This window comes from Erpetoichthys calabaricus, chromosome 3 (assembly GCF_900747795.2).
Source record: "Erpetoichthys calabaricus chromosome 3, fErpCal1.3, whole genome shotgun sequence".
Taxonomy (NCBI): Eukaryota; Metazoa; Chordata; class Cladistia; order Polypteriformes; family Polypteridae; genus Erpetoichthys; species Erpetoichthys calabaricus.
In genome coordinates this window covers 142,156,478-142,300,656 of record NC_041396.2, presented here as the reverse complement: position 1 = coordinate 142,300,656, position 144,179 = coordinate 142,156,478, and the positions used below count along the sequence as shown (strand labels likewise).

Genomic DNA, 144,179 nt, shown 5'->3' with positions numbered 1-144,179 from the left:
CTTGTTAAATCCCTCTCATTTCCAATTCAGTAGCTCAATATTCTCCTCGCATATGGCAAGGATTCATTCAAGAGTCAATGCACACAGATGTTGCTCATGAAGAATGGATTTAACTGAGCCATTAGTAAATCCTATGGCAGAGCTTTTCAAGCTGGGTAACATGATTTCTTGGGGAGCTGCAATGCAGCTTGAGGGATGTCGTAAATGTGGTTTGATATTTTCAATTTCAATTTCAGTTTTCAATATTAAACAAACAAATCTGTAGTAGGAATGTCAAAGTAGCCAAAAGTAACATTAGAATACCCATAATAAAAATAAGTGTGCATTTGAATATTTTTTAAAGAAGCTTAAATATTCTTCTATGTTTCTCATAATTATTCATACTTATTTGCTTGCAGTGTATCCCCAAATCAAGACAGGTTTAGAAATCATGCACAGTTGCTTAAAGCAAGCAGGTAAAAAAGTAGAGTCTTCAAATGAAAACACATCACGTCACAAAATGGATGGATGGATAGTGATGGAATCAAGTGGAAAGCTGGACATAAAGCTGGACTAGGACATAGTTTGCTCACAAAAACCCAGACAAAATTTTTTTTTTTGGATTTTATTGATTTTAATTACAAATAACATTCCATACAAATACTTCAAGTTTTTTAAGACTTGGTTGAAAACAAATCAACCCCCACCCATGAGAAAGAGAGCTAGGCCAGCAGAGTAAAACGTTAAGCTAGTAAAAATAAGGAAATAGATAAATTAATAAATTAATAAAAATAAATAGATGGGAGAGAACCTGCTTCCTCAATTTAAATGCTTATTCTAAAATATTACCGATTAGTTCCTGCCAGGTTTTGAAAAAAATTTGTACAAATCCTCCAAGTGAAAATTCGATTTTTTCCAATTTCAAATAGTATATAACATCAGTTACCCACTGACTTAGAATAGGTGAGTTAGGATTCTTCCAGTTGACCAAGATAAGTCTACGTGCCAGTAGTGTAGTAAAGGCAGTTACAGTTTGTTTCTCCTTCTCCACTTTAAGCCCATCTGGAAGTACACCAAACTCAGCTGTTAGTGGATTAGGAAGGATTGTGACACCAAGGCTGTCTGAAAGGCACTTAAAGATTTTGGTCCAATGATGTTAATTTGGTGCAGGCCCTAAACATATGGCCCAATGAGGCTGGAACTTGATTGCAATGTTCGCATGTTGGATCTTGCCCTGGGAACATTTTGGACAATTTTAAACGAGAGAGATGTGCCTGATATATAATTTTAAATTGAATAATTGTATTATTTGCACATATGGAGCTTGAGTAAATTCTGTGCATTTCTACTTTCCACTCCTTTACTGAGATGTTGAGTGAGAGATCCTTTTCCCACTATACTCTTGGATCTTTGAAAGGGAGGGACTGTAAAATGTTTTTATATATTATGGAGATGCTGCCTGAGTCCTCAAGACTGAGCAATATTTTTTCCGGCATAGAAGTAGGTAGGAGGTGAGGAAAATTGGGCAGGTTTTGTTTAACAAAGTTTCTGATTTGAAGGTAGTGAAAGAAATGTGCTGCTGGAAAGTTAAATTTGTAATTGTTCGTAGGATGCAAAGACATCGTCTATTTACAGATCTCTAAGTGATTTAATCCCGAATGTTTTGCAGGCATGAGAAACTGTGCACGTTTGAGAGGGTGGAAAAAGGTGGTTCTTGTGCAGAGGTGCCACAGATAAAAGCTTCTTTTTCTTAAAATGCTTCCTACATTGGTTCCATATTCTGAGTGAGTGAAGAACAATTGGGTTGTTAGTATATTGACAATAATTTGCATATATTGGGGTACAAAGCAAAGAATATAAAATGTGAACCAAGCCTGTGTATGTTCATCTATTTGTGTCCAGGTTTTTATAGTTTGTATATTTGCTGCCCAGTAATAAAATTGAAAGTTAGATAGAGCCATGCCACCTTCCGCTAGACAAAAAATGTTCCGTTACACTAAAATGCAGCTGCTTGGTGTGTAGGACCTAACTTGATCTAATACTTCCTACCATGAGACGGCTGTTGAATGCTGCAGACAGGAGATGGTGATCAATTAATAACATCTTGAACTAAACTAATAATAATAATAATAATAATAATAATAAATTTTATTTATATTGCACTTTATACTAAAGTAAGTTTATCCTTTCCTCTGTTTACATATATAATATGGGTGAGCTTAGCACTCTATTTTTCATTTTGCTGTTGTTTTAGATATTACGTGTCACATACTTTAGATTACCACATTGATTTCCTTAATTTTGGCTGCTTTTTAATGATTTATTTTTGGAAATGTTTACCCACAAACTTAAGAAGCCACATACATTTTTCCCAACGGTCAATAAATGCTTTGTATCCTGCCTGCATGGGAGGATTTCACTAGAGACATTAGCACAGGTGTGAAAAACATTTGCAGTGCCAACATTCCAGCTGTAATTACTCTTCTAGAGCATCTCATAAGCAGCTCTATCTATTTAAAAAGCTGCTCAATTTGTTATTTTGTTTTCTATAAGTTTATCCTGCCATTTACACCTTTCATCACTGTTTAACTATATTTTCACCTTGATTAATTTGTGGTATCATTGTGTCATCTAGCAGTAACTGTGATATGTAGGACAATATAAGAATTGTCCATTCTGCTAGACTTTAGTAGCAGCCAGGCCTGTTAAGACAGATCTGCAGGCATCTAGCTACATCAAACCTCCACTTACCTTCCAAACTAAGTGACTAAACTTCTTGTACCAAGACCAGCCTCTGCTTTATCTGATAACAAAGGTGTACATCAGAGTTGAACTGATATTTTTACAAAGGCCACTTTGCAGACTTTTTCAGGACAGAAGGCAACAAATAGACACCCAAGAACAAAAGGTATAATTCAACAAGTCACAGCTGTGATGAACAAAATAACACACTGATTTTATAACTGGAAGTAACTTTAATCCAATCATGAGAGGTTATAAATTTCTTCAAAAACTAGTTGCAGGAAACTCTCTAAAAATAATTCTGGGGGAGCTCTCTGGGCACTCTCTCTAGTGAACTCCCAGGGGTACTCTATGCACATTCTTCAAACTGATTAAAATCTTTTAAACAACCTCTCTCTGAAACCAGAACGCTGATGAACCACTCCCTCTTCAGGGAGCTGAAAGCTGAGACTCACTCTGCCACTCTGAAGACTGAGAAGCAACCATTACTTCAAGAAGGGAACTTTAGCATCTAAACTCTTGTGCCAGAAAGAGTAATGCTTTTCACTATGAAGGACACAAAGGAAGCGAGCTGAGAAAAAGTACAGAACACCATGGAGAAAAGACCATGATGCAAAGAGAATGAATGCACTCCAATGCTAAAAGAATCCTCTACTTGAACCCAGAGCAGCAACAAAAGCAATAACTGCACACAACATTGGGAATCATCTTTAAAGACCTGGCATCATAAAACTTTTTTCTGTGCCAAGATAAATTAGAACTGTATATAACCAGTAAACAGCCAGACTCTTCCATGTTATATGTCTGTCTTGTCTGTATTCATCAAGTCTTATATGACTATATACTGTATTTATGCAGTTATAATATTTATTTAATACTTGTGTTTATCAAATAAATTGGATTATTCTGTTTCTTAAAAATGAATGTGCTTCAGTTACCTTGATGACTGGAGACAGCCTCCTACAACTGAAAAAGGTGAGGCCAATAAAGTGGGAGTCTTACCAAATTATTTAATTAGCCAGTAACGGCGCACTGCACGTTACACTTGACTTGAGCATTCATAGTTTTCAGACTCTTTCTCTGTATGTTTAGTATTTGTTTGCTCAGAGGTTGATGTTAACATGATTTCTTCGCTTATTTAGTATCCCATCATTTTAAGAATCCTAGGGTCTTATTTAATTCAATTAATGCAGCCATTCACCCTTATTCTGTGATGGGATTAAATAGTACTGTTCTTTCATGTGAGCAGTTTCTTTCATTCTTTCTCAGTAAAATTGATACAATCCGCTGTGGTATTGTTCCAACTGGCTATGAACTTCCTACTGCTAATCATAGCATTGTCTTGGAATCTTTTGATCTTGTCTCACTTTCACAGTTAAAAAGAACTATTGACACCCCTAAACCAGCCCCAAGTCCTCTTGATATTGTACCACCACGCCTCGTAGTGGAAGCCTTTGATGTTTTGGGTCCATCTTTACTAGCCATTATCAATGATTCTATTAGTGAGGGAGTTGTACCCTCATATTTTAAACATGCTGTGGTACGTCCCTGTCTAAAAAAGGCAGAATTAGATCCTGGAGTTTTAGCCAATTTTCGCCCGATTTCCCAATTGCCATTTCTGGCTAAAATATTAGAAAGAATTATTTATACTCAATTGGTTGATCACCTTAACTCCAATAATTTATTTGAAATCTACCAATCTGGCTTTAGGCATTAGCATAGTGTTGAGACAGCCCTCCTTAAAGTATTCAATGACATTTCTATTATTACTGACTCGGGTGGCGCTGCAGTCCTTGTCCTCCTTGACCTGTCCGCTGCCTTTGACACTATTGACCATGAGATATTGCGGCTTGAACATCTTGTTGGGCTTAAAGGGGCTGCTCTTAACTGGTTCAGGTCATATCTAACTGGTAGACACTTTTCAGTGACTTTAAATTCCTCTTTTTCGTCTACTGCTCCTCTTAAATGTGGTGTTCCACAGGGATCCATTTTGGGTCCTATTTTATTCTCTATATACCTTCACCCCTGCGGTGGGCTGGCGCCCTGCCCAGGGTTTATTTCCTGCCTTGCACACTGTGTTGGCTGGGATTGGCTCCAGCAGACCCCCGTGACCCTGTAGTTAGGATATAGTGGGTTGGATAATGGATGGATGGATGGATATACCTTCACCCTGTTGGAGCTATTTTTAGGAAATTTAATATTTCTTTTCAATGCTATGCTGATGATAACACAGGTTTATATTCCCATCTGCAACTCTGCAATAAATCAACTGCACAACTGTCTTTCTGAACTAAGATCCTGGATGGCTAATAATTTTCTTGATCTGAATCAAAATAAAATGGAGGTGCTTATAGTGGGTCCATCAGTTAAAGCCCAAATTGGTCTTGGACTTCTTGGCTCTTTCTCTGTCTTTTGCAAACCTCAAGTCCGCAATCTTGGTGTTATCTTTGACAGTAACCTCTCTTTTGAGAAACAGATTAATTCTGTAGTCAAGAGTTGCTTTTTCCAGCTTCGTCTATTAGGTAAGATCAAGCCTTTTTTATCTTCTAGGGATCTTGAGAAAGCTACTCATGCTTTTATCTTTTCTTGCCTTGATTACTGCAACTCGCTGTATTCTTAGCAAATCCCTGATACACAGGTTACAGTTGGTCCAGAATGCTGCCACTTACTTTCTGGTTTGGGGCAAGAAAGTCTGATTCTGTTTCTCCAAAATTAGCTGCTTTACACTGGCTGCCTGTCAGTTTATTCAAATTGATTTTAAAAGCTTGTTGCTAGTTTTTAAATCTTTCATGGGCTTCCTCCTGCCTATTTATCTGAATTGTGTGTTTTACACCAGCCATCTAGAGTGCTTAGATCTTCTGGTCTTGTTGTCCCTCGTACCAAGTATAAAACTAAGGGGGACATGGCTTTTGCAGCTGCTGCTCCTCGCCTGTGGAACTCTTTACCTCATTACATAAAAGAGTCGTCTACAATTCAACTGTTCAAAACAAGATTAAACACTCATTTTTATTCACTTGACCTTCACTAATACTGATGGTTTCCTCATTGTGATTATGTAACATTACTTCGATTTATTATTTATTTTATTTATTCTCATTTATTTTATTTCTATTTATGTTATTTATGTTAATTGTATGTTTTCTTTTATTCTATTATTGTAAAGCACTCCTATGTTGTTTTAAATGTGCTATATAATTAAATTGATATTGATATTCCTGAGCAGTTCTTTTCTCCTCCCTAGCCACCCACTTTTTCTCTTCTTTCGTCGGCATCTTTTTGCATTAAAAGTGATTGTCAATGTTTCTGTTGCAATTGCTTAGTAAGTTTTCTTCAATTTTTCACTTAAGCTGGCACTTAAGTCTTCAATCTGCCTTAAGAATGATTTAAGACAGGGGTAGGCAATGTCGGTCCTGGAGTGCCACAGTATGTGCAGGTTTTTGTTCCAACCCAGTTCCTTAACGAGAACTCAATTATTGCTGATGAAGCACATATTGCTTAAGTGACATTTTAATGCTTCATTTTAGTGGTCTCGCTTGTTAAGGTTCTCCAACCTTAATGGCTTATTTCAATCTTAAACTGCTGCATTCAGTGTTTTAATTGCTCCTTATTAGCAATAAGATGTAAAACAGGGGTAGGCAATGTCGGTCCTGGTGAGCCGCAGTGGCTACAGGTTTTCATTCAACCCAATTGCTTAATTAGAAACCAATCATTGCCAATCTCAGACCTTATTTAATTTTATGGCTTGTTAGTCTGTGCAATGTAAGGCTTTTATATCGTAAATTTTTTTCCTTTCCAAGGATATCATCCAAATGATTTGAAGCCTAAAACAGATCATTTTCAGTCTGTCACATTTTTCTATTAAGTGTTTTATTAAATCAAACCGTGCATGATGAACACACACAGATGTAATTGGAAAAAAGCTAGCTGGAGAACTGCTGGCTGCTTTGTCTTTTACATCTTATTGCTAATAAGGAGCAATTAAAACACTGAATGCAGCAGTTTAAGATTGAAATAAGCAATTAAGGTTGGAGAACCTTAACAAGCGAGACCACTAAAATGAAGCATTAAAATGTCACTTAAGCAATATGTGCTTCATCAGCAATAATTGAGTTCTCGTTAAGGAACTGGGTTGGAACAAAAACCTGCACATACTGTGGCACTCCAGGACCGACATTGCCTACCCCTGATTTAAGATATGAAGAGGTAGGCAAATTTCAGGTCAATAGGTCAAAAAGTTTGCGAGCTGCAGGTGGTTTAAAATCCTGGACAGACAAACGAACAGCCATGGTAGCTTATTTTATATATAAAGATTACCAGCATTGCCAAAGAAAAAAGAGATAATTAATAACCAAGTCAAATCTCTCCTATATTTCTACATTAATAGCATTCATAACTGGGCATGTTGTTGATTGTTTAAATTAATTACGAGCATTGCTGAAGGTAAAACTGATAATTAATTAATTAACTGAGTCACCATATACCCCACACTACATTAATTTGGCATCCCTTGGATGGGTGTGGCATCAGGCTAAGTTCACAAGTAGCATGGAATAATACAGACTAAAATTATTATTGTTTTAGTATGGCTAGAGAACAGATTCTGGCTTAAAAGTCAGGACCAAACACTCTTAAAGCCAGTTAAAAAATCACAGTTTGCCTGATGAGGCCACTCTTTCATATACAGACTTCTCACCTTATCTGATAAGATGATCGAAACCAGACCATTTAACATCCAAGGACATCTCTCAAAGGTACAAGCTGGAAACCCAAATTCTGATCGATGGACCGTAAATCAAAGTTGAGTAATTTTGAAGAACAAAACTTTGCACCACTGGTCATCCAAGAAGATGGCCTTATGTGCACCAAGGAAACCAATGACAAGACCTTTATTCCTTCCTTTAAAAACCCTTGTAAGACCACAGCTGATGGCTTCCTCCATCAAGCTCACTGCTTGATGTGGCTGTAACTTTTGCTGTATAACAGAGATCCCAGTGCTTAGGGTGAGGCTGTGACAAAGTTTAAAGCAATCCTTTCTACTACATAGGGTAACTGGGGCTGGACTGAAAACATGGAATACCAACAAGAGATGGACCAGGGCTGCCATTAGTCCAAACATTGCTAAGATAGCAAGTGTCCAAGCAGAGGAAGAATGTACATGTAAAAGTATTCTGCCTAAATGAAGCTAAAGCACATCACTGTATGCCTTTAGCAGATTTTGCCATCTTCTCTACAGACGCCTAGATGAAACGTGTCATTTCTATAGCATGCAAAGTAGCACAAACATTTATGTACTGTACACTTCTAGTTATCAGATAATAGGCATTTTGCTGACAGAACTGTGTTTGGTAAACAAACCAAATAATTTTTGTAACGTGGAGATGTTCAAATCCTTCAACCCTCTGTGAAGTTCACAACATGTGCACGCAGTGTTGATTGTTGTGTTTTGGTTCACTTAAAGGTGTATTGTGTGAAATGTTACCAAAAGTAACTAATTATCTCCTGAATTTGGAGTACGAGTGTGAAAACACCTTTAATGTAACACTCTGTGGGGAATAAAGCATTGAAGTGATACACATTCTCTTTTACTTTTAGAAGTGCATAGTTGCTGCCCACTGTTTTCATGTGTTTTTGTTGCTTTTTTGAATGTACTTTTTTTAAATAGACTACCTGCTGCTGATCAGTTTGGGACATTTAATTCAGTTTATGCATTTAATTGAATCTTAAGCCACTTAATTGTTGTAAAGGGGCTGAGTGGTCTGGGGGTAATGGGGTTAATATGTACATGGTTTTAATTTTATTATTAACAATATGGAGAACAAAGGGAATCAGAAATATTTTGGTCAGTATTTAATTACATTGTATATTTCAGGGGTTCTCAAAGTCGGTCCTGGGGGCCCACTGTGGCTTCAGGTATTTGCTTTTACCAGATTCATAATCAGTGACACCTGATAACAATGATATCAATTAATTAGCTGGTATTTTTTTCCTCTTCTCTTATTCTACATTAAGAAAGCACAGCAGTATGATTTTTACATTTATAAGACATTTAGAAATATTTCTATTTTTGCTGTGGATTTAAATGCTTGACTCCCTTTTATTGATTTCATTATATTTCACCCTTTCTTTGAGCAGTTTGCTCCCTTCATTGTATCTTAATAATGACAATTAAAAACAAGCCGAGCAGACACCCAGGTAAATGACACTGAATCATGAAAGACTGCAACTACTTTAGTGTTCGGCCCACTAATTAGAAAACAATGGATTAATTAAACAATTAGAAAAACAGAATGAACATCAAGATGAAAATATTGCTAAAAAGAAAAAAAAAATACATTATTCCCATATAACTGCTTAGTACATTTATAATATATTTTCTTTTTACCAAACCTAGTTTTCTAATTTCTGTATTGTTCGCAAAACACAGAATCTGGGAAATAACAGTTCACTTAATTAGTATAGGATTCCAATTAAAAACAGAAGCTAGTTGGAACAAAAACCCACAGCCACAGGGGGTCCCCAGGACCGACGTTGAGAACCCCTGGTATATTTTCCCACAGTGTTTGCAGTTGCATTTTTTATTCTGATTCACATTTCAGTTATTTTTAACTTTTTGAACAAATTTTACAAGCACTTCTGTAGCAAGATTTTAAAATTTAGTTTATACTAGATTACATTTATTACTAAATACAGAAATGATACACATGTAAATGGAGATTTGTTAGAACACACAAAAAACATAAATGGAAACCAACAATATCTGTCCATTAATTAATTGATGAACTATGGCTGGTTGACAGTTGACAGTGGAAGAGATTCAAATTGTTAAAGAGAAAGTCAAAGACAAAATCACAGTCCTTGGGACCTCATCCAAATGTCGGCCCACCTCCTCCTGGATTTGCTATAGTTAAGTTTGTGCTGGCCATCCAACCTGATGAGAGAATATTTATGATGATTCCAACATTTCTTTATTCAAGATTACTTTTCTGTATGCAGGAGAGCAGCCTGGCAGTAAAGCAGTGGCACAACGTATCACATCCTGAGATGAGAAACAGAATAGAAGATAGAAAGTGTGGTGGAAGGCTGGGGCCCTTACCTGGCTGGAACGCCTCTATACTGGAAGTACTGTTGGAGAGAACATATTCCGAGAACCTCTCCTGGAGTGATAGATTGCACCCCCCGCCCCCAGGTTGCAGTGGTGCCTCAGACACCCACAGGCCTCCATGGAAATTGGAGCTTGGTGCAGCCCGGTTGGGTTCTGTAAGCGTCGCCAGGGTGTGCTGCAGGTACTGTTCAGCTCTGTGTGGCAGCAATTCTGCCACACCCTGAAGTGCTGCAGGAAGAAGGTTGTCAAGCACTTGGAGCTGGGTGTCCTATAAAAGGAGCCAGCTGCCACTACTAGCCAGAGTCAGGAGGAAAAGGGAAGAAGCCAGATGAGAAGCGGAGGTTGAACAATGAAGAGAAAGGAAGAAAGAAGGACTGTGTGTTGTGTTATTTGTGCTGCTACTTTGATGTGCAGTGGGGAACAAAAGTAAAAGCAATTTCCCACAGTTTGTATCTGTGTTTGTCTGTGTCGGGGTTTAAGCAGCTGGAGCTCCCTCTGGTGGTCACAATAGGTAGAACTTAATTTATCCTCAGAAAATTTGGGGAAATTTGGGTCAGTAACTGTTTAGAAATATTGTGATACTTATATTTCTGTACAAATGACTCAAATCAGAAATGCAGTATGCACAGCTAATCAGCAGCTCCAGTCAGGGTATGCTACACTAAAGTAGTGAGTCTTCAGCTAGGATTTAAAAGTTGAGACTGAAGGGGAAACTCCTATAGTAGCAGGCAGAACATTTCACATCTTTGATGCCTTATAATTACTCAACCTCTCACTGTTGCTTTATTAATCCTTGGAATCTTAAGTAGGCTAGCATTTTGTGATCTCAGTGTACATTCCAGTTTATAAGTAGTGATAAGTTCAGATAAATAGATAGAGCTTTGGCCATTTAAGGCTTTATAGGTTGAAAGGAGGATTTTGAAATCAGCCCTAAGCTTAACTTTGAGCCAGTATAAGGACTTGAGATCTGGAGCTACAGTTAGAACCATGAATATTTGGACAGAGACAACTTTTTTCTAATTTTGGTTCTGTACATTACCACAATGAATTTTAAATGAAACAACTCAGATGCAGTTGAAGTGCAGACTTTCAGCTTTAATTCAGTGGGGTGAACAAAACAATTGCATAAAAATGGGAGGCAACTAAAGCATTTTTTAACACAATCCCTTCATTTCAGGGGCTCAAAAGTAATTGGACAATTGACTCAAAGGCTATTTTATGGGCAGGTGTGGGCAAGTCCGTCGTTATGTCATTATCAGTTAAGCAGATAAAAGGCCTGGAGTTGATTTGAGGTGTGGTGCTTGCATGTGGAAGATTTTGCTGTGAACAGACAACATGCGGTCAAAGGAGCTCTCCATGCAGGTGAATGAAGCCATCCTTAAGCTGTGAAAACAGAAAAAACCCATCTGAGAAATTGCTACAATATTATGAGTGGCAAAATCTACAGTTTGGTACATCCTGAGAAAGAAAGCAAGCATTGGTGAACTCAGCAACGCAAAAAGACCTGGACGTCCACAGAAGACAACAGTGGTGGATGATAACAGAATCATTTCCATGGTGAAGAGGAATCCCTTCACAACAGCCAACCAAGTGAACAACACTCTCCAGGGGGTAGGCGTATCGATATCCAAGTCTACCATAAAGAGAAGACTGCATGAAAGTAAATACAGAGGGTGCACTGCAAGGTGCAAGCCACTCATAAGCCTCAAGAATAGAAAGGCTAGATTTGACTTTGCTAAAGAACATCTAAAAAAGTCAGCACTGTTCTGGAAAAAACATTCTTTGGACAGATAAAACCAAGATCAACCTCTACCAGAATGATGGCAGGAAAAAAGTATGGAGAAGGCGTGGATCAGCTCATTATCCAAAGCATACCACATCATCTGTAAAACACGGTGGAGGCAGTGTGATGGCTTGGGCGTGCATGGCTGCCAGTGGCACTGGGACACTAGTGTTTACTGATGATGTGACACAGGACAGAAGCAGCCGAATGAATTCTGAGGTGTTCAGAGACATACTGTCTGCTCAAATCCAGCTAAATGCAGTCAAATTGATTGGGTGGCATTTCATGATACAGATGGACAATGACCCAAAACATATAGCCAAAGCAACCCAGGAGTTTATTAAAGCAAAGAAGTGGAAAATTCTTGAATGGCCAAGTCAGTCACCTGATCTTAACCCAATTGAGCATGCATTTCACTTGTTGAAGACTAAACTTCGGACAGAAAAGCCCACAAACAAACAGCAACTGAAAGCCGCTGCATAAAGGCCTGGCAGAGCATTAAAAAGGAAGAAACCCAGCATCTGGTGATGTCCATGAGTTCAAGACTTCAGGCTGTCACTGCCAGCAAAGGGTTTTCAACCAAGTATTAGAAATGAATTTTATTTCCAGTTACAGTATTTAATTTGTCCAATTACTTTTGAGCCCCTGAAATGAAGGAATTGTGTTAAAAAAATGCTTTAGTTGCCTCACATTTTTATGCAATCGTTTTGTTCACCCCACTGAATTAAAGCTGAAAGTCTGCACTTCAACTGCATCTGAGTTGTTTCTTTTAAAATTCATTGTGGTAATGTACAGAACCAAAATTAGAAAAAAGTTGTCTCTGTCCAAATATTTATGGACCTAACTGTATGTGTTTGTATTTTTTGGTTGGTATAATAATTCTTGCAGCAGCATTTTGAATTAACTGAAAGATGTATAAAGAAAGATTACAACAGCCAGTGAATAACGCATTGCATGAGTTAATCCTACTAAAAATAAATATATGAATTAATTTCTCAGTATCTTGCATGCTATACAAACATAACAATTAAAAACAGTAGAAATTTCAAGTTCTTGTTAACCTCTATCCTGGTTGTGAAAAAGTCAAGTGATTCCTATTTCAATAAACATTTTTGCCAAGTTCTTTAAAGGCACAAAACTGGGGTCATCATGTTAGAAGTCCCTGTAATGCACTGTCACTGCATTAGTGGCCCTCAGCCTTCTAATAAAGGACCAAGCAATCCTTTGACACTTGACCATCATAATGGGGAGCAGGTAAGATGTATGTTAGATAATAATTAAGTCTCCTAGCTGCCAGCTAATGAGATGGGGAACTTCAGGTATGCTGCTTAATGTTCCTCAGTGTCCTGAACTTATATTGGTATCCCAGAAGTCAGTCAGTCAGTCAGTCAGTCAGTCATTGTCCAACCTGCTATATCCTAACACAGAGTCACGGGGGTCTGCTGGAGCCAATCCCAGCCAACATAGGGCGCAAGGCAGAAACAAATCCCCGGGCAGGGCGCCAGCCCACCGCAGGGCACACACATACACACACACCCACACACACCAAGCACACACTAGGGACAATTTATGATCACCAATGCACCTAACCTGCATGTCTTTGGAATGTGGGAGGAAACCGGAGCACCCTGAGGAAACCCACGCAGACACGGGGAGAACATGCAAACTCCATACAGAGAAGACCCAGGAAGCGAACCCAGGTCTTCTTACTGCGAGGCAGCAGCACTACCACTGCGCCACCGTGCTGCCCACAGTTATATTAATGGAAGGAAATATTAAGGAAAAGATTGAACAACACCTGGCAAGTTCAGGAATTTTACTGAACAGTCAGCACGGGTTCAGACTAGGAAGGTTGTTTTTTACTAACATGCTGGAATTCTATGAGGAAGCAACAAAATGATACAATCAGAATGGTACAAATAATATTATTTATCTTGAATTTCAGAAAGCATTTGATAAGGTGTCACGCAAGGGTTGGGAATCAAACTAAAAGAGGTGGGAGTTTGTGGTGTGGTGTATAGATAGGTGCAGAATTAGCTAAAACACAGGAAGTAAAGGGTGATGATGTGAGGAACCTTATTAGAATTGGGTAATGTTAAGAGTTGTGTCTTTCAGGGGTCAGTACTAGAGCCAATGTTATTTTTAATATATAAATGATCTGAATAGGAATATGAATAGCAAGCTGGTTAAGTTGATACCAAGCTTAGAGAATTGGCAGGTAGTCTAGAATCCACTGAGTCATTACAGAGGAACTTGGATCTGAAAATTGGAAGTACACCTTATAAAAGGGATTTAGGAGGCATAGTGGACTCATCACTGTCAACTTTCAGACAGTGTTCTGTAGCCATTAAGAGAGCTAAGAGAATGTTAGGTTATATAACATGATGTGTAGCATACAAGTCAGAGGAGGTTATGCTCAAGTTTTATAATGCACTGGTGAGGCCTCATCTAGAGCACTGTGTGCAGTTTTGGTGTCCAGGCCACAAAAAGGACATAGCAGCGCTGGAAAAAGTACAGAGAACAGTGACTAGGCTGATTCCAGGGCTACAGGGGATGAATTATGAGGAAAGATTTAAAGAACTGAGCCTTTTCAGTTTAAGGAAAAGGAGATTAAGATGAGGCATGATTGAAGTGTTTAAAATTATGAAGGGAACTAGTAGAGTGGGTTGAGAATGTTACTTTAAAATGAGTTCAACAAGAACACAGTAACACGGTTGGAAACTAGTTAATGGTAAGTTTCACACAAACATAAGGAAGTTTTTGTTTCATGTAGAGAAACATTGACATAGACTGTTGCCAAGCAGTGTGGTGGACAGTAGGACTTTAGGGGCCTTCAAAGACAGACTTCATGTTATGTTTGAAACATTAAATGGATAGCGACTGCAAGCTTTGTTGGGCTGAATGGCCTGTTCTTATCCAGATTGTTCTAATGCTCAAATATCTTGCCTCTATCCTGACTCATTCTCATCTTTGTGGCTGCACAGTTAAACCTCAGTTGCAGTAACTCCCTTCTTCTGATACTTGAAATCAAAATGGGTAAGAGACCATTACGTTCATGCCCATAAAAATGAAAAATAAAACCAACTTAACTTATGTAGAAATGTACAAAAGATAACTCGGTGACACTTTATGCCACAGTGACTACACATGTACTTAGTGTTTCTGTTACGCTAACAAGCTCAAAGCTGTATTGTCTAATGATTATATGATCCAATATTTCCCTGCCACAGAGCCTTGCTATCTATCATGTTTAGGTACAGCAAACACAAGATTAGCTTGAGACTTCATCACAGATTTTAAATGTCCATCAGTTGTGATGTGTGGGTCACAGATTTGTGCAAGAGAGAAGGAGGTGAGTCAAGGTTTCTGAGAAAATCAGCTTTATTATTGTGAAGACAGAAACATCCTCAAAGCATTTATTCAAATGGGTGCTGTCACTTAAGCACATAGAGCACACAAGCCATGACACTGAAAGACGTCCTGCTTTACCTCCCTTCTCAGATTAAAAGAACAGACAGGCTTCCTGCACAAGAGAGAAAACTGAAAGAGAGCAAGAACAGGTCAGTGGCTGGTTTTAAATGTTCCCCACATCAATCAGACAGACAGACACGTTACATGGTGAGCCTGTGAACTTGCAGTTAAACTGGCAGCAGACAACCACCCCTGCCTGTTGGAGGTTATTAAGCACTCGTTTTGGGGGGGGGGGGGGGGGGGGGGGGGGTTGCCAGGATTTCACATTTATATATAAAACTTCTTGTTTGCCCTTTTTACTAGCTGGGTTTGATGGTTTCTTCCTATCATGGGCATATTTTGGGTCAAGATGATTTAAAACTCTCTAGTGCTTGGGACTCCTAGTCATGACAGTAACAGCAGCACATGAATGTTTTCATCACTTTGAGGTGAAACCTGCTGCCCATAAAAGCAATTTCAATGACATGATATTGTAAAATGGGATTAAAAAAATGTTAATTTGTATAATACTAATGAATGTAATTTCATCCTATTAGCACTACATTTTAAATAGAATGAAGTGGCTAGAAATGTAAAACTGATCCAACTTTCAAACGAACTAACCAAGTCTCTGAAGGCACCTGAATTTTACACAATCCATACATTTTCTTACTTGTTCATACATTGATCCTAACATCTAAATTAAATGGTTCAGCTCTGGCCAGTCTTATTGTAATCTTTTGATGTGTCTCCATATTAGTAACATTGATGTAATAGTCTTGCTGAATGCTTTTCTTCTTTGTGGACCCCAAAAATCTGCTCTGCATCAAAGTACAGGCTTCTCCTCCCTAGTGTTCCCTACTGCTTTTAATTTCTTCCTTAATTTGTGAAAATTAATATCCAAGCTCCACTATAACTTCTATCTGTTTAGCTCTGGAGATATAGCACTAGAGTACACAGTCCTTGCAAGACTGATTTGGATTCAGTAGGTTCAGTAAAGGATGGATGGTCTAAACTAGCTGCATTGGAACAAAATGGTTAGTGCGACTGCTTCACAGCTCTTGGTGCTTGAGTTCTATTTACCAATCTGACTCACATACAGACAGTCACTCATCCAACTCCAGTTAGAGTCAAACAGCTTACTTAGGTTGTGTATGTTTGGGATTGGAGAGTAAACTATAATAACTACAAGAAACCCATGTGGACACACAAGGAGGGAGAATTTATGAAATTATATATGAAATGAAGAGTGTGGGTACGTTACTATTTTGAACTGAGTGCCCTTTTAAGCTAAAATAATTATAAATAAGACCACTGTTCTTTCAGCATAGAACTTCATTGTGAAGTCATAATAAGTAGATAAATGTAACAGCTCTTAACAAAATAAATAATATTATAATAACTTTCTTTAAAAGAGTCTCAGGCATCGGTCAGATAATCCATTCACTACCAGCTAAAGCAGATTTCAACAGCACATTCTTCAACATGCATGGAAGAAAAATTTTAATACTTTAGCCTTAAGACTATATAGTTCAGGTATTACAAGAACGTCATGAAAAAGGAATTTATAATTCAATACTGAGCTATGACGAGAATTTTAATTGACTGGATGACAATAGTACACAACATCACAAAGCCTGGAGCAGTTTGCCTCATAACAGAAAATATGTAGAAGAGGTGATCAGGAATGCAGAAAGGAAGTAAGAACCAAGAATAATAGGAAGAATACACTAGAGAGGCAAGGTTATTCCTTATTATGTATACAATATATATGCTATGCAAAATCAACATTTTATGACACATATAAAAGACTAAATAGTCAAGGCTGTATGATAAACAAATAAGGATGTTCATGTTTGTAGATTAAAACTCATACCTGCAAGGCTTTTAGCTGGAATAATAAAGACATAGGGGAAAACAGCTAAGCAAAGGCTTTCAAGAAAGAGAAAAGAGAAAGCCATGTTACAAACAAATAACCTTAATATTAGGCCTACATACTGAAAAATCTGTATGAGATGCACCACACAATTTAGTCACAGAATCTGTTCTTTAATAATTAACATTTGCATTTTTGAGGAAAAAAAACTAGGTAGATAGGAAACTAATTGTGACAAACTGTACGAATAGTGGAAATTCTAATAAGAAAATGGCTAACACACATCAAGAAGCTGCAACCAAACCAAACTAGATTTTTCTGTAAAATCAAACAATTACAATATGGAGGAGGAGGAGGAGGAGGTTGGGAGCATGCACTGATAAAGCTCCTTGCAGCACCCACTACACGACAAACCACCTCAGGATCCCAATATGCTATGGATGTTATTTGTAACACAGCACTTTATGCTGGCAAATCCTGCTTTTAGATAGATAGACTCCTTTACCCCTTGGCTCAGGCTGGGTGCAAGAGGATGGGAGAAGGAGGTTTGGGTTCTTTTATACTGCATGTTTGTTTATTGTTTATATCCTGTCATTTTGTCTTCATTTAATAAAAAGTTGATCACCACAAAAAAAAAACTAACAAGCAGCTAGCACCCACCTCTCCCCCACCAAACACGTATAAAAACTTCTGGCTTGGATAACAGAGAGCTATTCCTGTCGATAACAGGCTTGTAGGTGGCAGTAAGATGATATTTAAATGAATTAATATTTGGAAAGAGTGGCATGCACAAATGGAACAGACCTAGCAGACACTTGATTCCTTGTTTAAAGTCACCAGCATTATGAGTATATACAGTATCTCCCAACAGGATGTGTGTACTATATTCTCATCTATTTAGAAAATCCAACAGAACTTCAAAAGGAATGAGGAGAAGAAAGTCATAGCAGAATAAATATTACAAAGCTCATATCTCTCTATTATAAAAGGTCTTTTTCAGAGATATTTTCAAGTCCCGCGAGAGATAATTTCAGGTCCTGCGAGACGAGACTTTTTGTCAAGAGATTTTGATAAGTTCCGCACTCCTCTAAAACATTTACAACCATGCCCACAGTCCAATCACTTCTCATTCGTGTGAATGCTATTGTCACACACAGTTCCTGCACTATCAGCTCCAAGTGGGGTCGGAAATAAAAGACAAACAGTAGAAGAAAAAGTAGAATGTCGTAAAGAGGTTCAAAAACATTGGTGCGATACACATGCAGAACAAGTTAGAGATTATGAAAGTACTAAAATTTGAAAGTCTCAAAAAACTGATAGTAAAGATCATATTAGCGCTAACAAACAGAAATTATTGCTCAGTGAAATAACGGAACAGTAAAAAGAGATTGAATATATGGACATAGGTGATATGACAGAAGAATGTAGATATTGTTTGGCTTTAAACTTTAAGTCGGAAACTTGTAGATCATCTAATTTGTGTTGCCATCAGGGAAACGCAGTGTTTCTTCCCAATGAAGAAGCCTATCCGCGAGAATTAAAGATTTGTTGTTTGGTGAAAGTGAAATCCACATACGTGAGCAGCAGAGATGTGAAGTGACTGGCACATAGCGCAGGCTGGGGGGTTGGTGAGCGAAGCAAGGAGGGGGCAAAGCCCCCCTACTAAGATAAAAAGTAGGCTGGCAAATTTGGGGGGTAATGTACTTGAAGATAAAATCACACATAAATATGGACAGACTTAGTTTTTACTCACCAGCGATTAAACTGCTAGCTTCCATACAATAATCAGCATGACATACATGTCATTGAACAAGCAACCCCATTTTCAACCAGGTTACAGTTTTACTGACCATACCTAGCTCAGTTACTTGTATATGACTGTTATTTGTTCTTTCTGATAAATGTCCTGTGATTATCACCCATAATGTACAGTATATTTTATTTGAAATGGTCACCTATTTTGATGTTTATTGCATTTTTCCTATCATTGCTTCCTTAAAATAATTTTCTATGTTGTGTTGTTGTGCCATGTACTGGGCTGTCTACGTATGTATGAACCTTTTGGACTTCGATTATGTAAACTTGAACATGTTTACTGACTCCTCATCAGAGCTGGATGAGTATGCATACATGATAAAATGATTTATAAAAAAATGTGTGGGTGATGAGAGCAATCTGCATTTTTCCCAATATGAAACCATGGATCAATGCAGACATTATGATTTTACTGAAAGCATTCAGCAATGCATTTCAAAATGGTTATATTGAAAGATAGAAGAAAGCAGATGTTAAATAAAAAAAAACAGCAAAAATAGCCCAACTTTATCAACTGTAATGATTCTTGCAAACTTTGTCAGGGATTGGGAATGTTTATGGACTTCAAAGTAAAACCTAATACAAACTCATCTGCATGTCCCCTTCCTGATCAGCTTTAAGCTTTCTATGCCTGTTTTGATTGCAATATCAAGAAGCCTGCTATTTAATTGCCTGCAGCAATGCAATTCATTATTCTTTGTTTCCGTACATGAACTAAAGAGGATTTCTAAACAAGTCAATGTCCACAAGGCATCCTGTCTGAATGGAATTTCAGGGTGTAGTTTAAAAACCTTTAGTGACCAACTAGCTGAGTCTTCAATGACATCTTTAATATTTCTCTGAGAGAATATGTCGTCCCTGCCTGCTTCAAAAGGACAACAATTATACCTGCGTGTAAGAAAACACAATTGGGCTGTCTAAGTGACTATGAACTGGTGGCACTCACTCCATTCATGATGAATTCATGATGAAGTGCTTTGAGAGAGTGATGCTGGGACACATTAAACGGAATATTATAAATCGTCATGGCAACCTCCAGTTTGCATATTGTCACAACCGGTTCACAGTGGATGCCAAAGTCTTTGCACTTCATATCATCCTGGCACATCTGGATAATAAAAACTGTTACAGGAGAGAATTGGAGTGATTGCCACCATTCTGTTATCATTCAGACAGTGTCAGTGTTCTACAGATCATTTGGCACATTGTTTGTGTAGGCTTATGGAGGAATATAAAGAGCAACCAAAAAAATACCAGAGAACTCCCTCAGATGATAAAATGGATGTCATTTGAACAAAAACAATTCTAGATCAGTTGAACAATTTTAGAAACAATTTTAACATTTGTGCACCAGCACAATCCATTGTACAATCCATTGTACATCATACTAAACACAACCCCTCCTTTGCTTTTACCCACCAGGATCAATCTGAACTCCATGGAAGACAGTAAAGCTATTTGGCCATGTTGCAAAGCCTGGTGTCTCAATGACTCAACAACTGCGCTTTGGCTAGAAAAATGCCAGGGTGTTTTGCTCTTACTTTGATGAATCCCCTTTATTCCTGTTTTTGTAGCATTTTTTTCAGTTATTCTTAGTTAAGTCATACTATTTATATTGACTAAGTATAAATGAAGACAGCAGGTCTATATTTAATAGACTAAAAGTCAAATTCTAAACACTTGTAATGTTCCAGTACTTAATAGTGCTTGTTGATCATGACAATCATTATAAACTAGACAAAGAGCCCGTTTCGACAACGTAAGATGAAACGGGCACGAGTTTGTGTCAGCAGTGTATGAAGAACAAATGATAAGTAACGAAGAAGTTGTTTTGTAATGATTGTAGTCCACTTTACTCATTACTGTACAGGCTTGTACTGTTAGTTGAAGAATTTTCCAGGCCTATAGTATAATATTGAATGATGAATGTTCCAGTACAATATGGAATAGTAATAAGTATAAGCACCACAAACCTGATATAGGTGTATTGAATGAATACGTAATTGAATCAAAATGCGTAATTAGGCCTCGAGCTGTACTCGAAATCGCCTTTCAGGCCTCTAGAGCTTTAATCGAAGTCGCGTTTCTCTTTCAATTTTTGCGGCCATAAATCCGCCGCCTGCCGCAATGTTGGGGTTGGATGTCGGTCTCGTAAGGCTTTTCGGGCAGCTGCGCAGAAGGCGACTGCGCATTCGGCTTCAGATGTGAGTGAGTGAGTGACGAGGCAGGCGAATTATGTATTAAGATAATTACACAAACAACAAAAATAACAAATGTATATACAACAAACACCTAAAGGTTGAGTTCAGCTCTCTCATGAGGAAAAGAAGAGATGTCTAAAAAAATATAACTAGAAATATAAATATAAATATAACCAGATTCCTAATCAGTGACAACACCTGAGAGCACTGATCTCATTTAATTAGCTGGGATTATTTTTCTACATTCAGAAAATCACAGCAGCATGATTTTTAAATTTATAAGACATTTAGAAATATTTCTGCTTTTGCTATAGATTTAAATGCTTAACTCTCTTTTGTTGATTTCATTATATTTTGCCCTTTCTCTGTGCAGTTTTTCCCCTTCGTTGTATCTTATTAATGACAATTAAAAATGAGCAGAGCAGACCACGCTAGCAAACAACACTGAATAATCAAAGGCTGCAAGTACTTTAGCATCAGACCCACTAGTTAGTAAATAATGGATTAATTAAACAATTAGAACACCTAGAAAAGTAGAATGAAAATCAAGATGAAAATATTGTTAAAAAGAAAAAATACATTATTCCCATATAACTGCTTGGTACATTTTAATATATATATATATATATATATATATATATATATATATATATATATATATATATATATATATATTGTTACCAAACTTAGTTTTCTAATTTCTATATTGTTTCCAAAACACAGAACTTGGAAAGTAACACATCACTTAATTAGATACCCTTGCTTGGGCTGAGTTTGCTTGCATCTCCAACATCACCAGAGAGGTTTGAGACATAGAGTCTGAACAGAGCAGGTATCGTATTTCTACAAATGTGCAAAGAATGACCCTAAATCTGATCATGTACTTATTTCTTAAAAGTTTCTACAATAAATTTATATTTATATTTATAAACACACATCAGAAACTCAAATTAGGACAACTCGTATATAGAACACTGATTTCAAGGCTGGTGCCGATGAGTATGTTTATAACCACATGACTGCATTCATTTTGGTACTGCATTATGGCACGTAAGCACACGTGCCATTTTCTCCATCAAACTTTAGGTATTTATGGCATTCACTTATCGTCGCCAGTTTTTACACATGGCCAAGCATATAGAAAAGCAAGGAAGACAGAGTGCTTACTCAAATTATTGCACATAAGGAAGTATTTTCTGCTTAAATATATGATTTTATTCAATAAGGAGTTATGTAGGCATACAAGTATTTATATAACAAGCATTTAAGCACACAAGTTACATGTATGCATAGAAGCATGTATGCGTACAAGTTATTTGCCAATTTTCTCATCCTTCTTTTATACTTACAGCTGTAAGCGCTGTGCACCCATCCACTGTTACAGACTTTTTTCCCCAGATGACAGGACAAACTGCTATGGCTAGTACTGCATACACACAAATATGCAGATATGTTTAAACACACAGTAAAACAAAGTACTTGCAAACTGATTAACATCAATTGAACCCAGCAATATTGTCCATTAACATTACCATCAAGATATGAATAGGTGAAAATGGAAGAAAAGAAAAACTCCATTAAGCAGCATCTGGGGGTCCACCATCAGTCAAAGACAAAGACAGATACAGTAACTGGCCTAATACGCCCCTAATAGGGCATTCTACAATATAAGCCTGAACTGATTTGATAATATGACAACAGAATCCTATCATCCTTTGATACCAAGGCTTCCAGGATCTCAGGCATCTTTCAGATGGACATGAAAACATGTCAGATGTAGAAGGGTGGCACATCAGGATACTGAAAAGAGAAACAGAATAGAAAGGGGTTAACTAATGGTTCATAATTATTGTAATACTTACATTTTGAAACAAATGACTAAGAAACATAGCTGTAACATGCACCGAAAATCATCAGTTGTAATCAGGGTTTGGTAGATTAAAGTAGTGAGTCTTCAGCCTGGATTTAAAAGCGGAAACTGAAGGGGCATGTATTATATAATCAGGGATTTTTTTTTCATAAAAGTCTGACAAAATCCCCATAGGTTAAAATGGTTTCAGATAACAGATGAAAGGATAAGTATTGCTGTCTGCAAATTAACCAGCCCACTACCAGACCTTCAGAGGCTAAAGCTCTCATCAATTCATACATTTTCTTAACGCACTTTGTCCATTGGGTGAATGGCAACACGAGCATATACTGGCAGTATCGAAGCAAACACAGAACGAGAAGTCAGACCAAACTGCTCATCTATCAAATGCCACACTTTTTGGGTTATGTAGTATAGTGTTTATAACAGAAAGTGGTCTCTTTTAATTTGGAAAAATTGATGGAAACAGATATCCTCTGTTTAAAAAAAAACAAAAAACATAACACTCTTTAATTCAGCTCTTTGTACCTCTGTTTTTTAAATATTCTTTTTGACATCTATTGTCTTGTTCCACCACTTAAGCACGTCAGACAAAAAGCAATACTTTAATTTTAATTATCGTTTCCTTAACACTTCTGCTACTGCAGGTATGAGGCTTGAATTCATATAAGCCATTATCGTTTTTTCACCAAAGAACCTTTTGGCAAATATTCAATAGATGCTCAACGCATACTATTTTTATAGTCAAAGCCCCAAACAATAAAAAAAACTGCAAATACTACAAATCTATTTATGGTGACTGGAAAAATGCAGGTTCAGAAAACGGTTGATTCACACAATTTTATTACTTTTTAATGATGGTGTCGTCAGTATCCTTTCTATCAACTTGTACTGGAAAAGACGGATTCAAAAAATTGATAAATGAATTAATTGAAAAGTAATAATCACATCTTCGACATACTAAAACACTCCGCACTGCGCTTTTACAGACTGAATGAGGATTCTCTGTTACAACACCGCGGGAGTTGAAAATAAAACCCGCCCCTTAAAGCCATGCGACTATCTTACTGGTTCTGAAAATGGAATTTCCGCGCCTTATTCGGAAAATGTGATCTTTAATTGGATGTAGCTAACTGCCAGTCACAGTTAATCATCATGCCTTTATTGGCAAAGCAACGGATCACAGCTAGATCGAATAGGACTCGTAAGAAGCAACGGTGCGGAGCTGCTCAGTGCTTTAACTACCAGGGTTCCATAGATTATTTTTTAAATTACAGTAAAAATGGTTGTTGAAATTGAAACAATCTCACCTGGAGATGGTAAGATACATTCTATCTCTCTTCCTTCGTTCAAGACTTATGATGTTTTAGACCTTTCAGAATCGAGACGCTGTTGAGCAAAGATTTGTACTGCCACCCCCAATGTGTCTAAACCGGTAAAGTCGCCAGAGGTTGTTGACTCTACCGTGTTGTAATCGGAATTATTCACGAGCATAACTTGGACCTAAGTACTTCTCCGACGGGATTTACTCCCCGTCTCCTTTATAATTATAGTCTCATTATTCATTAGTATGTTAAAAACTAGATATTAGTAATTATTATCTAAATTTTATCTGTAAGTGCTTAAAAAACAACGTATATATTTTTTTTGTTGTATGACATATAGCTTGCCACAGCAAATTAAATGGGACACATCTTCGTTATACCGTAAAATAAATGCTGTACTTAGCAATTTCACAGGTGTGGAAAATCGAGACCAGGCAAGATTTCAGTTAGATACAGTATGGTTGCTTTATTTGGTGTAAATCTCAAGGTGTGTGGTTGTTTACCACTGGAACCTATTTTGTAAGAGGACAGGAAAAACGTTACAGTAAAAAATTGTCTTGATAATGTGTATTTATTGATTACTTATAGCCCCAAAAGTAGTGACTTATGTATGAGCCAAATAAGAAACCACAGGTTCATGTGGAGTTTTTTTTTTAATAAGACAAGTAATCTGTTTTTTAAAATAGCTAGCATATGCAGTATAATGGACGGCCATTGTCCCTGTTTTGGTCTGTTTGATTACAACTGGTTATACTGGTTCTGTCAATTAATGGGTTTGAGACTTTAATTTTGGCATACAGTAAAATATTCTGATACAGTATGTGGCAAGAATTTGAATCCTGCAAAAAAGATAGAAGTGATCTTGCTTTGCTTATATAATGTTTGATACTTAGTTCAAAAGAATCATTTTGAAAAATGTTGCCCTGTCCTCTCCATATTTTGCTAGAAGTGAACATTTGGATTCCAATAAATTGGTCCTTTTGATTAGTCCTATCCATTAAAAGTTGAGCTGTTTTCCCATGTAGCCTATAAATAACAAATGTACAATACAGTTTACAATGTATTTGCAAGTTTATGGAAATAGCATAAACTGGATTCTGGTGCCACTTCACATAACAAAAAGTTAAGCATTTTTTGAAAATGAACATACATTTAATAATAGAAAAAAAGCAGTAATCTTTATGGCATTGAAAATTATTTATATATGTGTATAATAATAATAATAATTCATTACATTTATATATTGCTTTTCTCAGTACTCAAAGCGCTATCCACATATTCTGGCCATACACAATATACTACAGTATATGTTTACCTCTGCATGTGGAAGAATTAAATGTTTCCACTTCATTTAATCATTTTGGAGTATCTGTATAAAAGGTGTGCCTACCATTATGCCTCTAAAAAGGATATAAAAACTGTTAAAAGAATACATTCCATAGTAGTTTGGAATGTATTTTTATTGGATTCATTGCAGATGGATACTTGACTCAAGACTGCATTTTACAGTATGTGCTGAATTGCTAAGAGTAAATCTGTCACTGACTCTGGGCTTATGCATTTGCAGCTCCTCAATGTTGCTTATTAATTTACTGTACTTGTTCAATAATGTATCATGCACAAAGGATTTTATGTAGGAACCTCCCAAAAAACATCTTTTGTGGTGCAGCCCTTGTCTCTGCCTGGACCAAACTTCAGCTGAAAATTGAATGCATGAAGCTAACCAAAACATTTTGTGACATTTAGAACAAACATCAAGAACAATATTATTTTTTTAGCATAATTTCAATTAACACTAATATAATTAATTATTATCATTCATTCATCTTTACTAGAGCACTCAAATAAAGAGTTTTGTCTTGCTTGTACAACCACTGACTGGTAGCAGATGTATTCCTTCTTCCTCATTGTCAGCACATCCCAGTGAAGTGGCCATTTAGACTGGGGAGAATATGGAGAAGTGGGTGGGTGTGTCATCCCTTTGAATCCACAATTTCACAGTACAGTTTTTGCAACATGCACAGTATAAGACGTTTAAAAATGTTGGCACGATACACATGCAGAGCAGGTTAGAGATTATGAAAGCAGTGGAAATCGAAAGGCTCAAAATAAACGATGGCATGATGCACATGTAGAGCAAGTTAAAGATTACGAAATTAGTAAAATTCAAAAGTATCAAAAAAAAGATAGTAAAGATCGCATTAGCACTAAAAAATGGAAATTAGTAAAGATCGCATTAGCACTAAAAAATGGAAATTATTACTCGGTGAAATAACCGAACAGCAAAAAGAGATTGAATATACTATATGGACATAGGTGATATGTCAGAAGTATGTAGATATTGTAAGGCTTTAAAGTTTAAGTTGGAGACTTGTAGATCATCTAATTCGTGTTGACATTAGGGAAAAGTAGTGTTGCTTCCCAATGAAGAGGCATATCCGTGAGAAATAAAAGATTTGTTGTTTGGTGAAAGTGAAATCCACAAACACTACAGGTAAAATAATACAGTCTAAATAATCTTTCTGCGTTTGCAACATTCAATGCTCAAAACGTAGATTTACAGAATAAAGGACCATACGCTATGAGAATCTGTGGTCCCGCAACAATTAAAGTTGTGACAAGTTTAATTCTGAAGAAACCACTATTCGGTCAGGTGTATATTTATGATCATTGAGAAGCGATGCAACATAGAATCGGAAGAGTTGAATGATCGGACGTATTAGAAATTATACGGCCAATAATGGATACAAATCCGTACATCCAAAAGTATTGTACTTTACACTAAATTTATATGCAAAACACAGACAAAGAAATTTTCTTGGATTTCTATATGAATCTGAAAGATCATGGTCGCATTTATAATAAACCTACATGTAACAAATTGTCTGCGATAATAATTTCGAAAGATGGAGATATTAAAGACAGAGTTGATATTCATGTTTATCCAAAAGCACAGCACGATTTATCATGTAACAATTCCCATGAAAATAGCAATCTCTTAAAATTGTATTTCCGGTTAACCAGACCCGAGGGTTGATGAGCAAAGCGAGCAGGGGCCAGAACCCCCTAGTATTATTATAAAATAATAAAATATTGCTTCTTAAATAATAAATATGTTATCCTGTAACCTATCTGTGCGTTATGAATCTCCATGTAGACACCCTTTATCTAAACTGTTAACCAAATTTATTCCCCTTTGGACATTTAAAATCATATAGAATTAGTCAAAAATTAAAGAAATAGTTGGAAGACTCATATCTTTCATTAATTCTACAAGTTACACATATCTTCAATTTCCCATACAGTTGAACCTCGGTTCACGAACAGCTCAGTACACGTACAAATCGGTTTATGACCTTGGTTCACGACCACACACTCGGTATACAAACAAGCCAGTTTCCCTTTTGGTTTCTACATGTTCAGTCTCTCCCTCTGCATTTCCTGTGCAGCAAGCAAGAGAGAGAGAGAGAGAGCGCGACACACACACACACAGAGGCAGCGTGAGAGAGAGACGCACACACACAGGCAGCACGAGAGAGAGACACACACACACACAGGCAGCGCGAGAGAGAGAGACGCAGACACACAGGCAGCGCGAGAGAGAGAGACGCACACACACAGGCAGCACGAGAGAGAGACGCAGACACACAGGCAGCGCAAGAGAGAGAGATGCAGACACACAGGCAGCGCGAGAGAGAGTTACGCAGACACACAAGCAGCTCGAGAGAGAGATGCACACACATAGGCAGCGCGAGAGAGAGAGCTGGGTACATAAGGTAGGAAGGCAGTTAAAGAATGCACTGGGCTTGATTTTGTTTTCACTTCTGTTTACAGCGCTTGATTTTGTTTTCACTTCTGTTTACAGCGATTGGTTCGTAGCGTGCATTGTTGCGATGTTACTTTTCTTGGTGGTTTATTAAATTACAGATTTTTTCAAATCTTCATTTTTTTCCCTGTGCTTAAAACTCATTAAAAAAAAAGTGTTTTTAGCCAGCGGTTGGTAGTGCTATAGTGCGAACTATTGCAGTGTTAGTTTTCTCTGTTGTTCAAGGTTTTCTCAGTGTTATTCAATGTTTTTACATTTAGTTTACTATGGTTTTCTATGGTTTAATTAACTATATTTGTGCTTAAAAACTTTAAAAAAATATATATTTACATACAGTTCGCATGGTCTGGAACGGATTAATTGTATTTACATACAATTCTATGGGGGAAATTGCTTCGGTTCACGACCAAATCAGTTTACGACCAAAGTTTTGGAACGAATTATGGTCGTGAACAGAGGTTCCACTGTATGTGGTAGTCACATTAATGAGTTTTGAAAATATGTTCTCACAGTTCCTCCTCAGACAAAAAGGAGGCATTTTAAACTTGATGCTTGTTGATAGTGGCGTTGGATGAATCAAACATACTGAAAATGCTGCTAGTATTATCCAATGTGGCATAGCTTATAGAGCTAGTTCATGTCGTCTGCTTTGTGCATACACATACTTTGGTATTGCAAGCTGCTCTGAAAATTCTAACAATTAACTGCTTGCTTGAACAGGTGAGGTGAGTTGCAAACTTTTTCCATTGTAGCAGTACAGCTAGCCACTTGCTTCAGGAGAAGCAACACTTATTGGACTTGCCAACAAACAGACTTGTGATAGATGCGATCCTGCAATGGAAGAGTGCATTGCAAATGCTAGAGAGGTTTTTGGAACAACAGCCAGCCATCTCAGCAGCTCTGCATACAGGCAGCAAAGTTGTTCCCACTTTGACTGGCATTCAGTGCTCTTGTCTGCAACACATCCGCCACAGGTACCCAGTCATTTTTAATGTAGAGACATGCAATTGTAACGTAGGAAACTGCTGACCTAGACTTCCAGCCATTAGTTAGGGTTATTTACTCTGCTAATCTGAGAAATGTGGTGATGTTTTGCTTAAGATATTCATAAAGCCTAAGTACAATAACTTCACTCATTTGCTTTCTGGTTGGTATAGCATACAGCAGTTCCAAAACCTGTATCATTTGTTGAAGCCCTTGTTTTCAAAAATGGTGTAAGGTCTCATATCTTTACAGATGGGTGATACTGGGATAAATGATTTCTCAAGTTTGTTGTGTTACAATAATACTTAACTTGTGAGTTGCACAGATTACATATGGCTTTGCTGTTGTCCAGTTGTTCTTTACCGAAACACAGTTTGAATCCATAGTAAGTTCACTCTCTTGTAAGTGCAGATGCTGATTTCAGTTGAGTAAGACACACCATTTTATGCGGGGTAGCAAAGTGCTTTTTCTGTAGAAAGCCTTAAAAGGCACATTAGCGACATCTGATGGACCAGATGCCAAAAATGAACATAAGCAAAAATCTACATATACCTGCAGTAATTGAGCAGGATAGAGATTCACGAGATTGATCTTGAGACATTAAGAATCAGTATTGAATCATTTAAATGAAAGATAATGATTAATTGGAAAATCAACATTTTTACCCAGGCCTATTCAGGATAGACAATGATGCACAGTTATATCAGATTTGAATAACAGAAAACTTGGATATCAGCCAAAAATTGTAATAAGTAACTTTTAAGTGCAGTCCGAATGTAGCCTTAGTAGCCTGTAGCAACACATAGACTCAAACACAGGCAGTATGGACTTTACAGCTGATTTTTAACATAGTGTAGTACAGGTCCTGCATTTAATTTAAAAAATGTTCATGCCTTTAAAGAGTCACACAATTAAATTTATTACAAACTAGGGGGCCTTGCCCCCTGCCCGCTTCGCTTGCCAGCCTCCCGGCCTGCGCTACATACCAGTCACTTCGCGTCTCTGCCGCTCGCGTATGTGGATTTCACTTTCAACAAACAACAGTTCTTTTAATTCTCGTGAATATGCCTCTTCATTGGGAAGAAACACTACTTTTCCCTGATGGCAACGCGAATTAGATGATCTACAAGTCTCCAACTTAAAGTTTAAAGCCGAACAATATCTACATACTTCTGTCATATCACCTTATATCATCTCTTTTTGCTGTTCCGTTATTTCACTGAGCAATAATTTCTGTTTGTTAGCGCTAATATGATCTTTACTATCAGTTTTTTGAGACTTTCAAATTTTAGTACTTTCATAATCTCTAACCTGTTCTGCATGTGTATCACGCCAACGTTTTTGAACCTCTTTACGACGTTCTACTTTGTCTTCTACTCTTTGTCTTTTATTTCTGATAAAGAGCTGAGAGCACAGGAACTGTGTCTGACAATAGCATTCACACAAATGAGAAGTGATTGGACTGTGGGCGTGGTTGTAAATGTTTGAGAGGAGGGCAGGACTTGTCAAAATTTTGGCAGAAAGTCTCGAATCGCAGAACCTGAAATTATCTCCCACGAGAGTTGAAATTATCTCAGAGAAAGTCTCGTCTCAGGATTTCCTTTTATAAAAGAGAGATAACATACACAGAATACACACCAAATGCCAGTGTTGTCTGCAACAGAACAAAAATGATTGTGGAATGCTGAGCATAATATACTTTTCTCTGACATCTGTCCAATGTTTGTTTTTTTTTTTGCCGATTTTAATTTTTTCTTTTTATTTGCCAGTTTCACAGATGGCTTTGAAAACATCCCAGAATTTTCTTTTCCATTTTGACAGTGTTCCCTGATGGCAATGGTATTTGGCATGTATTTAAAGAAGAAGTCAACTGAGTACCAGTAAGGCATTTGTTTCTCAAACTACAGATTCTGATGTCCTTCTCCTCTTATGCAGTTGTCCATCTTGGCCTTCCCCTTCTTTTTCTATACTGCTTAGATCCAGTTCTCCCACTTCTATCAAGAGAATAATAGACATCTTTTGTATGAAATCTTCAGTTTCTAGGCAAACCGTCACATGGTCTAACCTTCATTCTACAATAAAAATCTATAGGCTGACATGTTTGACCATTTTTAAACACAAAACTGTACTTTAGGAATGCCAATACCTTGCAACCCAAGTAAAAAGAATAACAGATTTCAGTAGTGCTAATGTAATTATAAAGGTTTCTCCAATAACTAATTAGCATTAACACATGACTAATTAAGGTTAATGTATGGGAGTTAAGACACTAAAGGAATGGCTCCCGAAAAAGGGGCTTTGCAGCCATATGTGAAAAATAAATGAAAAATGAGTCATTGCAAGCAGTAATGGTCATTATACACACTAGTGCCTTGGCTTCATTTTTAAATCAATTTAATTGTATCTGGATAAAAAAAGTATCAAGTTCTGTTAAAAACATGAAAATTTATGAGGGACCCCACACTTTTGAATGGTAGTGTATTTACAATGTTAACTCAAAAGCACACAACACATATAGTATACAAAGTATTTTATCACTGCCAACATGAATCATCAGGCTAATTTTTAGCACCGTAACCAGTTAAAGTTTTGGTTTAAAAGCTGATGCTGTTGTGCATTTTTTATATCTCTCTATAATAAAAGAAAATCTTAAGACAAGACAAGACTATTTCCAAGAGATTTTTTCAAGTTCCTCGAGACGAGACTATTGTCAAGAGATTTTTTTCAAGTCTCGCCCCCCTCTCAACCGTTTATGGTTAACGGCACATGCTCACGGTCCTCTCACCTCTCATTCGTGTGAATGCTTTTGTCAGACATGGTTCCTTCGCGTTCAGCTCTTACAAATTTTTACGTTTTCCTCACTTTAAGTTCCCAATAATAGAAGATTTATTATGTCCAAATCTTATTGAAGAATTTCATCCTGAAGGGTTATCAACAGAAGAAATGAGTACATGGGCAATCCTAGCACCGTGAAATGATGAAGTGAAACAAATTAACACGAAAATTGTCAATCAGTTACACGGCAAATTGGTTAAATGCGTATCAATAAACTATGCTGAAACAGTTGGTGGTGATTGTGCGGAACATGAAAACATCAACTGACAATATCTACAACCGTTAGCACTATCCAGTCTTCCACTGGCCGAATTACTGTTGAAATAGGGATGTATCATAATGTTATTGCGTAATTTATGTATAGGTGATGAGCTATGCAATAGGACAAGATTAGTTGTATTCAAAATTGGTTGAACAATTCTGACATGTAAAATTTTAACAGGCAACAAGAAAGGTAATGTAGCACATCTTCCGCAGATATAATATTAGAAACCAAAGGAGATCTTGATATGCCATTCATATTAAAATGTTTACAGTTTCCCGTTAGAATAGCTTTTGCTATGACAATTAACAAATCACAGAGACAAACATTCAAAAAAGTCGGTTTATTTATTAGAGAGAAAGAAACGATATTTGTTATACGTTGCGTTGTCACGTTGTAACTCCACACACAAACTCAAAATTCAAAGCAATATTGACGAAAAGTTAATTCCAAATATTGGTTTTACTAGTAAAAGTGTAAGTTTAAAAAGTATTTGTGTGTTAATATAATTTTCTTTCAATGTATTACATTTTACTATTTTTACTATGGTTAATTACTTGCTGTAGTGTAAAATAGTTAGGTCTATTATGCATATGTAACAATTCCCATTAAAATAACAATCTGGTTAAATTGTACATCCGCTTCCCCATACGCAAGTGGCAGATCCGCAAAGTGGCTAACGCGTAGCATCCGCATGGGGCTTCGAGCAGGGGGCAGAGCCCTCTAGTTATTTAATAAAGAAATAACAAACATTGAGTAACATTAAAGAAAAGACAAAACTTACAAAACTAAAAAAGAGGTTATATTTTAGTCAAATCGCTAGAAGAAAAAATATTTATTTGAATTATAATATGTGAAATTGGAAATTTTAACACATTATATTACAATTCACATTTAGTCAACTCCAGTAACCCAGTAATTGCTTCCAACTCTGACTCTGACTCCACAGCAGTGCTTCAGTTTAAGCTAAAGAGATGGAAAGCTTCTGCTTCTACCCTGGAATCATATTTGATGTGGCAGTGATGTAATCTGGTTTTGTAAATTCATTTTCGGGCTAATAGTTTGAATATGCTTGCATTAATACTCCTATTAGTATGCAGCCTAGAAAATGTTCCAATTACTTGTATATCAGTGCAAACTGCTTCTATTAATAAAAAAACAAGCAAGCAAAAAACCCCAACGATTATCAGAATCATACAAGGAATTTCACCCCAGTTTTTATATACAAAAGGTTTGCTGTGATATAGCATGCTAATCACAGTACTGGAGATTAAATTAATAATTGGATTTTTTTAACAAGAAGTAATGTGACAATGCTTAAGTGTTTTGTAAGAGTTACATTGATGCACAAAATAAACACAGTTATTGGTTAGGTCATACAAGTAAACATTCCACATTGGCATGCAGACATGTTGTCCTGTTATTTGATTGTATTAGTGTGAGCTGTTTTTTAAAGAACGGCACCAGAGTGGGGCAGATGGTAGTTCTATCTCACAGTTCCAGATTACTGGGTTAGAATTCTACCCTGCTCATTGTCTGTCTGGAATTGACAAGTTCTCTGTGTGTCTGCATATATTTTACTATGTTTTCCACCCATGTTATAAAGACAATGATTAGATAATCTGACAACTCAAAATTGTCTGCACACTTGTTTAAATTTAGTATTAGCTGGTGTGACAGTTAACACGTACTTGGATTCAAGGGTACTTTGACTTGTAACAGTAGGTTACACATTCTCTGTTTACAACCAGGGTTAGGTGCGAAGCATAACCCATAGCCACCAGATTTTTAGCTATTACCCGTCTGTTCTTAATTATGTCTTAAAACTTTTTTAATTCTCTAAAATGAGTAAACATATGCATGAAAACTGCTTCACCTGCTCAATATTCTCTGTGTCAACAGGGAGAAACCATTTGGAGAATCAATATGTTGCAGTTGGTACAAAGGAAAAAGAGTGATGAAGAAATTTAGTCTAATAAAAATATAAAACAGTGAAAACTAAGGAAATTGGGATGCATTTCTAATGAAAAATCCACTGTAGACTTGTATGGGCTTAAGAGCGATTTAGCAGTCCTACTCCTGTTAAAATAGTGTGTTGGATTAAATATGTAATTGGAGTTGTGTTTCCGATTCTAAAAAGTGCTAAATGGGAGATCTATAATATTTGGAAATCAAAAGTGCAATGGAATTGATTGGCTTACAAAAGTATTGTAAAATATTGTCCTGGGATTGGATTTATTTAAAGGAACAATTTGAGGGGACAAATTAAGACACATCAGTGAAGAAGATGGTGAACTATCTCAAACAGTTTGAAATACAGGAGACAGCACATCAGCATTGTAGAATTGGATGCAGAAATTCTTGCTTTTAGTTAAATCTTTTGATGGAAAATTTTGTTAGCGGATTTTTTAAAAAGTTAGTTGGTGTATTATAAACCTGCTACAGTATTATGAATGCCAGATATTGCTACAATAAATATGGGAAGTGGACAGCAAAGGTGTGCAAATTGAAGTGAAGAGTGAAAATATATATTAAAGGTCAGATTTTTAAGTTTAGTAGTTTAAGGCAGGCCCATAGTGCATTTTATGAGGAGTGCATTCAGATAAAGAAAGGAAGAGGTGCACAGAATTAAAAACAGCTCAGAAAGTGTTATACTCTGGAGAAGTCTAGAAAATATGAGAATTGATAGTAGGGATTAAGGAAAGGGATTGTGAGTGTGTGTGTTGATTATGTTCTAAAGAAATTGCTTTTTTGAGTTGGTAGCATAATTAAAAAGTAGAAGTTAAAGAAAAAAATGCAAAAAATCCATTCATCTATCAATTTTTCTGAATCAGATTTTCATAATCAGTATGGGGTATCTGTAGCCTAGTAACACTGAGTGTAGGCCAGGAACCAGTCGTGGGCAGGGCACACTGATGAGGCACATCCACTTATTCATTCTCACAGGGCAGTGTGAAAGATTCATCTTCTAGATGCCCTGGAATACATCTTCAGTGACATTCCTGGTGTCATGGGTTGTTTTGGGTCTTTCGACATCAGAAAAACAGGTATTTTGCCATTACTTGGAAACATAATCCTTTTTATGTTAAGATGTTTTTTATTTCATCTTCATTTGTGCTACTGTCAATTTTCAAACTCATACAACTTTTATCTTCCTGCCACTGATTTTATTACCTACAGCATTTACCACAGTTGTCATTGTTTATAGCTCAGTGCAGTATGTTAATGTTCAGAAATCAAGGAGATATGATTCATAAAAGAAAGTGAAGCCTGGTGTAGCTAGGGATCTGTGTGGGATCAGAAGAGAGGTCAGTTATATTTATATTTACTGATGTCTATGAGTACATGAAATTGGCCTGTGTAAATAGTTTTTTATTCATATTGCAATGTTTAATTTTTCTGTGTTGTGGTGGTGTGACCATTGGTGTCAGGTGGTGTGACCATTGGTGTCACTACCTCACAGAACTTGGGCAAAATCAGTTTTTCTTTGACATGTAATTGAAGTTTACACATTCTCTATTGGCTTGTGTGGGTTTTAAGAAACTCTGAGTTCATGCAACAGTCTAAATAATTAAAATTGTCTGGCACTGTTAAAATGCTCTAAAAGTGACAGTGTGACTTGTTCTCTTTTGTCAACACCAATCTAAAAGAGGTTGTGCCTTTTGGGGAGAGTTTCTGCTTTATATTACTGTACACAGTTTAGCTCCTATAACTCACATCAAGTGATGATTAAATGAAAAATAGATGGTTAGATGAAATAAACCTTTATGTTAAGCTGCCTCCGATTTATTCTAGCAGTGTTTAATTCATAAATCAATACACTCAGGTATCTATTTTTTGCGCACTGTATACTGCTGTCTTCAATGTCAAATATTCAGGTGAGACATAAAAGCATTTAATTCTTTTATTCCCTTTGTAATGCTTAACAGAACTGCAATTTAGTACGAGCAGCTTTTTACCTGAAATAATTTTCCATTATTCTTGAGTTGGATTTTAAATTCTTCCCTCTTGATGGTGGCTTGCTGATTCATCCAAGCAACTTGATATTTTTGTTATGAGATAATTCCGCTAAGTTAAACAGAAGTACACATGACCATATTTACACAGTACTAAAACTGTATTAAACCTCAGTGCAGTATTCACACCATGTAGCCTTTAAATTTTGGTTGTTGTCTTGAGGTTTGTCATTGAAGAGGACGTACAACAAGCTTTTGCAAGTAATATCTTGATTTTACCTCAAACCACCATAGATATTGTTTGCTATGAACAGACTTTATGCTTTAGTGGCCAGCTAGCTGGACTGGCTTCAATTTCAGATGTGCACTTTTGTAAAATGTAGTACATAACAGGTACATTTTAATAATGTACACCATTCCAGACATTACTAAATATTTATTTAGTAGGTGACTGAAACCACTGGTTCAACTAGTAAATATGAAAAATGTGATTTACACCAAATGAGTGATAATATATAACAAATACAGAAAATTGCTACTATCTATCCATCCTGCATTTTACTATGGAGTTCTGGGGAGCTGGAGACTATGCTGGAAGCTGTGGGACACAAGACAAGAGAAAACCGCCATCAGATCACCTACCCTTCACAAGAAAACAGAAGAAAACATTAAAAAAATGTGTAAAACTACCAAAAATGTGCTTTTTCCATAAATTACAGTACTAATGGAGAACTAGTAACTGGCCAATTAGGAAATTACATTAAAGGTGGTACATAAAAAAAAAACATTATGCTGCATAACAGTAAGGGAATACAGTAGAGTCTCGCTTATCAGACATAAACGGGCCGGCAGAATGTCGGATAAGCGAAAATATCAGATAATGGGAGGTGTTAAGAAAAAGCCTATTAAACGTCAAACTATGTTATAATTTTATGCATTATGAGCCTAATACAGTGGAACCTCAGTTTCCGAACATCTCTGAACACGTACAAATCGGGTTATGACCAAAAAGTTCGCCAAAATTTTGCCTCTGTGCACGACCACACACTTGGTATAGGAACAAGCCAGTTTCCCTTTTGGTTTGTGCGCGCTGATGATTTCCGCACGTCTTCAGTCTCTCCCTGTGCATTCCCTGTGCAGCGATAGAGAGCGCGAGAGAGAGACACAGACAGACACATGCACGCGCAAGAGAGAGACACACGCACACACACACACGCGCGCAAGAGAAAGAGAGACACACGCACGCACACGCGCGAGAGAAAGAGAGACACGCACACACGCGCGAGAGAGACACACGCACACACGCGTGAGAGACACGCATGCACGCATGAGAGAGAGACGCGCACACACACACGTGCGTGAGAGAGACACGCACACACACACACACGCGCGAGAGAGACACACACACACGCACGCACACGCGCACACACACAAACACACGCGCGTGAGAGACACGCACGCCAGAGAGGGCCAGCCACATAATCCACTGTAATCATGTTTTACAACAAAACAACAGAAAAATTTAACTGAAAAAATGAATTTAGCAACAAAAAATAGACTACGCTCACACACGCAACTAGCAATTCTTGTTGCCGATTGATGCGTTTTTTTTGCAGTGGGACATCAGATAATACAGAAGGTTGGATAAGCGAAGGTTGGATAAGCGAGACTCTACTGTATCATATAAAAGTAATTCTGTAATGCTTGAAATATATATAAAAAAGAATGATAGACGCTGGCAGATAGCATCAATGAGTCCTCAGACTATTTCAAAAATTATTGTTTGACCTAAGAAAATTCAATATTAGAGAGACACAAAATAAGCCACCATGAGATAAATCAAATGGCTTTTCAGAGAAATGGACACTCGCCTAATCATTACTCATACTGCGCACATTCTCTCTCCGTACCACACCGCAACGCTCTCAATGCTGCTAACTCGCCCTTGAAAACAGTTGGTTATAATGGTAAGGCAGAAAAGCAAATTATTCAAGAATGTTGAATTTTAGATTGCGATAGAAAAACAGCGACAAGAGTTGATAATGAACGCTGAAAAAAAGAAAATGATCAAAAAAAGAGCTGCATATAATATAAATCAAGAACAAAGAGAATTGTCCAATACTGTAAACGAGAAACAGAAAAATATCTCAAACAATATGCGAACAGAGGTGCAAAAAAGCAGCATTTATAGAATGTAAGTTAGAGGACAAAGTAATTCATAATGCTGTTTTTGACAAGGTATTTAATTTTTTATTTATTTTTTATTAAATTTTAGTTTTTTATTTCTACTCTTTTACTTTTTACTACGTTTTATTATTCATTGGAATTTAAAATAGACAGAGTAGTGAAATACTCAAGAGTTTCTATCTATAATAACTAAGGACCAAACCGTCTTCCTCCCGTGCACCGCATACTCTTCTATATACCACCTCTTTAAATACAATCTCTTTCTCTAATGGAGGAGCGACCCGATGCCCTTTGAGTGGCTGAGCCGTTAGATATTGGCTGCCCAGCGCCTGTCCCCGGTGGTTGGCGAGTGAAGCGAGCAGTGGGTAGAGCCCCCTAGTTATTCCAAAAACAAAATGAAATAAAACTTAAGGGAGCATGAGATACAAGTTTTTCAAAACTGCAACAAGATTAATTTCAGGGTTTCTGTTATATATTTCTATTTCTGTTATATATTTGTTTATCCAACCATGTATTCTTCCATCAATTCGATTGGGTCCAGAATCGGTGGGCTGTATCCTGAAAACACTGGGCGCAGGGCAGGAGGCAAACATGGGCTGGGTACCACTCTGTCAAATTGCACCCTCATTCAACCTGCACACTGTTGCATGCCCTTGAATAAGGCAAGAACAGAATTGTCAGCGGGACACATTCATATCAAATAGTGTTTGCTGAAATGATAAAACTTAAGCTTAATGTTTATTAATACATCACATAAAATCTCCAAGAAAAGCAGCAAATTAGCATGTGAAAGTTTTCTTAAAGTAAGTGCAAACAGACTTAGTTTATTAAGAAAATGTATAGTAAAATGGTAATTAGGCTGAAATTCTTAGACATGCTTGTTTGTCACATAGTTCTTTTTAGAAAATACTGTATGATGTTACTATTTGACCAGTTTCTGTGAAGAAAATGGTACACAAGTGAAATGTTCATTTCTTATTGGTTAATATGAACCAAGTAGACATAATTTCAGTCCTAAAACTTTATTATGATGTCAAACACCATTAGCTTAATGGATGGAAGGTCTGCAAGCCTGTGATGGAATATATATTGTAATAAAATCCACAAGATCTAATTACTGTCCTGTCTATGTTTTTTACACTTCCTAAAAGGAAACTCTATCCCTCCTTTTTCTATAACTGATTTCCTTTTGTCAGGATGCACAGACCTGGAGTCGGTCCTGGTAGGAGTGGGCACAAGGTAGAAACTTAATTTAGGCAGGACATCAGTTGATGACAGGGCTCACTCAGACACATATAAATTCTTTCACTGTGGGCTAATTCCCAATCAATTAGACAACCTGAATTTGGATTGTGGGAGAAAACTATAGTCTCCAGACAAAACAGAGATGATAATGTTGCACCTAAGACGCCATATTTCAGGAGAGAACCAGTGCAGCAGTGATTACTTCTGTTTTACTGTAACATGCCTTTTTATTTTTTATTTCCTTGTGGAGACATTTAAGTTATAGAAATCTTGTTGAATATACCTTCTTCTTAAGCTTATGATCCTTTTTTCTTTCTTAACAGGGAGGACATTTCCAAAGAAAGGACAGACATGTGTTGTGCACTACACAGGTATATTTGAAAGAAAATGTAACACCCTTTGACAGAAGAAAAAATAAATCTGTGTACTTACTTTGTCTTTTGTGGTCCTTAGGAAACTGGAAAACTAAGAAGTACTTCAAAGTTTGAATGCAATTTTTTTAATATTGGAGAAATGGTAGCATACTGTTGCTTATATAAAGAAATATCAACACTGTGTATATACAGTACAGGGGTATTCAAAATGAAAGAGCAGATTTCAAAAATTTATTTCCAACAAACTGTATAAGACAGAAACACATTCCGCACATCACTGGATAGAGGAAATTTCAAAGTTTGGTCCTATGGTCCTTGAGGTTGAATGCACTCAACATGTGCACCATGTGTAGTGCGACAAACATCAAAATGGTAGACAATTTCTTGCCATACACAAGTCAACTGGTCCCTAGTTACTGAATTCACAGCTTCCTCAATTTGATGTTGCAGATGTCTTTCTTTAATGTACCCCCATAGATAAAAATCGTAGGGGGTAAGGTCTGGAGACCTGGGAGGCCATAGACGATGAGCAAGATCTTGTTGTCCACCTCTTCCAATCCATCATCCTGTAATGGTGTCATTCAGGAAACACCGGACCTCCAAGTGGAAATGAGGCGGGACACCATCTTGCATAAAAATGAAGTCATTCGAGTCTTCTTGAAGTTGGGGAAATTTTTTATGTCACTCGTAAATTTGCTTATGACGAGGCGGCTGTTTGTTGAACTATTGGTGGAGTTCACATTGCACTTGAACAGTGGACTCACACTTCGCAAATTGCAGCACGCAATATGATTTCTCTTGTGGTGTCATCGCCATTTTGCTATAAACGAGAAACAGTGCTCAATGACATTCACTGGTACTTTTATGCGGGTTTTTAAACTTTGAACTTTCCTCTATCCAGTGATGTGTGGAATGTTTTTCTGTCTTATACAGTTTGTTTGAAATAAATTTTTGAAATCTTCTCCTTCATTTTGAATAGCCCAGTATTTTAAAGTAGAATATTTGTGTACCAAATGATGGCAAATATATTGCATTGAGTAACAAGGAAAAAATGGTAACTAATAAATTACATTAATTAATAAGTGATGCAAGATCTTTTCTAAACTTAATTTAAAGCAATGAGGCTTTGTAGCTGAAGAATTAATATTACAAGGTCAAGGTTTAATATCATATTGCTGGCCGACAGTGCAGCCCTGACACTTTCTGTAACCCACCAGTGCTCTAAAATCTCATGTTGCGTGCAAAGGTCCCATGAAAAAAAAAATCAGCAATTGACTGAATGTCTGGATTGTATGTGCTTTTACATGTTAATGGGTACTTGTTGGAAGAGTGACACACAAAATTAAATTTGAGAAATTGTTTCTTTGCTGGTATGAATTTGAAAAATCTTGGCAAATAAAGCTCCTGGTAGATTAATCATTTGAATTTGAAGCAGAGTGATGAATTAAATGAATAATAAATCATTCAAGCTTGAATTTAAACGTGATAGTGTGTCTTTAACTCAGCAGGCTCTTAAAAGAAGTCATGCAGTATCTGATTGAATTCTCTTTGGCTCAGTTTAGTTGCTAAAAAATCAATTGCATGCATTTAAGAAATATTCAGAGGACAGTAGCTAGCTTATAGAGGGATCTTGATTTATGAGAATGGGCTAGTACTGCTTAACAGCTGTGTAGGGGCTTCCTTTGAGAGGCCACATTATATATTTTTAGCAGACAGATATATTACTAATGGATGCCAAGGATGCAACACCATGCTAATTTTATGCAAAACTGAGTAAGGATTTGATAAATTAATAAAGCAATCCACAGTTTACAGTGAGTACAACTTATTGGTTGATTAAATAAGTAAGATTAATAAAATTAAAATGCTATATTATATAAATTACAAATTGCAGGTTCAGTGATAATGTGAAAGGAAGTGGAAAGTATAAAATATATAATGGATGTATTTGGACAGCAATGCAAAACACTGTTGATACATAGAATAAAACACCAGAATATAATGAATGTTTGGTAGCAGTTTTTTAGAGATATGCAAATTTACAAAACAATCAAACAGATGCTATTTTATGTAGCACCTATCTATTAGTATCAAAGGTGCACAGGCTTTAGTACAATTGTTTGCCTACTATATTCAGTTGGAGTTCAGGATCGTTAATTGACTTGCTCAGGGTCGCACATTGAATACAAGGTTTAATCAAGCAGAGTCTCATTGTATTGTTCACCGGTGTTTTAATCCTTTTGCTATGACAGGACAGATTCACCTTGTAAATGAGCATGTATTCAGCTCACTATTTTTAATGCTAGTGTTTTTTTATGTGTCCACAACAGATTATTGCTAGAAGTGGATATTTTCATCTCACATATTGCCCGTCACTAAGTGGAAACATAAGGCGTCAGCATGGCTGCAAAGAATTCACAGCAGGTCTGCTTGCCTCACAACTGAGTGATCCAGTAAAATTTGAAACTTAATTATGCAATTAAGTAGCATATCATTTAGTGTGTGGGCAGTAAAGCCTGTAAGAGTAGTGTTTGAATTAATTGTTTTAAAAGGCTTCACATAAATGTTTGGAAGTGATGGGCAGTATGCTGCATAAGAGTAGTGAGTGCTGAATTGGATGCACAATGCTATCAATGTCTATTATGTTAATTTCAAGCCTCCAATGTCAGAGCAAGTCACTTGCTTTTCCTGGGTTGTCCATTTGTGTATAGTGCCAGACTTTATAAGAGCCCTCATTTTCACTTTATGGGGCAAGCAGTACTGCATACTGTATTTGCTTGGGTCTTGACAGCACTGTCTTTGTAAAAATCAGTCTCCATTATTATCTCAAAGTTCTTAGGTCTCAAGCTTGTTTTCAGACTGAACTGCTTGTAAATCCTTCTTCAGTACAAAGTCGTGCTGTCAGAGAGAGTAGTTATGCTAAATTGCTGTTCTTTTGATGTATTTTGTAATGGTGTAAGCGAATCTGCCTGTAGTAACTGTTTATATTTTTGGCTGACCCTTTAATGTTAAAAGCTACTTTCAGGATTCCTACTTTTAGAAGATAGCAACACGGTTGTGGACAGAACTAGAGTTAGGTCAGCAATGCACAAGATAGTAATTTTAGTTAAAAACGCAAAGGGTCTGCACACTAGAAATAAAAATTAAAGAAAGTGGAAAAAAAACAATTACTAGGTAGCCATACGCAGAGAAACATTACAGGGTGTCACAAAAATGACCAAGAGACATTGGGAAGGTTTGGGGCAGCCAGCCATATAATATTTCCCGGCTGCAAAATTGATTAAATAGAACAGACATGTTCACATGAGTCCAAAACAGAACTGACTGCTGTCTTAAGATGGCGGCTTTTTAAATGGAAGTAAAGGAAGTGATGTTATCAGGGCTGGAACCAGAAGTGATGTCGTTGGCTACCCCAGGACCGGGCAGGACTTCCCGAGAATGGTCTGCAAGGAATTGAGAGAGAGAATCAGTGCACTTTGCCACCCCCTGGTTAGGCGTGGGATTACGTTTACTCAAGCCCTTTAGTTGTCCCCTAATCGCGCGTGTTTGACAGGGTCCCCCCCTCAGCCCAGACCCGTCGGGTCGGGCGACCTGCACCAAGAGGTCGTGAACGCGAGAAAGAGCATCGGCGTTGGTGTGGAGAGAGCCCTTCCGATGAATGAGCGAAAAATTATAAGGTTGCAGATCAAGGAACCACTTAGTGACTCGGGGGTTTAACTCCTTGTGCAGGGCCATCCACTGTTAAGGTGCATTGGAAAGACCAGGGTAAACTCATGACCCAGGAGGTAGTACCTCAACTGTGTAATCGCCCACTTGATCGCAAGAGCCTCTCTTTCCACCACTGCATACCTGGTCTCCCGATCCAGCAGTTTCCGGCTCAGGAACATGACGGGGTGTTCAGCACCATTGACGCTTTGGCTCAGCACTGCTGCTAGGTCTGTGACCGAGGCGTCCGTCTGGAAAATAAAAGGAAGTGAAAAGTTAGGCGCTTTCAAAACAGGTGCTGACGTCAAGGCCCGTTTTAAGTCACTGAATGCTACTTCTGTCATGTCGGTCCATACCACAATGTTAGGGGCCCTCTTCTTTGTTAAATCACTCAAGGCCACAGCTCTCTCCGAAAACCGAGGTACAAACTGGAGGTAGTACATGGCTAAACCGAGAAATGCTTGGACATGCCGCTTGGTTCACGGATAGGGCGATTTCAAATTGGCATCTACTTTAGACCACTGTGGCTTCACAGTACCCCAACCCACCAGGCAGCCTAAATATTTGGCTTCATCCAACCCAAAAAAGCATTTTTTTGGATTGATCCGAAGACCGGCATTACCCAGTGTCCGTAATACCGCTCGAACATGCTGTAGGTGTTCCTTCCACGTGCTGGAACAGATGACGATGTCATCCAGGTAGGCAGCACTATACCAGTTATGGGGGTGGAGCACTTTGTCCACCAGACGCTGGAAAGTCGCAGGAGCCCCATGTAACCCGAATGGAAGAAAATGTTACTGCCATTGTCCACTAGGGGTGCTAAACGCAGTCTTGGCCTTTGCGGAGTCCGTTAACCTGCCAGTACCCCTTGGTCATGTCAAGTGTGGTCAAATATTCTGCCTGTCCAAACCTCTCAAGGAGGTCGTCCACTCAAGGCATTGGATAAGCATCAAATTGGGAGACCTCATTAAGTCGACGGAAGTCATTGCAAAACCTCCAACTTCTGTCGGGCTTACCAACCAAGACTATTGGGCTGGACCAAGGACTATAACTTTCCTCTATTACTCCCAAGTCCAGCATGCGCTTGATTTCAAGCTCCACTTCAGTCTTCTTTGCCTTGGGAAGACGATAGGGGTGCTTTCGGACTATAACACCGCGTTTGGTCACAATGTCGTGGGCGATCAGAGAGGTCCTTCCAGGTTTTTCGTCTACCACCTCCGGGACGGACGAGATAGCAGCTTCGAGCTCTCGTCTTTGTCTTGTGTTTAAGCTAGATCCAAAGTTAAGTGTGCTGGTCTGAGCAAAGAATAAGCGGGGCTGGACGGAGGAGGGATCCCTTTCCTTCCACGGTTTCAGCAAATTCACATGATATATCTGCTCACTCGCCCAACGATTGTTCTGTTTCACCAAATAGTCGACGAGCCCTTTCCTCTCCTTAACTCCTTAACCTCGTATGGTCCCTGCCAATGGGCAAGTAGTTTAGAATGGGAAGTGGGAACCAACACCATGACACAATCCCCTGGCTGGAACTCCCGGAAAGTCGTGCCATGGTCATAGTAGCGGGCCTGTGCTGCTTGCGCCTCCTTCATGTGACTTTTTAATACAGGTCGATTTCTCCCAAATCTATCACGTAAGTGCGCGATATATTCTAATATATTAGTCGAGGGAAGAGCCTCTCCTTCCCAACCTTCTTTTAAAATGTCCAATATACCCCTGGGTTGTCATCCTTATAATAGTTCAAAGGGCGAGAACCCAGTTGAGGCTTGAGGGACTTCCCTGTAGGCAAAGAGAACGAGGGGGAGGAGTTGATCCCAATTCTTCTCGTCCGCGCTGACTACCTTGCGAAGCATCTGTTTGAGAGTCTGATTAAATCTCTCAACTAGACCGTCGGTTTGAGGATGATATACCGTGGTCTTTAAGTGCTTTATTTTAAGTAACTGGGCCGTTTCCCTGAACGTCTCTGAGGTAAACGGCATCCCCTGATCTGTAAGGATTTCCTTAGGGATGCTGTCTCGCGCAAAGACCCCTACCAGTTCCCATGCGATGCCTTTGGAAGTACCTGAGCACAACAGAACAGCTTCTGGATATCGGGTTGCATAATCCATGAGGACTAATATATATTTATGTCCTTGGGCTGAGGGCTCCATGGGTCCCAGTATATTGGCCCCTATTCTCTCAAATGGGACATCAATTAGGGGGAGGGGAACTGGAGGAGCATGGTCCCTCCTAGGAATTTGCCATAATTGACACTCTGCTGCCGGAAGGTTCGTGGGATTAGCAACAATTTCCGTACCTCCCCGATATAATAAATCATTTTCTAATACAAAGTGGGGGCCCTGTGGCATGGGCTGATTCATGCATTGGCCATTGACTAGCACCACTGCATTCTTTGCAAATTTCAGGGAGTCATCATTCCATTGCTCCCTTTTAAATGAGGTCGGCGTCTCTCTAAATTGAAAACTTATTTCCGAGAGAGGATCTGGTCTGACCTCAAGGGGCAGGGACCGTCCACCTCTTGTCTTCCCACACCTCTCTCTGCCGCCTGAGTACACAGCGCAGAGACAACCTGCGATGTATTATTCCCGTCTGTTACTAGGCCTAAATTAGGTTTGGGAGTGGCCAGTACTTCACTGCTTTTACTATCAGACCAATCCCGTCCTAGAATCACAGTGAAAGATGGATTTGGGAGGACCGCTATGGTGATTCTTTTAATCGATCCTCCCAGGCTGATGAAACATTGGGTGGATTTATAATATCGGACATCTCTGTGTACATAGGTTATACTGGTGTTTATTTTCATCCACTGTTGTGGCAGTACATACCAGAGATCAACAATGGAAATGTTGCTGCTGCAATCAAAGAAGGCTTCCACCTTAAAGCCAATAACAATGACCACTCCCATATGAGCCATTGATAGGGGGTTTGAAAATGCACACAATCCACCTTTCTCTCTCCACTTGCATTCCGCCTTGCTCCCAAGTGAGAGCCTTGCTCACAGAACCGGGGACTCTGGTGCAAACTCCGGTTTATGCCAAGGGGGCAGATCAGGTGGGACGTAATCTCCATAGCGTCCACTAAAGGACCGTTCTGCTCTCCCAAGTTGCGAGGCCATCCTAGATGTTTCGACGAGCCAGACGAGCTCGTTCATAGTAGAAATCTCTCCCCAGACCGGCTGGGTGAAATGGTCTGGAAGGTTACTCATCAAAATAAAACAGGCTACCCTTCTTTATGATCTGGAAGGTGGAGCACTCGGTGGGCCTTAACCATCCCACCACTGTTTCCCAAAGAGCATCAACCTACTTTTGGGTGGATCACTCGGGATCCAGCTTCCACACCTGCAAGAACCTCACCTGCTGGTCTGGGGAATCCCCACTTTGCTCTGGGGCCTTGGCCCCCACAGGGAGGACAGCCCTCACCTTTGAGAGGGCATAATAAGTCCCTGACACTTCCCCCACAGAGACCAGCCCACTTCTGTGTGTCTCCCTAAGTACTTTATGAACTAGACAAAGGGAGCGGAGTCTGCACCGGTTCTTTCCGAAATCCATGACGAACCCCCCACCCGGAAACTCGGCCCGGTAATCTCCCACCTGGTCATGATTCAGGTCCTGTCCTGTTTTCTTCTGGGATTTTTTCATCCTGCCGACTACGCCACTGTCACAAAAATGACCCAGAGACATTGGGAAGGTTTGGGGCAGCCACCCATATAATATTTCACTGCTGCAAAATTGATTAAATAGAACAGACATGTTCACACGACTGAGTCCAAAACAGAACTGACTGCTGTCTTAAGATGGCGGCTTTTTAAATGGAAGTAAAGGAAGTGATGTCATCAGGGCTGGAACCGCAAGTGACATCGTTGGCTGCCCCAGGACCGGGCGGGACTTCCCAAGAATGGTCTGCAAGGAATTGAGAGAGAGAATTATTGCACTTCGCCACCCCCTGGTTAGGCGTGGAATTACATTAACTCAAGCCCTTTAGTTGTCCCCTAATCGCACGTGTGTGACAAGGGTTATATGCTTATATAGCTTATGTGGAGCATGTGAAGGACTAGTATTTCATTCAGAATCTGTTCTTCATTTGCATTTAAAGGCAGGGTTTGGCTCAGTCACCCTTACAATGCAAAATTATTCTCCGGATGTTTTTTTACATGGATTGATGGAATGGCATACTTTGTTCAGTTACGACGGTCAAATTCATTTTCTGGTAATAATCGCAAAAAAATAGAGCTATTAATTTGGGCATTATTAGCTAGGTGTTTTGGTATTTGGTGACCTAGCATTCACTGTCAGTAGTGGTCATGAGATTATAGAAAACTCACATTGTACATCAAGTTGTCACAACTGATGACAACTGATTCTTAGCAGAAATTGTACCACATAGAACAAATAAATAAAATGGCATTGTTAAACTTCAGCATTTATTTAAGCCTATGTAGAAGTTACATTATGCTTCTCATAAGCAATTTTCATTGTAGTGATACATTGTAGTCATTTTCATGGTTACTTTGCATAACCATATCGGAGTTTTATGTTTCACATAACTGTCTATTTGTTGGACCTCAATCAAGCCTTTAATGATTCACTTCCTGCCTGACTATACAATTTAAGTTGGAAGTTGGGGTAAGTAGTCCATTTGGGGCATGCATTAATGGCAAACAAAGCTGCTGTGGGACAAAAGCAGACCTATAATTACAGGGATTATGAGTATGACAATAGGGGGTGAAGTGTAAGCTACCTAACTGCATATTTTCAGTTAAAAGTTTAAGTAAGTAGCCTATTAGGGACATGAATTGATGGCAGACAACTACTATGAGACAAATTTAGGGCTGAAGTTAAAAGAATTGCAAGTATGACAATGGGAGTAATGCGTAAGGTAACAGGAGTACTACAAACCATTAGATGGTAGCGCAGGAGGCACTTGTTATATGTATATTATGGAGGACGAGCCACATGGAGGTTACCAAGCCCCGTCTGTGAACACTGAGTTGTGGGGTGACAGGCATGCCTGGGACTGCCAGAGGATGCTTTAAGAGGATAGCTGTAGGACTTCACAGTACAAGAACATCTCAGATCCCAGAGGTGATTGAGGCTGATTGGCCTGGAAGTGTTCTTGTGCTGGGCCTTAAAATCCTCTATTCATTTGTATGCCTGCCAAGTTTAGAGTTGGGAGGTGAGTCAGGGAAAAGAGTTTGAGTGGTGGGTTTAAGAAGGCGAAGAGGAAATGTAGAAAGAAGTACAGGAGGGGAGAGATACTGAGGTGAGAATTGGACCAAGCCACCCCACTCACTAGATGGGTTAAATAACCCATAGAGCAAAATCCACAAAGGCAACATGGTTTCAAGTCTTTTTATTTATTTTGAAATTTTGTTACTTGTGTCCTGCGGTGGGTTGACACCCTGCCTGGGATTGTTTCCTGCCTTGTGCCCTGTGTTAGCTGGGATGGGCTCCAGCAGACCCCCATGACCCTGTGTTTGGATTCAGCGGGTTCAAAAATGGATGGATGGAATTTTGTTACTCTTTCTGTTCATTCTCTCCATTGTGTACGTTATTTATAATTATATCGCTTTTTAACAATTTTGGTTTCCTAGATATTCATTCTGAATTTGAGGGCAGTCTAAGGGCTTTTCATATTATTCACACAGTTTGTACTCCTAGTGCTTGTCTCCCATTATTTGTCTTATGTTTTCTGCTTCTTTTGTGCTAAATTACAACACCTCGCAGTACAGTGGGAGACGTGTTCTCTTTTCATTCAGTTCCTCTTGCAACACCGCAGAAACAAATTACCTCATGTTGAAATCAATGAGTTGGTTCAGTGTACTAACAGTGAGCACTTAATTTTAAATTACGGTATTTGAGATAATACAACATGAAATATTTTTTGTTCAATGTACAGTACTTGAAGCTTTTTAGAAAACATTTATAGAGTTATTTTAAAGGGCTTTATTTATGTAACTGTGACCTGAAAATTACTCTGAACCATTGGTCATTGCTTTGTGTTATGTATTTATCTTACTGTGGATCGCATCATGTTTTAAGCTGTGGAGAATTATTACTGCAGATCTTATTGCATAGTTGCCAGATATAATCCAGCAGACAGGCTGTTTTGCCAAGCGGTGTGTTCCTGATTAGAACAAGCTGTCTTGCTTATGCATGGCATGTAGCCTCTTTTCATTAGTCTGGTCTTAAGGAAGCCAAAAGGCAGCTGGAGTAAAGCTAAACCAGTCACCCATTTTGAATCAAACAAAACATGTTTCTGAGATAAGCACATGTATACTGTCTTTCAGTGTTAGAAAGCTCCCATAGCTAGTCCTTGCTGTGTTATATTATCTACATGGTGTGTTTTAAAGCATTGACTGATGTTTTCTGCGCTTTAAGGTAGTTATTTCTTTTCGTAAAGTTTATTCTGGAAGAGCCCTCTCCTTCATTGTCATCTTTCCTAATGGCAAATATTGCCACAATATTAGAACATAATTTTGATTCATTTTGATAACCATAAGCATTTTTAAATGACAGTCAGAACCATGATGTTAACAATTATAACCCATTTCTGTGGTTCTCTACTGCAAGTAATTTAATGCAGTCACAGATTTCTGGGATTTTTATTTAAGCTCTGTCCACTATATGAACTGCTGGATATATGCCCTTATGGGCATGAATCCATTTTCAATATTATATGTAAGGTATTGATGTGGCTGACAAGTTGATTTCATCAGCATATGTTACCTTGTACCACATATCAGCCCTTTACTATCAGTGCAGGTAACCCATTCTTTTTATGTGAATAAGGAGGAAAAAGAAGATAAATGTGTGTTACTTAAGACTGGAAACATGAGTTGAATGACAGAAAGATATGAAGAAATAGGCAAAACACAAGTTAGTGTAGATTACAAAGAACACCAAATGGAGCAGGTAAAATAGTTAAAGAGCAGGAAAGAGTCAAAAACAAATGCACCTGATTATGAAAATCACTTTGCATCGAGAAGTCTGCCAAAGTTATAGTTCCAGTATTGCATGAAGTAAAATCACTAGAAGAAAACCACTGTACACAATATTTTTTAAACTGGCAATTTTTTATTTTGCACTTTATATGACAATAGTTAAATATCAATTTAGAACTTACTCAGAATAAATATGACCATACTGCAAAACAGTTAGTCTAGTGTAGGATTACAAGAGAGGCTGAAATGTAAAAATAAGCAGCTTATGACATTGAAGCGATTATGTCAAAGGCATATTTTTAAATCTAAATTTTGCAAACATTAGGGATGATTTATACGTTGAATCTTAACATTTTTTGCAAATATACAAGTTGGATCTGATAGATTGTATATGGATAAATATAAAATATGTGGGAAGCACTGCTACATAATACTAATAATTATGAAAAAGCAAAGTCAGACATTGACAACTTGCTAATAAATCTTACTGCTTAAGCATAGTTGAAAGAAAGCATTAATGGGAAAAAGGTATCAAACACTGCTTTGGCTATAAATTGTTGGTGTAGTAGAGCAGTGGTTCCCAACCTTTTCTACAGCCCACACCCCTAGAAAATGTTTGATTTATGTTCGCACCTCCTACAAAAGTTCTATCACATTTGAAGATTAAGAAATCAAATATCTAATTTTTGAACCACAAATTGACCCACATACAGTCCTGTGGGTGAATAACATGAACTCAGAAAAGTACGCTTTTAACTCAGTGCATAATTTTTTTTTTTTATTGAGCAATTTACCTTTATAAATCTCAATAATCTTGTAAATGTGTCACACAGGAAGCTTAGACACTTGATTAATGATCTGGAGGTTGGATTATCCCACTAAAGCATCAAGTGCCACAAGGAAATGACACACAATCGATGATCAGAGAGTTTGGGGGATTGGAGACCCCCGTGAAACAATGGGTGCTGGCGCCACTAAGCAATGAAACATAGTTGAAGAGCTTTGTCCCCCTGCAGTTCAAAAACAGATGTGCTGCACAGTTAAAATTGCTTCGCTACTGCGAGGACTGCCAGCAACAGAGATGGGTTGAGTGTAACCAACAGGTGTTGCATACAATTCAGTCCTCCTTGTCACATCTTGACAAAAATGTCAATTAAACCGTGAAATCAGTAATATTTCACAATCAGGGCTTGCACAGAAATCAATACTAGACTTTGCCCTTCTCTAGGGGTCATTGCAAGGTCCAAATTCTCTCTTAAAAAAGTTTTTGGCCTTTACAAACACTCCACCTGCAGCAAGGAACACGAGAAAATGTACATTTCTTGGCTCATTCACAGGTGACAATTGATAGATAGATAGATACTTTATTAATCCCAAGGGGAAATTCACATACTCCAGCAGCAGCATACTAATAAAGAAAATATTAAATTAAAGAGTGATAACAATGCAGGTATATAGACAGACAATAACTTTGAATAATGTTAACGTTTACCCCCCCGGGTGGAATTGAAGAGTCGCATAGTGTGGGGGAGGAACGATCTTCTCAGTCTGTCAGTGGAGCAGGAAAGTGACAGTAGTCTGTCGCTGAAGCTGCTCCTCTGTCTGGAGATGATACTGTTTAGTGGATGCAGTGGATTCTCCATTATTGACAGGAGCCTTCTCAGTGCCCATCACTCTGCCACGGATGTCAAACTGTCCAGCTCCGTGCCTACAATAAAGCCTGCCTTCCTCATCAGTTTGTCTAGGCGTGAGGCGTCCCTATTCTTTATGCTGCCTCCCCAGCACACCACCGCGTAGAAGAGGACGCTTGCCACAACCGTCTGATAGAACATCTGCAGCATCTTTTTGCAGATGTTGAAGGACGCCAGCCTTCTAAGGAAGTATAGTCGGCTCTGTCCTTTCTTACACAGAGCATCAGTATTGGCAGTCCAGTCCAACTTATCATCCAGCTGCACTCCCAGGTATTTATAGGTCTGCACCCTCTGCACACAGTCACCTCTAATGATCACGGGGTCCATGAGGGGCCTGGTCCTCCTAAAATCCACCACCAGCTCCTTGTTTTTTTTTTTTGTGCATGTAATGCTTGATTCCTTTCATATCATGGAACAGGAGTAATAACTAATACATGACTTACCAATGATAGCACACTGTAAAACACCAATTACACCATGATAACGTTGATCAGTGCACCTCACTCAATTTTGGTGAATTGCAGCAAAACCCTCCTCTTTGTCACACCTCCTTAAATGCTATATTGCACCCCCTAGGGCACCCCAGTTTGGGAACCCCTGTAGTAGAGCAATAAAGAACAGTGTTCCAACCTATATCATCCACTCTTTTTCCCAGAAATTGGATTAAACATCTTTATAGATTTTTAAAGATTTTAAATTGAACAGTGGACTCTTGACCAATGAATGAAAGGAACATGCACTTCTTCAATTCAAAATCTTGATCCCATTGAAACACACTTCCTTTTCATGGACTACTCTAGTTTGTCCTGCCATTATTGGCTTAACTGTATATGAACAAAAAATGCATGTGTTCTGTACCTTCTGAGCATACAACTGGATAACTTAATGGGTGGATTATGTGACATGAGTAATGCGAGATTTTTTCATTAATATTTTTGATACTGTTTGCTGTTGTGCAGTGTTGGTGTTCATAGACACCTATCACAAATTTTGTTATCTCTGTTCTCCATGTAAACATGAGATTAAAAATGTTTCTGTGCCATAACTAAAACCACAAGAGGTGAGTAACATTAAAAAAATCATTTTTGGGTGGAATATTCCTTTAAGCTTTCTATCTTAAAGAGGCACTCGAATGATTCTTGTTTTGTGAGTCAAATTTCATTAGAACAAACTGCTCAGAGTCTGAAAAAACAATTTGTTAAAAAAGAGATTTTGTTATAATGGAACTGGAACATAACATAGTCTTTCAGCATGTACAGTTGACAGAGCTGACGGTGGCATGCTGAACTTGCTGGCAATATCGTTTTCTTCTTGCCAACATCAATGGCAGTGAGAAGTTCCGCCTTTTTCTGTAAAGTAAACTGTAGAACTGTAGAGGTCCACATGGAGCCCTTTGAGCTACATAAATGGCACCCCTTGGTGTCCATAGTGCAGACAGTAATATTACTTTGAAATCCCTTGGGTTTCCAGTCCCCCTCTGTGTCCAGAGCATGTGCCCCTTTAGTTACCAAAAGGCACCCCTTGGTGTTCCATTATGCAGACTTTCCAGAGTGAGTGCTTCTTAAATTACATAAACACTGCCCCTCGGTGACTAGAGTACGCACCCTTTAACTTTCGTAAACTGTGTCACATAAAAAAGATCATGATAAAAAGTTGAAATGAAGGTCACATTTGAAAATAAGAATCGTTGGATGCATACATTAGCAAACACAAAATTCAAAGACACATTCAAATGCATGAACTTTTTTTTTTTTTTTAGAAGATTATGGTGTGCAGGTGTTCACAGGGGAAAATCTCAGGGAATTTATGAAACATGCTGGAAATTTGTTAAATAGTATAAACATGAGGGAAGCTCAGCAGTGAGCACTTTTGCTAAAGGGAGAGCCAAAAATTAGTAGTCTAGTCTAGCTACTATAGACCTCCAGAGCTCAGCAAGTAGAACTGAAGTGAAATTTGACTGACGGTTATCGCGCCCATAGATATGCCCACAATGGTAAATTGTCATAGTTAGAAGAATAATTGGAAGAATTATAACAGTTTAAAATATAATTAGTGTAATTCGGGTCATGGTGGGTCATAGTGCACAGGAGTCTATCTGGTCAGTATCAGGCGAAAGACAGGAATCAGCCCAGGACAGTGTGACAGTGCATTGCAGGGCTTACTCACTCATATAAGGTCAATTTAGAATTTACAGTTAACCTTTCTTGCACATGTTTGGGAATGTGAGAGAAAAGCTGGAGTACCCAAAGAAATGCCTGTGAAGACACTGGGGAAAATTCATTCTCTAGCAGTAAAACCTGAAACTCTGAATACATGAATCATTTGCTCTTTACCACAGTATCAACTGTGATGCCCTTGGCAATAATCAATGTATTGTAATTGAAAGGTGTTCTCATATTTTTTTTAGAAATATAAATATTTGTTTTTGAGAATTTCATTATACATCATTCAGTCTTTCTTTCCCCAGAAATGCACTGACATCAAGTTCAGGGATGTTTCCCGCCTTGCTTCCAGTGTTACACGATAGGCTTCAGGCCACTTTAATTCTAAATCGAATTAAGAGAGTTTGAGAATGAGTGAAGGAAAAAATGTGAATGTTTCTTTGGAGTCTTAGAATCCTATTTTCATATATCAGTAAATGTTTTGCACCATTGGAACTGCACTTTAATAAATAGACCTTTGAAGATAAAAAGCAGTTCTTATTTTCTGAAAAGGTGGTGTCAATTTTCTTTCAGTGCTTATATAGCAACTCCCTTTTGTTTTGATTTTTAAGTAAAAGAGAGAAGTTTTAAATTTTGATTTTTAAGTAAATGAGAAAAGGAATTCACCATTGTCAGATAGGGAGCAGAAAATTATTCTTAAAGATTCCACTCATCCTTAATATATAGTATTTTAGTTGTGTTTTAATAAAAGTACCAATGAATGTGGTATTCATATTGTTTGATTACCAAGAGTACATGTCAGTGCATCATCAATATAATTACATTTTAAATTATATATTAAGAAATTAGTGCATCATCAGCCCTTCAATAAGAATATCAAAAGAGTATAGACATTTTCATGGTGTTATAATTAATTGGCCTCTTATTTATTAGACTGTGGTTATTGTTCAGTGCTGAATTCTACAGAAAACCTCAATATCTGCTCAAAATTCACATAAATATTGTAACTAACCACGTAAACCATTGCCGTAGAAGAGGTATATGTAAAAAGTTTCAAAAAGGTGTGTGTGTGAATCTGTTATTGAGTGTAATATTTCTCTATGATATTAATACACCACAATTTAACTACTGCAGCACTACATAACTGCTCTTTGAAAAACAATGCTTTCTTCTACTACTAGCATCACTGCCTATTTTAGCTATAACATTATAAAGCAGATTTACAGTAAATCCCATTTTGTGTTTGTACCTTTCAAAGGCAAAGAGGTACAGTATATTGCCTTTGCAGTTGTTTTCATGTCAAGCACATAAATGTGGAATTGAACTCTGGCACACTCAAAGGTGACCTAGAAAAGAATTTTGAAGGTAACCTGTCAGGTGAACTGAAAGTTGAAGCTGCATAGTGGGATGCCATAGTGAGGGGATTGGGTACAGTGGGATATCAGGCCCTGATAGTTACATTTGTTTTATTGATTTGTTTGAAGAAATAACAAATCAGTTCTTAAAATATCTGTTGAACTCTACCCTTAATTTGACAATATCTACTAGAGACGCAAAACCTTTTGCTTCTGTCCCTGTCTTGCCTGTTATTCTACTTGCATTTGCCTTCATGTTAAACTGTCACCCAGATTATAGCTTTATTCAGAGTTGTGTTAGACGGAATTGCTTAATGTTCAAGCTGACACAGTGGCCTTTGTTACTTTAATAATTTGCTGTGTAAATATTCCTCCCTTGGGAGAGTTAATTTCTACCTTCTTTTCATCACTGACTTATAGAGACACTTTATTGTTTGAAACTGAAAAAATACAGTTTGCTAAACAGAAGTCATCTCTGATATTTTATAAAGTATGACCGTCTTTTGGATATAGGCATTCATGGAAACATCCTTTGAAAGGAAAAGTACAAATCCAATGATTTTTTTGTAAACATTAATACCATTGTGTCTTCTTTTACTATAATTATTATGCCCTTAAATTGATTTGTCAAAAGAGGGGCTTGTGTTAATGTGCCATAGTAGGTAATCAGCAGGGAATGATAAAGCCTAAAAGAAAATAATCTTCTTCTTCTACGCCATATCTCAGTGTTGTAATTGCATGTCGACGTGGGCTCTAGCATGAGGAGACATCAAACGCCACAGATCTCTGTCTTGGGCCATCTGCGTTACATCTTGCAGTCCCATGTCATATCTTGAGAGTGCTGCCGACACCCATGTCGTCCTTGGGCGCCTTCTCTTGTTGGTTGCGTCCACTCTTCCATGTAGTGTGATGTTAGCAATCCTGTTCTTGTCCATCCGGAGTACATGACCTAGCCACTTATGTTGTCGTTCATGCACTCGTTGCAATATTGTTTCTGTCTGGTCGAGGGCCTTCCTGATGTCTTCGTTTCTCATCTTGTCTATGATGCATACTCCAAGTATCTTTCTGAGCGCTGCCATCTCGAACACGAGCAGTTGTCTTTCTTCAGCACTTCTAAGAGTCCACGTTTCGCATCCGTACAAGGCAATCGGTACTATAAGCGAGTTGTATAGTCTCATCTTGGTTATCTTGTTGATGTTCTTGTTCTTCCAGATGCTGTCCAGGTCGCTCATTGAACTTAAGGCTATGGCTGTTCTCGTTCTGATGTCTTTCGAGCTGTCACACGTTATGGTTAAGGTCGATCCTAAATACTTAAAACTGTCTTCATGCTGCAGTTTCTTTCCTCTGAGCAACATACCCTCTTCAACTCTATTCTTCGTTTCTTGCTCAGGCTTCGAGCTCAGCAGCATCCATACTGTCTTGGTGTCGCTTATCTCTTGTCCGTATCTTGAACTGACGCTTTCCACCTTATTTAGTAGGAGTTGTGCGTGACTGCGGAGTTCAGTTATAAGACAGATGTCGTCAACAAAACGAAGGTTGTTAATCGTTCTGCCATTCATGCATGCTCCTTTGCTTTCTAGTCCGTCGAGTGCCTCCCGCATGATGTGCTCTAGATAGATGTTGAAGAGATCCGGCGACAATATGCAGCCTTGGCGTACTCCGATTGCTAGTTGGAACCACTCTGTCACATCTCTTCCGACTCTTATGGCGCTCTGTGTTCGCTTGTACAGGTTCTCCATCAGACTGATCAGCTTTGGGTGTATGCCGTAGTGATGTAGTACTTTCCAGAGGCCTTGGTGCCACACTCGGTCGAATGCTTTCTTGAAGTCGATGAAAATCAAGTAAAGCTCTTTATCCTGTAGTGAGAGATACTTTTCGCATAACAGTCTGAGTGAGAAGATCTGCTCAATTGTACCGCTTCCTGACCTGAATCCGGCTTGCTCCTCCGCCATTTGCACTTCGATCGCGTTCTTCATCCGGCTCCTGATAATCTCCAAGATGATCTTACTTGCGTGACAGATAAGGCTTATCGTGCGGTAGTTCTCTCATTTGGTGGAGTCCCCTTTTTTTGGAATGGTAACTACAAGAGACTTAGTCTAGAGCGTCGGAAATTTTTCTGTGTCCCATATCTTGTTGCAGATCTTGTGCATGATTTGAACCATTGCTCTTCCGCCGCTTTTGATTAGCTCTCCTTCAATGTTGTCGATACCAGGAGCTTTCCGTGTCTTGATCTTCGTAATGGCTGCTCGTACTTCGCTTTCAAGAAGGTCTGGCTCTTCTTCCTCTCTCTTGCAATTAGGCCATATTGTTCAAGAACGTCACCATCCGTTTCAATGTTTGCATTATAGAGGCCTCTACCGTATTCGTACCATCGCTTGAGAATGTCGATGTCCTTGGTGAGCAGGTTGCCATCCTTGTCTCTGATGTTGTTGCACCTTTCATTCAGCTTGACTCCTTTCTTGAGCGTTTTGACCTTTTGAAAGAGAGTGCGCATATCGTTTTTTCGGCTTGCTTCCTCTGCCTCGCAGCACTGTCTGTTAAACCAATCGTCTCGGCACTCCTCCACCTTTTTGTCTATGATGATCTTGAGCTGTGAGTATAGTTGTTTCAAATTCTCGTCCTGTGGATTATTGTTCTTCATTGCCTTCACAGCTCATCGTTGGTCAGACAGGTCGAGCACTTCGTCACTGATCCATGGGGCCTTTCTGTATCTCTTAAGGCCAATTACCTCCTCCGCTGTTCTCTTAATCGTGTCGTTGACGGCCTCCAGTGCTTCGTCCACGTTCGTTTCTTCAACTAGACCGCTAAGCGCTTCAAAACGATTTTTTAGTTCAATCTTATAACTTTCTTTGACTTCGGGTATTTGCAGTCGTTCGATATCCACCTTCTTTGTGACCGTTCTTTTTTGGATGTTGAATCTTAACTTGAAGTTGCCCATCACGAGGTTATGATCGTTGTGCACATTCGGCACTATTGCGCTTGGGAAGCTGCGTGTGTTATGGGCACAGCTACGCCATCTCTGATAGATCATGATGTAGTCGATCATCTGCTGGGTTCGATCTCCAGGTGAGCTCCATGTCCATTTCCTTGATGGCTTGTGGTTGAACCAGGTGTTCATGATGTTTAGTTTGTTGAGCCTGCAAAATTGGAGAAGTCTTTCCCCTGTTTCGTTCATTGAGCCGTAGCCAAAGTGTCCCAGCACGCCTTTCCATGTGTCGTGACCGATACCGACTTGCGCGTTGAAGTCGCCCATTATAATCTTGACATCCCTTCTTGGTGCCTTATCGATGACTTGCTGTAAGGTCTGATAGAAGTAATTGACAGCCTCATCACTGTGGCTTGTAGTTGGTGCGTATGCTTGAATGATGGTGATGTTGTGGCCTTGTCCAGTGAGCCGTGCACTGATGATTCTTGGCGACGCCGGGTTCCAGTCGATTAAGCTCTTGACTGCCTTTTTTGAAAGTAGCAAACCGACACCTCCTTGATGTACTTTCTCTTCGCCTGAGTACAGAAGTTTGTGTCCATTGTGTTCCACTAAGCCCTGTTTCATTCTTCTCACCTCTGAAAGACCGATCACATCCTATCTGAACCACTTGTTAAGATGGTCGACAAGCAGTTCAAGGCTCTCGTCCTTCCAGAGTGTCCTCACGTTCCATGTTCCGATTGATGCATAATGTTTTGCATCAATCAGCCTCTCTGTTTGTCTGGTCCTTCCCTGTAGCTCATTTATCGAAGTTAACCCCAGGGTTGCCCTAAGTCTACGACGGGGCGCTTGTTTATCCAGGCGACCGCCCAGCTGGCATTCCGTTTTGTTAAGTCGTCCTCTCATGTTTTGTTTCTTGTGGATTGTTTCACGAGACGGTTCCACAGTCCTCTCCTCGCTCCACAGTCCCCTCCTTGCTCCACAGTCCTCTCCTCGCTATTATTATTATTAAGAAAATAATACTGTGTACTGCGGTGGGTTGGCACCCTGCCCAGGATTGGTTCCCTGCCTTGTGCCCTGTGTTGGCTGGGATTGGCTCCAGCAGACCCCCGTGACCCTATGTTTGGATTCAGCGGGTTGGAAAATGGATGGATGGATACTGTGTATATAATATAGGTTTAACAGTGATGTTTTCCCTGAAAGGATGGGAGACAACAAAAGAAGGATAATTTCTTGAAATCTATGAAATCTACTCATTGATAGTGTACCAACTGAGTAACTGAAGTCCATCCATCCATCCATAATCCAACCCGCTATATCCTAACTACAGGGTCACGGGGGTCTGCTGGAGCCAATCCCAGCCAACACAGGGCGCAAGGCAGGAAAAAAAAACCCGGGCAGGGCGCTCACACACACACCCACACACCAAGCACATACTAGAGACAATTTAGAATCGCCAATGCACCTAACCTGCATGTCTTTGGACTGTGGGAGGTCTATTAAGTATAATAATGCCTCGACTGAGATATCATTGTCAAGCTACAGCCAACAACAGGGATGGATGTAAGGAGGAGGAGGAGGTTAGGAGCACATGCTGATACAGTGCATTGCCACACCCACCACATGACAAACCAACTCAGGATCCCAGATTAGCACCTGAGTGCAGCCATGCAGCGGGTGACATCTTAGCACCACACTAGTTCAGATGGAATGGAACCAGATTTTTTTTTTATGGTGGCTGGAGTGCCGACTCTGCCACCAACCCCCAGGTTTTCCCTGCAGGTTGGAGGGCCTACATGCAGAGCTGGATGCAGATTAATGTCATACCCAGGATGGGATGGATGTAAGGCATGACAAAAATACACTGATGGAAAGTGAAAAAAGAACTCCAGAAGAAATGCAGGTTGGAAAGCTCTTACATATAAGGTAAAGATTGAGGGTGCAGACGATGTTTTGATCAAACTCCCAAGGTCAGTTGAGCTTCCTGTGTGATACAGTGGATGGCAAAGGTCACAGCAGTAGAATAAATAGAGGGTGCATATAGTGGACTTTCGTGAATCAGGACGTTCTGTCTATCAAATTACGATGCAAAGTGTAAGAGAGGTGTCTACAGTGTATCAGTGTTGGCGATGATGGGAAGAAGAGCATAGCCGTACTTGGAAATGTGGTTCAGGATAGCCCAGACATGCAGATGATGTCAAGACCCAGGTGCACTTGAAGGGAGGCTGTGACAGACCCACTGTTTTACCTAAAATGCCCACGTGGAACATATAAATTTGTCTTTTGGAAGTAGGACTGCAGTCTTTCATTCCCCTGGGAATGACTGCCACTCACTTGTCATTACTGTCATGGTATTAGCAAAAATGCATATTGACCAACACTTTCTATGCCAGCAAAATCATCCATCTGGTTCTCATCCTGTTCCTATTGTATATAAAATGAAAGATTTATTTTTCCAGCAAGACAACAACCATCCACATTCTGCCCATGTAACTCAATGTTCTGTAATAGCTGTTCGTCACATCACCTGGCCAACATCCTCTCCCTGATTGGAATAGATTAGATTAGAATTGGACCTAGAGGTGCAGGGATCATGTACTAACATTCCACAGAGGGACACCTATAATCTGTATAATCATTTGCATGCCACAGTGGAGGCCTGTATTGTTAGTAAGCTGAGGTAACACCTGCTATTAATGTGAGTACAGTATAGTATGTGGTAACATGTGACACTCTATATACCCAGTACACCATCTTATATCACTTTTGTGTGTGTGATCATGTTTTAAACTCACTTGGATGATTTTTCCACTGAAATCTCTTGTGAACTCCCATGCTGTATGTCTTTTCACTAAACTCATGGTGTTGTAAAAAAACATTTTTAAGTGTACAGGTATTTGACAAATTCAAGTGTACTGTATCTTGATGTAAAATTCTGAAGAAACCTGACTATTGTATTGTTTGTAATTTATGTTAAACTGGAGAAAAACATGTTTATTTGTTAAAAAAAAGAGTACAGTATTTTTAACAAAATTTTGCGTATTCTGATAAAATTGCTCAATTGCATGTAAAAACTTGTTCTTGAGAGTTACCATTTCATATTGGCCTGTTTCCAGTTGACGTAATAGAACATAGTTTTGAGTTATATACGTTATGGTAAACATTTACAATGTCAAATAATTATGCTTTGCATAGATTTAATTAGTGGTGTAAATGAGTTATCAGTTTGGCACAGTACAGTGTTTACTATGTTTGAGCGTGAACTTAGGGTACTGTATAGTAAATATAGTGGTGTGAAAAGCTAATATTGTTTGAAGCAAAAGCAATCTGAAAATATTTCACCATTTGTTCATGTGCATAACAATTAAGAGATTTGGAGTTTTGCATTCATTACAAAGAGCTCAGAAGCAAATGAAAATAATGGTAATTTGTTTCCTAAGTGCTTGTTTAGGTCTGTCTGATACATCCCTGGTTACAATACCAAATGAATAAAGCTTCCTCATCTGCACTTTATTGTCAGAGTATTAAGTCTATTATTAGATGCCAGTTATTTTATTGTTTGTCTTTTTTCTACTCTTATGAAATTATTTTCAGAAAAGGGACTAATTATTGGCACGCTCTTGCTGTCTGTAGTACTTTCATAGCACATTATTATTTTAATTGAACAATGTGAACGTATGTTGCCTACAATCAGATTTGATTATAATCTCATGCTTACTTAATAAAATCAAATCAAAAATATATTGAGAATTCTGACAGCAAGCTTGCTTTTACAAAAAAATATACAAGAATTAAAGTGATTTCCATAGTGGGAATATTTGATTTATATACTGCTCAAGATTATGGACCAAATTAGTTTTTTTCCTATTACTGTTTATTTCAGGACGAACCCTTTGAAATGGACTTTACACTAATTTATTTAGCTGTAGTTTTTTAGTTGATTTATTAGTCCACAGTGTATTGTTCACCGCTTTGATATTAATGCTGTTGAAAGCTGCATTATTGTTTCTGCTTGTACTATTTTTTAATGTGCTCAATAGTTTGTCAACTTGACACCAGATTGTTTATTTTTATGATGAGCTTTTAGGTAGACAGATTAATATTATTTATGTCCTGCTGCATTACAGGAGAATACTATTGCAAATGCTATTTTCCCACTTGTGTGATAAACTGCCTGAGTAAGAATTGCAGCCTGTGGTTCTCCATTGCAAACAAGAGCTCTACAGAAGGTGGTTCTTGTACATTCATTAAATTAAATGTAAGCAGCAAATGTTTACGAACAAATTCACATAGCAGTTATAGAGGAGATTACAACTGTGGTAATGGTTCCCTTTAAGCATTTTTTTATATACTTTTATTTCAAAGTTCATTTGCTCATCCTTATTTATGCTGTACAGGAAGCTTGTTTCTTTTCTCTTTGTATGTATGCTAAATTTTGCTATAAATTCAAATTTATAATATGCAATTAGCACTGTCAATAAGTATCTGTGGTTGCACTGTGGTAGTGTTGCTGTCTTACAGTAAGGAGATCAGGGTTTGCATACTGGATCCTCCCTGTGTGGCGCATGCATGTTCTCTCCGTGTCTGTGTGGATGTCCTCCAGACGATTCTGGATTCCTCTTGCAGTCCAAAGACATGCAGGTTAGGTGTATTGGCGATGCTATATTGGTGCCTTGTGTATGTGTTTGTGCATGTGTTTGTTCACCCTACGATGGACTGGCACCTTGTGCAGGGTTTGTTCCTGCCTTACAACCTATGCTAGCTTGGATAGGATCCAGATCCCTCAACCAGGACCCTTATCTGGATTAAGTGTGTCAGAAAATAAAATGAAAGAAGTACTTACTTTTAGTCTTCAGTTCAGTACAGACATACTCCATGTTTGAATTAAAGCTAGGTTTGCATTAATTAAAACATTTAAAGTGAACATTCGAAAAAGTACTATCAGGTCACTAAATTAACGATTATAGGCTTGTCATTTGCATAGTGATGTAGGCAAAAACCAGTCATTTAAGGCTGTCTTAGAGTTGTCAAGAGTTCTACATACAAAGGAAGAACTACCCAAGGCCAGACATTTCATAGTTGGTTCCTGAAAATTTGAAAAAAAAGCTGCTGGAAGCATAACAGCAAGCAGCCTATACTATCCTCCTGATGCTAGTGAAGCTAGTGGAAAGTTACGAAAGCCCTGGAGGAGCGGCAGACATTTTCTCAAACCAGATTCTTAGTTTTTTTTTTTGCTGTTAAATGAATTATAATATAGGTATTTTTTGTCCTTGTTCTGCTTTACTACTTTTAACAATATTTCACCTATATAAAAACATCAGTACATAATTTTGTGGAGCAAATAATATGTACAATATTAGGGAATGTCACAGGAGCAAGAAAGTCTTTCTCTCTTCTGGTGTCCATGATAAAAAGGGCATGGAGAAAGAAGGTGAAGGGTATACAGCAGCATTCTTATATTTTACCCGCATGACATCACCAAAGCCACACCTTCACATTTTCTGCTCCATGAAAAATAAATCAGAAGAATGTTAATTTAATGTGAACTGTTTCTTGATAATACCTGCAATTGTTTGCTCCAAACCAAGAAGATCTTCATTAAACAACCCTTTAAATAACTTGTGTTTTTTTGTTTGGCATTCTTTGACAGGGCTCCTCAGTTCTTTAACATCTTTCTTTTTTATTTCTTGCTACAGTAAATGGTATATTAATAAAGTTTAATTACTAGTTTTAGGAGGCTGTACAGATGGCTACTTTTTTGTCATTACTTTTTTAATAATTTGCATTTGGTCAGGTGAATTGATTCAATTAAGGTTTTAGCAATTCTGAATCTGGCCAACAGAAGTAAAATGAAGCAAAATGTCTATAGAAGCTAAATAAACCCTTGTGTACCGAATACTGCGGAATGACTGCAACAAGCGTCATTCAGAAATGTAAACTAAAACCTGCATTATTCAAATAATAAAGCAGCAAAAAGTCTGCAAATTAAATAGTGTGCTCCATTAAAAACAAAAATTTGTTTCTGATTGAGAAATTTATCAAAACAATGAGGATCTGAGGGCGGCACGGTGGCGCAGTGGGTAGCGCTGCTGCCTCGCAGTTGGGAGATCTGGGGACCCGGGTTCGCTTCCCGGGTCCTCCCTGCGTGGAGCTTGCATGTTCTCCCCGTGTCTGCGTGGGTTTCCTCCGGGCGCTCCGGTTTCCTCCCACAGTCCAAAGACATGCAGGTTAGGTGGATTGGCGATTCTAAATTGGCCCTAGTGTGTGCTTGGTGTGTGGGTGTGTTTGTGTGTGTCCTGCGGTGGGTTGGCACCCTGCCCAGGATTGGTTCCCTGCCTTGTGCCCTGTGTTGGCTGGGATTGGCTCCAGCAGACCCCCGTGACCCTGTGTTCGGATTCAGCGGGTTGGAAAATGGATGGATGGATGAGGATCTGAGTTTAAGACCTTTGCTCTCAATGGTATGAATTGATATCTCTCAATATCCCCAAGTCTCTTTCACACAGAACCTGAGAAAGTATTGTCATAATCATCCAGTAAATTCTGTAGGACTTGTTCATCCACATATAATTAGACTATGATGCAAATGGCGGCTAGTGTCATTTATTTTTCCCCGATACAGTTGTGCGACTGTGGTGGGTTGGCACCCTGCCCGGGATTGGTTCCTGCCTTGTGCCCTGTGTTGGCTGGGATTGGCTCCAGCAGACCCCCGTGACCCTGTGTTCGGATTCAGCGGGTTGGAAAATGGATGGATGGCTGCTGTCACAGTTGTGCGAATACATCGTATAGCTGGCTAGAACTTTTGATCATTGGCTCCCTTTGAAAAAAAGCAGCACTGAACAACATTCAACTACAACTGCAGATAGCCAGGACACTGTGGACTAGTGAATTAGTTCCGCTGATGAGGAAGAACCCCTCAGTGACATCAAGACTGTAAACAAAGGATAGGGTAGTGTGTAGGTATTTGGTCTAAGATTCAGCAAACCCCCCACCATCTGTCTCTGCCGAGCATTTTTCTCACCAACGTTCAGTCTCTGGTGAACAAACTAGATGAACTATGACTCTGGATCTCCTCACACACACGTATTACAGATTGCAACATCATGATTTTCATAGAAACGTGATTAAATGACTGTATCCCAAACAATGCTATTGAGCTGGAGGGGCGCACTGTTTTCAGGGCCAACAGAACAAGACCGAACATCAGTAATGCAAAAGACAGAGGTCTGGGCATTTATTTGAACAACTAGCCAACCTGCGGCGTAGCATACGCCACATAATTATGTATTGATGGGTGAACACTTCCTGAACGACACAGTTGTCCAAATGGGTTGGGTTTTATAGATACCACTGTGAGTGAATGAAAAGATGGACCTCTGGAGAGAGCAACATACAATTGTCCGTGACTGAAAGCGGGATCGTCTGTGGCGATAGAGGCCACGCTAGTGAAAGTTACTTCGTCGGTAGGGATAAGTTTCAGCACTTGTTCATTAAGGTGTAGCGAGTCTTCGTTGTTGACGCTTAATATAGCTTGCATACTGAGTTGTTCTGGAGTCACAGTTGAGAAACACGTTTTTAATGTCTTTTACGCACAGGGAAAAAAATGTACATGTGAAACATCCGTAATGTAATAAGGCATAATGTAATAAGGCACCAAGAAAAGTAACATTGCAATAATGCACGCAACCACCCGATCGCTGTAAACAGAAGTGAAAACAAAATCGAGCCTGGTGCATTCTTTAACTGCCTTGTAGCGCAGTGGTAGTGTTGCTGATCTAACAGGAAATTGTGTTCGTGTAAAAGTAAAAGGCAAATTATCTGCAACAAACAAACTGTTTTATACGCTGCATACCAACCCGTGGCGTAGTAAACACTGCATAATCAAGCCGCTTTTTTAATGTTTTTTAAGCAGAGGGAAAAAAATGAACATTTGCAAAATCTGTAACGCTGCTTTCAGTAAGTACAATGCACACGGGTTTTATTTGTCGGCCACTTTTTGCCAGCCATCCTTTCTGGTTTGGGCTGCTTTTGCAGTGTTACCAGTTGTGCATATTAAATCTTGAAATACTTCGAGTAACTAATTAACTAACTACCACCCACCCACACACCTTTTGTGAAAAAAATGCGCCCGTTCTTTCATCATTTTGTTGCAGCCTATCAGAGACTTGCTGATCATGTTTTCTAGACTCAATATACATTGGCTTTTCACTCAGCGCTGGGGCGCGCATTCATCTCGGATTATTACATCCAGCTAATCTGCTACACGGCTGCATTTGAAAAACCGATTTATCCCGGATGAGTTTTACCGGCATTAATGATTAGGAATCTGGTTGGAACAAAACCTTGCAGCCACAGGGGTTCACCAGAACCGAGATTGGGAAACACTGCTGAACACAGACGAAACCGACTCAGGTGAGGAGTTGGGGTGGGCAAAGTAGTTGCAGCTATTGATTACTCAGTTTTGTTTGCCTGGGTGTTTGATCTGCTCGACGGGATCAGAAATAAAAGGAAAACAATGTGAAGGCAATGTCACAGGTGTTCATGTGGTATAGCGGGTCCACAGCTCCCCTTCAAAAGGCCATTTTTAAATAAATAATCACCGCGCTCACAGCGTAGCGAGGGGCGTGGAAGTGTTGCTGAAAGTCAGCCATGTTGCGAAGTTTGAGAGGAACAGTTTCGTCAATGACATTTTTCCAGAAAAACCCGACTGATAGAAACAAACAGTTACCTGATGCAGGAATTTCTATAACATTGAAAGAAGTGTTGTTTCCATGAAATACATTTGAAGCTGTAGCCATGGAGGGCAAATGAACAGTCAACGTGGCTCACAGCTGGATTTGGACCGCAGCACAGACCAAAGCGAGTGAGTATGTATTTGATGAGCTGTTCGAGTTTGCGGGCGTGGCTCCTTCCTGCGTGCGCCATGGGTGTCTTACTTGTCAGCGGCTTAGTGAATCCACGCCCCTTCCTGCGTGCGCCATGGGTGTCTTACTTGTCGGCGGCTTAGTGAATTATACCGAAAAGTTAACGTGGCTCAGAGGTGCATGTGTACTCTAGCACAGACGAACATAAATGATGGCTTTTTTTCCGAGTCGTTGCATCCGAGTTGGTGGGCGTGGCTCTGCGAGTTGTCGTCGTATCCAATGGTCTTAGAGTTGGTGGGCGTGGCTCCTTCCTGCGTGCGCCATGGATGTCTTACTTGTCGGCAGCTTAGTGAATCCACGCCCCTTCCTGCGTGCTTTCATGGGTGTCTTGCTTGCTCTGGCGGCGGCTTAGTTTAGTGAATCCACGCCCCTTCCTGCGTGCTTTCATGGGTGTCTTGCTTGCTTGCGTGCTTTCATGGGTGTCTTGCTTGCTCTGGCGGCAGCTTAGTGAATTATATATATAGATGCTTGGTGTGTAGACACTGCTGTAGTGGAAAGTCATTGCTCTGCTGATCTCGAATATCTGATGATTAAGAAGAGACCTTTTTACCTACCCTGGGAATTCATGTCTATTGTTATCACTGCCATGTATGTACCACCGGATGCTAATGCTAAGCTTGCAATAAAAGAACTGCATGCTGCTGTTAGCAAAAAACAAACGGCACATGCAAATAGGGGTTTCATTACTGTGGGCGATTTCAATCATTGCATCTTTAGAACTGTATTCCTTAAGTTTTATCAAAACATCTATTGCCCCACCAGAGGAGATAGTTTATACAAATATTACTGAGAGTTTCAAGCCCTTTCCACTCCCCCACCTTGAACAATCAGATCACCTCTCCCTTCTCCTGCTCCTCAAATATAGACCACTTATCAGACGTGGGAATTCTCCAGTGAGAATGGTGAAAATCTGATCAGAAGAGGCAGACTCTGCTTTACAGCAGAAGTTTCAGTACACGTACTGGAGCTTGTCTGCCACCAGTGCCACTCGGGACTCAGAAGTCTTCTGTTCTAGATTACATCAGTATAAACATTAGTGAAGTTACAATGCAATAACAGATTAAGACCTTCATTAACCAGAAGTATTGGATGAATAGGGGGGTTAGACTCCTGCTGAAACCACACAACACCGCTGTCAAATCTGGTGACTCTGAGAGCTGCAGAACATCTAGGGCCAACATGAAAAAGACCATTAGGAAAGCCAAATAGAAATACAAGCAACAAATTGAAGATCATTTCAAGAACTCCGACCCTAGACATATGTGGCAAGGCATCCAGACCATCACAGAATACAGGAAGGTGAGTACAACCTCAACAACATGACCAGTCCCTCAGACTTAACCACCTCCACTGTACAACTGAGTAAAGTGAATGCACGCAGGGCTGCTGGTCCTGATGGCATATCCGGGTGTCTGCTTAAGGCCCGTGCTGAGCACTTCAGTAACATCTTCAGTTTGTCTCTTCCCCGGGCTGTTGTCTCTGCATGCCTCAAGTCCACAACAATTGAACCGGTGCTTAAACTATCCTATCCAGGGAGCCTGAATGACAACACCCTGTTGCACTCGCCTCCGTCATCAACAAGTACTTTGAGAGATTGGTTCTGACCCACGTCATTAAGCCTACATAGAGGAGGTTCAGCTCTTGGCAACATGGTGTGCTGACAACAACCTCGCCCTCAACACCTAGAACATCAAAGAGCTCATTGTGGATTACCAGGAAACTAAATGCAGCAGACACACTCCGTTCCATATAAACAGGGCTGAGGTGAAGTGTGCTTCCAGCCTCAAATTCCTGGGTATGTATATCTCTGAGGACTTTTCTTGGGCAATAAACACTTTCAGATGGAGTTCTCCACAGCCCTGTTGGGATTTGGGGTGGCCGCCAGAGGCTGCTGCATGGGTCCCTGAGCCTGGATGGACAAGTCTTCAGCCTCACCCGGAAGTGCAACTGGAAACAGGTGATCAAGCACCTGGAACACTTCCGGGTGGGCTTTAAAAGGGGCCAGCAACCAGAGTTGGGAGGAGGAGGACGAAGCTTGATGTGAAGAGTGGTGGTGCCAGAAGGGAGTTTGTTTTGTGCTTGTGTTGTTCTGGACTGTGTTGTGCCTGTGGGGTTCACGGGAAAGACGTGCCCCACAGGTAAAGAAAAATAAAGTCTTATTTGTGCTTTTATACGTGCCTCCGTGTCAGTCTGTGTCGGGTCAGGCGCAATACAATGCCTATATTACAATATGTATACTGTCCATAAAATATTTAATATTATATATATATTTATGCTTACAATGTTTCTGTATGTATTGATATATACAGTATATACAGTACTGTGCAAAAGTTTTAGGCAGGTGTGAAAAAATGCTGTAAACAAAGAATGTTTTCAGAAATATAAATAATGATTGTTTATTGTTATCAATTTACAAAATGCAAAGTGAGCGAACAAAAGAAAAATCTAAATCAAATCAATATTTGGTGTTACTACCTTTTGTCTTCAAACCAGCATCAATTCTTATAGGTACACTTGCACAAAGTCAGGGATTTTGTAGGATTATAGTCAGGTGTATGATCAACCAATTATACCAAACAGGTGCTAATGATCATCAATGTCACACGTAGGTTCAAACACAGTCATCAACTGAAACAGAAACAGCTGTGTAGGAGGCTTAAAACTGGGTGAGGAACAGCCAAACTCTGCTACCAAGGTGAGGTTGTGGAAGACAGTTTCATGTCATGGCAAGATTGAGCACAGCAACAAGGCACAAGGTAGTTATACTGCATCAGCAAGGTCTCTCCCAGATAAAGATTTCAAAGCAGACTGGGGTTTCAAGATGTGCTGTTCAAGCTCTTTTGAAGAAGCACAAAGAAATGGGCAACGTTGAGGATCGTAGACGCAGTGGTTGGCCAAGGAAACTTAGTGCAGCAGATGAAAGACACATCAAGCTTATTACCCTTCGAAATCGGAAAATGTCCAGCAGTGCCATCAGCTCAGAACTGGCAGAAACCAGTGGGACCCAGGTACACCCATCTACTGTCCGGAGAAGTCTGGCCAGAAGTGGTCTTCGAGGAAGAGTTGCAGCTAAAAAGCCATACCTCTGACGTGGAAACAAGGCCAAGCGACTCAAGTATGCATGAAAACATATGAACTGGGGTGCAGAAAAATGGCAGCAGGTGCTCTGGACTGATGAGTCAAAATTTGGCTGTAGCAGAAGGCAGTTTGTTCGTCGAAGGGCTGGACAGCGGTACAGTAATGAGTGTCTGCAGGCAACAGTGAAGAATTGTGGAGGTTCCTTGAACGTTTGGGACTGCATTTCTGCAAATGGAGTTGGAGATTTGGTCAGGATTAATTAATGTTGTTCTCAATGCTGAGAAATACAGGCAGATACTTATCCATCATGCAATACCATCAGGGAGGCGTATGATTGGCCCCATATTTATTCTGCAGCAGGACATCAACCCCAAACATACAGCCAAAGTCATTAAGAACTATCTTCAGCGTAAAGAAGAACAAGAAGTCCTGGAAGTGATGGTATGGCCCCCACAGAGCCCTGATCTCAACATCATCGAGTGTGTCTGGGATTACATGAAGAGACAGAAGGATGTGAGGAAGCCTACATCCACAGAAGATCTGTGCTTAGTTCTCCAAGATGTTTGGAACACCCTACCAGCCGAGTTCCTTCAAAAACTGTGTGCAAGTGTACCTAGAAGAATTGATGCTGTTTTGAAGGCAAAGGATGGTCACACCAAATATTGATTTGATTTAGATTTCTCTTTTGTTCATTCACTGCATTTTGTTGATTGATGAAAATAAATGATTAACACTTCAATTTTTGAAAGAATTCTTTGTTTACAGCATTTTTTCACACCTGCCTAAAACTTTTTCACAGTACTGTATATATATGTATATATACAGTGCCCTCCACTATTATTGGCACACCTTGTAAAAATTAGTAAGAAAGGTTAGAAAAAAATCACTGCTGAAGAACCATCATTTTGCACTGAAAAAAATGAGAAACATCTGACTTTTAATTGAAACAAGTTCATTCAAAGAAAAACAAAGCCCTCATTAAGAAATAAATATTTTTAACAAAAGCACATGTGCCACAATTGTTGGCACCCCTGCATTTGATACTTTGTTCAACCTCCTTTTGCCGATGAAACAGCAGAGAGTCTCTTCTTGTAACCTTTTATAAGGTTGGAGAATACAGAGCATGGCATCTGAGACCATTCTTCTTTACATAATCTCTCCAGATCATCCAGGGTCCTAGGCCCTCTTCTCTTGTGTACTCTCCTCTTCAACTCACTCCACAGGTTTTCATTATGCTGCCTTTTTGCACCTTATTGTCTATTGCACTTTAATGTACTATTTGCACTTTCTGTTTAGATGCTTTTTGTTGTATCTGTACAATGACAGTAAAGTTGAATCTAATCTAATCTAATATAAAATTTCCGGAGTCAGTAGGATTTATGCCCTTCTGTACCAGGCAAGGGGTAGGTAGTCGTACTGAAGGTCTGCATGTGGTATAGCGGGTCCACAGCTCACGTCAAAAAGGCAAGTTTTAAATAAATAATCGCCACACTCGCGGCTTAGTGACGGGGCGTGGTGGTGTGTGTCCATGCAGTTCTCTGGGAATGTGTGATGTGGGCGAGCCTCACTTAAGTGATCAGGTGAGGAGTTGTCTGCAGCCATAATTGTTCCCGGGAGCTGCTGATTGCCACAGGTGAACCACGTCAAAATAGAACATAGAGGCGGCTAGTGGGGGAGATGAAAAAAGGAGAAAGAAACAGAGGTTGCAGGAAGCAGCGTGGAGAGAGAGCCAGAGCGAGCAAGCGCTCACAGGCAGGCAGCTGGACAGTGAGCCCAAGTGGGGGTGTTTGGCCAACACCTAGGGCAGTTGGTAGTGGTCGCTCCCACTAAGCATTTAGTAGAGAGCGAGAGCAAGCCAGAAAAAGGACAGCTGGCCACGTAAGGCTGAGAAGGCATCGGGAGTCGGAAGGCTTGGGTGAGGGATTCCCCATTGTGAGCGTCATGGCCTTTGGGGAACCTAAGTCTCGGTTTGGAGAACGCAACCGAAGCCAGGGATCGGGAAGCCTCCAGATCAGTCGTTTGAGGAAGAAGGTCAGCTGCAGGAAGGGCGACACTCCTGTTGCGGGGCCCAGATGGGAAAAGCAGGGGAGTCGCCAGGTAAATAAAGAAGCACCAGGCTTTGTTTTTAAAGAGACTGCTTCCAGTCGTTATTTTAACCTCGTTTTAAAGGATTTATTTATTGATTTAACCTCCACTTCACTTCTGTTTTAATGGATTATTTATTTATTGAAAATTTGGAAGACACTGCACTTTATTTATTTGAACCCCTTGTTTTGACTTTTGTTGTTGTTTTAATAAAACCACTTTTGCACCACCCCCTTGCTCTATTTGTTGTGCTTCACTGCCGAGCTCACTGGTGACATTACCAAAATTTCAAAAGTTCAAAAGAGCTCCCTGAAGCTGCATGGGAGCATGGAGCAGAACCCACATCGTTACACTGCAATCCCTGGCACAAAGCTCAGTTTCTACTCCATTAACCCTGCGCATGTTCCATTTCACTGCTGCCATATGGCTGTAGTTTGTGTATTTGTGAATTTCTATGATTTCAGTAACTTTTCAAATAGTTATACTTAAAGTCATAAACAAATAAGCCTCAAGAGTTGTTTGTAAAAGTTATTACTGATCTAATTTAATTTAGATTAGATTAAATATGCTATCTTCTAACTCTCATGATTGGTTAACCAGCTATGTCTACACATCTTATAAGAAGTTGTTATTTCATTTTGCATGTGTGACCAGGCAGTTTAAATTATTTGATATGCAGAAGCAACAAATTGTTTTACCGGTATATACTGTATATTTCACAACAGACTGTGACTTTCTTTTGTCTAAAGAAAGAACCTGGGAAGTGAACCCGGGTCTTCTAACTGCGAGGCAGCGGCGCTACCCACTGTGCCACAGTGCCACCCCTTTTATCTATATACAGTGGAACCTCGGTTTGCGAGTAACTTGGTTTACGAGTGTTTCGCAAGACGAGCTAAAATTTTTAATAAATTTCTGACTTGATAAACGAGCGAGTTCTTGCAATACGAGCAGTATGTATTCGCTTTGTCTTCTGAGCATTATGTGATCACAACTGAGCTGGTGGTGGTTCTCTCTCTCGCTGCGGGATTGTGGATAATCGTCTCCTATTCTCCGTCTGAGTCGGCGTGCCTCACTCATATAGTCAACATCCGTACGAGCATATACTGTTTACTACAGCATTGTGACTGTGTGTGGGTGTGTATGTGCATGTGTGCTGTGATGTGCGAGTCCCTGTCTTGCACCCCAAAACACGAAACTGAGTCTCAGTACTTTAGTAACACCAGCTTTATTCAGCTTGAAACAGCAACAGCGCGGTTATTTATTGTAGCAGGATCTGCGACTCTCCTATACACAAGCACAGCAGTCAGGAAGGGTCGTGGCCAAGTAGTACTGTGCCCTGCGCATTTATAATGTATCACCCATCGACAGCAGGCACTTATAGCATGTCCGCGATCTTTTCGGATTTGCTTTTACGGTGAACTGCTACAGCGCTGGGAGACTGCGATTGCTTTGGGATGCTCTTCCACATGTCGTCCCGTTGGGTGGAATCCCACAACAGTTTAGAAACTCACTCACACCAGCCATGATTCTTTTCAAAGGTAAAGTACAGGTTAATTTGTTTTATGTATTTTTACTTTATATTTTGTATTAATCATTTTTATATGAATAGTTTTGGGTTGTGGAACGAATCATCTGAGTTTCCATTATTTCTTATGGGGAAATTCACTTTGATATATGAGTGCTTTGGACTGCGAGCACATTTCCGGAACGAATTATGCTTGTAAACTGAGGTTCCACTGTATATATATATATATATATATATAATATATATATACTGTATATATTGTTCTGCAAAAGTTTGGGCACATTAGGCCAAAAAAAACCATGATAACAAGTTAGGGCACCAATTTCTGTATATTTGAAGTCAAAATAATAATAAAAGACACAAAATAATTGTGGAGATGTCCTTTCAGACGTGAGTTCTCAAAATGAACTGTCTCAAGATGGCAGATCTTCCGGTCTTAAGTTGTTCCTGCAGGAAGAGTTGGGTCAAGGTGGACAGACACTGGAAGTGATGTCAATGGTGTTATAGCTATCAATCTTCCAGTCTGCCGAGGAAGGAAGAGAACAGGCATTAGGACACGGTGCCGACACCTGGAGTGGCGGGGACTTATAATCACCTGTAAACTTAAGCTGTACCCTATGTGCATGTATGTGACAATATTTATATATTGTCATTATCCTAATATAAGAAAGGAAGAAAATCACAAAACAAACAATGTACATATCCATAAACAGAAAATAATAGTGTTTTTATGCATGGTTATATTTTGTTTTAAAAAGAACTTCAACTGGGAAAGCACATTCTTGGTTTTGTTTGGTAAACAAAGAATGGGAAGGGTTTTCTTAAATGTAATTTGCTTATACAAGACATGTAACTGATAGATATAGGAAAGGGTTCAGTACTGCTAATTTTTCATAAAGTCTAAATAGTACTCATCAGTTTAATTGTACTCCTTAGATGTACATTCCCAAACCACCAGATCAAAGTAAAAATGAAAACAGGTTCAATAAAAAGATTCAAATAATAAAGAAATTTCCCATGTAAACAAGGGTCTGTGATATTCTCATGAAAATATTTTTTCTTCTTTGTACTGTAGATATTGTTATACATTACCTTATTTACTCAGATCTCTTTATTGTTGAACTGTGTAAAAAATCATTAATGCGTAAAGGTTTAAAGGTGTAAGAATAACTATTGAAACCTGCAGGTCAGTAGTAGGATCAGAAACATTTATAAACCAGGCCAGTCCATTGATATATATCAGTCAACCCTCTCCTGGACTTATACTTATTTTATTATTTATTATTAGTTATTTTCTCTCTGAGTGGGAATTTATCACATTCTACTTTGAACTCAGAACCTCCATTTCAATGTCCTATTCCTAATCAGTCAGCTTTCAGCTAGTAGTATTCTATATCAGATAATGAATTTGGAGGTTTACCTTCCAATATATTTTTCTGTTATTGACCTGATTAAATGTAATATGTTGGAATCCCTTCAGAGCACATATCCTGTTCAGAAAGTATGTTCAAGTGGCACTATGGCCCTCACCAGGAAAAGCTAATAGGAAGATGAGATGAGATGTACAAGTGGCCAAGCTGCACTTTAAAAAGGCTGCCTATGAAGCCTGAAGAGGCAGCAGGGACAGTGCCTTTGGGAAAGACATACAGTATATACCTATCATCTTTGCTGGTTCTAATCTGCTATGTTGCTGCCGATTATTGCCCTTATTCTAAATAATTGGTTACACTCTTTCTCTTAACTCGGTCATGGTAGTTTATGTGCATGCAGAGGATGTGTACTATTGAGAACAAAGCAGAGTAGCTATAAGCACATTTTAAATTTTAAACTTAAAAATATTAGATAGACACAGAGATGTATATATTGTCAAGTGGTTAGATGCTGATCAGGCAAAAGCAAAAAAATCAGGTGACAGAGAAAATTAGAAACAAATAGAAAGGGTCAAGATGAAAACAGTAGCTGAAAGATGTTCAATCAATGGTTAAAAATACAAGTGAATGCAAAAATACTCTGAAAGAAGAAGTGTAATTTAGTAACAGAACAGAATAAGTGAAAAATGCTGGCTAAATAATCCTAAAATACTGTAGGCCCAAATAAGCCCAAAGTAATTCTATGCCATGGATAAAACAAGCAGGAATCATTGTCAAGGATGGTGCTGGTTGTGACAGTAAGCAGACAGAAAGAGGCTGGTGGGCAGCTAGCTCCTTAATAGAACACCTAATTATCATTAGTATTTTTTACATTGATTTATAGACCAGATACACAATAATAATAAAGTAACACTGTTTAGTCAAAATAACTAACTGGCTGATCTAAATTATTGACTAAGGGCAGACATTACCCTATAAACACTAAAAGAAGCTCTGCTTAGCCATAATTGTTGCTTAACATAGAATTTGATCCATTAATGTCGAGGCAGCAGACAGGCTAATCCAATTATCAAATACTTATCAGACTGTCTTTGTTTTTGGACCTCCTCTGGTCTGTTACAAGCTTTCAACCAACACAGCTGTAGTTTTATCCCAGACAGCGTAATATAGCTAGAGCATTTCTATAGCCAGGGAAATCATTTAAAAACTTTTGAGGAAGGATTAGTTCATTATCTGGTTTTATAACATGAATCCCTAGCTATTCATGTGGTTATAATCAGATTTCAAGCTTGGAACAGTAAGGGAGATTTTCATTTAATCGGTTAGAAAAACAACATGCAAGGAAACAGTCTTAGTGTAATTTTTATAGTGAGCTTCACCAAGAACAAAACCATAACATTGTGAAAGTGAGCATACTCATCAATTTTTACTTCATTTAAATGTGGTCTCCAGAATCATGTTTTAGAGTAGACTTTCATTTTGATGCATTTAAAGGCACTTTTGAAACTGCGTTTTATGATTTGAAAACAAATTATGAATTTTATGGCGCTTTTACTTGTCATTTTATATTATTCTATGCTCTTAACAAGTGTAATATAATGACTAATGGTTTAATTTGTAGAGCCTTTTATTTTAAAGTGATACAATTTTTATTTTGTATGTTTTTCTTATATATGCTTAATGATTAGTTTGTTTAACTGCATTACTATCTGGATATTGATAACTGCTTTTACTGATGAGGCTTATGTTAGTAACTGGCCATGCTGTTCTCCTCTGTCCAGTTCCTGTGTTCCTGTACACTCCCTTCTGCAAGTTCTTGGGCAAATGCAAGCCTCCTTCCTTTGGGTCATGTCTAGTATAATTACAGTGGATGCTGTGCACTTTAGGTGCCCATTCTAACACAGCTAGCTTGCATCCATTCAGAGCAGCAGTGACACTACTTTTAGGTCCTCTCAGTTGGTCAAACAGGTAATCTTGTCATACAGAATGAGCTCCACTTGTGAGCTTTCTTGTGTTACAAATGTATCCTCTGTCTTTCAATCATTACAAAGCTTGTTAATGAAAGGGGTAGGTTGACATCATTACTAAATATACAGTTAAAAACATTTATATTTACAATATAAAGTTCTTTATGTTTACCCTGAAGTACAGTATACTGCACATATGAACATATGCTTAGAACAGGTAAGAAGAGGCCATTGAGCCCAACATAGCTCTCCTTCTCTATGTACTTAATCCCTAAAGTCCTACTGTCTACCACACTACCTGGTAACATATTCCATGTGTCTGTGGTTCTCATTGTGAAAACAACTTTGCAATGTTTGTGCAAAATGTACCCTTAACAAGTTTCATACTATGTCCCCATGTTCTTGTTGAACTCATTTTACAGTAACAGCCTTGATGTACTGTACTAGTTCCATTCATAATTTTGAACACGTTAGTCATGTGATATTTAGATGAAGGTTTGTATTACCAGGCAGACGTAATATAAGTAATGCACTACTAAATTCATAGGGCTGCATTCGTATTCAACACATTCATAAGGCTAGGTGTGTGTTACTTTTTTGAGCATATGTAGAGAAGTAAATGACAGCAAAACCAACTCGTTAAATAAAAAAGATTGAGATTGCACAAGATACCACACAAAGTGTTTGAATCAAATTTACTACATTTAAAACATTAAATTTCTCTAATTATTCATTTTAAAAGAAATTGCTAATTTGTATATTGTGTCATTAATCAGCTTTTAAGCTGCAAAAGAACCACTGATTCTAGTAAACAATGCACAGTCATTTAATGCTTTCTTTAAAACTTCAGCATCATCTAACATAGATTTTAGTCTGTCTTCTTCCAGAACTTTACTGGCATTACCCTGAAATTACACACTGGTTAATAAATGAGCCTTTTGCCGGTGTTTCACCATTATATCATAACAATGAATAAATACCCACAGACTGTCTACGGCTATGATGACAACTGAAAAAAATTGAAATTGTAAGATCTAATGAATCTAATTAACATTACTGAAGCATAAAATGCTCTACGTTTAAATGTAATGCAAAATAATGAGTATTTGTATTGCAAACAAGTTTCAATTCATTTCAGTTTAAATTCAATTTACTGGAATTATACAGTACAGAAAAGCCTTTGTTATTAGTCCCACTTTTTCAGAATCATTCAGCAATAACAGTGCACATGGTAGCATATGATGGAACAAAACCCCAGGCACAAATTATTTAATAGAGCAGTAAGTGATGGCCTATAAAAAAATAATGACTAATAAATGTGTAACCATTAGAAAAATAATTATTAATTATAAACATACAAAATGTTTCAGAAAGTTAAATTTGAAGCATAACTGTTTATAAGATGAAAATACATTACCTATGTACAGTTCTCTAAGTGTCTTAATCCCAAGTGTTTTCTAAAGATTAAATACTGATCACAAGAATTTTTAATAAGTACGCTGCTCTGTTTTGAAGTGCATCCTGTAATGATTCCATATTCTGAGTGATTGGTGGATGACTGGATTATTGATATATTGATGAAAGTCAATATTTACTGGGCACTAAGCAGGGCATTTAAAGAAGTACAGTAAGAATTAATTTTAATTTCTACTGCTGACAAGGCTAGTGTTAATTCATTAATTTGTGCCAGTTTCCAGGTTTTTACAGTGTGCTATTGCTGCCCAGAAATAAGATTAAGCATTAGGTAGAACCATGCCACCGTCTGCTTTAGGTTTTTTTTTAGTTTCCTTTTGAATGTATGGATGTCTCAAGTTCCAGGTAAATTAATTTATAATTGAGACAAGTTTTGTTAAAGAATGATTTGTTGCTATATACAGGGATGCTCTGAAACTGAAATAGAAGCTTGAGAAGGATGTTCACCTTGACAGGATTGATTCTCTCTGCTAAGGTGAAATGGAAGGTAGACTATCTGTTAACATTTTGTTTGCTTGTTTTCCATGCTGTTACCAAAACTGTGTGGAAAGATTGGTATATTTCCTTGTGATGTTTATCCCTAGATATTTAAAATGTTTTTATAGAACAAAGAGATAGATGTCCAGTCTAGTATGGTGTTCTGGAGAGTTCACCGGAAAAAGGACTGTTTTTACTCAAGTTAATTTTGAGTCCAGATGTCTTTTGAAATTCTGCTAATATGTTGTAGATGAATGATAAAGATATTTATAAGTCTAATATATACAGTACCATATCATCTGCATATAGTGATATTTTCTGTTCGAGTCCTTCCCTTATCATTCCATTTATCTCTTATGTATTTTGAAAATTTGTGACAAAGGCACAGTGAGCCAGAATTTCACCCTTGGAACACTTGGATTGGGGGGTTACTGAAACTCCAATTCTGGTCTGAGCTTTTATTTTGAAAAGACTGCCAGAGTTAAGGGGAACACAGGAAGGGCTTCTTTGTTAATAGAAAGTGCAACAGGAAGATCATCATTCATCTTGAGGAAGGACAGAAAAAAAGGGGAAAGAAGAGATCTCCATTTTAGGAGGGAAAAAAATACAGGCTTGAAGAGGAGACTGCGAGTAATAGTCTTGAGGATTACAAAAGGATTACAAATTATGACAAGGTGGTTGTGGAGATCTAGATGGGATGGAGAAGCTTCCAGATAACTAAAATAATGGATGGTACTTACTGGATGTTCCCTGAAGCTAGACAAAAGAAAAAAAAAACAACCAGCATTGGTTGGAGTTAAGAAGGTCCACAAGGAATGGGTGAGAGCAGTCGAATTTTGTAATGGAAACAAAGACTATTCCCGGGGTTTACTAGGAATTTCAAAGACTCATTTTTTCTTAATATTATGTAACATTGGTACCACGGTAGTCATAGATATGTATATTCCAGTAGTTGTAGTTATTGATCTGCGGTGGGTTGGCACCCTGCCCAGGATTGGTTCCTGCCTTGTGCCCTGTGTTGGCTGGGATTGGCTCCAGCAGACCCCCGTGACCCTGTGTTCGGATTCAGCGGGTTGGAAAATGGATGGATAGTAATTGATGAATGCATTTTAGAATTCTGAATATATTTTGGTTGTTTTGTTCTACACCATAAATTAAAGAGTTATAGTTTTTTTTTTGAGCAGTCTAGTAGTCAACCTTGGTGTGTTAATAATTCATCTTGGGGATAGTTGATTGTTACACAATGGTGGCCCGTACGGGGAACAGATGTAGTTAATTTAATGTAATTTAATTCAGTTTATTTTAATTTATGTTGAACTGTTTGTCACAATTTTTTTTCTATAAATGTGTGTTTAAACTGTAACAATGTCAGTTCAGTCATCTGATCTATCTATCTATCTATCTATCTATCTATCTATCTATCTATCTATCTATCTATCTATCTATCTATCTATCTATCTATCTATCTATCTATCTATCTATCTATGTGAAGTAGAAGGGTCAGGTGTGGCTCTTTTGTCATGATTAGGGAGCCAGTAGGGGAGGTATCGTTATTATTGAGTAGCCTATACCTTGATGATAGGGAGGAAGATAATGAGGAGACTTTATGGTATATGATTTTATAACCAGTTGCATTGGTAATTTATGTTACTGCATTGCCAACTTCCTGATTGTGGAGTTATTGGGCTAAAATCTTATTAGCCTTCTCTCTATGTACATAATAATCATGCTGCAATTTAATGATAAGCTGTTCAGCTTCTTTTGTTGTCAAGAGATTAAATTCTGATTGTAGAGCCTGTCTTTTTCTATAAAGTACCTCATTTGGAGATCTGGCATATTCATGATCTATTCTGTAAATCTCAGTTATTAACTCTGACACCTTCTTGGTCTCCAGTTTATTTTCATGAGAGAGATGTGAAATAGTGTGTCCACTTCAAAAATGTCTTCAAAGGTTTCTGAAAGTGTTCCTGCAGAAACTTCTAAGAATGCGCCTGTCTCTAAAAAATGCTTAACAGCATGGGATTAAGATTCCAGATATAGGAATTATTTAGGGCATAATGATTTGAGCTCCAAGATTAGAGAAGTGTGATCAAACATAACAATAGCTTTGTACTTACAAGATTTGATAGTGGGAAGTAAATTATTATTAAGAAGGAATAATTCCTTGAATTTAGATTTAATAGTCCACAAATTAAATGGTAGTGTGAGGTTGGGAATATGTGCTGATAGAGCATTGACCACACCCACTACACGCCAAACCACCTGGATTGGGACCCGAGTGTAGCAGGTGACACCTCAGCATCACATTGGGACATTGCAAGGTTTTTTATGGAGGCTGGAGTACCACTTCTGCCACCAACCCTCAAATTTTCCATGTAAGTTGGAGGACCTGCTTGCACGGCTGGATGCAGGTTAACGTCATACCCCGGACAAAGTGATTGCAGGTTAAGGGCTTGCTTGGTTTTTTGAACCTCAACTAATCTTACATTGTATGAGTCCACCATGTATCAATATGTAATTTACTTTACTCTTCACTAGTTACTCTTTGTAACACTTAGTAACTGATGACAAAATTCGTTGCCCACTCTTTTCATCACCTATTATTATTGATGATGTTGCCGTAGTCATTACCATTTGCTGCAGGACCTTGTGATCGGCCATAGTACAGTTGCCTTAATGGACTGCTCTCCAGTGTGCATCTGTAATAGTTAGTGAGGATCTAGACAGGCACATTGACTTTTTATTTTTTTAGCCTTCTCAGAAAGTTACTGCCCTATTCATCCCACTTAAGATATTTGTGTTGAGACATCATGAGAATTATTGAACTTAAAAAACCATTTTCCCTCCGCAATATCATGTTAATAGGGACATGACTCCCTCCAAATTACATGTTTTCAGAATCAGTTGCTTAGCTTTGCTGACATTGAACAAGAGAGAGCCATTAAATCATTTATTGAGGGGTTTAATTACCTCACTATAAGCTGTCATGTTACTGTACGTAACCAGAGTATGTCATTAGCAAAGTTGATGTTAGCATGTTATGTTCAGTCTTCAAATTAACCCTGATGGTGGACTATTTTGATAGACTGACAGTCCAAGGTCTACCAAGTTAGGAAATTCAAAATTCAGTTACAGAAGTTGGTGTTCAGTGTGGCAGCCCTGAGATTTATTACTAGTCTCGGGGGTTGATAATGGTGTTGAATGCTTAATTGAAAAACAGAACTTTCACGTAAGCATTCCTTTTGGCATGGCGGACTATTGTGGCATAGATCCTTGTGGAAGCTGTATCCTCTACAGTGATCCCTCGTTATATCGCGGTTCAGCTATCGTGCCCTCGCTACATCGCCAATACATCACAGTATTATTACTAGGGGGATCTGCCCCCTGCTCGCTTCTCTCGCCCACCCCTGGGTTTGGTTTACCGGATAAACAATTTAAAGAGATTGTTATTTTCGTGGGAATTGTTACATATCCATTATTTTCATTTTTACTTTAAAACGTTTGTAAAAACAATATTTGTCCTTTATTTCCTGCCCTAGGCGTGGTTAAATCTCTTTCTCATGGCACTTATAACGCTGCTTGTGTTGTGAAGGGGGGGTCTGAACGCATGCTAAAGAGATGCGATAGGTTCAGCTGGTGTCTTGCTGCTGCTGCTGGGCAGCTGTGTTGTGCTTGTCGCGCTTTGTGTCAATCACTTAAAAGCCTGTATAGAAGCTGTCCTTTTGCCACTTCGCGTCTCTGCCGCTCGCTTTGTGAAGGGGGGGGAGCTGAATGCACGCTAAGCAGAAGTGGACAGATCAGCTGCTGGCTTTGTGCTGCTTCTACCAAGATGTCTGTTCTGCTTATCGCTCTGTGCGTTCTGAAGGAGGAAGGTGGGGGGTATGTGAGGGCTGAACTCACGCTAAGAAGAAGTGGACTTTGTGCTGCTTCTGCCAAGATGCTTATTCTGCTTGTCGTTCTGCGTGTCAATCATTTAAAAGCCTGTACAGCAGCTGTCCTTTTGTCTCACTGCCTTGTCTTGCGTGACGTTAAAATGTTTTATAATAGAGAGATGTTACTCATATCCTTAGCCCAACATCCATATATCATATGTGTTTACAAAGTGTGTTTTAATAAGTTTACATGTGTTTAAACCATGTGAGAGGGGTATTTTAAGGCTTAAACTATAAAAAAATGTTTATTTATATGGTCTTTCTATATCGCGGATTTTCACTTAACTTCCACGATATTTGGGGGATCACTGTATTGAACAATTTGTGTTGAACGCAAATTGATGTGAGTCCAGTGTGTTCGGATGCTAGACATGGAGTTTGCTGTGAGCAGTTGCTGAAACTACTTATGATAGTAGGAATGAGTACTGCAGGTCAGTTGTTATTCCAACATTTGGAAATGAGTACTGCAGGTCAATTGTTATTTCAACATATTTTTCTTATTCTTTGGGAGTGGATCATTGGTGACTATCTAAAGGTAGAAGGGACGTTTAGCCATAAAGAATTTAATTGTATCTTTCTTATAATAATACAGCACCCTTAACAATATGCTGGCTCTAAAATTTATATAAAAAATCTATTACCTTGGGATAGGAGGCTTTAAACACCTCTTGAATGAACAAATGCAGTGAAAGTGTGCTGGTTTCTGAAAGGATGCCGGCTCAAATTCCGTTACTGCCAGAAGGGATCCTAACCTGTGAGCAAGGCACTTAACCTGAAAATTGGTCCAAGGATGCTGTACAATGGATGACCTTGTTCTCTAACCCCCAAAGGTCATGTGAAAAAACAATTTCCCCATGGGGATTAACAAAGTATATCAAATCAAAGAAAGTGATGGGTGCTGCTTGTTGCACTATAGAATGCCAGACCACAAAACTGTAGAGTGAATAATATGCTTTCAAAATTGTTCATTTCAATACTGATATAATAATAATAAAATAATAATAAATTTTATTTATATATAGTCGTCATCAGCCATATAGATAGGCATTGATGCTAGGGGCAGATTTTTTGTTCTTGCTGACTGATTCAAGCACTACCATAGAATTTGCAAACAGACACAAGAAATCTGCGAAGCTTATCAAATTGAATATCTCACTAGAAAAACTTCCATTTGAATTTGTAGCATTCCTGACCAATTGTGAAAAACTTAAGAATAGTATCCTTATCTGTACTCAGTTGTTTGTAATTGAAGAAACTCAGAGCTTCTCTTTTTTTGCTTTGCTCGTGTTATTGACTGAGGCTTTTCTTGTAATGTGAATGTACTGAGTTGAATAGCTGTGTCTTGTATGTTAGATGTTAAAGAACATATGCTAGTGTCAAACATCATCCAATATATTGCTTGACTGTGTTTTTTCAGATGTATTCTTGAGAGTGATGATATGCCTTGCCAGAATATCATTATCCAGGATGTCATCCTGCTTCTCCTACATAACTGAGTGAAGCCATGGCAGCCAAAATCCCATGAAGGTGACAGACAGCTGAAATGGAAAATTTAGATTGCTTGTGGAAATGTCAATACTGTAATTGCATACCTTGCATTACATTTCTCAGTATGGTGAAGAATGTGGTGCATGATACCTATGTAGTTTTGATTTTTTTTTTTACTTTTGTAAATATTTGTCTTAACTTCATCATGTTTGTTTTAACATGTTAGTAGTATAATTAAGCAATATTCTAACTTCTGTCTGTAATGTTTGATTCCAAAGTTTAATTTAATTTGTGTTCATTAAGTTAATACACACAAGTGAACAACTGAATGTAGTAGACTGGGTGCACCCAATGTTGGTATGCCAGAAGTAGTATGTGGCTTTGCCTTTGCCTGTGTTTTATTCATGTGCTTTGAGAAATCTGAGGTTCCAAGTAGGAATTTTCACATGAATTCCAACAAGTCATAGCCTCCATTGGGACAAGTTTAGGATGATTGCTCATTCTAACCTCTCACCTCATATAATTATATAACATTAAAAAATCAGGTTATCAGTAAATAGGAAGATGTAATGTCCATCTCCAAAATCTCATATGGCATGTGAATTCAGCACTGAACAAAGTGCAAGACATTACCACCCTCTAACAGTCACCAACAGATACAGTGTAGCCGGCTGAGAAACAGTAGTAGGCTAAATGATATTTCTTTACAATTATTTTTTGACATTTGAGGAATTGTCATGCTTTTATAAATAGAAGTGCACAAATCAGATTGCAAAGTTTCACAACATGTTGGTCAATTTGTGATGCGGTGTTTTATTTGCAGGAGGTTTTGTCAATATTGTGCATTTTTTAATGGTAAAAGTGCTTGTAGTTCTATCCCTCTTTTCCATATAGGTACGCCTTTTCAGTGCCAAATGTGTATAAGTACAACTCATTTTTGAGGTTTGATTATCAGAGGGCAAAGTTAAGTTTTATCTATATGCTAATAGGTAGATCTATAGAGATTAAGCTCTAAGAACTATGAAACTGAACACGGTTTAATCAGCCAGCCTGAGTATTGAGTTTTTTTCTGAACTGTTGTGTATTTTTTAATGTTTTTATTTCATCATTTTGTGGAATCTTCTATAAATTATAGGTGCTAATAAGCTGTCTACATACTCAAACCAAGGCACATGAGGCTCTCTGTGTGATGAATAACTTCCAAATGTTTGTGCAAAGTTTACCTTTAACACTTTTCCAACTGTGTCCCCGTGTTTTTGATGAACTCATTTTAAAATAACAGTCTCAATCCACTGTACTAATTCTCTTCATAATTTTAAACACTTCAATCATGTGATCATTAGTGGCCAGTCATGACTTCAGAATAGCAGATTTGAATAGTCTGCTTAACCATGCTTGGCAGCTTAAATCAATCTTGTGTCTACCGTCTGCACTAAAGCAACTAGTGCTATTTGTTGCTATTATGCCATTGTTTGCTACCTTTGTTTTGCCAAATCTGTAACATTCTTCTGGCTCCATGCCTTCCTAATAACTTTGTAGAGCCTTAAACACATGAAATCACAATTGGAGTCTGATAAATTTGAGAATGTTTTAATGTATTTGTTGTCTGGTGTCATAATTAATATCCTCTCCCATATACATTTCTGTAAATGTCATCAACTTGATAGACAGCCATACCTCTGATAATGGAAAAATAACGAAAATTTAGAGACATTCAATAATATTTTGTCTTTATTTGAGTCTCCAATTTTTAAATCTCCTTCCTCAGTTTTCAGCTCTGATGTTGAACTTACAGTAAATGTTACTCTTTCATTGCCTTGTTGGCAAGTTTGCATAAGCTGTTCAGAATTAGCTGACGGTGTCACATCTTCTGAGCAGTGTCATGTTTACCTTTATTCACGTACTCTGGAATGTTGTCCTGGATAGGAAGATTGTTGTGCTGGATAGGTAGCCTGGTTGGCTTAATGTCATTCGATTGGAGTGAGGTGAGTCTGTTAATGATCCTAGCAGGAAGTCATGACACAGAGATCTCAAAACAGTGGCTTCTTAGCACATTGAGTTACTTAAAAGTGATTTGGTATATGTTTCCAATGCAGTGTTATTGCATTCCCTAAGAGCTACAATATACAGTGCATCCGGAAAGTATTCACAGCGCATCACTTTTTCCACATTTTGTTATGTTACAGTCTTATTCCAAAATGGATTAAATTCAAATTTTTTCCTCAGAATTCTACACACAACACCCCATAATGACAACGTGAAAAAAGTTTACTTGAGATTTTTGCAAATTTATTAAAAATAAAAAAATTGAGACACCACATGTACATAAGTATTCACAGCCTTTGCCATGAAGCTCAAAACTGAGCTCAGGTGCATCCTGTTTCCCCTGATCATCCTTGAGATGTTTCTGCAGCTTAATTGGAGTCCACCTGTGGTAAATTCAGTTGGTTGGACATGATTTGGAAAGGCACACACCTGTCTATATAAGGCCCCACAGTTGACAGTTCATGTCAGAGCACAAACCAAGCATGAAGTCAAAGGAATTGTCTGTAGACCCTTTAGACAGGATTGTCTCGGCACAAATCTGGGGAAGGTTACAGAAAAATTTCTGCTGCTTTGAAGGTCCCAATGAGCACAGTGGCCTCCATCATCCATAAGTGGAAGAAGTTCGAAACCACCAGAACTCTTCCTAGAGCTGGCCGGCCATCTAAACTGAGCGATCGGGGGAGAAGGGCCTTAGTCAGGGAGGTGACCAAGAACCCGATGGTCACTCTGTCAGAGCTCCAGAGGTCCTCTGTGGAGAGAGGAGAACCTTCCAGAAGGACAACCATCTCTGCAGCAATCCACCAATCAGGCCTGTATGGTAGGGTGGCCAGATGGAAGCCACTCCTTAGTAAAAGGCACATGGCAGCCTGCCTGGAGTTTGCCAAAAGGCACCTGAAGGACTCTCAGACCATGAGAAAGAAAATTCTCTGGTCTGATGAGACAAAGATTGAACTCTTTGGTGTGAATGCCAGGCGTCACGTTTGGAGGAAACGTGGCACCATCCCTACAGTGAAGCATGGTGGTGGCAGCATCATGCTGTGGGGATGTTTTCAGCGGCAGAAACTGGGAGACTAATCTGGAAAAAGGGAAAGATGACTGCAGCAATGTACAGAGACATCCTGGATGAAAACCTGCTCCAGAGCGCTTCTGACCTCAGACTGGGGGGACGGTTCATCTTTCAGCAGGACAACGACCCTAAGCACACAGCCAAGATATCAAAGGAGTGGCTTCAGGACAACTCTGTGAATGTCCTTGAGTGACCCAGCCAGAGCCCAGACTTGAATCCGATTGAACATCTCTGGAGAGATCTTAAAATGGCTGTGCACCGACGCTTCCCATCCAACCTGATGGAGCTTGAGAGGTGCTGCAAAGAGGAATGGGCGAAACTGGCCAAGGATAGGTGTGCCAAGCTTGCGGCATCATATTCAAAAAGACTTGAGGCAGTAATTGCTGCCAAAGGTGCATCGACAAAGTATTGAGCAAAGGCTGTGAATACTTATGTACATGTGATTTCTCAGTTTTTTTATTTTTAATAAATTTGAAAAACCTCAAGTAAACTTTTTTCATGTTGTCATTATGGGGTGTTGTGTGTAGAATTCTGAGGAGAAAAATGAATTTAATCCAATTTCAGGGTTCCCATGCGTCCTGGAAAACCTGAAAATTTTGAGGGTTACCCTAAGTTCTTGTCAATAAGCCGCGGCTTATCTAAGGAAAAAAGTTGTGAAAATGAAAAAATAGAATATCGGCTTATACATAAGTCCGGCTTATACATCCATCGCGGGGGTTGCGTTCCAGAGCCACCCGCGAAATAAGAATATCCGCAAAGTAGAAACCATATGTTTATATGGTTATTTTTATATTGTCATGCTTGGGTCACAGATTTGCGCAGAAACACAGGAGGTTGTAGAGAGACAGGAACGTTATTCAAACACTGCAAACAAACATTTGTCTCTTTTTCAAAAGTTTAAACTGTGCTTCATGACAAGACAGAGATGACAGTTCTGTCTCACAATTAAAAGAATGCAAACATATCTTCCTTTTCAAAGGAGTGCAAAGCAAGCAGTCAAAAAAAAAATCAATAGGGTTTTTTGGCTTTTAAGTATGCGAAGCACCGCCGGTACAAAGCTGTTGAAGGCGGCAGCTCACACCCCCTCTGTCAGGAGCAGGAAGAGAGAGGAAGAGAGAGAGAGAGAGAGATAGAGAGAGATAGAGAGAGACAGATAAAAAAAATCAATACGTGCCCTTTGAGCTTTTAAGTATGCGAAGCTCCGTGCAGCATTTCTTTCAGGAAGCAGCTGCACACAGCCCCCCTGCTCACACCCCCCCTACGTCAGCGCAAGAGAGAGAGAGAGAAAGTAAGCTGGATAGCTTCTCAGCCATCTGCCAATAGCGTCCCTTGTATGAAATCAACTGGGCAAACCAACTGAGGAAGCATGTACCAGAAATTAAAAGACCCATTGTCCGCAGAAATCCGCGATATATATTTAAATATGCTTACATATAAAATCACAATTTAAATGACCGCTACGCGCTCGTGTTGACTCGGCGACGCCCAGAGCAGAAAGAACGCGCTCCGGCCGCTCCAACCGCGCCATGCGGGGAGTGAGAGAGACGGCAATATCTCACACTCTCTCCCCCCTTAAAGAAATTAAATGGGCGCGAGTGAGACCACTGACCTCCCTCCCTTCTATTCGTTATAGGTTATAGTACGTTCGGCTTATCCATGAGTCCGGCTTATCTATGATACGATTTTATTTTAAAAATTCGTATGATTTTTGGTCTCCGGCTAATACATGAGTCCGGCTTATAGACAAGAACTTAGGGTATTTTCCAGTCATTGAAATGACCTGGAAACTGATCGAAATGGCCAAATGTCCTGGAAATAATCTTTCTTGTCCTGGAATTTTATTTCTGTTTTCGCTTTTTAATTTTTCTGTTTGAAACAGCTTGCTGTTCGTAAGTCTAGATATGATGACAGCTGAGCTAGGTCGTGGCCTCTGCTGCGCAATGTCTCCACCTACTGAGACATGTATAGGCAATTATATTTGAGTTTTGACCCTTGTTGTTCTAGCTTGTCAGTAGCTGACAGGAGAACAACAGAACATCAGTTCATCACTTGAAATTTCTACTGAGTGCATGACTGTAAGTATGACCACAGTGCATATGGTGCAACTGACAGTTTTGTTACTTCATACCGTCTGATGTGGACCCAGGTCGCATATTAAACATGTCAAGTAAATTGGCGATGCTAATTTCTGTTAGCCTGTTAATGGCAATTCCCATTAGGTGTTAGCATAGTGCTAATTGTCTAATGACGGTAATCAGAATCGGAATACTTTATTGATCCCGGAGGAAATTGCTTAATCAATCTAAAATCATTTTGTAGGCCTATGTGGTCCCACTGTTAAGCAAATAAATTCAGTGAACCAAACCTAAAACAGCACGAACACGATAACAGTCTTAAAAAGAATTAGACTAAGAGCTACTGCTTTCATTTTACTTGAAGCCTACATCTAAATGCCTGTTCTTGTGTGTTTGTGTAGGTTCGTGTGATATCCTTGCAGCCGAGCAATCGCCACACAATAAATATTACTTGGCTTGTGCCGTTTATTTGCACAACTGAACACGCTTAACAGCTCCTGGCTCAACTTCTTATTCTAGCTTGCTTCCATTATTCCACAGAATGTTAGCTTCCTCTAGAGGAATTATATGGGTATGCTTTCACATTAAGTTTACCACAGTTAGCCTACAGAAAATCTGTACTGGATCAGTATTTCTATTTAGCCTACATTTTTGTACATTACTGTATTTAATGTTTTTGACACTAATAGGCAGTGTTGCAGGAAAAATAGTAGCCTATAATGGTTAATTTAGAGAATGTATTTCTAATTACAGAAGTGAGGGAAAGCAGAATCAAGGAGGTGTACGTTTAAGGAGGAATGGAAGATAAATCCTGAGTTCAGGGACTGGATAGGACATGTGACAGATAATGTACATCGGGCATACTGCAAGAAAGCTTTTGATGTAGGCAACATGGGCATTTCTGCTGTTAAAAGCCATGCCAAAGGACAGGGACACAAGAGGGTCAAGTCAAGGCACAGGACCACGCATGACTGATTTCATCAATCAATCTCCCACCCCCCAAAATTCTGAAGCTAGCAGACTGGCAGCAGAATCAGAGAGTCAAGGAAGCAGCGAGGTCCAGCCATCAATTTCTGTAACTCCACCTCAAGCTACACCCACAATCGGAGCTCATTTTTCAAGTGAAGCTGTTTTAGAAGCAGAGATCCGCTGGGTGATTAAAGTGGCCCTTTCCAAATATTCTTTCAATTCCTGTTCAGATATGGGTTCATTGTTTCACCTGATGTTTCCAGATAGTGAAATTGCCCAAAAATTCTCATGTGGTGCAACAAAAGCAGCGTATCTGATGTGTTTTGGCCTTGCACCATATTTCAGAGACAAGCTAGTGAAAGACATTAGACAGTCCAACTGCTATACCATTTCATTTGATGAATGCCTCAACAAAATAACACAGACCGAGCAGATGGATGTGCTTGTGCGGTGCTGGAGTGATAATGAAGAAAAGGTAGTTGTGCATTATCTGGACTCCCAGTTTGTAGGGCACACACAATCAGAAAAGCTTGTTGAGAGCATTGAAGTTTCCCTCTCTCCACTTGATCCAAACAAGCTCCTGCAAATCTCGATGGATGGACCAAGTGTCAACAAAAAATTTTTGAGATTATTTGAAGAAGACAGGTCTAAGGAGGCCCCAGATATTAGAAGCTTGATAAACCTAGGAATCTGTGGTCTTCATACAGTTCATGGAAGCTTCCAACAAGGCAAGAAGGAAAGTGGATGGAAGATAGGTGACAAACTAAGAGCCCTTTGGCAGCTTTTTCATGACACACCAGCCAGACGGGATGACTTTATTGAAATTACCAAAACATCAACATTCCCTCTAAAATTCTGTGCTCACAGGTGGGTGGAGGACTTGCCAGTGGCAGAGAGAGCACTTAAGATGTGGCCACATGTCGAAATATTTGTCGACAATTACAAGAAACTGCCAAAGAGTAAAATGCCAACGTCAACATCATACACTGTGGTCAGAGAGGCTGTTGGTGACCTCATTTTTGAGGCAAAATTACAGTTTTTTGCCTATGTGGCAAGGCAGCTGAAACCCTTTCTTGAGACTTTCCAGACTGATGCCCCCATGATGCCATTTTTGGCAAAAGACCTTCAGGCCCTTCTGAAGAGTTTGATTTCATGCTTTATGAAGAGGGTGGTACTGGATAACATCAAAACACCTGTCCAAATGCTTAAAATTGATGTACTGGACAAAACACTCCATTTGCCACTGAAAGAGGTGGATCTTGGCTTTGCCACCAAACAAGCTCTTGAGAAAGCCTCAGAGAAGCTGCTTGAAAAAACCGCTGCCGGGTCAACAATTCCGGAGAGAATGTGTAGCCTTCCTGTCCGCAACAGCAAAGAAACTGCTGGACAAATGCCCTTTGAATTATGCAGCAGTAAGGCACATGGCATGCCTAGATCCAGTAACTATGATCAGCGATGAAAGGCGTGCCATCTTCATGTTTGAGAAGCTCTTACAGCTGCTTCTTAACGCCAAATGGCATACAGCAGAGGACTGTGACCAAATCCTGAGTGAGTACAAGATGTTCCTCACTGAAATGGTGCAGCACCATAAGGAGGAATTTCAAGGGTATAGAAGTAGCTCCTGTCGGCTGGACACATTCATGGGAAGATTTGCTGGTGACAAAGCAGAGTACGCAATTCTGTGGAAATCAATGAAAGACCTGTTCACATTGTCACATGGGCAAGCAGCAGTCAAAAGAGGGTACTCAAATCTGAAAGGAAGGACTCTGATGTCTCTTCGCCTAATCCAAGATTAATAATAATAATAATAATAATTCATTACATTTATATAGATTCTTTGACTGGTGGCTTATTTGATGGAGTATTGCCAAAGCCCCTCTTGTAGCATTGCAGAAATGCCAGGATGCAATATGTCCAATACCTTTATGATGAAAAAAAGAAGAAAAAGGAAACTGAAAATGACAAGCAAAGAGAAGAGCTCCGCTCTGAAATCATAAAAGTGGCAGCAAAGAGACAGAAAATAATCACTAGCATTGAGGCAATGCAAGAAGAAGCAGATGCAATGGCAGAGAAGGCTTAGAGAAAACAGGACTTTACACTGCTCACAAAATCTAATGCCTATTGTAAAAGTATTGCTGAAAAAAAGAAAGAGGTCATCGGTCTGGATGCAGTTTTATCAGACCTCAAGGAGCAACACCAGCATTGTTTCTAAACCTAGGCCTACACCAGATGCCTTTTTCATAGGTTACACTACAGCAATCCCTCCTCTATCACGGGGGTTGCGTTCCAGACCCCCCCGCGAAAGGTGAAAATCCGCGAAGTAGAAACCATATGTTTATATGGTTATTTTAATATTGTTATGCTTGGGTCACAGATTTGCACAGAAACACAGGAGGTTGTAGAGAGACAGGAACTTTATTCAAACACTGCAAACAAACATTTGTCTCTTTTTCAAAAGTTTAAACTGTGCTCCATAACAAGACAGAGATGACAGTTCCGTCTCACAATTAAAAGAATGCAAACATATCTTCCTCTTCAAAGGAGTGCGCGTCAGGAGCAGATAATGTCAGAGAGATAGACAGAAAAAAGCAAACAATCAGAAATCAATAGGGCTGTTTGGCTTTTAAGTATGCAACGCACCGCCAGACAACGCAGCTGCTAGGAAGGGAGCAATGTTAAGGTAGCCTTTCAGCATTTTTTTAGAGGAGCGTCCGTATCGTCTAGTGGTGCGAACAGATCCCCCTGCTCACACCCCCTCCGTCAGGAGCACAGAATGTCAGAGAGAGAGACAGAGAAAAGCAAACAATTAAAAATCAATACGTGCCCTTCGAGCTTTTAAGTATGCGAAGCTCCATGCAGGAAGCATATCGCTTGACAAAACAGCCACATTTAAGCCCAGCAAGGAAGAGAGCAATGTGAAGGTAATCTTTCAGTGTTTTTTGAGGAGTGGCCGTATCTTCTAGGGGTGCTAACAGCCCCTGTGCTCACAATATATTTGAGGAGTTTTATTTAATACGTAATACATGCTCTGATTGGGTAGCTTCTCAGCCATCTGCCAATAGCATCCCTTGTATGAAATCAACTGGGCAAACCAACTGAGGAAGCATGTACCAGAAATTAAAAGACCCATTGTCCGCAGAAATCCGCGAACCAGCAAAAAAATCCGCGATATATATTTAAATATGCTTACATATAAAATCCGCGATAGAGTGAAGCCGCGAAAGTCGAAGCGCGATATAGCGAGGGATTACTGTACAGTGACTTATAGATTGTTTTTTTTCCAATATACTGGAGTTCAGGCTCTTATCCTTTGTTCCTAGTATTCTTTCTAGTTTAACCAAGTTTTCAACTCAGGAATTGATGGCAAGGCTATCATGATTTAAAATGGATGTATTTTGCTTCTTTTCCCACAAAGATAAGTTCTTTATTATAATCTTTGTCGTTGACTTATGCAAATTCTACAGCTGCTGTATTCCCAGTAAAGCTACCAGTTGAAAGTTAACTCTGACTTTGTTTTGTCGCGTGCCAATTGTTGCATATATTAGTGTTATAGGCATCATACACATAATATAGGCAATAAATTGGCTTTATGCAGTTTTGTTTAATATAAACATTGTACATAAATTTATTTGATACAAACAATGACATAATATGTAATATGCAAGTAACTTTTACTGAAATTAGGTCACTATGGTAGCCTATTTCATGGTGTGATCAACAGCTCTATACTGAACATTATGGAATTGCTCAGTATATGTCAGTGTTTGGATAGTTTTCCACAATCCAAGAGGCATTTATTTCTTTAAAAGAGTTTTGCAGTTTAAAACAGTGTGTAACAAAAAGAGGTCAAACAACTCCATTATACATCAGTGCATTAATTGGTGTTGCCTTTATGTAATTTAGCATATCAGTGACACTAAGTCCCTGCATAATCAAAGAGAAATTAAAATGGCGTTAAGCCTGCGACTAAAGTGTATGACTGTATGACCAGATCCTGTCATGAATTTCCGGAAAAAGCTCCTGGAAATGTCCTGGAAATGTCCTGGAAAATGATTCCTTAAAAAGAGTGGGAACCCTGATTTTGGAATAAGGCTGTATGTAACATAACAAAATGTGGAAAAAGTGATGCGCTGTGAATACCTTCCGGATGCACTGTATGGTCTCAGGGCTACACAGTGACCCTCCAGGGGTATGTGTAACTCAGTATAAACTAACAGGAATTCCCTACAGGCTCCTATATAACCCTTTTCCATGTATGCAGTGTCCCCTGTTCCCTAAAATGTAAACGCTAACTGGGTTTCTTTTATGCTTATTTGAAGCATTGAGTCATTACTGTTATTTTGCCTGCTGATTAACTGATTATGTCAGTGTTTGTGGTGTGAGGCAAAAATTAACAAGACATAGACACACTAAAGCAGCATTAATCTTTTCACTCTAAGTACATTATCTTGGACCATAAATCACTTCAACCTCCTCGTATAAAGTGCTTTATGACTGAATTGTTTTTAGGTTTCAAGCATCAGCTATGTTGTTCATGATTAACAGCTCTTATACAGTATAGATTTTGTAAGAGGAAGAAAGTTTTAATTTCATTTCATTTGGTGGCTTGTATGGCAAAAATATTTAACAATTGTAGGCAATGATATTCTACTAAAATCTGTCCCCATGTAAGGTTTTTCAACAGAAACAAAAAAAAAAACAATATAGGTTTTAAAATCATCTCATGAGAGAAGGAAGCACAGTTACAGTATTTAATACACAAGCTGACAAGTGGAATGTATTACATAATTGCCCATGAATTAGACATTTAAGAGTTATTTTGATAAATATGCTGTTAGTCTTATGAACATAATAAAAGTGTATGACTGCGAGACAAGTGAGTGATTGGTAATGCAATATAAATGTCTCGTAAGATGAGTACCTCTGTGTTCAGATGCTTTCAAAACGCATTTAGAGAAAGTGTAATGCTGCCTCAAGATTAATCTCTGATCTCCTATTTGAGTGCATGTCTATCTTGTAAAAGGGGTTAATGTTTTTATTAAATTATGTCAAAGTGATGGTCATTACACAGTGTGAAATATAGCGGCCCGGACACACACAGGCGGACACCGATTCAGCCATCACCACACGTTTATTCATAACACTACTATTTACAAAGTCTTACGTGCACCGCCACCAAGCCCCACAGTCTCTCAAAGTCCAGGCTCTCAATAGCCAATTTCTTCTTCTCACACAAATCACACTTGGGCCTCTCCTCGCCTCCTCTGCACCGACCTCGTCTTCCTCCTCACCCGACTCCAGCCTTGATTGCAGGAAGGCGTCTCCTTAAATAGGCGGCTGATTGCTGACTGCACCCAGCCACCTGTGACAACAGTCAGTATTGTTAGAGTGAAGAGTACTGTGTATGAAAATTCACAAATAAAATGTATTTAAATGAGAGGGCAATTAACACTTTTAACACTGGTACTATATATTTACTGTATTTATTTTATTTATCTCTATTATAAAAGAAAATCTTGAGACGAGGCTATTGCCAAGAGATTTTTTCAAGTCCCACGAGACGAGACTATTGCTAAGAGATTTTTTCAAGTTCTGCCCTCCTCTCAACCATTTTCAACCACGCTCACAGTCTTCTCACCTCTCATTCGTGTGAATGCTTTTGTCAGACACAGTTCCTGCACTCTCAGCTCTTATAAATTTTTATGTTTTCCTCACTTTAAGTTCCCAATAAAAGAACAATTATTATGTCCAAGTCTTATTGAAGAATTTCATATGAGGGGTTATCAACAGAAGAAATGAGTACATGGGCAATCCTAGCACCAAGAAACGATGAAGTCAAATGAATTAACATGAAAATTGTTGATCGGTTACACGGCATATTGGTTAAATGTGTATCAATAGACTATGTTGAAACAGTTGGTGGTGATGGCGCAGATGATGAAAACATCAACTTACAATATCCCGTAGAATATCTACAACTGTTAACACCATCCGGTCTTCCACCAGCCGAATTACTGTTGAAAGAACGATGTATCGTAATGTTATTGTGTAATTTATGTCTGATTGATGGGCTATGCAATAGGACAAGATTAGTTGTATTCAAAATTGGTCAAACAATTCTGACATGTAAAATTTTAACAGGCAACAAGAAAGGTAATGTAGTACATCTTCCTCGTATAGCATTAGGCACCAAAGGAGATCTTGATATGCCATTTGTATTAAAACATTTACAGTTTCCTGTTAGAATAGCTTTTGCTATTAAAATTAACAAGTCACAGGGACAAACATTCGAAAAAGTCGGTTTATTTGTTAGTGAGAAAGAAACGATATTCACTCACGGGCATTTATACGTTACGTTGTCACGATGTAAGTCCAAACACTGAATCAAAATTCAATGCGATATTAACGAAATGTTAATTCAGAAAATAGTTTTTACTGACGTTTTAAAGTAAAAGTGTAAATTTAAAAAGTATTTACATGATAATTTCAAAGCCAAACAGAACAAAATCGTATAACACAACGAATTCCTCTAACGCAACATGAAACATAATTTTCTTTCAATGTATTACGTTTTACTATTGTTAATTACTTGCTGTAATGTAAAATAGTTAGTTTTATTATTGCATATGTAACAATTCCCATGAAAATAACAATCTGTTTAAATTGTTTGTCTGCTTCCCCATACGCGAGCGGCAGAGCTGCGAATTGGCTAGCGTGTAGCGCCCACCCCGGGGTTGGCGAGCGAAGCGAGCAGGGGGCAGAGCCCCCTAGTTATTTTTAAAACATTGTCATGTCCTCCTGAGGCTGAAACAGTGGTTCATTTAAAGATTGAAAAGAAACATGAGAAAGATAGCAAAACTCAAAATAAAATAGTAACCTTTCTTACAATGCAAAATAAATGCACTGTGGATTAAACTACCTGAGCATTGCAGAGAAAAGTCTGTCAAAGTTTCTAAAAAAGCTTTGTCCAATCCTAACCTTTCAGCTAGTGCCACAACCAATTACATTCACTCTTGTGTGTGAATACACCACATTAGATGAAATGTCAGCTAAATGTTACATGGTAAATCAATAAATCTACTTGGTGTATCCTTAGTTGATACATTTCCAATCTTAAGGAATCATAAAATAGAGCAATTTAAGAAGAAATACAGATATAGTAAAAATAAAAGCAGTGCAGTAAAAGCATCAATAAACTGTGCATGAGTATGCTGTATTGTTTTTGTAATTGTTTTCGAGTTATCAATTAGAAAAAGAAATATAATCATCTGAGCTTCTGACTTTTTTATTCAAGAAAGTTTTTCTTTATTAAAATAAAATTTTTATACTTTAATTTTTCAACAATTTTCCCTTTATTTTCCACTCAATCACCTATTTTTGACATATGGGTCGAATATATACCTTTAAACAAAATACTATAGAATTTGATTTGAAATTTTTAATAGCCAAGGGTACCATTCATTTCTCTGCATCCTGCTTCAGCCAAGGTAAGTTAGATTGGCTAGAGCCCTGGGCATTAAACCACAATGTTGTTGGTTCAACACCGATTAGTTTCTCACCCTGGGCAAATCACTTCACTTTCCTATGATAAAATTGTAAAAAAACATAGGTGTATAGGTACAGTGGAACCTCGGTTCACGAACGTCTCGGTACACGTACAAGCCAGGTTCCCTTTCGGTTTGTACATGTTCAGTCTCTCCCTGTGCATTTCCTGTGCAGCGAGCAAGAGAGAGAGCGAGACACACACGCACACACACAGAGGCAGCACGAGAGAGCGGCAACATGAGAGACAGACACGCACACACACAGCAGCGTGCTAGAGAGACACACACACACAGGTGCTCCTGGCTTGCAAAAGAGAGACGCACACACACACACACAGGCTCGCGAGAGAGAGAGGGACGCATAAGGTAGAGAAGGCTTGTTTTTGTTTTCAGTTCTGTTTACAGTGATCGGTTCGTAGCCTGCATTGTTGCAATGTTAATTTTCTTGGTGGTTTATTAAATTATGGATTTTTCAAATGTTCATTTTTTCCCCTGTGCTTAAAACTCATTAAAAAAAGTGTTTTTAGCAAGCTGTTCCTAGCACTATAGCGCAAACTATTGCAGTGTTAGTTTTCTCTGTTGTTCAGGGTTTTCTCAGTGTTATTCAATGTTTTTACATTTAGTTTACTATTACGCTGTGCATTCTGTGGTGTAATTAACTATATTTGTGTTTAAAAACTCAAATATATATATATATACATACAGTTTGTATGGTCTGGAATGGATTAATTGTATTTACATACAATCCTATGGGGCAAATTGCTTCGGTTCACGACCAACTCAGTTTACGAGTTTTGGAACGATTTATGGTCATGAACCGAGGTTCCACTGTATGTAAGTAAGTCTTGTACTTAGGAGCTCTGCTCAAAGAGAGATTGGAACATAGGAATCATGCTGTAAAAATATATTAGTCTCGATTATCATAATTGTGTTTATTAAATTTCCTTAAATGACATTTGTTATCCACCATTACACTGGAGTATATAGAGGATAGTTAATTCCATATTTCAGCTTGTTGGTTATCTTTTGTTTCAGTGAGATAACTAGGTAGGTAACAAGCCCAAAATCATTACAGTACTTTGATTTTTTCAACTTACTTTTACCATCCATCCAATCATTTTGTCCTTGTTTTTCCTTGGTAATAGGAAACGTTTTTGCAAAAATATAAATTACTGTTTGTGTTCATAAAACTGTAACCTTTATAAAAGTGTTCTGGCGTTCATTGTTGGTGATCATTCCTAAAGATATGTGTCTTGTCTGATTGACTGCATGTATTTCTCTTGAGTTTTGGACCTACATAATTTGTGAATCACTGAAAGATTTTATGTATAATAGTGGCTATCTGTTAGTAGTGGTGAAATATTGGTTAATCCAATATACAGTATTTACATATTTACATAGATGTAGAATACAGTTTTACTAAAAATTATGAATATATTTAAATATAAAACAAAAAAAATGTTTGTTCAAAGGAAATGCAAAGTGAAATTTATTGTAGGGATATTATTGTCTTTATGTATGGACTTGTATGTGTCCATACATACATACATACACACACATATATATGTGTAATATGTGAGCCTACCCTTTTAAGAGATGTGGATTAACCTGATTGGTGAGTCTACAGCTGGACCCCTTCTATGTTAGGTTGGCAATAAGCAATTAAGTGAGTGAATGAGCACAAAGCTGTACTTTTGTTGGTTCAAGAGAGGTTAACACTTTCAGTCAAATCTATGTTGTATTTTAGTAGCAGAGCATTACCAACAATTTCAATTGATAAAGAAGGGTTTGGATTAATTACATTAATCAGTACTGTTGTTTTAAATGACATATGCTTCAGCCTGAAAAGTATATATAAATACATTTATATCAGTATCTAGTAAAACCATCAATTTTTAGATATACAGTGATGTACAGTTTAGGCCACTCCTACTATCACTTGTATATAGTTTCCTTCTGTTTTTCTGAATACAGTGAATAGAGTGTTATCCTGCTCTACACGACTCCAAAACAACCACAAAATAAGTAAAATCATTTTGACATTCATGCTGTCACACCGTGTTTGGATCTTGTTTTGGCTTTACGTAAAGTTGCATGGTCATGATGAAAGCGTGTCTGCATTTCTCCACATTTGTATCGCGCATTTTTTTTTTTTTTTGAGCCTTTCGAATTACAATGATCCCTCCTCCATTACGGGGGTTGCGTTCCAGAACCCCCGCGAAAGGTGAAAATCCGCAAAGTAAAAAATAAATATAAATAAATAAATAAATAAATATAAATGAATACGTTTATATGGTTATTTTTATATTGTCATTCTTGGGTCACAGATTTGCACAGAAACACAGGAGGTTGTAGACTGAGAGACAGGAACTTTATTCAAACACTGCAAAAAAACATTTGTCTCTTTTTCAAAAGTTTAAACGTGCTCCATGACAAGAGAGAGATGACAGTTCCGTCTCACAATTAAAAGAATGCAAACATATCTTCCTCTTCAAAGGAGTGCGCGTCAGGAGCAGAGAATGTCAGAGAGAGAGAGAGAGAGAGAGAGAGAGAAAGCAATCAAAAATCAATAGGCGCTGTTTGGGCTTTTAAGTATGAATGTCAGAGAGAGAGAGAAAAAAGCAAACAATCAAAAACCAAGATCACAGCCGCAAGTAAGCCCAGCAAGGAAGGGAGCAATGTGAAGGTAGTCTTTCAGCATTTTTTAGACGAGCGTCCGTATCCTCTAGGGGTGTGAACAGCCCCCCTGCTCAAACCCCCTCTGTCAGGAGCAGAGAATGTCAGAGCAAGAAAGAGAGAGAGAAAAGCAAACAATCAAAAATCAATAGGTGCTGTTTGAGCTTTTAAGTATGTAAAGCACCGTGCAGGAAGCATATCGCGCAACAAAGCAGCCACAAGTAAGCCCAGAAAGGAAGGGAGCAATGTGAAGGTAGTCTTTCAGCATTTTTTGAGGAGCGTCCGTATCCTCTAGGGGTGTGAACAGCCCCCCTGCTCACAATATATTTGCATTCACATGCAAAATTTTTTGATGATGGGTTCAGTGGATTTTGTGTGATTCTCGAACAACAAAACAGAACAATTCAGTCTGAGGGTTGAAATGGATAAATAACATCAAACAAAGTTGAAAAATTCAAAAGGCAGACAGTGGGAATTTTTATTTTTTATTTATAATTTTGGTTCTCTAAGATTCATGCCCCTTTGCTTTCACCTTAGTGGTACTGTAATTAACTGCAGGTTATCCTGTGGTTTGTTGTATTAGACAGTTCTTGTAAATTGAAAATATTTTAATTTTGATAAATATCTTGAAAATTTTAATTTGCGTAATCACACTACTGTATAGCTGAGCTTTATATTAAATTAACAAAAAATAATGTTTGTTATTTAATTCTTTGAAAACTTAGTTGTCCAGCAAGCATATGTAAAGTTGATTTTAGCATTATTCTTGAGCACAGCATGAAATCAGAATAATTATACAAGTATACAATATATGCAATTCCAAGACACTGAGGTTGAATGCCCTGCCGGGGACTCAAAGCTTTATGCTAGTGGATTTGGCTTTAATGAGAAGGAGTTATCCTATGAAATAGATTTATGTTATGAAAATAGTTTGTTTTTTCTTGCACAACACTTAATTACTTCCTGGCCATTCCCCGTGAGATTTTTTAAATTTCTTTTAAGTTGGGAAAAGCAAAGATATCAGCAACATAAGATCTTTTTTAAATTCCTGCTTACTTTGATCGGGTTTTCTATTTCAATATCAGACCTTTACAAGGCCATCTTTTTGACTCATCCAATGAGAGTAGGGGGTAATATTAAAGGGTGAGGACTGCATAGAGTCTTAGATACTCTTTAGTGAAAATTTCTGGTGCCAGTCTTGTCAACAGCTGCACAGTTGTATTAATCTTTATAGATCAGAAACAAAATACCCAACGGGCATTAGAAATTGTGATAAAGAGCATTTTCAGATCTTGGAGATGGATAGTCTAAAATAACTTCATATTCAAACAGGCAGAAAACCTAGCCCCATGATGATGAATTTTATACAGTAAAACCCAAAGGAAGTAAAAAAAAAATTACACTGTATACCAAAAAAATGTATGAAGTATGTTTAGAGTACAGCCCAGTTATCAAAGGAGCATTTCCTCTGGCTAGTCTAAACAGTAGCTCTCCAGGTCGCATGTTTCTCTTTGTATAGATCTGGTTCAATCTGATATGTTAGTGCTTTAAAAAAATGAATTACTGTAAATGGCACACTTTATATATTTTAAATGCAACTCAGAATGTGTTCCCCCTATAAAAGAAATGCTTCAATAATTGGGAATAAGCAAATTATTAAGCAAAAAAAGAACATGAAAGTTTGAACAAATAAAAAATAAGCAAAACAGCTATACACATTTATAATATCAATTATTGTACATTTGTTTCATATTTTGTGTAAATTGTTTCACAAAGAGAAACAAAAAAATCATAAACTAGCATAATACACAAATCATTAATTTTTCACAGCACCATTCTGTAGAGAACACCATTCGAGAAGCTTCACAAGTTCACATCCCTAGTACAACTGTTTCCATTTTCTTTTTTACACTTTCCTTGGAGTCAACTCAATGGAGACAAGGACTGCCATTGAATGTCCAATGTCTTAGCAACTAGGCCTTACTACATGCTTTTAAAATATGTTTTGAAATATTTGGGATACTTAAGAGACGACAAGTTGGGAAAAGGGATGAGAAAATCAATTCAGGATGAAAAAATTATCAGACAAAGCAAACTTTGGTGTACCTCATTCATTTGGAATTTGTAAAGTCAAAATCTGTGTGATCCAGGCCAAATCAAATCTCAGTATACTAAATATAATAACATTCTCAAACTCACTTTAAACCAGTCAAGGGTCATAGAGGCCAGAGCCTATCCCTTCAGCACTCACTCCAAAATGGTGAGTTCATTTGTTACCATAGATATCAGTATAGCTCACCTTTTTAAATTTGAAGTCCATTAGACAGGGGAACAAAATTGGTTAAGGTGACAGTAAACAAAAGAATGCCAGTGAGATACTGAGAAGAATTTGAGAAAGGAAAAGATTTAACACAAGCCATTTATTCAGACTAGCTGTTAAAAGCAAGTTCTGACATTAGTAGAAAGAAGGCTATAACTTCGGGAGGGTGCACAGCTGCATATGTATATAAGTGCAAAAGTAGGATGAGAAAATGGATGAATAACTTCTATGCTTACATGCCTGTAGGTATATGTGTAACTTGTATGCATAAATGCTTGTTGAATACAATATATACTTGTATGTTTTATAATAGATATCCTGGCCACAGACAGACACCACACCACAAGGTCCACCACACACATGTTTTTTTACAACCTACTATATACGATATTTACAGAGTACTCAGTCCTTGGTCCTTTGGCCACCTCCATTCCTGTCTCGCAAGCTCTGTCCACTTCCAGCCGACTCAGGCTCCTTGAATGGAGTGAGGTGGCCCCTTTAATCCTGCCCCAGATGTGCTCCAGGTGCATGATGACGAACTTCCGGCAGCAGTCCCAAGTGTGACGGAAGTGCTGCCCTTGCACTTTGCTTCGTGATCTGCATCTCGCGCTGTGCTTCGAACATTTAAAAGTCTCTACAGCAGTTGTGCTTTTGTCTCACTGCCTTGTCTCTCTTCTCCCGCAGACATCCTCTGCTCCTGTTGGGGGTCCCGCTCCCAAGGCGTGCCCCTATGAAGGGGAAGATTTTCTGTTCTTTTAATTGAGATATGGAACTGTCCTCTCCATTCACTCCTGAAAGAGACTTATGTTTGTTTGAAGTGTTTGAATAACGTTTCTTTCTCCTTAAAATCTCCTGTGTAGCTGTGCAACTCTGTGACCCAAACGTGACAGCGTATATGGATTTCACTTTCACCAAACAACAAATCTTTTAATTCTCACAGGTACACCTCTTCATTGGGAAGAAACACTACTTTTCCCTAATGGCAATACAAACAAGAGGATCTACAAGTGTCCGACTTAAAGTTTAAATCTGAACAATATTTTCGATCTCTTTTTGCTGTTCTGTTATTTCACTGAGTAATAATTTCAGTTTCTTTGTGCTAATGCGATCTTTACTATCATTTTATAGAGACTCTCGAATTTTTGTACTTCCATTATCTCTAACCTGCTCTGTATGTGTATCGCACCAATGGTTTTAAATTCTTTACGACGTTCTACTTTGTCATGTACTCTTTGTCTTTTATTACTGGCCCTGGGCCTGGTTAAATCTCTTGGCACAAAGTATCGTCTCGCGGGACGTGAAAGTGTCTCTCTTCAAAATATCACGTCTCGTCGCAAGATAAAAAGTCTTGTCTCCCAATATTTTTTTATTATGATAGAGAGATATTTTGTGTAATCAATTTGTCTTAATTGAGACTTAGTGTTTCTTGCTTTTCTGTATCAAGAACTTTTTTTCTCAAGGATGTTTTTGGCCATGTGTAAAAACTCCTGGTAATAGATAAATACCAAAAATATCTAAAGTTTGCCAAGTGAAAGTGATTCCATGCCAAAGTGAAGTGTAAAATTGAATGCAATACTATGGTTATAAACACACACATCTGCATTAGGCTTAAAATCTTTATTTCTGGTGTGTGTTTATCACTACAACAACCCGAGGGTATGAAAGAAGGAGCAGTGGACTTGGCACCTAGTTAAAAACTGGTGATAGTGGGCCCTTAGAAGGATTGCTAATTTTTTCAGTGGCCACTGACTAACTTCTTCATCAGCCAGTCCCCTGCCCTGCACAGGTCTTCTATAGCTCCACATGCTCCCAGCTGCTTTGCCTCAATATACATCCTGCCAGCCTCACCTCACTTTGCTCACCAGGGGTCAGAGGCAACCTATCTACCACATTTCTACCTGGCTATATGAACCAATCCAAGACTAGGGTTTACACTTGAAGGCTCAACAGCAGCCATGGACTTTATTAGCAGGGGGATGTGTCCAAAGTGCTTTTGTAATTGCTTTGTTTGCATCTTACCACCTCCCTGTCCACATTCTCAGTAGTTGGCCAGCCTCTTTAGGTATCAACGCTTCTGACAGTTCTCAGACATCAGAGGAACATGTCGCCCTCAGGTTCAGACCCTGAGTGCTAAATTACTATCTACATATTCACTGCATTCATTTCTGCATGTTGCATAGCTTTATGCAATATACTGCCTGGGAATATAACACATAAGATTCAAAGTTGTGATGTCAGTCCATCAGCAGTACATACATATAAGGAGTATTATTTTACTGTGGGGTAAAACACCTTCAAAGGCTGTTCCAGTAGCTGTATTGGGCATATGCTCTGCTAGATTAAAATGTAATTCAGGAATTTACATAACACAACGAGATTCGGAATACCTTTGAAAATACCACATTAAAAAGTCTGTTTGAACCGTTCTTTGAAGTTTTAAGCTATATCCAGATCATAGGTACGTGAAATGGAAAATCTCCAAATGTTTGGGTACCATGTTAAACACATGTTAAAATGTAATGAATAATATCCAGTTTTATGCCGTGAATATTTAGAAGACTTTGGAAGGATATTTCAAAACAATTTTGTTGTTTAGGAAGTTATTCACGGAGAGGTAGTCTAGCAGTACAGCTTTCATGTTTTGCTCAGAAATTTGGACATAGGTTCAGGCATTTGTTATTTTTCACAAGTTCATTCCAATCTTCCTTCCACCATTACAATATAAATAAAGTCAGAATTCAGTCTGGGCCTCAAGAAATTCAGAAACCTTTTATCCAACTCCACTATGTAAAGGCTTATGTTTCATATTTAATAATGAGCTTATAGGTTTGGAGAAAAATCTGAGCCATGATCTTTGCTCCTTTCTGGTACTGTAGACTCCCCCTTCACAATATGCTTTCATATGGAGGTCTGTACCACACTGGTATACACATGGTGTTCCTACAGTACATTTTTAATTATCGTAGCACTCGTTTGAATTTCAAAACAGTTCTTTTAAAGTACATTCTGAGAAATTCAGTAACAACAGCTTATGTAACAGAAAATACTTTTTTCCTTGACAGTAAGATAGTAATGGTTGTGTAATGTTTGCCACCAGCAGTGTCTATAGCCAGTAGCTTGTATTAGAGATGCATTGTGTATAAAGTTATACACATTTCTTATAGTGCCTAGGTTGTTATACTGTAGATATAGATATAACTATGTACTTGAAGTCAGTATATTTTCATTTCTAGAATACCTTGTCTGAAAGCAGGAAAAGAAAATACAATGGTGTTTGCCATGTAAATGTGAACCTATCACATTATGTGAACTCCATCACTGCCTCAAATTCAGAGACCCCATGTCACCTTCTTTTTTAAATATGAGTCTTGAGGATCACTCCACATCCCCCTCTGATAACAGTACAGATTTTGTCAGACATGGGCCGAGTCAGGAATTCATTCCCTACGGTTGGGAGTAGGTCGGGTGGGGTCCTCTTAGTGTGTTTAGTTTTATAACACTGGAAAAGAGCACAGATTAGAAACATTTCTAGGACATCAGCCAGTTTTGTATCCTGTTTACTTTCAATATGTCTGTGTTTTTTTCATAGTCCAAATAGATCTAAAAATTTGCAAACTGGTTGCTAAATAATGGATGTGTGTTTGGTAAAATGCAAAAAAAAAATTAAAGCAATAGGTCATTTATGAGTGCTGTTGTTCCTGATCAGAGTTTAAAGGGAAGCAAATCTGAAAGTTTCAAAAATGCCTTTTTTTACACACCGTCCACCTCCTGTTATCAATCTGAATCCTTCATACAGCATGTAACAAGTTGTGAAGAATAATTAATAATCAATATGTCTGTGTGATTTGGGCTTTTAAATAGCTTTGCATAGGTAAAGTTTGCTCTGTTTATATATGTATTTTTACTTTTAAGTCACTCAGATCTATATTTATCTATAATATATACAGTATATCTATTTATGTATATATACACAGAGGGAAATTTTCAAGTTTTTGATAGAAATTGCCATGTTATTTTATCAAGGCATCTATTATCAAAAGCTTATCATGGTCAGAACTGAACTAAATACGAATGCCATTATGTTGGCAACCCATGTGAACACAATAACAGATTTCAGCGGTTCTAATGTAGTTATAAAGGTTTCTCTAATAACCAATTGAAATTTAAAATGACTAATTAAGGGTAGCATAGTGGCATAGTTATAGCATTGCTGCCTTGCAGTATGGAGGCCAGGCTTCCCAGGTCATCCCTGCGTGGAGTTTGCATGTGCTCCCCATGCTCCAGTCTTTTCCAGAATTCAAAAGACATGCAGTTTAGGTGAATTAGTGACAATAAATTGGCCCTAGTTTGTGCTTGGCTTTTTATGTGTGTATTTTCCCTGGTTTGTTCCTGCCTTGTGCCTTATGCTAGCTGGGATAGGCTCTAGCACCCCCCGGCCTCTCACAGCCCTGGTCTGGATTAAAGCAGGTTAGAAAATTGCATGACATGACTAAGGAGAAGCTAAGGGGTTGACCATTAAGATACTGAAGGAATAGCTGCTGAAAATAGGACTTTTCAGCTGTATGTGAATAATACATTTTAAGAGGCGGAGCTTCTTTCGTTCAGGGCCCTCAAGGGGCAGTTTCTCGAGGCTGTGAAGAAAAAAGGAGACAAGAGACTTAATGACAGCACCCCCCTTGTCCCTGGATGGTACTACTTATTTTAGGCATACCATACGTGGCGCTATATATATATATATATATATATATATATATATATATATATATATATATATCCGTATTACTAAACGAGAATGGTAAACCGGATATGGACGCAGGGACCTGCCCGTGGACGCAAAAGACAAGTGCCACACAAAGCCCCCCCCCATAGTGAAACGGGAGAGACTACGCACGTGCGCAGGTGCCACACAAAGCCCCCCCCCCCCCCCACACCAGAGCAAAACGGGAGAGACTACGAACCGTCAGAGTAGGAAACAAAGTAAAACGTCATAAAGAGGTTAAAGAACAGGGACAAACACATGGAGAGCAGGTTACAGAACAAAGCCCCCCTGCCCAGAGTAAAACGAGAAAGACTACGAACCGTCTGACATGCCGCAAGCAGGATAAAGCGAGGTCAGAAATAAAACAAAGAGTAGGAAACAAAGTAAAACTTTATAAAGGGATTAAAGAACGGGGACGAACACATGGAGAGCGGGTTACAGATGATGTAAACTGGAATGCAACAGCTTCAAAAAAACCTAGGCACAAAACACATGCACACCGAGATACAGAATATAAAGGCAGAAACAACGACAGTTAAACGTCCACACCACAGAGCGCGGTAAAGTACAAAAGGCAACGGCGCCTACACAGCATGGTACAAACCGACATAATACAGAAGGCGCAGGCGTCGCCGCCATATTGTGAGTGGCAGTAATGCATGGTGAAAGCGCAGGAGGAGACATAGTAAAACAAGAGGAGTCAACGCCCCGCCCCAGAGTGAAGCAGGACACACTACGGAGTCCACAAAGGTTCATAAATCAAACCCGAGATGGTACGGACAAGCGTCTGAAACCGCGGAAGCAAAACTGTCTCGGCTCCAAAACCAAACAGCTCAACAACTAACACAGCTTCAGCTAATTTTCAGAGATACTGAATTTTAGGTTTTCATTAGCTATAAGCCATAATCAGCAAAATGAAAAGAAGTAAACGCTTGAAATATATCACTCTGTGTATAATGAATCTATATATGAGTTTCACTTTTTGAATTGAATTACTGAAATAAATCAACTTTTCAATTATATTCTAATTTATTGAGATGTACCTGTATATGTATGTATATATAGATACATACACACATTCATACAAACACTGTGATGATGCACAGCTCTGTGCCACCATAGCTTGTAAAAACTCCAAAACATTATCTAAAGTAACAATTTTATTGTATTTGAGACACAAGGTAGGAGCTATTAAAGGGAGAATGTAAAAGTAATGAATAAACAAAAGATGACACACTCACTGGGTTTCACTACTTAGGTTAAATTCCCATAAGCATTGAACAACTCTTTCTCTGTTCATCTCCCATATTCTTGGCTTCTCCCTTTCTGCTCTGTCCGCTCTATCGCCCAGTCAAATGAGTATTTTCCAACTCCAAAAGCAATGTGCCCCTAGCAGGAAGCCACCTTGGGGTTGCTTTTAAAGCTAACACCTGAATCACTAGTGGGATCAGGAATGTACCTTGAAGCTGCTTGGGCAGTCCCCCCAGAGGTTTCTCTTGTACTGTAGATCCTGGTTTGCCAGCATTCCTGAGCTACATTGCAGTTACTTGAGAGGCACCTGTGATAGCACTAGTACTTCTTGCCCTACCTGTTATGCAGAAGGGCAACACATGTTTCGTGGTGAAGCCCTCTTTTGGGTCATTATGGCTCAAGGGAACTCATGCTGTCTTCAGTCCATTCTCCCATGACGTTTATCTTAATTTAGTGCCCACAGAGAATTTAATTCCAATGCGCTCCTCAGGTATAATGGCCTACTGCTCCTAGCAGCTGTTTACCCAGATTGCAATTTGGAGAGGTTCACCATCTAATAAAGCAATCTCCTTTTTTAAAATTCAGGCAATGCTGCTGGAGCAGAGACTTATTCTTTTTTGGCCCCATCTGTCATTATGTCAGGCAAGTAATTTTCACAATAAAAGCCATCAGTTTGTTACAAAAAAAAAAGCTTGTACTTGAACTCAGATGCAATACTGAACATGACCTTAACAGTCGTAGCTATATGGAGCAGGAAAGTAGAGTAGAGATATGACCAGTGGCAACAATAAAATTCTGTTCTTTATCAAGAAAGCTCTAACTGAAGCAGAAGGAATAGTGAAGAATATGTGAACTTCATTGAGACATTATTTATCAGTTTGTAATCAATCAATGAGAGTTTAGTAGGTGAACTACAAATGGATGAATCCTCTTAAAACAAAAAGGAAAACAAAGCTATTAGCACTACACCTGATTTTTATTAATTGCCACCATACCTCTTACTGCTCAGCCAATACAGCCACTGGACGCTGTCAGAATAGCCATGCTTTGAGACAGTGTGGAAATGAGCACAGAAAAGAAAATCATTTCTTACTGCTTTCCATGATGTAAAAACTTTTTCTTCAGATGCTTTTAAAAGAAAACATCCAGCATTACAATATAGAAAGCTAATCATTTTTTCTTTTCTTTTCAGTGCTTATTATGCATTACGTTGCCGTTTGGGGTGGGTGAAAGAATATGATATTAAAGTTTACAAACAAAATAAGCTTTTCTCTGGGAGTGTGCGCACCTTGCAGAATGCAAAGTCTGCCTGGGGAAACAGAAGATATGTAACCATTTTGATAATGGCTTTCTAATTAATGCAGTTGAATTCTAGATACAATCAAGATTTTGTCACCTGATTTTCAGAAAATTACTGAAGAGCAGTTGTTTTCAAACTGTTAATGAACCCCTGTTTAGGCATTACTTAACTGTGCCAATTCAAAGAAAGCAAGAATTTTTGGAATTTCTGTTTCATCAGCATTTCCTCCATGTCTCTAGGGACAGCTGCAGTAGAATAAAAATGTTTGCCTCATCTTCCATATTTTATTTTTGTGTGCGATTAGCAGTGTGCCTAGTGACTCATTTAGTTTCATCTAGTGATCATTTATAGTATGCTTAATGCTGAATGTGTTCAATATTTAAAGAATGATATTTTTTCATGTTTATTGTCTTTTTGACTTGGACATTTTGTTTTTACTCAGTAAACAAGCTGTCAATTGTTTCGGTATGTGTTTTTCATTAAGATGATTTCTAGAACATTAAAAGACACTGTGCCTCCTATGAATATCATAGTAAATATATTTTTATTTAGTAGAATAATACAGAAGTGTATAGGCATCATCACCTGCATATTAAACACGTGCTTATAAGTATGGCTTTAGCACCAAACTGGTCTTTCACACTTTGTTTGTCAGAGGGGGTTAAAAAAAAACTTAGCTGGCATAAAAACTAAAGGGGAATTAATTTTTTATGCAAATTAGGCTCCTTAGTAATATATAAATACTAGCTGTCCCCTGCAGCTCTGCACGTGTAGTAGTTAAACAGGACAAACTTAAAATTAATAAACAAACAGGCTTCGCTAGCTAAACGGAGGCAAGGTACATTCCAAAACGTGGCTAGAGATAGACCGATTTGAATGAGGGCTGATGCGTGAGTGAGGAGGACCCCACTCGGCTCCCCACTTCTGGCATCATGCTTCCCTCTCCCCTCGGCCTGCAGCCTCTGTCTCAGATTAACGTGAATAAATTGCTCCTGCAAGAGAACTATGATACTTGGCATGATGCGAGAAGTCACAAAATCAACTGGAATGTTCAAGCAAATTATAGAAAAAAACTTGATCTAAATCCATTAATTAGTTCTCTCGTGAAAAACGGAGAGACATACATACAGATGTTAAATTTTATATATAATATATATATATAATGTACAGTGGGGCAAAAAAGTATTTAGTCAGCCACCAGTTGTGCAAGTTCTCCCACTTAAAAAGATGAGAGAGGCCTATAATTTTCATCATAGGTATACCTCAACTATGAGAGACAAAATGAGAAAAAAAAATCCAGAAAATCACATTGTCTGATTTTTGAAGAATTTATTTGCAAATTATGGTGGAAAAAAAGTATTTGGTCAATAACAAAAGTTCATCTCAATACTTTGTTATATACCCTTTGTAGGCAATGACAGAGGTCAAACGTTTTCTGTAAGTCTTCACAAGGTTTTCACACACTGTTGCTGGTATTTTGGCCCATTCCTCCATGCAGATCTCCTCTAGAGCAGTGATGTTTTGGGGCTGTCGCTGGGCAACACGGACTTTCAACTCCCTCCAAAGATTTTCTATGCAGTTGAGATCTGGAGACTGGCTAGGCCACTCCAGGACCTTGAAATGCTTCTTACAAAGCCACTCCTTCGTTACCCGGGCGGTGTGTTTGGGATCATTGTCATGCTGAAAGACCCAGCCACGTGTCATCTTCAATGCCCTTGCTGATGGAAGGAGGTTTTCACTCAAAATTTGATGATACATGGCCCCATTCATTATTTCCTTTACACGGATCAGTCGTTCTGGTCCCTTAGCAGAAAAACAGCCCCAAAGCATGATGTTTCCACCCCCATGTTTTACAGTAGGTATGGTGTTCTTTGGATGCAACTCAGCATTCTTTCTCCTCCAAACACGACGAGTAGAGTTTTTACCAAAAAGTTCTATTTTGGTTTCATCTGACCATATGACATTCTCCTAATCCTCTTCTGGATCATCCAAATGCTCTCTAGCAAACTTCAGATGGGCCTGAACATGTACTGGCTTAAGCAGGGGGACATGTCTGGCACTGCAGGATTTGAGTCCCTGGCGGCGTAGTGTGTTACTGATGGTAGCCTTTGTTACTTTGGTCCCAGCTCTCTGCAGGTCATTCACTAGGTCCCCCCGTGTGGTTCTGGGATTTTTGCTCACCGTTCTTGTGATCATTTTGACCCCACGGGGTGAGATCTTGTGTGGAGCCCCAGATCGAGGGAGATTATCAGTGGTCTTGTATGTCTTCCATTTTCTAATAATTGCTCCCACAGTTGATTTCTTCACACCAAGCTGCTTACCTATTGCAGATTCAGTCTTCCCAGCCTGGTGCAGGTCTACAATTTTGTTTCTGGTGTCCTTTGACAGCTCTTTGGTCTTGGCCATAGTGGCGTTTGGATTGTGACTGTTTGAGGTTGTGGACAGGTGTCTTTTATATTGATAATGAGTTCAAACAGGTGCCATTAATACAGGTAATGAGTGGAGGACAGAGGAGCCTCTTACAGAAGAAGTTACAGGTCTGTGAGAGCCAGAAATCTTGCTTGTTTGTAGGTGACCAAATACTTTTTTTCCACCATAATTTGCAAATAAATTCTTCAAAATCAGACAATGTGATTTTCTGGATTTTTTTTCTCATTTTGTCTCTCATAGTTGAGGTATACCTATGATGACAATTACAAGCCTCTCTCATCTTTTTAAGTGGGAGAACTTGCACAATTGGTGGCTGACTAAATACTTTTTTGCCCCACTATATATATATATATATATATATATATATATATATATATATATATATATATATATATATATATATATATATATATATATATATATTTAACTAGGGGACTTTGCACCCTGCTCGCTTCGCTCACCAACCACTATTTTTGTTTTTCCAGATACACACTTTTAAGATTTTTTTTTATTTGAATTATTGCTATTTCATTGGCATTCCAATATTTGGAATCTTTTGAGTCCCAGCGTGCTGAATCTCTTTAATGAGGTCAGTGAGACATGTGTTTAATGACTTTGTACCATAATTCTGAATAGGTTTCTCTGTTTGGAATTTGAGCACAGACAAAACGATCCACATCATCAGCAGTTAATAATTTTTTTTGCAAAGTAACCAATAAATGCGTTTTTTTCTGCTTTCATATTCTGTATCTTGCTCTGCATGTGTTTCGCGCCTACATTTTTTTTGAGACTTTTGAATTTCAGTTTTCATTATCTTTAACCTGCTCTGCATGTATTTGGCCCCCTTGTTTTTTAACCTCTTTATGAAGTTTTACTTTGTTTTCTACTCTGTCTTTTATTTCTGACCTCGCTTTATCCTGCTTTTGTTTCAATGACACCTGGTCCGTGGTGATTATTTTCCTTTTTTCAAGTAATAATTTCCATTTGTTTGCGCTACTGCGATCTTTACTTTCTTTTTTTTATACTTTCTTATTTTCCTACTTTCATATTCTTTAACTTTCTCCACATTTGTATCGTGCCAACATTTTTTTTTTTGAGCCTTTCAAATTCCATTGCTTTCATAATCTCTAACCTGCTCTGCATGTGTATAGTGCCAACGTCCATATTGGACGTGCTTTTGTTTCAATTCCATTTGTTCAAGGCTGATTATTACTTTCCTTATTTTCTGAATTTGCACCTAGATTATTCTTTTTGTATTTTGTCTCTCCAATGCTTTTGAGTCTCTTTTCTCCACGCTGCCTTCTTCTTCGCTTAGTCATCTACGTTTCATCTATAACGTATAGTCCTTATATGCTTTATATGCGCTGAGAGCCCTGGATCTGCGTGTGCTCAAAGCCAAAACACGACTGAGTGTGTTGCTGCCCGTGCTCTTATTTGGTTGTAAGTAGGGCGTTTCTTGCAAGAATCTCATGTTCTACGTCATCGCGAGATGGTCCTGGGTCAATCACTTGGCACAAAGTCTCATGTTTAAGCTTCCCGCAAGATGCTCCGTGGCCAATCTCTTTAGTCTTGCGGGTCTTTTAAGTGTCTTCCGTGATCTTAACATGAAGATCACGTCTCGACACCCTAGTGTTTCTCTGCAGGATTTTTTTTATAATAGAGAGATATAAAATGCACAATATACAGTATATTAGGAGGAAGACTTAAAAAGACATTGACACATGGTGTAACTATATTTTAACTAGATAGTAGCCTGACATGATTTTCTGTGTTGGCAGCCTTATTAAACATGGTCAGCAATCAAGTTGTAGATGAGATGTCAAAGCTGATTAATTGAAACAATGAAACAATATCATGAAGAAACATGATCAAAATCATACCAAAAATTTCGGAATCCACAATTGTCAAAAACACAAGGTTAGGGACCTAGTCCCACGTTCACAGCAAAGCTGCAAATCATCTGGAAACATGAAAAAACAAATTTGAAGACAAGAGGAACTGCATGCCATATAGTTGTTAGTAGTCTGTCTAAATACAGATCCCATACCTCTAGAACAACATTTAATGGTGGTGATTGTAATTTGAAATTGTCATCTCAATTTAGCCAGTAAAGAAAAGTAAAAAAGCACATGAGTAGTCACAAAAGACTGAGCCAAAATCAATGATTGGTTTGGAGAGAGGGTTGTTCTGGACTTATAGGTGCAGAACAGGAAGGGGTGGGTGACTAAGTGGAAGTAAGATTTGCAGGATGGCGTAGTTTGGCAACAGAAATGGGTGGAACTCTAGCTGGGCTTTCCTTCTGGTGGTCTGTGGAAGAGGGAGAAAAGGCATTAGTACAGTTCATCAACCCCTGACTCTGCATCTTAACCTCTGTTTAGCCCTTAGACTGTCTCAAATGCGCACGTGTGTGACACGACAGACAGATGAATGTGATTTTTTTTGTTTTTAAAAGTGTAGTAGGACAACAAGTGTAGCGGGAGAGAAAAAAGTCTCAAGAATATTTCTGTCACATTTAACCAACACTGCATTATATATATCAGACTTCTAAATATTGATTGATTTTTCAGGTGCTCATGTTCTATATCTAAGCTCCATTCATAGCAGAAAATAAATTTTGCTCAATTGTCTGTTTTCCAAAATAATTTAACATTTTTTCAAGGTTCACATACTAATTTAATAAGCTGATGTTATTACTGTGAATGGTGGAGATGTTACATCGACAAGGATTACCACTAAGTTGATGCAATGGAGGGTATTATACCATAATATTGCAGGAGAACAGACAATGAGAGCCACCTCAGCAGGAAGAGAGCAGCTAGACATAATAGTATGGGAATTTAAAGGAGGCCTTTCTCCTTCCGGCACCCTGAAGACCATTAGGCGGGAATGTGTTTTAGCCTTGGTAGTAACAGATTATGTTGCTCACAGAATGCTAGAAGGCAAGTGTTTTTGACCCTCCCTCTAGGAAATAAGCCACAATAACCCCTGACTGATAGGTGGTAGGGTAGAATATGGCCAATAGCTGCATTTTCAAGTGTAATATCTGTGAGAACTGTCAGAAGGCTAGTACTTTCTCCTCATCCCTTATGAGACCGTGCAGCACAATTTACCAGAAAGAGACTGGGTTGCTTCTTATTGAAAATGATTAGCATGGAGATTGGCTGAGAGACATAACTCATTAATAGTGGCTACTAAAGGATCAGGACTGCAGGGACATCCGCTAACACTAAAGGGAGGTCTAATATGGTATCCCTACAACAAAAGTAGGCACCCTGAACCCAGAAATAATTTGTGGAATTGGGTAAAAGTGTTGGAGGGACTTAAAAGTAGACCTCACCATGAGCTTGGAGTCAAAGGGAGAATCTGGAGGTAAAGGTATATTATTTGGAGGGAGGAGCCATGGTTAATAGAAAGGATATGTCAGAAGATGATAAAAGGGGTGCCTACTGGTGCTTTGGAGATGGACAAGCCATTATAACTGGTAGATGGGTGTTTAAAATCCACATAGGTAGGCCTAGTATTTATTGCTATTATTATCTTACTGTATACTCTAGGTCCTGTTTTCTGTGAGAACTGAACCAGTTATTGTAAAGTTCAGTGCCTAATTCAATAACTGCACTGCCAAAAAATCCACACTGACAAGGGGGACAATGCATAAGCTCCACCCAGATAGTGACTGAAAATGGGCTTGAATCGAGGATGCTAGATCAGTGTGACAGGGACACTAACCTCTACTCCTATTGGACAGATTTTTATTTTAGGTGTATTTTGCTTTGTACTTTGTGTAATCTCTTTTATGTAACCATCCCTTGTGAGTTTTTTATATCTTAAAATGATTGTTTTTTGCGTGTTTGACTTCATTGACATTATTCTGGTTTAACATTATCACCATTAGGTCCTATTATATCAGCATATAGAAAAGAAGAATGTTACAAATACTAGAATATGCAATCAGCATGAAATATTCAACTTGCTAGATTTCATTTAGCAGAAAATCAGAGTTGTAGCTGGTATGTGTTATAATAAGACAAGAGAAAGGTCATGCAAAGTGCTCATCCACTCTTCCCCATGTTAGTTACTGTAACATGAATTGTTCATCCAATCAATGAAAACAATTAATGGTTTATTAATAATGTTAAATAAAGCAGTCCTCAGCAGAAGTCAGAATGTATTTTATTGATGTTTTATTTAATCGAGATGTCTTCCTAAAATTTCATGTTCTGTCCAGGAAATCTGGCACCACATTGTAAGCAGTTTGCATGTCTTCTCATTAAGTTTTGCTCCATATTTAGGCACAGGCTTCAGCCAAATTGTAATTGGGCCCTTCGTAGTCAAGCAAGCTGCTTTCCAGATAATTCTGTAATGCCTCTGTAGAACTGGCATACCTAGAGCATCTAATGTTTCTATTGCAGATGTCATGTTCTGCTGCTAATTATAGTGGAGTACTTTGCCTAATTTTATCTGTTGGCACATTCACCAGTGGTATTATATAGCATACAGTACGTGGTGTTTAGTGAATGTTGAAAACTAATTTATATTTAGGCAGACTGCAGACAGATACTGTATGAAGAGAGTCAGATTTCACCTAAGCCCCCAGTAAACGTGATTTGCAGTCATTGCTGCATGACCCCAGTGCAGTTCATAGTACTGTAACTAATAAAATAGTTGTAAAGTGAACTTTGCAGCCATTGAAGAAGCTACTTTGGGATCAAAGGAAGCAGTTCACACTTTATATCAGTGTATAGGTTAATGTTTTTCTTATTACGATTGCAGTCGCTGTACATGGGCTCTGGGACTACTTAAACTGGCATCTTGACAAAGCTGTTAAGTCTGCTTCCATTTAATGAAAAAAGTTTTGAGTGTCACAAAGACTTGGTTTAATTAGATGGTCCAAGTTAAAAGGTGTTTCAGTGGTGCAGTGTTTAATGCTGCTGCTGCTGCCTTGCAGCTGCAAGGAGACCTTGGCTTGAATACCAGCCCTGTTAGTGCCTGATCTTCGGCTGTAGTTCTTGTGTGTTATTACATGCTTCAGAAATAATTTAGGGTGAAGACCAAACATGCCCCATCAATTAATAATTTGTGAAAGCAGTAACAATTTCATAGGTATTGGTAATTTCTCCTTTAAGAAGTAGATACATTCTAGAACTTCAGTTCTTAAAAGAAACTTTGTTATTGGAGGTAGATGTACAGTACGGTGTCAACCAACATAAAGGTGCGGTGTGAGCTCCGCCCTCAGTATTTCACGCACAAACTACTGCATTACGAGCTTGGCTAGCAAAAGTGATCAAGAACTGGTACTTGTGATGCATTTTTTGATCATGATGAATTATTTAAATTAATCTTACTCTTTATGCATTTAATATTACATTTTACTGCAATTAATGCAGATCACTTAGTATGTTCTGACTTTGAGTTTATGAACTTTATAGAAAGTCATAATGTTTTACACTTTCACTTGCACTTTTTATCACAGTGGACAAGTACTTATTTTTTAGAAACCTCTCAATACAAAGTATAATATGGAACTGGCAATCTAAAGTATTTAATATCGACAATGATTAAATGATACACCCATTTAACATCAACAAATTGGAACCAGGCAGTTCTTACTCAAAACACACATATTACTTGCCGCTCACTAGCCACTTTTGTAATTTGTGGGGAAAATTCAAGATGCATGCACATGTAGCTCACTAGGTACTACTGCCACTATAAACAAATTAAACAATTCCGCAGTGCTGCTTTCTTCTATTTGTTCAAAGTTCTAGTGCCAGTAAATCTACAAATAAAAAAGAAGGTGTCATTTCTGCATATGATAAAAACAGAGCACAGGACATTTCCTTGCCTCCATGGGCACCGAATATGACACGAGTGAGTCTTTTGTTTGCTATGAAATGAATAAGAAAATCAAAGAAAACAAAAGCTGTAAAGCAATCAAAACGATCACATGTGATTAAAGTTCACACTGAACACTTGTGACTATATGCTGGTCTGATTTTATTTTTTAATTTATTTTTTGTGAATCAGTGTGTGTAGTGGGCTGGAATGTTTAGCAGCATTTATTCAGAATTTTTTAATTTTCCTTTTTTTGTGGAAGGAATGACTTTACTATGTTACTGTGTGGTAAACAACAATAACAGTATTTTTTTATAAAGCACTTTTTTCATACAAATGATGTAGCTCAAAGTGCTTTACAAGATGAAGAAAGACAAAATTATTTTTATGTTTATATTTGCAAATTATTGTTGAAGTAATTTGCAAACATGTAAATTGTATTGATGTGAATTAACTTTGTGTAGCCGTGCCTTATGCACCTGCTGTTTGGAAGTTGCTTCCTGTCAGTGCAAAGTAAGAAAACCTTTTCATTTTGTTTGGTTGGGGACAGCTTCCTGAAGCCAATTCCAATCTAGGTAAGTCTTATTTAAGCAGTTTGATTTCACTTGCACAGTACTGTGTGAATGCATAATTTTGAAACAAATTCCTGGATATGAAAATGAAAAATATGTCTCCAGCAGCTTATCACGAGTTTTTGATAATAACAGTCTTGCATTACAAAGTTTAACTAAGGAATGCCCAAAGATGTAACAATTGGAACTGGAGGAAGCCAAACAGTGCAACTCCTCACCTCAATATTGTATACATGTATACACAGTTGCTTCTAAAAGCAATCCTCAACATTGCCAATAAAACACTTACATATGCTACATAATTTCACAAACTAGCTAGTAAATATTGAGATTTTCACTTGCCATATTTGCCGTTTGTTTTTAACATGATCACTCTGCTAAATTATGGTGCTGTATTACATGTTCACAAACATCTTTCACGTTAGCATGTGTATTTACAAAAAAATTGTTTGTGAAGAAACGAAAGTCCCTGTCTGAGCAAAACAACTGTTGATATATTTTTTTTCAGTCTTGTATCCAAAGAAAAATCAAAGATTCCCGCACTATACAGATAGAACAAAGCAGCTAAGAGGTTTATCTTACATTCAGAGTCAAAAGGTTGGAACGGGGTAGAAAAGCAAGTCCTAGAGTAGCTGGCTATCAGACTTCAGCTGGCTTTTGTACAATGAGAAGTAAGACATGATGTTCAAATACTGCTGCAGCAGACTTAGTTTAGCTGATAAAATAAATTTTGTGGTAGGATCATGTAGTTTCAAACGACATGCAGTGTGCCATGACACTGTTGGTGGGTGAAAGCAAATATACTGAACAATCTGTGGTGGTAAAAGGTTTTCAGGCATGAAAAAAATGACTATGCCAAAACATATTATCTTTCATTCAAAGAATGTTACATAGCAAAGGAAGAAGTGAGTAACTACCATACAGGACAGACGGGCATCCCAGTTAAGAGAGGTTAAGACCTCTTACCTGGACAGGAAGCCCAATTGGATGGACAGGCATCCTGGCCAAGAGAGAAATAGGTTCCTTACCCAGACGGGAGGCCCCATGTGGATGGACAGGCATCCCAACCAGTTATACCTATGGTACTTTTCCTGGCTGGGATGGAAGGAAAGGACAAGAAAGGACTGTCTCTGGGGGTCATTTTATAACAGCAGCTCTGGATATCGGTGCCTGTTTGGACACCAGTGGGGAATGCCTGGAATTGTAGTCCGGTAACGCAGCCCTACTGGGGTTTCAGGGTGCCGCAAGAGGGCGCTGCAGGAAGATACACTCTGCATTATTTGGGCTTCTATATAACCCCGAAGTGCTTCCAGTGGGTGAAGCTCTGGCACCAGAAGTACTCCCAGATCCTCAATAAAAGAGTGAGTCAGAGCTGGGAGGATGACAAACAACACTCCCTTGGAGGAGAACAGTGCAGTGGAGAGAAGCGAGGTGATTGGAAGAGCGATAACTTATGCTTTGGTACTTTTTTGGAGGTATTTGTGCAATACCTTTGTGTAAAGCCAGGACTGTCTTAGTGTGTTTGTGTTGGGGTTTGGGGTTCTGTGGTGCCCCTTTGCCTTCACAACATGAATGAAACCACTTTCTTTGCTGCAGAAGGCAAAGTTTCTGAACATTCCCCAGCATATGAAAACAATGTTCATTGTGCTGAAGTAATTTCAATCATTGCTGCAGACTTAAAAGAAAAAGAAGCTAATAAAGTGAAGAGTGCAAGTACATACAGTATCAGTCATGACTGATGGTGCAACAGACTCTTCTGTGATGGAAAATGAAGCCATCTATGTCAGATAAATGGCATGATGCGTTGCCAGTAAGAAACCTTGTCTCTGTCATGGAGACATTGTATGCTCATTCTGATAGTGTTACTGTGTTCATTCCTCAATGGTAAACTTTGGATTGTTGGATGGAATTAGAAGCTGGTGGATTTCTGTGCTGATGGTGCTAATGTGAGCTTGGCACAAGCAGCTTTTGTTGTTGCACAACTGAAAGTGGACAATGCAGACTGATTGAAATTTACAGTATGGTTCACAGGCTAAAACTGTCAGTTCTTGTGGCCTTAGAAGAGATCAGTATTGTGAGTTTTATGACTGGCACCCTGCTCAATTTAGAAGACCTACCACTTCAGCCCAAAGAACCCCAGAGAAATGAAGATAGTTTATTAAAAACTTGAAGCTCTATTCTGCAAACCAAAGCCAAGGAAAGGAACTCACTGGGTCTCACATTTAGACAGGGCATTGTAGGTCTTCCTGAGATGAGAGGGTGGATCTTGTGAGCCAAGCTGTTGTCATTCATATGGAGAACGTGGGTGAAAGCAGTCACAAGGCTAACATTCCTGGCAAAAGGAATAAGATCTCTAAAACTATCAAGAATCCACAGTTTGTTGGATTTTGTCATGTTTTGCCTGATGGGCTACAGGAGATAGCAATGCTAAGTCAGACACTGCAGAAAGCAGACCTTGTCTTGCCTATTACTGTTGCTGCAATTGCAGTTGTTTGACCAGTCATGAACACATGGAAACTGACCCTCTCTCTGATGGTATGCTGGATACTTTTGTCACAAAGGGTCTAGCAAAACAAACCCTTAGTGTTTGTGCCACAGTTTTTCAGCACATTGACTTAATAGGAGGCTGAGACACCAGAGATCACACATGAAGAGTTCACATACAGCTTGTGAGAAACCTCCTCATACCAAGTTTGACAACCAGATGTAGTTAATAAAAGTACACAAGTGCACAAGATGTAATGTCATCATCATCATTTGCAATATTCAACCATGATAGGTGGCCTACAAACAGGAGATAACTTGACCTGCTGAATGGCAACAGGGAGCTAAATGTCCTCACTGAATGGTTCAGAGAGAAGATAACTCAAGCCATTTGCCAAGTTGAAGAAATACCTAGGGAGCACAGACATGTGAATAGCCAGGGGTCTAATGATTATCGTGCTTGGACCTATACCAGATACTATACTACTGCTGAAAGCACCCTATAGAGATGAAATGCAAAACATTGTCCATCTTGTCCAACCGGTCAGCTCTGCTAACTATGAAAGAGCCTTCAGTGCCTAGAAGCACATAAAATGGGATGTCTGCAGTAGTTTCACATTATGCTTTTAAGACCTAATCCCATCTCAACCGAGGGCCCAGAGCTTCCACAGGACAACCCATCATCAGCTGTGCAACGGTGCTCAAATCATGTGAAAGGAGTAACCCTTTTGCAAAGGAGTGGTTGAAAGAAATCCAGGCTGGACTGCAGTATAAAGAGTAAATTGAGAAATATGTTTTATTTAATATAATTTTTCAATTTTCCTGTTTTAGTTGCATTATATGTACATAATCAGGGTCCCCACAGTCATGGAAATCCTGGAAAAGTTATGGAAAATTAAACGTATTTTTCCAGATGTAGAAAAGTTTTGAAGAATTATCAAATGACTATTAAGTTTTGGAAAAGTTATGGATTTTTTTTAATATACAGAAAATAAAGGCTAATGTCATGTAAGTTTGTAAATTAGCAAAATTTTGAGAATGTTATGAGATCTCACACCAATTTTGTAGTGAACCGTAATGCATGTTCCAAAATGCCTGGTAAACGTGTGTTTGGTAATCTCTGGTTAACAAACAAAAGGCACAAGCTATGGCTCCAAAAAGATGAAGGACGTGTGAAATGTAAATTATGCTGGAAAATGTTTGACATGAAGAATATGGGTGAGGTTGTGTTACTTGAAAGGTAAAAAACATTAACAATGAGAAGACAGCAAGAAAAACTATTGGAATTTGCACCTTGTTCAGCTCCTCTTCAGCTAGCACAGCTAAGGTTAGTACAATTCCATTATGCAGTGAACCAACCAGGCAAACAAAGAAATCAATGTATAACACTGATGATGTACTGTCTGCTGAAGATTTGTGGGTGCTGAAAGTAATTGGGGTGCGCTATTGTTTAAAACAATGTTTACCAACAGCTAAATTTTCATGTAGTGAAACAAAATGTGCACATTTTACTAAATTCCATATTTCTTCTTATTGTAAATCATTGCTTGTCAGAGAAGTGTCTCTACAAGCTGGGTACGCCCTTCATATTGATGAGACCATTAATCACTCCACACAAACCAATGGATATACATGTTAGGATCTGGAATTGCGGAGAAGTGAAAACTAGGTACATGGGCACAGAGTTTATGTAGTAGTATGGATGTAGCCTTAATGTTAACATGGAGAGCCCAAGATTTGTCATTTCTGTTCTTTTAGTATACTAAATAAAAAACAAACTATTAGATTCTGTTGAGCAGGCTACTGGAAATGTTGAGAAAAGCAAAGCATGCAATATAATTTAATTAGACTTGCATAAAGCCTTTCATACAGTTCCACACCAAAGATTAATTTTGTATCTAGAAGATATTGTTAACAGAGGTATTAAACTGGATCCCAAGTTGTTTAAGAGGCAGGAGTCAAAGAGCTAGAGGTGAATGCTTCATTTGGAGTGACATTCTCATAATCTAAGTGATGTTCAGAAGAAATTAAAAATGAAAAGAAACCTTGTAAACACTGTTGAAATTAAATCGATGGATGTTATGATGAGAATATATAATGCACTAGTGAGACCACATCTGGAGTATTGTATGTAGTTCTGGTCATTATGGTGTAACAAAAAGACATAGCAGCACTTAAATCTGTGTGAAGGAGAGCAACCAAGTACATTCCTGAACTAAAGGGCATGTCCTACTTTGTCAGGCTCTGAGAATTAAACTTGCTTAGGCTCAAGCATTGGAGGCTATTTGGGAACCTGTTCCAAGTCTTTAAAATTTCAGTGGCATTAAAGTGCTGAATTCTTTTGATTAAATGGTGAATTGTGTACTCAGAGACACCAGTGAACATTATGGGGAAGTGCATGTAACTCTGAAAGCAGGAAGTACATTTTTACACAACAAAGAGTTGTGAGAATCTGAAACAAACTACTGGGCCATGTAGTTGAAACAAGCATTAACAAACTTGAAGAAGTATCTGCATAAGAGACATCTTAGGTAGTAGGGTAACAAACAAACTTGATTGATTGAATGGTCTTTTCTCATTTGTCAAATTTCTTATGTTCCAATTTCCATAATTTTATGATTTCATCTTCAGCTTTATCAGTCCTTTCAGGCTTCCCATTGTCATATTATCTTATTGGCCGAGGGTTGTTATGTATGATTGGCCGAAATCCAGGGCTTTGAAATGCAAAGATTGAAGATTGAATTTTAGCATTTCTCAAGTAAACATCTTTAGTAAAATAAATGAGGTAATTGTAAAGTGGAATTATGCCAACAAATGACTGTAAGGCATAGATAGCCCATTGCATTTTTCATTTAAGTAAACTGGTTTTCAATTTATAACACTTTAGAACTACGAACTTAAATGAAAATTATTTTCTTTTGATTTAATAAAATATATTGCTTATATAATCCTACATTTTAAAAAGAAAGAAAGGGAAGTGAATATATTGCTTAATTGTTTCTGCTGTTAATAAGTCTTTAAATACATTTAACTATCCTGATAACATATTTTACAAAATACCCCTATTTGCTTGTAAAATGCCCCCAGGATTTCAGTCAGTGGGGTGAATAGTTGCCCCTAAAAATGGATTTTCTATCCTGGTCCTTACATGTATCCTAAAGATGTATAGCTTTGCTTGATGAGTGATTTTAAAGGAATTCTCCACCCCAAAAAATGATATTTTTATGTTACTTTTAATGTTATGTTTACATGGAGAATGAACTTAGTATTTCTGAAAGAATGGGAGCCTATGGTGACCAACGCTGGACAACACCAAACTATATCAAAAACATTCATAAAAAATCTCACATTACTTTTGTTGCATAATCCACATGTCACATCATCCAGTCACATGCTCACAATGCGCAAAACACATGCCTTGTTTGCTAAAATAAATAGATACCTGTGGAAAATGAAGGTAGTCCACAAACAGTTGAACCAATGAACCAACCAGAGTAAAATATATGCGTTGATTTACACTATGTAAATTCAGTAGTTTATAAAATGAACCTATATTTTTCGTTTCTCAGATCATTCTGACCATGCTGTAACAGACTAGTTTTGAAGAATGTTCCCTCCAATTCATTTTCCCGAGGAGTAATTAAAAGATACAATGAACTTCTTTTCTCCTGCCTCATTACTGGTTTGCCCTGTTAGGGGATGTTTCTTTCTTTAATAAGATATTAAATTTCTAGCACACAAGGTACCTCACTTTATCTAGTACCAATATATTAAACTGGAAAAATCATTATGTTTAAGAAAAGTATATGTTGCACATACTGTACATGATACTAAACAGTGTTTAATCAGATAAAATGTAATTCCAACATTAAACAATCTAAAGGTTACACTTTATTGTGATAACGTATGAAGGAACTGTTGTACTCAGCCAGCCTCATTTCTTCTAAACTTAACGTTTACTGGGAAAAAAATATTTTGAATTCTTAAGTAGCAGCCAGATTCTCATGGGCTTACATTACAATATTCACAATATGATCACTTTAGCTTCCAATTTTTTGCATTATACCACAGTGTAAAAGACAAACTTCTGTTTTTTTCCCAATGATTTGCAATTGTAATGCTCTTTGGTCTCCTAACAAACAGCACATGGTTTGGTATCATAATCAGTGAAAATCTCCCTGAGAGAGCAAGCAAGACAGTTGGCTGGCTGTCTGTCTCCATCTACTGCTTAGTCACTGCCAGCTGCAGAATAAGCAAAGATGCCATGAGGCATTTATACAACCCTAGATGCAAATAAAGCAATAGCCCACAAACCCACTGTGGCCATGATATTTTATTTTCTCCATTCACATTCAACTTGAAGCATTGATTCTGTGTGCATCCCTTCTTATAGATTATTATACAGGGGGTGATTTGAGCAGAAATGCAAATTCAAGTTATTTGCAGGTCATGGACACAGCAGGTTTAAGTGTTGGTGAGCACTGTTCTTTCCCTTGTTTCCTCTGGGCCCAGGACAGGTTCTCCACAAATCTATACTAGAAAAGGCAAGTTCAGTAAATGAATGGATAGGTTGACAAAAATCTTGAGTTATTGTTACAAATTACTGCTAGCTTGTCTTTGAATTCTGTTCTGTAGTTGCTACATGAAAGCATTTTTTAAAATCTGTTGTTCATATGAGAGTGTAGGAGTGAATGCTGAATGTCACATGGAAAGTTAAGAAAACTTTTATTTACCCACAAATCATTGCACATTCCCCTGTAGCTCAGACTGTAGTGGCACTGCTAGTTTTGGTCTGAGTTGGGGTATGTGATGCTGTCTTCAGAACACCTCTTTTTACTGTACCTTGTTTTATTAGATAGTATCATATGTTTGTATTTCAGATAACAAAAAAGTTAGCGCCAGTGAATAATTTTGGAAATAACAAAGAAAGCAACAATTTTTTGGAAGTCTTTTTCTCTTATTTTGAGTTCTTTTGATGCAAAAAATATGTAGGCCAAATGGACAGATAGATTGCAACCGTAAATTATTTTACTCTTCCTAGTTATATTCATCTCCAGTTACTTCGATACTAATTCCTGAAATCACTTAAATTTAGAACTGCAAATGCAAAGTCGTTTCTTTTAGAAGGCCGTTAAAGTAGACAATGACTTTGGCTTGGCATGTTTATTTTTATTTTTGTTTTAGTTGTCATTTCATTGAAATGAAGCATCACTTAGAAAAGTACTTTTGTTGTTTTACTGTATGTACGCAACTCTACCAGTGATGGTCTCGTTTCTGTTCATGACAATTTCTGAACTTGACTTATACTACTGTGTGGATTTTCAGTAGTAAAGTGATTTGAAATTTGTGCCTTTTATATTTTGGGCTAAATGTGAGTTTTTTTGTCTGTCTTTCCTAAGGGCTGTCTGCCAACTTAGCACCTTATTTAAGAATCCCTCCTCCGGACACCAGGGTGACGTTACCTTAATCCTTTCAGCACACACACAGTCTCAGGTCTTAGACTCCTTTTAAGCCAAATGACAGTATATTTATAATGAGCACACCTTTCACAGTACCCAGGTCAACAGAGCAGAGCTGAAATCCTCTAATTAAACCGTTGTCTTTTTAAATTTGATCAACAGAATTAGGCATTACATACAGTTCTCACAAATTCCGTCAAAGAGCGACACCTAATCAAGAAGAGCAGTTACATACTTAAGGATACTTCCCAAAAGGATTTGCAGAAGCCAAGGGTGAGACAGACATCCAATTGCAGGAGGTGGCATTGGCCACTTTCTCACTCTCTTACGCTTTGAATCTTGGCTTGCATGGCTCTGGGAGGCTGATGGCTGTTATCTTGTCAAAACCACTTCTCTCTATGTAGCTGCAGCGAGGTCTTTGAGACATGTGCATCTGCCCTTACTCTGTAAAATATGCTGAGTTATGTTAAATTGACTTGTTTTCAGGAAATTCAATAGGTAATAAAGTATGTCAATGTGTTAATCAATAGCCCAATTAGTTCATTTATATGCAAATGTGTATCGATTTCTAGAAAGTCCACCATTTTAAATGATTGCCATGAGTGAAGCTTCCCAGGGTGTATTAGTTTACTTGTTTTTGTGTCCATTTTTCAGAATACGCCCTTGTTTTTTAGCTCAACCCTTTGGCCATGTCTTATTGTATATCAACAGCTGGCTGTAACCCCAACCTTCAGAACAATGTAGCTTTATGCAAAGATTGGAATACCAGTCAATGTATGCCTACATAAAATTGCATATTAGTAGTTAAAGGCTATGTTTCCCTAAAACCTCTTATTTCATTTTAGTCATAAAAAAAACTTTTTAAGATTTGTTGGCAAAGCAAAGCCTTCTTTTTACTAAAAAAGTGGTGGTTTTGTGTATACAGTAATCCCTCGCTATATCGCGCTTCGCCTTTCACGGCTTCACTCCATCGTGGATTTTATATGTAAGCATATTTAAATATATATCGCGGATTTTTTGCTGGTTCGCGGATTTCTGCGGACAATGGGTCTTTTAATTTCTGGTACATGCTTCCTCAGTTGGTTTGCCCAGTTGATTTCATACAAGGGACGCTATTGGAAGATGGCTGAGAAGCTACCCAACTTACTTTCTCTCTCTTTTGCGCTGACTTTCTCTGATCCTGACGTAGGGGGATTGAGCAGGGGGGCTGTTCGCACACCTAGACGATAAGGACGCTCGTCTAAAAATGCTGAAAGATTATCTTCACGTTGCTATCTTTTGTGCAGCTGCTTCCTGAAACAACATGCTGCACGGTGCTTCGCATACTTAAAAGCTCGAAGGGCACGTATTGATTTTTGATTGAAAAACAAACTCTGTCTCTCTCTCTCTCTCTCTCTTCCTGCTCCTGATGGAGGGGGTGTGAGCTGCCACCTTCAACAGCTTTGTGCCGCGGTGCTTCGCATACTTAAAAGCAAACAGCCCTATTGATTTGTTTGCTTTCCTCTCTCTTTCTGACATTCTGTGCTCCTGACGCGCACTCCTTTGAAGAGGAAAATATGTTTGCATTCTTTTAATTGTGAGACGGAACTGTCATCTCTGTCTTGTCATGGAGCACAGTTTAAACTTTTGGAAAAGAGACAAATGTTTGTTTGCAGTGTTTGAATAACGTTCCTGTCTCTCTACAACCTCCTGTGTTTCTGCACAAATCTGTGACCCAAGCATGACAATATAAAAATAACCATATAAACATATGGTTTCTACTTTGCGGATTTTCTTATTTCGCGGGTGGCTCTGGAACGCAACCCCCGCGATGGAGGAGGGATTACTGTACACCATCTACACGTTTGCTCAGTTTTGGGAGAACACAATATCCATCATATATCCAATACTTTTATACATTCTTTTAAAGAAAGCCTAATTTTACTCAGATTTGAGAATCTTATTCCACTGTACTTTTTGTAGTATCTGAAGATAAGAAAAAGAAAAATGATGAAAATTAAGGTAGCATTTTACACAATTTTGTGGATAACAAACTTTATTGTCTACTTTAAGAGAAGACGTAGAATTTTCTTTCTATTCTTTTACATCCTAAGGCTTCCTTTGATTTCTCTGGGCAGGGAAGGGCAGAAGATTCACTGGGGATGGTGAATATTGAATAGACATCCATCCATCCATTTTCCAATCCCGCTTATCCAGAGCAGCGTCACAGGGAAGCTGGAGCCAATCCCAGCAAGCAGTATGGTCTAACTGAGCCAGTTGTAATGTATTATTTATCAGAATAGAAACATTCTGAACATGTTTTTGAAAAATGGTTGAAAAAAGTATCAAAATAAAAGCTAATTTGAAAAATAGTTTGTAATGCAGATTTAACTTTATTACCTAAATGATTTTCATTTTTTGGCTTGGCAGGTATGCTGCAGAATGGGAAGAAGTTTGATTCCTCCAGAGACAGAAACAAGCCCTTCAAGTTCAAGATTGGCAGACAAGAAGTGATTAAAGGCTGGGAGGAAGGAGTCGCACAGGTAGAGAGCAGCACATGCACTGTTGTTATGTTGGTAGAATTATAAGCCTAATGTAAAAAAATAAATGTGGATATAAGCATACATCTAAGCAAAGGTTAAAGACAAGTTTTGAGTTATATTTATGCAACTAATATACACAAGTGATTTGTTGTTATGCAGTCAAATTCAAATTTGAGTGTAGGCAAAGTGTGTGCTTGCGCTTTCATTAACATAAAAACACAGACACTAGAACATTTCTGGATTTGTTTCCCACAAATAATGCTAGAAGGCAAAGGAAAAAATAAAGTTAATAAAGTACAATATAAACAAAAAAATGGTTGAGTCATTTATAGAAAAACAGACTTAAATGACACTTACCTGTGTGTTTCTCCATTAAATCTTTACTAAGCTTACTAATACTTTTAAAAGAAATTTTTTTACTCAATGTAAAAGACAATACAAATATCAGACTTTAGCAATGGCTGAGGGATTTTAAGAATTTCATGCAAATTCTGTTGTTGGAATTCTCAGGTTTCATGCATAAAATTAATTAGAAAAATACGGTTTAAAACTATTTATACAAGTTCTTTGTTTTCATTTGTACATAATTTTGACTGTGTTCATCCCATATCCCAAACTGAGGAGTCCAAATTGGCACATATGTGAGTTTAGCATTGTGGCAGACTGCTGCCCTGTCTAGTGTGATGAATAGTGCGCATGGGCAAGCAACAATGTTCCTACTTGGGAGACCAGCCCTTCATTGGCTCAAAAAACAGAGCAAATATTGTACTGCCTCAGCCAGAAGTCAAGCAGAAGATGCCAGGGCGGCAGCTGGTACACTGGAATTTTGGCAGGGTTGGACCAACGGACAATACCCAGCCAGTAGGCCAATGCAGTGGAAAGTCAGGAGGAGACAACTTTACAGGATTACATGCTCCACCAACACGCTAGGTGGTAGCCTCACTGGGCCACACTACCCACAATGCACGTTGGGAACTGTAGTCCCATAGGGCAGCCTTGTCGGGTTCCTGGTGGTGCTGCAGGGGTTCATTATCTCTATGGGACTTGACCTGCGAAAGTACGTCTGGGTCCATCATAAAAGAACCTACTTGACTTCATCCAGGCGAGTTGGGGTTGGGTGGAAGAAGGACAAAGCTTGCCTAGAGGAGTGGAAGGAGAGAGGAAAAGAAAAGGAGGAGAATTGTATGTGATTGTGTTTATTAAAGAAGCCATTTTTGTAAGGTATTTGTCAAAATAAACATTTCTATTAGAATTAGAAAGTCTTTGTTGTCATTGTACCAGTATAATGAAATTGTAAAAGCTACACCTGTAAATGGTGCAAGTGTGACAAACGACAAACAAATATAAAAAGCACACATCCTATAACAAATAAATACCAAACATAAATAAATAAGGGGTAAAAATTATTATCCACTAAAGTAATTATGGTACAGTGGTTACACAAGAGATTAGTATAAGTCTTGCCTTGTGTAATATGCTGTCGAATAAGATGTGGCACCCTGCCACCCTGAAAAAGATTAAACAGAAATGTTACTTATTTCATTTTGGTGAATTATCCTAGTTTTATCAAGTTTTATGATGTCTAGCCAAAGCTGTTTTTAGCTATATGAACCTTATTTTCTATATTTTTAATTTTGTCATAACAAAATAAGAGAAAATGGCTTCCAAAAAATGTCTACTGTAACTGACTTTTTGTACTTGTTAAGGGTACTGCTGGAGCCAAGAATTATGCCTTCATCATGTCAATAAATGGGTTAGAACAATATATTTGTCATGTGGGATTAGCTGTATTTAATTATCACATTTATGCAGATCAATACTAAAATGTTCATGGAAATTAATGTACGATCATTTTATATACAAATTTGCATTAACATTTTCTTTGTGTCTTGGCCCCATATATTTTGCTTTCTTTTTGCTGTTGTGCCTGACAGGAAATGATTATACAGTGATCCCTCGCTATATCGCGCTTCGCCTTTCACGGCTTCACTCCATCGCGGATTTTATATGTAAGCATATTTAAATATATATCGCGGATTTTTCGCTGCTTCGCGGGTTTCTGCGGACAATGGGTCTTTTAATTTCTGGCACATGCTTCCTCAGTTGGTTTGCCCAGTTGATTTCATACAAGGGACGCTATTGGCAGATGGCTGAGAAGCTACCCAACTTACTTTCTCTCTCTCTCTCTCTCTTGCGCTGACGTAGGGGGGTGTGAGCAGGGGGACTGTGTGCAGCTGCTTCCTGAAGGACATGCTGCACAGTGCTTCGCATACTTAAAAGCTCAAAGGGCACGTATTGATTTTTGACTTTGTTTTTCTGTGGCTCTCTCTCTGTCTCTTCCTGCTCCTGACAGAGGGGGTGTGAGCTGCCGCCTTCAACAGCTTTGTACCGGCAGTGCTTCGCATACTTAAAAGCCAAAAAGCCCTATTGATTTTTTTTTTGACTGCTTGCTTTGCACTCCTTTGAAAAGGAAGATATGTTTGCATTCTTTTAATTGTGAGACAGAACTGTCATCTCTGTCTTGTCATGGAGCACAGTTTAAACTTTTGAAAAAGAGACAAATGTTTGTTTGCAGTGTTTGAATAACGTTCCTGTCTCTCTACAACCTCCTGTGTTTCTGCGCAAATCTGTGACCCAAGCATGACATTCTAAAAATAACCATATAAACATATGCTTTCTACTTCGCGGATTTTCCTATTTCGCGGGTGGCTCTGGAACGCAACCCCCGCGATGGAGGAGGGATTACTGTATTAACTTCTTGAGGATAAAAACGTGAGCAAATAACTGTCATGAAATTTTTCTGCAGTCGTTTGTGTACATGATCAATATTGTTCGCTTATCCTCTTCAGTATGGTGTGCCAATAGGACAAGTTTAAATTGTAGTGCACACATCTCCGAATAACACCAGCATGCTTCTTTCTGACAACGCAATGGAATCACTCTTTTCTTGTTAAATGAGACAGTATGACCATAAACAAACATATGGCATTTTGCTTCCTTCTTTTTTACAATTTCATTTATTTGCTTGGCAGATGATTGTAGCAGTGCTACTATTAGTGAAAACTGCATCTCCCAGCAGTCCCTGCAGGGGCTGTTGGGGTCAAAGTTGGTCAAAGGAGTTTAAAAGGAGGGCAGGTGGCCAAAGGAGAAAAAAGTGTTTTGTTGTTGTATTTTGTGTTCCGTTTACCTATGAGACTGCCTTCTGTTGTTTAAGCCGTAATTAGTTTTGTGTCCTGGATTGTATTCGTTGTTGGGGTCTGGATTGTCTTCTGTCTACCTGTGTCCTGAGGATTGATTATGGATTCATTGGCTTCCCCACAAGAAAAGGAGCGCTCCTGAACCATCCATCCATCTTCACCCTTACAGTGGCTACCGGTAGGACTGTTTTTCATTCCCTTGCAGCGTGCAGATCTCTGGACTCACTATCATCATCTTTCATTTCATCTGGTGTTGTTTCCATTGACTTTGCTGTGTAGAGTTGTTTGTGTTTATATGTTTGATGTAAAATCACTGTAGGGGTTCTGGGGTGGTATTATTGGTTTCATTTATATGATTTAATTGCATTACATTCTTTAATTGTTAGTTATTCCCCAGTATGCTGTATTTTTGTCTCTGTTGTGAGTGTGTGCAGGTCGAGCCAAGGCTGGAAACGTCCCAGGGATCCACTATAAAAAATAAATAAATCACCGTCATCTTGACGGCGTGAATCTTAGCGGCACCGGTCCGCTACACTGTTTTATCCAAAGCGACTTACAAGAGAGGTAAACATAATCGAGTAACATTAGGCTAGGGACTGTTTGTTCAGCAAGTGTAGTAGGACAGGTAACAAAAGTTGATGGCTACCAGTGAAAAAGTAATAACTAATGCATTTACAATCATAGATTAACAATTGATAAAGTAATTTAAAAAAAATCACGAATATTTCTGTTTTTTTCCACTCTAAGGTATCTCATCAATATTCATGAGTGGGGCTGAGCATTCAAAACACAATGGGGTGTAAAAAGCTGTAAAGACAGTTTTAGAACAAACTAAAACTCTGAACCATTAGTTGAATCAAGTGATAGTGATGGTAATGTGAATTGATCATCAGATATTGAAATGGACTGTGAAGCTGATGCATACGGTACACTATGACCGAGCCACTGTGACATGTCTAGTGAACTCAGTCCCCTGAAGGTTCACCATGGTAGATGTGTGACAAAAAGACAAAATGATTGTGACTGAGTAGAAGGACAAGAAAGCCCACTAAGTACTGTTCATAATGCTGCCACTGTCAATGTTCGTGTCGGGGCAATGTGGAAGTCATTAAGTTTTGCATGGTGGTAGCCTACAGTAACACAATAAGTGGTGGCCTTTAGACTTAGACTTTAGACTTGTTTTTCTTGGGGGTAAACATAATGCTAAGTAGGCTACAAAACACTATACAATTTACAATACAATACAATTTATTTTTGTATAGCCCAAAATCACACAAGAAGTGCCGCAATGGGCTTTAACAGGCCCTGCCTCTTGACAGCCTCCCAGTCTTTACTCTCTAAGAAGACATGGAAAAACTCCCAAAAAACCCTTGTAGGGAAAAAATGGAAGAAACCTTGGGAAAGGCAGTTCAAAAAGAGACCCTTTTCCAGGTAGGTTGGGCATGCAGTGGGTGTCAAAAAGAAGGGGGTCAGTACAATACAATACACAGAACAAAACAAATCCTCAATACAGTATAAAAAGTAAAAAATTTACAAGTATGGAGCAGAATTTAACAGTAGATGATATCACATAATATGATTTGGATTTGTTTAGAGTCCTGAAGACCTCGGCCATCAAGCTGCCTCCCCCATTTGGCCATTCCACAGCTGAAACAGCGCTGGGCCAGCCAATCCGATGAAAGGACCCCACGATTCCTGCGATCCTCCATCAGGGATGACTTTACCCTAGGCAGGCAAAACAAGTTGGCAGGTGGGCCATGGCACCAAGTGCCACATTTGAATGCCGAGAAGAGAAACAGAATAGGTGATGGTTAGTAAAAAATTATAACTATCATGTTGCTTATGTTTTAGTGCTAATGACTAACAACAGAAATGCAGTCTGTACAGTTACTCAGCAGCTCTAGTCAGGATATGCTAAACTGAAGTAGTGAGTCTTCAGCCGGGATTTAAAAGCTGAGACCGAAGGGACATCTCTTACAGTGGCAGGCAGACCATTCCACAGTTTAGGGGCCCTATAACTAAAAGCTCGACCTCCCACTGTTATTTTATTAATCCTTGGAATCAATAGCAGAGCGGCATCTTGAGATCATAATGTACATTCTGGTTTGTAAGTCATGAAGAGTTCGGACAAGTAAGCCGGACCTTGGCCATTTAATGCTTTATATGTTTAAAGGAGGATTTTGAAATCTGCCCTAAACTTAACCGGGAGCCAGTGTAAGGATTTAAGAACTGGAGTAATGTGTTTGTATTTTCTTGTTCTTGTAATAATTCTTGCAGTAGCATTTTGGATTAACTGGAGGCTGTATAAAGAACAGTTTGAACATCCACTGAACACAGCACTGCAGTAGTCAATCCTACTAGAAATAAATGCATGAATTAATTTCTCAGAATCCTGTTTATTTAGAAAATGCCTTAATTTCCCAACATTTTTAAGATGGAAGAAACATGATTTGGACAACTTTGTAATGTGCACTTTAAATGACATGCTAGAGTCAAAGATAACTCCTAGATTGCGGGCTGATTCAGTAAAATTAATGGTGATTCTAACTGAGTTAAATGATGACAAAATATTGTTGTGATCAGCGTCATTCCCTCTAACAATTAACATCTCTGTTTTATCTGTGTTTAAAGACAAGTAGTTCTCATCCATCATTCCTTTAATTCACTAACACAACTAATTAAAGACAACATCGGAGAAACTTCATTTGATCTAAATGAAAGGTATAACTGGGTGTCATCTGGATGCGAGTGAAAATTAACATTATGTTTCCTAATGATAGATCCAAGCGGAAGCATGTATACTGAAAACAGTAAAGGTCCCAGTACTGAGCCCTGCGGGACACCATATTGAACTTTTGTGTATAATGATGGAGTACTGTCAGCACATTTCTGTACATATTGGAATCGATTTGATAAATAAGAACTAAACCATGCAAGCACAGTGCCTGTAAGGCCAACATCATTTTCAAGCCTGTGCAGTAAAATAGAATAGTCAATGGTGTCAAATGCTGCGCTTAAGTCTAACAACATAATTACAGTGGAGTTTCCTTCATCAGAGTATATCAGAATGGTGTTTACAACCCGCGTTAGTGCCGTTACTGTACTATGACCAGTGCAAAAACCAGACTGGAATTTCTCAGATAAATTGTAATGCGTAAGGTGTGACTGAAGCTGATTGGCGACTACTTTTTCTAGTATTTTAGAGAGAAAGGATAAATTTGAAATAGGTCTATAATTATTAAGTATGTGTGGGTCTAGGTCTGACTTTTTAAGTAATGGTTTAATGATTGACACTTTTAGTGCATCAGGTACTGTGCCATGCAATAATGAACTATTGATAATGTTTAGAATAGGCGCTGCAAGAACATCCATTGCACTTTTTACTAGTTTTGTTGGCACTGGATCTAGGGAACAAGTAGTGGGCTTCATTTTAGAAATTAAAGTTAAGACTTCCTGCTCAGTTACAGGATTAAAATTATTAAAGTGCTGAATGCAATGTGAGACAAGGTCTGCTAAGCTAGTTTGCGGTTTTTACTGTGATGCTGAAATCTGGGATCTTTTGTTTTTAATTTTCTCATTGAAGAAGTTCATAAAGTCTGTACTGCTAATATCTGTTGGTATTTTGCACTGTAGATCTGAATTCCCATTTGTTAATTTAGCCACTGTTCTAAACAGTACTTGAGGATTTTTATTGTTGCTATCTATTATTGTAGAATAGTAATCTGAGCGAGTTTTATAGAGAGCTTTTTTATATTTTTAACACTCTTTGTCCATGCAATTTGAAAGACATGTAGCTTTGTTGTTCTCCATCTGTATTCCAGTTTTCAACACTCTAATTTAAGAGCTCAAGTGTTTTCATTAAACCGGGGAGAGTTTCTATGTGCTTTGATCACTTTTGTTTTAAGGGGAGCCACTGCATCCAGAGCATCTCTCAAGGTGATGTTAACTGATATAAATGGTTTTCCACAATTACCCTCGACTTACTCAAAGTATCTATAAATTTTGAAGCAGAATTACAATCTAGATGTCTTTTTCTAATCTGTGAGTGTGTTGGCAAGGGCAGGACTAAATCAAATGTAATTAAGTAGTGATCAGAAATAACTTAATTTAATGGAGTAATATTTAAATTTTGAATTTCAACTTTTTAAGTTATAATTAAATCTAATGTGTGGTAATGATTATGAGTTGGACCTTTGACAATCTGACAAAATCCTACTGAATTTAGCAAATAAGTAACTGGATAGTTTAGGGGTGTTCAAGTTAACTTGCGGGGATAAAGGAACAGTGCCTCAGGACTGGCCAAATGCAGTGGCATTCCCAGTCTTTTAAAAAGGAGGCCAAGGGGATGTGTTTCATTTATAGAGGCATCAAACACCTCAGCCTCCATTGGAAAGTCCAAATGGAGACTTCAACTTATGACTGAAGCTCATATCTTGGAATAGATTTTGAGGAGTCGGGGTGTTTGTTTTTCCTTGTGGTCATGTGAAAACAACTGTGCCGAGTCATGCCTTTTTCTTATTCTTATTATAAATGCTCAGTCAATAATTAATATTCAAATCCTATATGTGAAAGGATTTCACATCAGACCATTTTCTAATTAAAAAAGCATGTAATTGTTAACCATTAACCACATCAAAAAAGTAATGCTAAAGCAAAGTGCATTTTTTTATCCAAGTTAATCAATTCCACTAATGTCAGTTCAGGATTTCAGTCTATACAATTAAGTCCATATAATTCCTCCTGTGGCCACATCTCCATCATCATGATGGGACAAAAAAATGTAATCATAATCCAGTGCCAAATTATGAAAACTTTCCAAAGTGTCCATCAATTTATCAGTCCTTTATCAAAAGGTGTGACTTGTTCCCTTTAGATAAGGTATCTAAAATTGTGGTGTTTATTCAAGAGTGACGGTGGAGAATACTGCAAGACTTAAGCATTTTACCAATTCAGAGGCAGCCAAATTGTTAGGATTGGACTGTGGTGGTAAAAGCGGGAGCAAAGTTATCAGGTGAATCTTTCAATATAATGGTCGTCCTACATAGCCAACCTCACCTGTAGTCACTAAAAGAATGAAAAAGGAAAAGGAAAAGTAATAATGAATTCATCCATGTCTGAACTTGCTAATTCTAATATAAGTTTACAGAGAGCTGAAGCCTATCCCACTAACACCGGTACAAGGCAGAGGCCTACCTTGAATTAGCGCTGAGTCTGCCATTGGGCACACTTACTCTGAAACCCACGCTCACTCCTACCCGTCCAATGTAAAGTCACTTACAGTATCTGCTCTGTGGGATGTGGAAAGAAAAACACAAGGAGAATGTGCCAACTCCACAAAGACAGCATCCAAACTGGGATTCACATCTCACAGGAATACAAAATATGTTATTAGCTGGAAAGATACTTTCGATCAAAAGTTTGGCACAGATTTATAGGTTTAAGATTTCAAGTATAACTTTAATTATTTTCATCTTCTTATTTCCAGATGAGTTTGGGACAACGTGCCAAGCTAACCTGCTCACCAGATGTTGCTTATGGAAGCACAGGACACCCAGGGGTCATCCCACCTAACGCTACCCTCATCTTTGATGTGGAACTTTTGAAACTGGAGTGAATGTTACAGGGAAGGATGAATATTTACTTTGCTACCCCACTGATGTCATCACCCTTAATCTTGACATCTTAAATGTACTAATTATTTCTGCTTTGTTGCCAATTGTATTAAACACCAGTGTCATTTGTTTTTTATTATGTTTTTGAGTGTTGATTTATAGCTTTGTTTTGTTTTCAAAATGTTCTGTATCTTTTACAGCTGTATATTTGGTTGAACCTGCAAGTAACTATATACTAAATATAAGTATAAATTGAAATGTATGTGTATATACAGAATATAGACACGTACATAAAGTATATATATATATATATATATATATATATATATATATATATATATATATACAGGTACTCGTCGACATACGACCTATGCAAGTTACGACTGTTCGACTTTACGACGCGTTTGACTGTTTCCCCCGCCAGCTGTTGGCAGCGCCAGTTTCCCGCACTCTCAAGTCTCGCTATGCAGCAGTAAAAATATACGCAGCAGTGTTGCCCCACATGTGTTTGTGTCTTGTTGTTTTGGCAATTTTCGATAATAATATAACCCTAACATATAACCCTATAATATTAACACTAATAGCAGCTTTCTACTCAAAACGGCAAACTTGAGAAGCTGCCAGCATCAAACCCAGAAGCTCTTGATTGGGCAGTTCTTAGGATTGCACTACGCAAGCAGTCGCATCAACTGCTTACCGCAACCTGCTTTCTTTTTTCTTCTTGAATAAAAGCGCACTTGTTCTGTTATACTTGTACTTGTGAAAGTGTTTATTTGATATTTCGACTTCAGGCTTCACACCAGTCATTCTCAGTCACACACACCACTCACATCCACATCCACAGTTATCCCAGTCTCGTTCGTGCACAAGTTTTATATACAATCATCACATTCAAATGTTAACAGTTCCCACACACAACTGCTGACTCCCAATCAAGAGCTTCTGGGTTCGATGCTAGCAGCTTCTCGAGTTTACCGCTTTGAGTAGAGAGCTGCTGTTATTGTTAATATTATACAATAAAAACATACATTTGATTTACGTCTGTAACAACCATTGTAAATTTATAGTGCTTGTCAAAGTTAGCGTTCACGCTCGCCCCGATCTGACACTGCTCTTTTCAAATAAAGACGCGCTATAACAGAGGTGAACTCAGATCAGAGAAAACAAGCCCTCCCCGCAAGAAATGTCGACTCACAGTGTATGAATGGCGTATGGAAGAAGTGTGTTAAGCGTTATGTAAATACTTTTGCTGGATTTAACAGTGAACAAGAACTTGATGAGATTCGTGAAGAAATAGTGAAACTGTCAAAAGACCTTTCATTGGAATGTGAAATGGAAGATGTCGAGGAGTTGCTAGACCGGGAATCAGGTGAACTTATGAATGAAGAGCTGATAGAATTGGAAGAAGAAAGAGTGGCGGAAGAAGAAACAAGAGAATTGGAGTAAGACGAAGAGGAGGAGGTGCCACAAAGAATGTTCACCACAAAGGGATTGTCAGAAGATTTATCTACTGAATAAACTCCTCGCTCATTTTGAAAAAATGGACCCAAATATTGAAAGATTTGCGAGGATTGAACGGATGGCACGCAACACATTTCGTCCTTATTGCGAAATTTATGAAGAGAAAAAAAAAACAAACAATTCAGACGAAGCTCACTATGTTTATGAAAAGAGCAACTCCTCCCATCACCCCGTCCGCAGCCTCGCCTGATCTGATGAAGGCGATATCGACAACCCGCAGCCAAGCACCAGTGGTGCCAGGAATTAAATGTACAGTACAGTATTTCTTGTTTTGTACGTTTTCCACATATTAAACAAATTGTACTGTAGTATGCTGTGTTTGTCTTAGAAAGTAAGAAAATGTTGATAAAATATTACTTTAAGATGATTACAATATTATTACCCAGTCTAATATTCTTACCTTAAATTAACATAGGCCGACTTACGTCCAGATCGACTTACAACCAGTCAGTCGGAACCAATCGCGGTCGTAAGTCGACAAGTACCTGTATATGTATTTATTATATTGTGTTGCAAAGATATTGCCTTATTGTAAAAAACCTAAACACTAAGAGCTAACATGTATAGTATTCTGTACCACGCAGGGCATTAAAAGCGATCCGACTTTGACCGCCACTCTAATCAGAAGGCTGTTTCTGCTGAATCCTGTTAAAATACTGTTGCTTTTTAGGCTGTAATATAAAAAGAATAATAAAACACTGCTTGTTTGTTATCTTGTACAAGGATTCTGATGTGTTTGATTTTCTTTTTTGATACGTTTTAGGTAGTCGGTGGAATTTTTTTAAGGATAGTTACAGTACATCTGTTGTTATAACAAAAATGTGGATTTTGATATTTATTTTTTTGCTTTTCTCAATGTACTTTTCCCTAAACTTTTTACCCTTTTTGTGTCACCAGAGTGTATATACCTGTAAATTAGCAGTCAATGAAACGTTTTGAAAACGAAAAGTTAAATAACACACCATCATGCTCTCTCATATGAACAGAAGCTTCAAAGTAAGCACAGATCTGAGCATTCTGGGAGACAATGGACTGTCTGAATGTCACCTTTGTGAAGCACATGGGCTTGATTGAATTTGACTGTGACACCCGCCATGGGGGAACTTATCAGTTATAACAATGTAAGAGTACACACTTATGAGCACCTGACATAAAAATACACAGCTTGTACAGCCAGGAAACATATTTAAGGTGCTCTATGTAAGCTGAGAAAAAGAGACGGAAAAGAAAATAATCAGTGGTAGGAAACACATTTTTGGTAGTATAACCCATGCAATGTTAAAAGTTTTTAAAATGAAAATTTGGGAAAGGGTTATAGAGAAGAGGTTTATGGAAGAGACCAGCATAGGGGGGAACAGTTTGGTTTTATGCCAGGGAGATGAACGACTGATGCAGTCTTTACATTGAGACAGTACTTAGACAAGCATCAAGAAAAACAGAATGGCTTACATGTAGTGTTTATTGATTTGGAAAAGGCTTATGATAGAGTGCCACGTTAAGAGGTCTGGAGATGTATGAGAATTAAAGGAGTACCAGAGAAGTATATGAGGATTGTCCAGGATATGTTAGAGGGAGTGAGGACTCGGGTTTAAAAGCAGTGCTGGCATTACAGACCAGACCCCAGGTAGAGTAGGTCTGCACCAGAGATCTACTTTAAGTTCTTTCCTCTTTGATCTGGTTATGAATGTATTGAGTCATGGGGAAAAAGACCAATCATCCTGGTGCATGCTTTTTGCTGATGACATTGTATTATGTAGTACCAGAAAAGAGGAAATTGGAAGAAAGGAGAAGGGCTTTGGAAGATAGAGGGTTGAAGATATATATTCTGTTTTCCTCCTATTTGGGGTTTCATGATGACCAGGATTCAGAAGTTAACCTGCAGGCAGAACTACTGAAAAGAGTAGATACATTTGAATAGCTACGATCAGTGGCAACCCAAGATGGAAAATTGTATATACAGAGTGGGTGGAATAATTTGAAGAAGGTATCAGGAGTATTGTGTGATTGAAGAATTAAGGCAAAGTTTTCAAGACAGTGGTAAGACCAGCAGTGATGTATGGAGCTGAGACATGAGCAGAAAATGGAGCACAGGAGCAGAAGTTTAATGTGGCAGAAATGAGAATGTTGTGATGGATGTGTGGAGTTACAAAAAAGGACAGAATAAGAAATAAATAAAAAAGTACAGGAAAGTAGGGCGAGGTGGTATGGACATGTGATGAGGAGAGACAATGAGTATATGAGCAAAAGAGTGATGGGAATGGAAGAACAGGGGAAGAGAACGTGAGGGAGGCCAAAGCGGAGGTGGATGGGTAAAGTAAAAGAAGATGGATCTGACTGGGGAGGAGGTGTTTGGAGAAGGTTGATCAAGCACATCAGCCTCACACAGAAGTAGGAAAAGATGAAGAAGAATGTTACAAATTTTAAAAAATATGACATAGTATTATAGACTATTGGACTTTAGCTTTAAATCGACATCCACATGAACAATAGCACCAAGCAAGTGTACATTTCGTTAACACACCTGCCATTCCTTAACACCTTCCACAGTTGCCTGTCACACAGAACATCTCTTACAGTATTTTACATTCTTTGATTATGTTATCCTATTATTTGGCATTGTTTAATAACAAGTGTGAGATAAAGGGGTCAATCCTAAACTGACCACAGCTAATCGAGTTTGCAAGTTACTTACTGTATCCTTGGACGGGGGTTGTGATGGTGTGGGTCAGCTCTTTGCTCCCTCTCCTATAATGGGGGAGCCTCTTGAACCCAACACCATCAGTACCATAACCAAGATGAACGTGGCAGATAAGGACAGACACACAAGAAGCAACAGTGTTCAAAAAGTGCAGTGCTCTAAATGTTCCATAAATAAATAATCCATAAAAACAAAGGTGAGGTGGAGGTTAAAATTCAAATAAAGTAAATCCATTAAAATCAGAGGTTAAAACACAGGCAGGAAATTTCTCTAAAAACATGAGCCTCGGTGCCCCTTTAAAACCGACTCCTCCTTGTCTAACCACTTCCCAGATCTTGTAGACCAAGGAGAAGTCAACCAGCAGACACAGACAACCTTTTGTCCTGGCTCGTGTCCCTGTCACCACTTCCTCAGTGTTCCATGGGGGCGACACTGTGCCATGTTCCGCTCATACCGCTGCCAATCCATTGGCTCCTCTCAGCACTAGCGCCCTGTCCTGCCACTGCTGCCAATCTGTCCGCTCCTCCCGGTGAGAGCACATTCCTGAGCCCAATGTTCAGCCCCCTCTTGAGCATTGGCCGCACACACTCCTCCCTGGGGCTCCATACCTGTCTGTCTGCTTCCTTTCTTCGCACCAGCTCTCTCTCTTACTTCTGCCTTTCTTCTTCTTTTTCTTCCTTAAACCTTTTCTTTAATTCATTCCTTTTTCTCCTTTCGCACTCACCTTTTTAAATGCAGTCACATGGCACAGCTACAGCAATCAATATTTCCCGGCATCAGTTAGGGGTGTGGGTGATCCTGCACCTGTGCACTAAGTGCAGGGCCATCTGCTCCTGCATCGCCACGCTACCACGACCCTCCCACACGAAATGCAGCAATTGTTTATTTAAAACATCAATGAGCCACGGACCTCACTTTACCACAGGTTCTTGTGCCAAGTTA

At 38.5% G+C, this 144,179-nt stretch overlaps 1 protein-coding gene across 1 annotated transcript; it reads left to right on the top strand.

Annotated features, from left to right (window-relative positions):
• Positions 1–23,984: 23,984 nt before the first annotated feature.
• Positions 23,985–139,157, top strand: fkbp1b (FKBP prolyl isomerase 1B). The gene is made up of 4 exons (XM_028791954.2): positions 23,985–24,137; positions 39,762–39,809; positions 130,097–130,209; positions 138,892–139,157. Exons 1-4 carry the CDS (start codon positions 24,101–24,103, stop codon positions 139,018–139,020), a joined length of 327 nt encoding a protein of 108 aa, XP_028647787.1. The 5' UTR covers positions 23,985–24,100; the 3' UTR covers positions 139,021–139,157.
• The last annotated feature ends 5,022 nt before the right edge of the window (positions 139,158–144,179 follow it).

Excerpts from the sequence above, each read along its gene's own strand:
- fkbp1b (XM_028791954.2), top strand. The coding sequence starts at position 24,101 with ATGGTTGTTGAAATTGAAACAATCTCACCTGGAGATG. Across the intron at positions 39,810-130,096 it reads ATGTGTTGTGCACTACACAG|GTATGCTGCAGAATGGGAAG; the intron begins GTATATTTGAAA and ends TTGGCTTGGCAG. Across the intron at positions 130,210-138,891 it reads GGGAGGAAGGAGTCGCACAG|ATGAGTTTGGGACAACGTGC; the intron begins GTAGAGAGCAGC and ends TCTTATTTCCAG.